General features: G+C 36.9%; 2 protein-coding genes across 3 annotated transcripts; both read right to left on the minus strand.

Moving 5' to 3' along the window:
- Positions 1-751: 751 nt before the first annotated feature.
- LOC129808789 (collagen alpha-1(I) chain-like) lies at positions 752-20144 on the minus strand. Its single transcript, XM_055858645.1, has 5 exons — positions 19405-20144; positions 10446-10669; positions 9152-10375; positions 2356-3093; positions 752-2290 (listed from the first exon to the last, which is right to left on the minus strand). Exons 1-5 carry the CDS (start codon positions 20060-20062, stop codon positions 794-796), a joined length of 4341 nt encoding a protein of 1446 aa, XP_055714620.1. The 5' UTR covers positions 20063-20144; the 3' UTR covers positions 752-793.
- A 12076-nt stretch (positions 20145-32220) lies between these two features.
- Positions 32221-112377, minus strand: LOC129808790 (protein unc-13 homolog B). Of its 2 annotated transcripts, XM_055858647.1 has the most exons (21): positions 112120-112377; positions 111567-112013; positions 111366-111498; positions 98836-99646; positions 94867-95381; positions 94243-94792; positions 66407-66538; positions 59767-59841; positions 59345-59685; positions 59155-59261; positions 56924-57065; positions 56619-56854; positions 55455-56551; positions 55221-55376; positions 37589-38110; positions 37350-37496; positions 37077-37287; positions 36906-37001; positions 33052-33214; positions 32850-32976; positions 32221-32507 (listed from the first exon to the last, which is right to left on the minus strand). In XM_055858647.1, the coding sequence occupies exons 2-21, from the start codon at positions 111586-111588 to the stop codon at positions 32343-32345; spliced, it is 5748 nt and encodes a 1915-aa protein (XP_055714622.1). In that variant the 5' UTR covers positions 111589-112013; positions 112120-112377; the 3' UTR covers positions 32221-32342. The 2 variants fall into 2 exon arrangements, with proteins under 2 accessions (XP_055714622.1, XP_055714621.1); XM_055858646.1 differs by lacking the exons at positions 94243-94792; positions 94867-95381; positions 98836-99646; ... (1 more) ...; positions 111567-112013; positions 112120-112377 and adding exons at positions 72282-74912; positions 82549-83420.
- Between the last annotated feature and the right edge of the window lie 3827 nt (positions 112378-116204).

Here is a 116204-nt window from a genome sequence, read left to right on the forward strand (position 1 = left end):
AAGAATTCGTCAGAGTATGCACCGGGATTCGTCAGAGAATCTGCAGAAACTTTCTGATGAATTTTGTCCCAAGCCTAAATAAAATTCGCAGGAATATCTAAGAATTTATCGGCAGATTTTCGGCAGAAGTGTAGATATTCTCTGCAAAAATCTAAAAGATATCTGACGAAATTATTTGATCAGACTTTTTTCAGAGTGAATGTCACTTGTCAAAATGCAACCTGCAATACAGTAGACTCTCTCTTAATTGGGAATATGGGGCGAAATGTCATCCGGTTTAGCGATAGAATTGGACGTCAAAGCCTCTGTAAATTCCACAAAAAGCGTTCAATTCTAAAGAATCACGATAAAATAGGAAGAACTACAGCGAATTTGAGCGAATTACCTTCATAATTAAACGTGAAAATTGTCAACAAAATTTTTTGCCCGATTGATAAAGAACCGATTGAGCGAGAGTCTACTGTATCTCCAAAGAAGCCCTAAATACGCGTGAAGGTTCCTTGCTCCCACGAATGGAAATCATAGAATGGGCACTGATGCTAATGTGCTGTGTATCATATATGGAGTGCAAGGCAGTACTCATGTCTCACATTACACATGATCGATACAAGTTGTGGATCCATTGAAGATGTTGGACCCGAGTCAGTTAAATGGAAGAAGAAGAAGTAACCCAAAATGCATAATTAGCAGTTTTTTTTTTTCATGATCCAAGCGACGAGTTATTTATTTAAAAAAAAAAAAAAATACATTCTGCTAAAAAGTTTTTTGTTTTGAAAAAAGAACAATATGGCACCTAGGAGAAGCATACATTGCCTACATTTAGGCGCAATCGTCCATTTGATAGATCATCGTCTCTTGGACTAATGTCAACAATTGGTAGTCTCGATGTTTTAGTCGTGACATAACTCAGAGTTGTACTACTCCATTTTCCCCGATCTCTATGCTGACAACCATCATTTAGGATACTGTAGCGTAACCTTGGATTACCTCTGGCAGTTATTTCGGCATCATTCCATGCCAAAAGTGCCACGGCACGACGAAAACTATCACGTTCACTGTCAAATGCTACAATATGGCCGATACAGTGAATTGTTAGATTTTGTTCTGCTCTCGATGATAGCAGTTGGAGGAATGCCATTTGTTGGGAATCGGATTTGTACGATGGTAGTATTCCTAATTCTGATAACCAGAGACTACCATCTGGAACGATTTCTGGGAAATCAGATGGTGATGCAGTGATACATGTTGCTCGGTGTATCATGTCACAGTAGACTTCAATGGCGTCTTTGGTATCTCCGGCATTTGGATCTATCCAGTACCGTCCGGATGGTAATTTGGGATGGGCTACGGCTAGGTCCCGGCATGTTCGTGCTGGAGCATCTCTATCGCCATTTGGTGCTTTTAGTTTGTCAATTGTGGCTTTTAGATGGTGATAGGCTTTTAGCATGAAGGCATCTCGATCAGATGGTGTGGCAAAGAGTCTCATTGGTTCGTCAGCTTGAGTATCTGGTGGTCCTTTTGTGCTGCCACTCTGTAGGAGTGCTGCTAGGGCAGCTGTATCATAGCCAAGTGGTTCTGCAGCCGGTCCAGGTGGTCCTGGTGGTCCGGGTGCGCCTGGGCTACCGGGACGTCCATCTGAACCAGGTGGACCTCTGGCACCTGGTGCCCCAAGACCACCAGGTGCACCTGGCTGTCCATCACGACCCGGTGGTCCACGATTGCCCTGATCACCTGGCTTCCCGGGCATTCCATCATTTCCCTGTGGTCCTTTGTCGCCTGATGGACCTCGAGGACCTGGAGCACCGGCTAGTCCACTAAATCCACGATGACCCTTTGGTCCAGGTCTGCCACTTTCACCCTGATCACCCTTTGCACCCTCAGCTCCAGGTGGACCGGCTTTACCGCGCTGTCCTGGTGGTCCTTCGGGTCCTTGGGGTCCAATGGGACCCAGTGGTCCACGATCACCGGTATGACCCTTCTGACCAGCCACTCCAGGTGCCCCAGGCATTCCTGGTGGTCCCATAGCACCTTGTTGACCAGGTGCACCCTGTGGTCCCTTATCACCGGTCCTTCCAGCCAGACCAGGTGGTCCTGGCTTACCTGGCCGTCCCTCAGGACCCATTTCTCCAGCAGGTCCTGGTGGTCCCTGAGCACCGCGCATTCCTGCCTGACCAACTGGTCCAGCTAGACCCACCTTTCCTGGCTGTCCGGGTTCTCCTGGTGCTCCTCTTGGTCCTCTCGGTCCCAATGGACCAACGCCACCCGGTAATCCTGGCATTCCTCGATCACCCTGCAATACCCAAAACACTTTCTCAATATCCTTGTACAAAAATCCCCATCTAACCTTCCAATTACCTGTACACCTGGCGGACCAGGATGCCCTACCGGTCCAGCCGGACCAATAGATCCCGTTTCACCTTTGATTCCATCAGGTCCAGGTGGTCCTGGTGGTCCTGTATTACCAACATTCCCAGGTCGACCAGAATCTCCAGTACTACCTTTACTACCAGGAATTCCAGCTGGTCCAGGAACACCCTGATTGCCCGGTTGACCCGGCTGTCCTGGTTCACCAGGACGCCCCGGTAGACCAGCCAATCCAACCTCTCCTCTAGCACCCTGTTCACCTCTTGCACCCTTAACACCCATCAAACCCATTGGACCCTGAAGACCTGGTTCACCCGGTGCCCCAATGCCACCTGTAGCACCCTGTTCACCCTTTGGTCCAGCATCACCTCTGTCCCCTTTAAGACCGACCATTCCGGCTGGTCCCATAGGACCAGGAAACCCAGGTGCACCAACAGGACCAGTTGGTCCACGTTCTCCAGGATTACCCGGAGCACCTCTCTCACCTGGTGGTCCAGCATTGCCAGGTTCACCGCGTTCTGCAGGTTCACCTGGTGGACCAGCAGGACCAACAGGTCCCTGTGGTCCAGGTTCACCAGGACGTCCTTGAGCACCTTCAGCACCATGAAGTCCAGCAGCACCTCTCTCACCCTTTTCCCCAGTCATTCCAGGTAAACCCCTAAGGCCCGGTAGACCAACAATTCCAGGTGCACCTTGATGTCCCTTGACACCTGGTGCTCCAGGTGGTCCCTGCAATTAATCACAATTACTTAGAGCCCTGCAAAGGTTGGGTTTTTAGGGTCTTTTTCAATCTGATTTGACCCGTACCCGAACCGAACCGCAAGAAATACAGTAGACTCTCTCTCAATCGTGAATATGGGGCAAAATGTTATCCGGTTTAACGATAGATTTGGGCGTCAAAGCCTTTATAAATTCCACAAAAAGCGCTCAATTATAAAGGATCACGATAAAATAGGAAGAACTACAGCGAATTTGAGCGAATTTGCTTCTTAATTAAACGTGAAAATTGTCAACAAAATTTTTCGCCCGATTGAAAAAGAACCGATTGAGTGAGAGTCTACTGTATATAAATTTACCCGTCTCAAACGATATAAACCCGAAAAAGAATTAAAATCATCGTAAGATACAATTGATTTAAAGTGATCAATATAAGTAATTCTAGAACTATTAATAATTTAATGTCAAATTTCGTAGTGTGACAACTTTTTGAACATAAATTTCGTATTTTTATCATACAGCATTCTTAGAAAAAATAATATACTACAATCCTAGATATGGTTATGTGAACTGTAAAAAATGGTTAATATAGGCTTATCCATTTTTCTGGTTTTGATGACTATTTGAAAAAAAAAAGTGCGTTATATTGGATGCAATATCTATTACTCTTTTGGTAATTGCAACCATTCACAGTAAAAAAATAATTACTACGATTATCGCGTATAATAGGAGAGCATCGATAATTGTAGTAAATTTGCAAAGATTGTCGTAGCAAGCAAAGTTGTACAGTAAGTAAGTTGAATTTTCGTAGTTGAAAAGCAAAGTAAGTTGAGTTTTCCGCCAAAAGTTCCCGTCAAATCATTATTCTACCTGCCGATTTTACTCTGAGGTTTTTTTTGAATTTTAACGGTATATTCCAGTGTATTCAGAGAAAATCTGTAGATTTTCTGCTGAATTTCTGCTAGAAAATCTGTAGATTTTCGGCTGAATTTCTGCTAGAAAATCTACAGATTTTCGGTAGAATTTCTGCCGAGAAAATCGGCATAGTGTCCATTACTTCACAAAAATATTGTTGATTTATGTAGAAACTGTAGGAGTTATAAAGAAAATGGTATGTTCTGCTTAACAAGCATTACCGATTAAACATTTTAAATAAGTAAAAAGATGCGAGCAAAAATACTAATTTTTTAAAAATCGCCCATGGAATGATACAAAAACACGAAATTTATGTCGATACTCTGCTTAAAGTTTTCACTTCACTTTTCTCTACTTGTAACACGGTGTCGCAGAATTCTTTATTTTATATAAACACCGTGATATCACAATCAATAACCTAAGCTTTGTTCCCTTGTCGAATTTCAGCTTTCTACCTCCTTTTAGAAAGGAGTTATAAGGTAAAGTGCCCCCATTTTGTATGGGGGCTATCAGAACGGAGGGTGGAGGGAGGGGGTGGTATGCATGGATAAAAACTTTAAGTCATACACTGACCCTATACCGAATTTCATCAAGATCGCTTTGGCAGTTCTTGCGTAATTCGTTGTCAAAACAGCGATTTTTCGGAAGGACACTGGTAAAGATAAAAGAGTCAAATTAACCCTTTTCAAAAGGATGGATCGTATTTGACCCTTTGAAAGGTTCACTTTTGTATCACTTGAAATTTAGTATGCACATTTATCACGAATAATCATGTTTTATTGTAAACTTATTACTGATATCATATTTCTCTCATCTGAGCGAACACCAAAGATCACTTTTTCATTGTTTTTTTTTATTCGTTTCGAAGGGTTCCTGGTGACCCTTTCAAAGAGTCAAATATGATCCATCCTTTGGAAAAGGGTCAATTTGACCCTTTTATTTTTACCAGTGGATAAAGGCCATTTTAGAAGGACTCCCAGCGTTTATCGTCTTGGGTCCCGGCAGTTTTTCAATCTTATATCAGTACCTAGCAAGGGTCCATACTTGGACCTATCTTATTTATAATCTACATAAATGATATACACACTGTGGGTCTGCGTGGTATCCCCACTGCCTACGCAGATGATTTAGCCATAACGTACTCAGGATCCAACATGGAAAATGTTATTGGAGATATGAATCGTGATTTGATCATTCTTAAGTGGTGGTTTGATCATCATTCTATGTTGATGAGTCAGAAGTCGAGATTCATGGTTTTTTCTCTGAGAGGTACGCCTGACGCTCCTGCTCCGGTGCTTCACTCCCGTGACTGTGGCTCGCGTAGTGGAGAGTGCGGTGAAACTTGTTTAGTTCTTGAAAGAGCCTCTGTTTTTTAGATATTTGGGCCTTAACTTGGATCAGGCGCTTAGTTGGCGGGCTCACATTGAAATGTTGCGCTCTCATCTCAAATTATCAATGAGGTACTGCTACAGGTTGAGGGAGGTTTCTCCGAGAAGTGTCATGGCATCATTTTATTTCGCTATGGTTCAATCGCGCTTACAATATGGTCTCCCTTTCTGGGGAGCTACTTATTCCTCACACTTACATAGAGTTAATGCGGCACAGAGGGTGATCCTCCGCATAATGTCATTTCGCGGGAGATTTGAAAGTGCTGCGCCCCTCTTCTACGGTTGGCGGATAATGACTCTCAGGGCTCTCTACGTTTACAGGTCTATGAGACTGTTTTATAATATGTGTGGTGAGAGAATAGTAAGAATACGTAATCAGCGCCCTCAGCATGATGTCCGTTTCACAGAATTTTTTTCTGTCCCAAGACCCAGAAAGGAGTTTTATAAACATTGCTTTGATTACTGCGCCCCGAGATTGGCTAATACTTTAACTACAGTTTTTAGAAATAATTCATTTTCATATGAAGAATTGAGATCATACTTATTTACTTTGGATAATGATAGGATTTTGGCCTTATATTCATAGTGTAGTGTAAGCACCTATCTGCCAGTACTTGACCCCTTAGTCGGTTGTCTGGACCTGAGGGTATTTTATTTTTTTTTGTTCGGATTGCATGTGGTTCTTTCCTTGTTTTCTCTCTTTTTTTTTCTTTGTTCCTTCTAATTTTGTTTGTTTCCCTATGTCTCGCCTTCTTTACAACAATTGACTCATTTGGCGGACTTCGCTGTGCGGGAGGTCAAACGAATGTCAGGTTGAAGGAAATTATAGTGAAACCTCTAAAGAGAGTAACTCAGATGCCAAAGGCACAAATTTGAGTAAAGCTATGTAATGTATGATGAAGGCCTGGGAAAATGTTGAGGCATTACATTGAGTTAGATTAAATTAAATTAAACTAAATTATCAAATCTTGCGCATTTCAACCATTCACTTTGATATTAGCCGTACTCACTATGGCGTTGTTATCTCGTAATCTCCGTAATCTGTTATCTTGTTATAATTTTTCATTTATAAAATACATTACGAGAACATAACGAGATAACGAAATAACGATATTACGAGATAACAGCGCCATAGTGAGTACGGCTATTGTAATATCGTTATCTCGTTATGTTCTCGTAATGTATTTTATAAATGAAAAATTATAACAAGATAACAGATTACGGAGATTACGAGATAACAACGCCATAGTGAGTACGGCTATTATTTCGTTTTTTTTTGACTAGTTTTTACTATTTTTTTTCGGGTTGTTGTCTAGGGGTTGCAGCTTTTCAGCTGTAGAAATGGAATTGAGAAAGGAGATTCGCGCCGTGCCTGCACTTTTAAGTGCCCTGGTTCGGAGGGGGGTGGTCCTTGTGGGTGCGGTACGCTGAGCATGCAATGGTGCTCAATGTCCCGGTCCGTGGTCCCGTGCTGGGATGGGATCTCTCTCTCCCGGCTTCACCGGTCTCTCTCTTCCCTTTGGATGTAAATTTCGGCTCGGGCCTGCGACAACCGGACAAAGCAAGATTGTATCCCGGACTCGCCCTTTTTCGGCGTGGACGGTGTTGGCGCGGCGTGTTTCTCTAAGTATCTGCCATCTTGTGGCTGCTTTGCGGTGACACGACACACTCGATTGAGAACATTAATTCTGTTTGATTTTCTGTCTTTTTAATGTATGTGTCATTTTTATCTCTACAATACATAAAATATTGTCCTCTACAAACTAATGCGACAATATTCTGTTCATTAATGGGCATTTTGCCCAAATGGCTGACAGCTCCTAGGAGCTAGCCATTTTTTTCTCAATGTTTTTTGTTGGATTTGCGTTTATTCAGAGCAGCATTTGTACTGTCTTTTTTTTTTTTAATTTCTTGCTGTTTTGTAAATTCAAACTTAAAGAATATCCATCCTAAGGATGTTTGGCATATACAACCTGAGAAGGAGTTTTCCACCGTTTTCACTCCGGAGTAGGTTGGTAACCAACACTCAGACGGCGGTGGCCGCAGAAAGACATTTGCAATGTATCGCAATCCCCAAAAGCATTGATGACAATAAATATCTATCTATCTATCTATCTATAAAATGCGCCTACTCTCGTTTGTGGCGATTCCGGGACCAGCGCCCATTATACTTTTGACCATTCTCCTTTAGATTTTATTTTCAGTTTCATTAAAATACAATAACAATAAGGGAAATGTACCATCGATCGTCAGTGTTCCTCGGATCGGAAGGTTGTCCCGCGTATCGGAACCCCAAAATAAAATGTACTTTTGAAAATTATTCAATGTATTTTAGTAATTTTCTTCAGCAAGATGCATCACGTTAGTTCATATTTAATCAACAGAACCAATTTTCTTGTCGAGTTTCAAACAAAACTGCTATTATTTACCTAATTTATTGAATCACTGTATCAGAATCATAGCAAAAAAAATCCGTCATTTATCACTTTCTTAATATTTCACACAATAATGTTATCTAACAGAATACGAGAAATTATGTTTGATTAAAATAATTTACAAACCTGTGTTAATTAAAAAATGAATATTCAGTGATTCTAATTTCACTATCAATACACATTTTTAATTGTTTCGGCAAGGTATATTGAAAATAAATTATTTTTTTGCGAACAAGTACGTTTTCTTTCATCAGTTCCTCGGATCGACACATGTTTTCGTGGAAAATTGCACTCAGCTGTCACCTTCACGGCCATTATTAGATGTTTTTGTTGTGATAGAACAATATACCAGTGAAAGTTTCATTAAATTTAACAATTTTAGAAGTTGTATCATGTGACTACACAATACACAGTGATAACCTTACATTTGACCTCTAGATTTTTGGGGACGAGAGTACCCAAAAAGTTTGAACAAGTTTTTTTTTTTAAATTTAAGTTAAAAATACTGTTTCGAATTGATGCAATCTGTAATTGTTAGTTATCATACTTATTGACCCCGAGAGGTTTTTTTCTTTTTCTGGTCTAGAAATATCAAAAAAGTCAGAATATCTGCAAGGAAGCAGAAAATCGAAAATTCACGATTTTTGACAAAAAATATCTTAGATCAGGAGTTAATTGGGATCCTGCAAAAAATATCCTAGATCTGGACATCTTTATAGTTTGTAATTATCCAGAAGAATCGGATTTTTATCGATTCTAAATAGTCCAAAAAAATTCTTTTTTTCCATGGGTACTCAGTGTCCCAAAGGAGACGAAACAGTTAAATTCATATACTCCCTCGATCATATAAATTGTTTTTTGATTATCATATCGTTTTTCTAGGTTTCTTTAAAACATCGCTAAAGCTTAATTTAAAAAAAAAAATGTATTTCAAAAATCCTAGAAGTCGGGTCAGATAAATATTTAAGTAATACCCGAAAATTTGAAAGGTTATATCCGTGATCCGTCCGAACCGAGAAAAATCAGGGCTCTACTATTACAGTAGACTCTCGCTCAATCGGTTCTTTTTCAATCGGGAAAAAAATTTTGTTGACAATTTTCACGTTTAATTAAGAAGCAAATTTGCTCAAATTCGCTGTAGTCCTTCCTATTTTATCGTGATTCTTTATAATTGAGCGTTTTTTGTGGAATTTACAGAGGCTTTGACGTCCAATTCTATCGCTAAACCGGATGACATTTTGCCCCATATTCCCGATTGAGAGAGAGAGAGTCTACTGTACTATAATTCCTGAAATCCAAAAACAAAAAAACAAAAAAAAAAGAAATCCTTACTGGTAGTCCATCCTGCCCAGCTTGACCAGTCTCTCCACGGTTTCCGGGTGCTCCGGGTAAGCCTAGTGGTCCCCTTTCGCCTGGAAAACCCCTTTCACCACGCATTCCTGCCAGTCCAGGTGGTCCAGGATGTCCTGCTGCACCCTGTTGACCATCCTTACCTGGACTACCTGCACTACCCGGTTGACCAGGTAAACCCTGAAAACCTCTTGGTCCAGCTGGTCCAGCACCACCACGTTCACCATCATGTCCTTGTGGTCCTGGTGGTCCAGGTGGTCCAGGCAATCCTTCTTTTCCAGCATCACCCCTTGGACCAGGTGGACCAACAGCACCGGCCTCACCATCTTTGCCCGGTTCACCGGTAAAACCCTTATCACCGGGCATACCAATTGGTCCAGGTAGACCCTGAATACCCTGTGGTCCCTGTTCACCTGGTTTTCCATCAGCTCCTGGCAATCCACGTTCACCGGGAATACCTGGTTTGCCAGCAACACCAATTCGACCTGGTAGCCCTCGAGCACCATGAAGTCCCTGTGGTCCTGGTGGTCCAGTATCACCAGTTGTTCCCTTTGGTCCAGCTATTCCCTGAACACCACGATCGCCAGTCTGGCCTTTTGGACCAATTGCACCATCGGGACCCGGAACACCGGCCATACCCGGACTACCTCGATCACCTTGTGGTCCCTGTGGACCCGTAGCACCTCTCATGCCCCTCTTACCGCGTGGACCATCACTACCTGGTGCCCCTGGGGTGCCTCTTGGTCCTGGTGCACCGGTATCACCTTTCTGTCCGGAATCACCTTTGTGGCCACGATCACCGGGTAATCCGGGTGCACCCCTTGGACCCACTTCACCCGGTTGTCCGGCAACACCTGGCTGACCACGGGCACCAGGAAAACCTGGTGGTCCAGCTACGCCAGCTGACCCTGTACCACCTTTCTCACCTGCCAATCCATCGCGACCTGGTAGTCCCGGTTGACCGGGTTCACCAGTATGTCCCGGCCTTCCAGCTTCACCACGGGGTCCCTGGAGACCCTGAGAACCCTTTGGACCCACTGCGCCCTGATCCCCCTTGACACCCGGTGCCCCAGGGAAACCAGGCGGACCAGATTTGCCAATTGACCCTGGTTGTCCAGCTGGACCGGCAACACCATCAATACCACGTATACCAGGTGGTCCGGGTGGACCTTCTCTGCCACGTTCACCACGTGGTCCCATGGGTCCCTGTGTGTTGAAGCCAGAGGAAGCATTTGTGAATACTTTTGACAATTGAATGGGACTTACTTGATCTTACAATTGGTCCAGCTGGTCCAAGAGGTCCAATGCCACCTGTGTCCCCCTTTTCACCTGGCACACCAATATCACCCTTGGCCCCCTCAGCACCGCTGTAACCTCTGTGACCTTTGACACCTGGAAGTCCTGGCATTCCTGGTAGGCCCCTTGGTCCAGGTGGTCCAGGTGCACCTGGAGCTCCAGCTTCACCATCATCACCGCTTGCGCCATCTTTGCCGGGGATTCCTGAATTTTGAGTGAGAAAGGTTTGTTGTTTTCTGTATCAGGGGTCCATTGAGCTTAACAAAAAACTTGAAGCAACCTTTCACTTTTCCGTGTAAAAATTTCCTCGTAGTTCATGTATTATTTCGGCGAAAAATATGAAATATTTATTTTTATGTAGCTTTTAATACACAATTTCGAAATATATCAGACTGATAAGTCAATTCTCTTTAGGAAAAAAACTTACCAACTGGCTTCAGTGCCTCTATGCAAAAACGTATGGAAAAATAAGATGTCGATAGGCCCTTGTCTGTATGCACCATGGCAATTGGGGCTTAGATTTACACCAAAAAACAGGAGAAAACCAGTGATAAGCCCAGATAAGCTTATGGTAGCTGAGATTCTTTACAGGTGCCAATTTTATCCATTTCGACCGAGAACAGTTTACTCGACGCGATTCTCTACCCCAAAAATTCAACTCACAATCGAATTTTCACGCATTCCGAGTTACACGCATTTCGAGGTCACCTGTAAAGAATCTCAGCTACCATAAGCTTATCTGGACTTATCACTGGTCATTTTCTATTTTAAATAGTCCGAGTGGAAAAGGCCAACGGTAGAAAAAAAAAAGTTCATTGAAATCGGTTAATAAACATAAGTGATAGAGTCCGGTCCATATGGGATTAGTAAGGGACGGGGTACAGTGAGTTGGGGTAGAGACGGATGGGACCCATTATTAGAAAGCTCGTGCTCTCAGATACAATATAGGCTAAAAATTTCATCGAAATCCCTTCATAAAGACCGAAAATGCAGTCCGGGCAAAACATTTTGGGCTATAGCTCGGGTCAGGGAACATCGAGGGAGGAGTGCGACCCACCGTTGGAAAGGCCTTAATCCCAGATACAACATATTAAAGTTTAATGAAAAAGCATCGTCTAGTTTTCGAAATATTCGAAAATCAATTTTTCGATTAATCGAACCTTCGATAAAATCGGATGAAATTGGGTTGTCGCAAAGGTTGTAGTAGCGGAGATATGATCATTTGAAAATTGAATTTTTGACCCCCTCTAGCACGGGTCAAAGGGGTCGGAGGGGATTAAGTTTGGTATCGATCGAAAGCCCTTAGGTCCAGCTATAATATATTAAAATTTGAGATCGATCGATGCCATAGGGGTTCAGTTATCGAAAAATCAAAATTTGGTGGTATCTCAAAATGGCGGAAGGAGGCGATGGGGGTGGATCTGACATCATACACAGAAAAATGGCAAATTCTTAAACGGAAGCATCCAGAATTTTAATTTCAAATCCCATCCAATGAATGCCAATGTCCTAATTGTAAATCCTTGATCACTTAGCTTTAGTTGCAAATCTATAGACATTTTTCATTTTCCAGCTAATGCTGAACTTAAGTTCCCGATCTCTTAACTTGAAAAAGCTAGGGATTCTAGCCCATTTCTATCGCTCAGGGCTTTTAAACTTAAACGTCTCAGGGATTCACGTGTAATTTAATTTCCCAGGATCTTATATATTCTTAAATTTAGAATCAAAATTTTTCTGTGTGCACCTACTTCTAGTCGCCCATCGACTTTTAACATTTGCCGAAAACTACTCTCTCTAGAAGTTGTTATACGACGGACGGACGGGACGGACGTCCACGAAACGATTTTTAGCACACATATGAGTGTCAAAACGTGTACATCCAGAGGAACCAACATAGAAGGAAAAAGTCGTTTTTCTGCTTTTGTAGTGGTCGTCGCCAGGATTTGAAAAAAACCGTCGCCGAGATTGCTTTTTAAAGCCAATTTGTGAAGTTTAATTAATGCAATTTTAATAAAAATTAGTGTTAACATAAAGAAAATAGTTTTTAGAATCAGTTTAGTGACATAGAATTCGTTAAAAGGCGTGATTTGATAGTAAAAATAGGGTAAATATGGGTCGCCCAGCGACTTTTGCAACATTTCATAATTCGTGGAAAATTATGAAAAGTATGCAGAATATCGGTAATTTTTTATATTGGAAAAGAAAATTGGTGAGTTTTGGAAGCATTTGTGACTATTTATTTTTTATATTGTCCGTGAAAAATCCTCGGGAAAATGTCTTGAAAAATTGCTTGCTTTGCTCGAAGAAATGCACCAAGATGGTTCAATTGTCAAATAGAAGATGGCGGACAGTGCCCTTTAGGACCCCAATCCGCAAAAAATTACTCTGACTCAAAAATGACTGGTTAATAAATGGTCAAAAAAAATTACTCCTAATTGGAATCTTAAAAATTAGTCGTATTCGCGTCGAATTTTGGTCACAGCATTACTCAAGATTGAATTAGTAATATTATCGTTATTTTACGGTTCTAAAGTTTACTCTGCCATGCGGTAACAAAAGCGACTCCAAACGACGGTCTTTTTTCCGTACAAAATATGACGCGCCAAAAACAATGCATTTGGCGTCCTTCTCTAACGCATACGTACGAAATTGACATACACACTTTGAATGAAAACGTTTAGTGTACTTCACAACTTTGTATTGCATTACCACTGTAGACGATATTTTCTCAACAATTCTTCACATTTTCCACCGTTTTCTACTACGTTCTATGTAAATTTCTCTAATTTTTCCCTAATTCACTACTCGCATTTGCGAAGATTTTTGCCGTTCGACTATTGCTGAGTGAGCCATCCGACATGTCGAAAATTTTTCCATTGGATGGCAACAACACAAAAAAAATCTTTTTAAAATTTTCACTAAATAGGTCTTTTCGACACAAAATTTTAATCACAGTACACTCCAGAGACTGGAGCAAACTCCTAAGTCAAAAAATTTCATTTTGCAAAAAAAATGTTTGTGTGTTTATCATGCAAAAAATTGCCTAATTTTCACTTTACTTCTGTCGGCACTGTACTTTTTCGAATCATAACACACATCTCTACTTAAGGAGCTTTTCCTCCCAATGCTACACTATTATATTGTTGAGAAAACACGCGAAAATATCAATTACTTTGCGAATTCACAGCTCTGAACACTAAGAAAAAACCTAAAAAGTTAAAACAACTCTATGGCAGAGTTGAATTAACTCGATGAATATCGATGTAATTGTTACTCTTTTTCGTCGTAATTTTTAGGAAATAAGAGTTAATACTACTCTTCTGTACTTGACTGTAGTTTCTAAATAATCCACAGAGCGGCGTGCAAGTCAATGCGTAGTCCACTGAACTGAAAAAATCTTTCTATCTCTTTTTAAATATATGGTGGGAGAAAGAGAACACGGATTATGCGGAAAAAATGGCTCGTCATTTTGACATTTTAGTGCGTCGTGTGATTGATCTAGTGTGATTTTCGCGATTTTTCCGTGATAAATACATTGTGAAAGTGTACAAAAATCAGTGACTTTCAACAGATGACCAAGATATCTGATTCTCGACAGATGATTAAGGTATAGGAGGAAAACTTCTTCATGGATTGGAATCTTTCTCCGAAAGGTTGTATTAGGTTGCGCGAATGCGGCGTAATCTTAGCTGAGCATCCCATTCTAATGCATGAGAATATTCTCCACAAGATTTTTTTCCGAAAAAGCTTTTCTTGGTGACTTTCTTCTCTTCAGATATAACTTGAAAGAGTGGAGAAGACGAAATCAAGTAAATTAATCTATTTGAATACTTATAAAAAATGATTTGGAACACATAACCTCTTTTCATTTTAGGTTCTGGAGACACAGAATGTTGAAAGGACAAATCCCAGCAACTTGGTTTTACAATAAGCAGCTGTATCCCACAACGTTAAGAGAAATAACAATCTCAGAAAATCGAACAGTGGTAGGTTTACATCCCAGAGAAATAAATGACTTGCCAGGCGTGATCATCGGAAAAAATCTAAAGTTTTCTCCAAAAACTGTTCCCGAGAAGTCTTAAGAAATACGCGAGGGATATAAAACAATTCTTTCCATCAGAATATGAAGTAAGTGTTGCAAGTTATCCAATTTAATAATTTGCAAGTTGCAAATCCAACGAGGACTACAAGTGCAAGAACTCTATGAAGAACCTGCAGACATACAAGGTTCACAACGAAACATCTGGAGGAGAGAGTTGTCACTGGGATAAACGACGAAACAGTGACGTCAGGTAAAGACTGAATTGTTCAATTCAAGATTTAAATATTCTTAATTACATTGTAAAGATATTATTAGATAGATATTTATTTCATCATCAATGACTTAAAAGCGCAATACAAATATAACTTTGTGTAAGATTTGTAATTATGCGTCCACCGCCGTCTTAGCGTTGGTAACCAACCTACTCCGGAGTAAAACGGTGGAAAAACTCCATCTCAGGTTGTATATGCCAGAGAAGTCTCAAATGGTTACAAATTAAAAGTTATACAAAACTGATTTTCATTAGCACATCTTAATAAATGTAACAGAAAAATGCTGATCTTCCTAATTTTGCGCGATTTTAAGCATTGTGAGAGGGTGAATGGCTAGCTCTAACTGAGCTGTGAGCCATTTGGGCAAACGCCCGAGTGTGAACACTAAGTCACACATTACAATGTGAAGATTCCCATTTTCAAGATTCTCCAATAAAAAATAAATAAGGAATAAATGCAATATATCAGAAAATCCTTATTAATATTTACACTTCTAAAAAAACTGAAAAAATCCTGTTAAATTAAGGGAAAGGAAAAAGGAAAAAAGTGGGCAGAGCGAGCGAGTAATCCAAAATAAAACATGAAAAAAAAATCAGCATCGTCACGGGTAATTAGCAGGACCCCACGCCGCGACAAACCACCCACCCGCAATGACGATGGATCCCGGAAACGCATAGCTAGCCTCCACATAGATAGGCCACAGCTTCACAATCCCAGGGGAGAGAGAGCCTAGTGAAGCCAGGAGAGAGAGACCCCGCAGCATAGGACTAATTGTCAGGCCCTGAGCTATAAGACAAGCTCATACCATGCGAGTCCGTGTTTATTAGAATAGAAACTCTAAAAAAAAATGTAAAATGTACAGTATATGTACATACATATTACTGTCAATAAACTGAATATAAAAGTGCATTACTTGTTTTTCAATTAGCAAAAAAGGGTATTTTTCATTAAAAAATAGAAAATTTAATACGAAAGAGTAAAATTTAATCTTCTTCGATTTATCCGAAAAGAGTAAGTTTTAGTGAAAAAAGAATAATTTGAACTCTGATTTTCATGTAAATTTTAGGACAAAAAGAGTAATTTTTAATCTAAAAGAGTTGAAACAACTCTTCTAGATTTTACATCGAAATAGAAGTAAAATTAACTCTAGAAAATAGTTAATCGAAAATCACAACGAAAAAGAGTTAATTTAACATCGATTCGAGTAAGTTTTACTCGATTATTTTTCTGAGTGAATTAGTTCTATTTGCCATTTGACAAGTGAAATTTCCCCTCAAATATATCCAGTGAGGAGAAGAATTTTTATTAGTACACTGGAAGTCGGCGTCATATTTTAGTCGTAGGCGGGTAATCTCAGAGTTATTATGACGCCAAATGACTTCCGTAATTACCGTCATATTATTCCCCACTTTCCGTCATTCGACTCTCTGACGACCGTCATAGGACCCGTTTTTGGAATCCAGAATACATACATCCAATGGTAATCTTACTCCAAATTGCTATTTGGGACATTTCTCTTGATGTTTTTCACGTAATTTTGCACGGAAGTTCAGTAGAGTCTCGCTATAAGCCATCGCTCTATAGTCCACAATTTATCGACCGTTGATTTCAAAACACGGATTTTAAGTTAGGTTATGTTTTTTAGTATGCGACATTCAATGTCGTCTTAATTATTTTAATATTTTTGGCAAACTTTATCGAGTAGTTGTGATAATTGTGATCAATAATGAAGAGAGCGAGGACAAGTACCACAATCGCAAAGAAAGTGGAAGCCGTCGAGCTTTTGCAGAGTGGGGAACCTTTGAATTCCGTGACAGCTATATATCACGTGGATAGATCCACTGTACACAAATGGAAAAATAACTATCAGACACTGAGAATGAACTTGAAGAACAACTCGGGAAAGAAAAAACTACGGCATAGTGACTATTCCAAGACATGTGAAGCCCTCTCTCTGTGGTTTTACTGCATGAGAGAAAAAGGCGAGTTACCATTTTGTGCTTCCGGAACAATTGTTTTATCAATTTTTTTCCAATGTAGGAATGCCAATCAGTGGCCGCCCTTCTTCGGGGAAAAGCTCTCGAATTTCACAAGCAGTTTCAAGACGGACCGATCAATTTTACTGCAAGTACTGGATGGCTCGATAAATGGAAGAAAAGGCACGGAATGAGACGACTTACTGTTTCCGGGGAGTCTCTGTCCTCTAATGAAGAAATGCTTCCAGAATTTCTAGAAAGTCTTCAGAACATAATAGAAGAAGATGACCTGATCCTGGACCAAATTTATAATGCAGATGAGACGGGGCTTAATTACCGCAGGCTTCCGAACAAGACGCTTGTTGAGAAAAATAGAAGGTCTGCTCCTGGCTTCAAAGTGAATAAAGAAAGAGTCAGCGTTCTAGCCTGCGCGAATGCCACAGGCTTGCATAAACTGCCACTGTTTGTCATCGGAAAAGCCCAGAACCCTAGGGCTTTCAAAAACGTAGATAAGTCTTCTTTCCCTGTTAAATATGGGCATCAGGCTTCCAGCTGGATGAGTAAGGTACTCTTTCGAGATTGGTTTTTTTTTCAGACTTTGTTCCACAAGTCCGAGACTACCTCAGACGCCAAGGTCTTCCTGAAAAAGCGCTTTTAATTTTGGACAATGCTCCTGTCCACCCGCATGCTTCTGAGCTGGTGTCTGGTGGCATAAAAGTTTTGTACTTACCACCAAATTGCACAGCCACGATCCAGCCCATGGACCAGAACATCTTAGAGACTATGAAAAGAAAATATAAGAGTATGTTCGTGCAATTTCTTCTTCAAAATCTGGACAACGAGCAAGACCTCATGGAGTCAATCAAGAAGACGAATATTCTTCAGGCGATTCTCTGGCTCTCAGAAGCTTGGGATAATGTGCAATCTGGTACTATTGCCCGGAGTTGGAAGGGTATTTTCACTGAGACATACACACATGATGATCAGGAAGAGATTCAGCAGATTGAAAATGACCAGACTGATGAAATCTCTGAGTTGTACGAATTGATGAATTTACTTCCCGTCACAGAACCACTTACACAGGACGATGTACAGCAATGGTGTACGGACAAGAGCATGGAAATAAGCAACGGAGAGATCATTCAGATGGTTGAGGACATGTATGCAGATAACGAAATTCTAAATCTGCAAGAAGAAGCGATTAGGGATGAAAACTTGCGATTGGGGATGAAGAAGAAGGATTGCATGTTCTTGAAAATCCTCTCAAATTTGCACACCAGTAAGGAGAATGCGAATCCAGGATTTCCATGTTCTTAAAAATAAAAGAAAAGACTGAACGCAAAATAATACTCACCCAAAAAATATTTAAAGTAAAGAATGAAGTTTGTTCGATTGAAGATTTAAGAATTGAAGTGATAATAAATGAATTCTTGTGATTAATTTTCTTCTTGATGGTCTTTAATCAATTTTAAAATGACATTAAAATTTTGCAATTTCAATACCAAAAGTCGTTGGTAATTTTAAAAAATGACATAGACTATAGTGCGACCCAAGTGTCAAATTTGAAACCAAATATGGACTATAGCGAGACTCTACTGTAAGTGAATTTCGGCAGTAAGTTCATTACAAATTATTAAAGAAGTGACCAATGAAGAGATTTGATTTTTCCTGTTTTTTCTTGTGCATTTTTAGTGTGAAAATTGCCCTGCAACAAGAGCATGCAAGCTACATTTTTCATTTGTTTTGGGGCTCTTGGGGGTTTTTCTTAATCATCCTGGCATTCTAACTTCTCTGGAGGGGGTCCTAGAAGTACTTGGTCTACTGGTATAATACCCGATTTGTACACATTTAACACCAGGATTTTTCTCAGTGATACCCCGTCAAATAATATCTGCCAGATATCTTTAAGATTTCTGTAGAGAAAATCTACACCTCTACAGAATATCTGCAGATAATTCTGTAGATATTCTTACGAATTTTATTTGGGCTTGGGACAAAATTCGTCAGAATATTTCGGCAGATTTTCTGACGAATCTCTGACGAATTTCTGTAGATATTCTGCCGATTTTCTGTAGATTTTTTCTACATTCCAGACTTTCCAGACAAGATGTGTCAGAAGAGATGGAAATCATTTTTCACTGAAGTTTGCAAAATTCAATAGAGTTATTTTTTGTAATATCACGGTGTTTATATAAAATAAAGAATTCTGCGACACCGTGTTACAAGTAGAGAAAAGTGAAGTGAAAACTTTAAGCAGAGTATCGACCTAAATTTCGTGTTTTTGTATCATTCCATGGGCGATTTTTAAAAAATTAGTATTTTTGCTCGCATCTTTTTACTTATTTAAAATGTTTAATCGGTAATGCTTGTTAAGCAGAGCATACCATTTTCTTTATAACTCCTACAGTTTCTACATAAATCAACAATATTTTTGTGAAGTAATGGACACTATGCCGATTTTCTCGGCAGAAATTCTACCGAAAATCTGTAGATTTTCTGCAGAAATTCAGCAGAAAATCTACAGATTTTCTAGCAGAAATTCAGCAGAAAATCTACAGATTTTCTCTGAATACACTGGAATATACCGTTAAAATTCAAAAAACCTCAGAGTAAAATCGGCAGGTAGAATAATGATTTGACGGGACATACCTGGTAGACCCCTTGGTCCAGGCGGTCCTACTGGACCCGGTGGTCCTGGTTCACCAGCTTCACCTCTGCCACCCTGAAAACCTTGTGGTCCAGCCGGTCCCTGTGGTCCCTGTGGACCTCTCTGTCCTGCCGGTCCCACTTGAGCCTGTACATACTGAAAGGGTACACCGGAACTTGGTCCTTTGTCTGCACTGGCAAACACTTCGGCCATCTGCTGAGTGTACGGTGTGAGATCGGGTGCTGGACCAGCTGGACCTGCTTCACCCGGAATCCCAGGCAAGCCCGATTCACCCTGGGCCCCAGATGTTCCCTGTGGACCCCGTGCCGGTGCCGGTGTACACAAATCCGATGTGCAATTGATCTTGCCAGCCGTACAGCGACACTGGCGACATCCATCGGCAAAGGTGTCGCCATCTCTGTACCATGAATTGTTGAAGTGGCAGGAAAAGGGCGTGACAATGGGTTGTGGGGCTGGGGATGGTGTTGCCGGGTGACCAGCATCATAGGTATCATACTCATCGGGATATTCATAGTCGTAGTGGGGTAGTTCAGGTGGTGGTCGATCCTGTGGACTTCGGAGTCTTTTGCGTTTCGGTTCACCCGATGCTGGGCCCCAAAGCAAAAGGGCACCCACCACAACACTGCACACGTGGCGCATTCTATTGATCCAATGAAAAGTAAAAGAAAAACAACAGAATTAAATTAATAATAATAATAATTATTATTATTATTCACCTTAATATGAAAAAAAAGTAAAAGATAAATGCTGCGCGCATTCTGCGCGTATAAAATATACTTTGCGCGCTGCGTCGTAAAAATCTAGCTTGCGCGCAGCGCGCATAAATACGCGCACTCCGTGCGCAGATCCCTGGTCCAAAAACGGTCTCAAAGTGTTCACAAAGGGCTTTGGTGTCCTTAACCAAAATCTAAGGCAATTTGAAGTGATTTTAATGTAACATAACCTCAAATATTTCAACACAAATAACTACACTGCACAGTGGGGCCGCTCCATACAAAATACGACCAAAACCCTAACTCTGAGGCAAGAAGGTCATATATAGGTAATTTGGGGTCTCTGAATTCATTTTTGGGCCATGAAAATTAAAAAAAAAAATTATAGGGGAAAGGGGGGTAACACGTACACAAGGCACACGAACACCAACAAATCATATTTAATAGGGCAAACGGTTAGAGATAGCGACTTGGGAGCTTAGAAGGACCCCCCCACCACTTTCCTTTTCCTCCAGAAACATATTTTTGAGATTACTCGAAAACGCTTCGAGCGATTTTGTTAATTTTTGTATATGTTCTAGATATTACCTGGCCGGACATTTGCCCATGCACGAAAATACCGGTTAACTATTCCCAAAACCGGGTTTTCAAGGTCAAATGTTAAAAAGGCTCTAGAGAGCGCATTTATCAACCGAATAATGTCATGTGTGTTCTTGTTGAAAAGGTCTTGGAATTTCCGACAAAACTAAACCGATTCCAATCGGTTATGGACTGGTAAAAAACCAATTCATAACCGATAACTAGTTTTTTATCCGAAAATTCATTGTTTTAATCTTAAGCCATTTTGGGAAGCTTTATGCCGAGAGTGCCGAGATAAACCAGACAATAATACGGTGCGACAAAATTTACTTTTTTGTGGGTGTCTTTGACGAGAGTGCCAAAACTTGTTAGAGGGTCATTTAAGGACCTCAAATCTGCAATCCGTTTGTCCGGGTCACCTCTAGATTTTTTTTTGAAAAAGCATATTTAGTTTTTTGATGTTTCATAAAATTCAAAAATTCATATCTCCAGTTCTAATTATCCGGTGGTAGTCACATAAAGCTAAACTGACACGTAATTTCATCCTCTATAACTCTTGTGAACATATCAAGCATCTACGATGAAAATGAAGTAGGGGGAGGCTTTGATGTTTCGCATATACGCTACCATCAAACACTTCGTATTTCTTCCGTATTCCTTTATGAATCTCACATATGGCTATATATTTTAATAGCTACTCTTAAATCCCACCTCTCCTGAAAAAATTGGGTGTGTAATCCTTTTTTCCTAGTTTCAGGAAGCAAAAATTAAAAACAGGTGCAAAACTGTAATTTTATTGTGTAATATTTTGTACAATTTTGCACAATTGATATCACTTTTTTGGAAAACTTACTATCACAGGATGTAGAGGGGTTATTAGGGTTTAAATTTGTATAAAAACCTCTTGGAATGAAGAAGGCCGTTTTTGTGGGTGGAAAAAAATTCGCAAACTTGACCCATATTCATCGATCGGATATTAAGAATTATTATGTATCGCATAGTGAATCTGGCAACACTATAATTTTAGTGTTCTAACATAACCTCACTTGTGTGTTATGATTTTGATGAAAAAATAAATTGAGTGATATACTAAAAATCTTGTGATTCAATAAAAAAGGTAAGGAAATTGTGTTTAGTTTTGTGATAAAGATGCCACATTTAATTTGTTTTACAAAAAAGATGGAGAAACACACTGCGAAAGATAAAAAACTCAGCAGCATTGATGAAACAGTCATGCAGGAAGCTCTTCAGGAGGTTGTCCAAAAAAGGCTTAGCCTTAATAAAGCTGCCGTGATATTCAAAATCCGGAGAAGCACACTGTTCTCGAGACTTAAAAATGTGAGAAAAGAACTAGCTGATTCGCAGGAAGTGCCCTTGATGATGGGGTTGCAAAATAAGGAAATGGTTAACAAATATGCGGGAAGGCAATTTTTCACTATGCGACAAGAAGAAAACCTTGTTAATTATTTGTTGGCTTCCTCTAAGGTCAATTTTGGCCTCACCCTACATCAAACCCGAGAACTGGCCTTCAGTTATGCCATCAGCATTGGCCAAAATGTTTCAGAAAGCTGGAAAACCAACAAGAGCGCTGGAAAAGCATGGGCCACTGGTTTTTTAAAGAGGCACAGGTGATATCCTAGACAGACTTAAACGGTTTGTTCATTTTTAATACTCACTTTAATTTTTCTAGTGAACTCTCGCTTCGAAAACCCGAAGCCACCTCTACGGCGAGAAACTGTGGTTTTACGCGAGAAAATGTTCAAATATTTTTGAAAAATCTGCAAGAAATAATGGAGAGATATCATTTTGATTCTTCAAGGATCTTCAATCTCGATGAGACGGGACTGAGTACAGTCCTCCAGCCACCAAAAGTGGCATGAGAATGTTCATCGATGTTTTTCCCGGACGTCAAGATACAACATAACCTTCAAATTTCCACATACATTTTGGGGTTGCCAAAGTGACACTTTCATGGAATTTGAAGATCAAAGAAAGAAAATGGTTTCCTAAGTGTATAAAATTATGCCTTTTACAAATCTTCATAAAAGTGATATTAAAAGATATTATTCCTCACATAAACTATTTAATCAGATAGACTAGAGTTCCGTCTAAACAATGATGTGTAACTTTTAGTGTCGGGTGCAAAATTTACGGTGAAAATGGGACGTTTTTGAGTGATGTAAATTTGTATGCGAAAATAGAAACTTGATTCAACTATCGGACAAATCGCCATTAAATTTTCATTTTCTTCTAGAGAAAAATGTGAGGATTTCCCAGGATTTTGTGAGATAGGATTTTGAACCTAGTAAGTAAGAGATTTTTTTGGCATAATTGGTGAATTGATACGGTTCGTGTGGTAGTCAGAAAAAATTACTTAAGTTGGACATCATTTTTATATGCGAAACATCAAAGCCTCCCCCTATATTAGGTGAGATTCTTAACAATCTCACCTACTATAATCCTAACAAAATTTCATGTCCTCCGATCGCGCTCAAACTTGGCCAAAATGTGTTTCGCCACTTCCTGATCACGAATATATGGGGGGCTAAGTTACGTTCCCGGCCGGACGGCCGGCCGTCCGGCCGCTCTTTGGAGCTTAATAGCTCCTAAACTAAAAAAGATATCGACTTGCGGTTTTCGGCAAAGGTTAAATATCGTATGAAAATTGCAACATGGTGCATTGACCCCCCACCCCCCACCCCTCCTTCCGCCATTTTGAAGACCCCCCTTTTTTTGTTTTCTCAATAGCTCCGGCCCTATGGCATCGAGCGGGCTCAAATTTTAGTATGTTATAGCTGGGCCTTAGAGCTTTCCATCAATACCAAACTTAAGGTCCCCCGACCCCCCTGACCCGAGCTATAAGGGTCCAAAAAAATTTTCTTAAAATGGCCATAACTCCGGTTCTAATTGTCAGAATTTAAAAAATGAGGGCTTTTTGGAAAGCTCTCGTGAAATGCCACTTTTCCTTCTAACATCGCAAGTTCATAAAACAACTGCTAGGGGCGCTATTATTAAAAAGAAAATTTTTAAATCTTAATGGCTCGGACACACCTTTTAGATCAAAAAAATTTCATGAAGTAGAATTTCGGATCCCTTTCTTTTTCACATGTTTTGCATATGGCTATCTCATTCTCTCGCACTCTTCTTCTTCTCTTAAACATCACTCCAAGTTCAATTTAGCTCAATCGAATTTGGTATGCAAAAGAATGAGATAGTCATATGCAAAACATGTGAGAAAGAAAGGGTTTAGAATTTCGACTTCATGAAATTTTCTTGATCTAAAAGGTGTGCCGGAGCCATAAAAGTTAAATAACTCAAAAATTCCTTATGCAATCGGGCTGAAATTTTAGTATGTTGTAGCCGTTGATTATACCTATCTAACAAAAAAAAAACCTTAAGTCGATCCATAACCCCTGACCCGAGCTGAAAGGGGTCAAAGTTCGAATATTGACCGGCCTCTATCTCCGGTTCTAATTAACATATCGACCTAAATTTTACCTTTTTGGTTTCGTCTCGATGAGCACTTTCAGATGGAAGTTCAAAAAGTCACCACAGGTGGCGCTGTGATAGCGTCAAAATTCATCGAAATTCAAAGTCACTTTTCTCAAAAACGGGATTTCACATTTTACAATAAATCAATCGGTTCTTTATCAATCGGGCGACAAATTTGGTTGATAATTTTCACGTTTAATTAAGAAGCAAATTCGTTCAAATTCGCTGTAGTTCTTCCTATTTTATCGTGATTCTTTATAATTGAACGCTTTTTGTGGAATTTACAAAGGCGTTGATGCCTAAATCTATCGATAAACCGGATGACATTTCGCCCCAAATGCCCAATTGAGAGAGAGTCTACTGTAAACAAATTTTACAGCGTTGTAGTCTAGGTTATGTAGTTTCCAAAAAGTGGCGTAGGTTCGCTGTGGCTAAAATAAAACTGAAGATATAAAGGGTCACAGGAAATTAAAACTGCTATATCTCCAGTTCTACTTGACCGATTTTGATGAATGAGGGCTTAAACGAAAGATCTCACCAAATGCTACAACTTTCTAGAATATTTGAACTTCGTGGGACCAACACCAGGGGCGCCACGGTCGAAAAACCAATTTCAATATCACATAACCTCAATTATCTCGACTGTCGCTGAACCGATTTTGATGATTACTTCGACATAATTATAGAGGACATTTGGCTCTATATTTCGTGCATACATCATTTTCCGCTCAGACTACGCTATCACTCCGATTTTGCCGTTTAAGTGTGAAAAAATTGATTTTTCCCATAAAAACGCTTTGAAATCACTCAGATGCCAATTTGACTGCCTCTACTCCACCAAGACACTTAAAATATGGTTTTAAATGGAAAGTTTTACAAAAGACAACAATTCTTTGATATAGTTGAAGTTCATCAAATGAACACTTGGGGCGCTCTGGTCGAAAAAACGAGTTAAGAAACAAACAACGTCGATTATCTTGACTTCTGAGTAATCGATGAGATCATGTTATATAGGAAAATTATAGAGAACATTCTGGTCTACATTTCACCCATATAACACTTTTCTGTCAGTTCATCCAAATCCTTGATATTTTGGTTTAAATACAAAATTTGTATAATTTCACGAATTTGATTCAAGATAACTGAATGGCGACTCACAATTTCAGCTCTAAATCGAATTTGCATGCACTCCGAGTTAGCTAACGTTAAGAATCTCTCCTACATAAGCCGGTTAGGATTATCTGTCCCTTTAATTTATTATAGTAATGAAAATTTCGGAAATTGTAGTCTAAATGTTGTACCTTTTTTATGCTTAAGGTGGTACCCTAATTTTGGGGTCTAAAAGTGAATAGCTTCGCATGGAAGACACAAAAACGACCAAGCTTCATGAAATTTTTGGATGTTTATAGTTTACACGTATTAAACGTTAAAAGAAAAGTTTAAAAATTTTGTAAGATTAAAGTTTGCTAAAGCCATAAAAAGAAAAATTTTTCCTTACGGGGAATTGACCAAAAATGGAATGGTAGAAGCTATTTTCTTCTTTTTTTTGTTTTAATAATTTATATTTTGTGACCATAGTAAACTTTTTAAATGCGGAGGACCCTAAAACGTGGGGGCCCGGTGCCGTGACCTCAGGGAACCCACCTAAATCCGCCACTGTATAGAATCCAAGCAATAAAACTGAGGAAATCCATTATTTTTATCAAAATAGATCTAAATGCTGCCCATGATTGCGTAGTGCATTAGTTCCATTTATTTTAATAATTAAAGAAAAATCCACCGTGTCTTAAACTACCCTGTTCGTAAGATCTCCGGTCTCCCGTATTTATTTATAAAAACTGTCGCTATTAATTTTGTATCTTCAGATTTTCTAAAATCAAATCCAGTTTTCTAAAATTAATGAACTGTCCTTCTAAATTCAATCCTATTTATTATAGAGAAGATATTGGGTTTCAGTAGCAGGATTTTTTTATTTTAAAAATAAGTGAAATAGGGTAAGTGCTCATAATTTTGGACAGTTTCTAAATTTGGACACTTTGAGGGTAAAATTGGACACTAAAAATAAATTGATTAAAATGATGGATTTTTATTCCAATATTTGATGAATAATGAATTCTATCTAAATATTTGTTCTTTTTGGAAGATTTTAACACTAAATACGTTAAAATTTGAATATGATTTAAGTTAAAATTGCTTTGTTGAAAATTCAGTGTGAGAAATTGCTTAAGAGAAATATGACAGAACTTCATGTTTACTTCAGTTCTTATTTAGTTTTGGTGAAGTACTAACAAAGTTTGTTCGCTGTTTTTGAGTGATATTATTGAATATTCATTGAATATTGTGTTGATTCACGTTACTGATGATTTGTACATTTGACCTGAAGTGAGATTTGCCTTGTGAATTATATTTTTCGTGTGAAAAATGGGAAATTTTTTAAGACATTCACCAGTGAGGTGATGGCTCTTATTTTGGACAGGTGTTTTTCTCACGAAATTTCGTGAAGTTTTAGCTTTTGTGATGACTAGGTTGGACAAATGCCTGGACAAACAAAGGAGCATCATCTCTACGAACGAGATGCAGTGAGAAATGCCCTGAAAGGCTCCCGGAAAGGTCAGGGAATGAGCGAATCTGCACGTACTTGGAGTATCGAAGTCAACTCACTTTAATGAATGATATGGAAAGTTTCCGGGCTTCTTGTGACATTCTACGTTTCCTTTCCATGAACAGGAAGAGGACTTGGTAAGATTGGTTCATCAAATGAAGAACAATGGGCATCCTATTGAGGCGGATTAGCTGTCCAAATTTACAGCCAAGTTGGCCAAAATAAGAGCCAAGGTCATCTCTACTTATCAATTCATTTTTAAACGTATTAAAACTAATTTTAATAAAAAATAAGACGATAAATAGCTTGCTAAGTTTCTAAACAACCCTTCTGAAAAGAGAGTAACAAGAAATGTCAATTAGTATTGAAAATATCACACTTCAAACTTGGAACATCGATGCTTAAAAGCAGACTGTCCAAAATTATAAGCACTTCCCCTATATGATAAATATCTTCTTATCTAAAATAGAATTCATTTCATCATTATTATTTTCAACCACTTATCGCTATTTTTGGGGCACGAGTTGGACTGATTTTAAAAATAAATAAAAAATTAATTAGTTAATTTAAATTAATAATAATAATAATTATTATTATTATTCACCTTAATATGAAAAAAAAGTAAAAGATAAATGCTGCGCGTATAAAATATACTTTGCGCGCTGCGTCGTAAAAATCAGCTTGCGCGCAGCGCGCATAAATACGCGCACTCCGTGCGCAGATCCCTGGTCCAAAAACGGTCTCAAAACGGTCTCAAAAGCCTTTGGCATCCTTAACTAAATTCTAAGGCAATTTGAAGTGATTTTAATGTATCATAACCTCAAATATTTCAACACAAATAACTCCACTGTGGTGAATCGCACATTTTAACCGATTTAGGCTTATCACTTTTTTTGTTCTATTTCACTCTTTCTATCACATTTAGGTCACATTTCTTCTTAACCCGGGTTTTATTCAAAAAATTCAAACATTTTTTTTTTTTTTGCAATTGATAAGGCCAGATCAGCTTCTGTGTAGCTGAGATCCTTTTAGGTTAAATTCACCTGGATTTGTTGATTATTATTATTATTTTTTTAAATAAAAATTCACTCCTACACAGTAGCTTTTCTCACCTTTTTGAGTGGGTTTACCTTGATTCCTTCGAACCGAACAAGTACTTCTAGAAGAACTTCATGCACAAGTTGCCACCGTTCAGGAAAAAAAGGAGACAGAGTTCCGGAAAGGAAGAGCAGTATTTTAACTAAAAAAAAAAAAGTCCGTTGTTGTTGTTGTTGTTGGGAGTGCTCTATGTGAGAAATTTTTCTGATGGATTTGGCGCTAAGCAATGTCTCTGAGCCACTGGATCATCATTTGAGCGGCTAAGATTAAAAAGGGGGCAAATGTGCGTTGTTTTTGTGAATGTCTTCCCTTTTTGGTAGAGATAGTCACGGTTCCAATTGCGCAAAGCCAGATTAGATGGTGCGTGAGGAAAAAATTTAATTAATTCAACAAACATTTCTCAGTTGATACATCATTTTACGCATCATTTTACACAACATTTTTTTTTTCTTTTTTAAAACTGATTAAATCTAACACAGAAAATAATGGAGAAATGGTAATTGTATTTCATCTCTTTCGGCGGGTATCTTCGGCAGAAATACTCTCAAAGAAGACGCTTGGAGAATTAAATGGAGATTATTGTGAAAAAAAAATGAATATTTCGTTTGAAAAACAACAAAAGACATAGAGATTTAATTTATTTTCATATTCAATTCAATTGAATTTGCAGTAGACTCTCGCTTATTCGGCTCTTTTAAGATCGGGCTAGTTTTTAATTCGGGCAGCGGTTACATTTGAAAAAAGTTTGTTGACATTTATCAAGTTTGATTATGATTATCAAATGAATCAAATATGATCAAAGGACAGTGGGCAAAACGGTCAAACCTTTCGCGACAAATGTGACCTATACGATCGAATAAGTATTGGCAAAGGTAAGAACTTTTGTTCCGGGACCAATCCCAAAAATATGTAGGAAAAGCACTAGAACATAAAACAAATAAGAATTGTAATGATCAAGGGGAAGATATTAGGGTCAGAAGTGGTGTACAACTGAAAATGAAGTTCTTGGAAGTCTTTGGAAGTGAGAGTGTCCGAAAATCAATCAATCAATTCAATCAATTCAATTTATTCATCTCATTTTCATCTTTTTGCCCCTTTTGCCTTTTTGTGTCTCACTCTTGAGGAATTTGAATTCTGATTCTAACGACATTTTGCTGTCAATTTGAGTGGTGTGAGTCGAAAATTTTCGGCGGCGGTAAAGCTAAATTGCTCCGGCTTTTTCAATAAAAATGGTTTTCAAGACATTGTTATTAAATTCTGTTATATTTCAACGTATTATCATACGATTTCTCTTTGGCATTGCGTAAACGAGCAGTAGAAAATAAAAAAATCTGCTTAGCAAAAAATTTGAAATGGTCAGAAAAAAATTAAAAAGGGCAGTTAAATTTAAAAAAAAAAAATGCGTTCAGTAAAAAATCAAACATGACCAGGAAAAAAATTAAAAATTGGTAAGAAAATAAACTAAAAACGAGTAGTCAAATAAAATATTAAGAATGATCAGAAAAAATATTCAATTTAGACAGAAAACAGTTTAAAAGTGATTAAAGGCGTCTACACATTGGGAGCAATTTTGGTCAAAAATTGCGTTTTTGACAGAAATTTGACGTTTCCTCCTACAAAGCTGCAGGGAATTTCCTTCAGAAAAGCAATTTTTGACAAAAATTGCTCCCAATGTGTAGAGACCATAAGAAAAAATTAAAAATTCGGAGAAAAAAATAAAACCTCAATGATAAAAAAATAAAAATAAAAATGATCAGTAAAAGTATTCGAAATGAGCAATAAAAAAATTAAAAAGTGGTCACCAAAATTAGCAATATAAAATAAAATATGGTGAACAAAAAAAATTAATATTGAGCAGTAGAAATACTCGAGTTGATCAGTTAAAAATTAAAAATAAATAAAAATCTGAGTTTTTCCAGTGCATTATTATGAGAGTTAAACGGTAAAAAGTAGCTAATAATTTTTAAAAATTCATTTTATTTGGAGCAACGATACGGTATTAACCTGACGATCCAAGGAACTCTGCCGATCGATGGTGCTCTTCCCTTACATAAAAATCTATCAGAAATTTTGGATTGTCTACAAAATTGTCTTCAAAAAACTAACAAACAGACTAAAACCAATTTCAAATTTCAAAGATGTTTTCATGTGAATTTCATAATATTTTGCAAATTTCGAAAATTTTCATGAAATGTTCCCTATTCATCTAAACTATTTGAAAGTGTCAAAAAGAGAAAGTCATCCGAGAGATAGAAATCTCAATATCTACATACTTTTAGAGCTCACTTTAGGCTTGTAATGTGCAAAATTTCACTTGAATATTAGGAAAAATCGATAAGAAATACATTAAAATATTTGAAAAACTTTAAAGTCAAATTTTCTCCTAAACTATGGGAGATATAGGCCTCATACTTCGCATCTCAATAGGCTCGAGATGTGCGAAAGTTCACTTGAAAATTAATAATATTTCATGAGGAAACTTTAAAGTTGATTTTTTCACTTGTCTCGCAAATGAAATAACTTCAAAATGGAACCAGATTGAAAAAACTTAGTTGCACTAATTTGATCACTTTATACAAATTTTAGATGAAACTTTTGGCCGATGAAAGACAGTCAACTTTTGGCCCACGAACCGAATTTGCAATGTATGAATCACAACATAATAAGCTGATCTGGAATTATCACAAAAAGTTTGCGCATATAATCAGAGAAAATTAAATCATTATATAAAAGCAGAAAAAGCGCGAATATTCGGTATATCTTCTTCTTTAAATAACAATAAAAGTTTCTTGTGTGAAAATACATTTATATATGCCAATTGCGATATACTTGGGGTTAAATAAAGCATCTAAAATCATTTTTAAAATAAAATTTAACAAAAAATATGGAAATATTTCATTATGTTTAGCCGGCTGCCAAAAATAATTTTGAGAGTCGCCGCAGAAAGTTTTTGACTCACACCTCCCAAGTGTCAAATTTGCCGAATTTCTTTGTTTTTATGATAGAATGTTTTATGTTGTAAATTGTGTTCTTAAAAGTAGTCTAAAAGGTTCTAGAACCGCCTTTATTGTGAAAATTTAGAATTCCGGTGCGTGTGTGACGTTTTCTTGTGAAGAATTGCGGGGGTAAGGTGCACAATTTCTCAGATGAACTTCTTTAGAAATTGCGCTATTTTTAAGGAAGATACTCACAAATTTAGGATTCATAAACCTTACTTGGAATAAATTATTGAATTTGAAAGGAAAATGAACCGTATTGAATTGAAATCTGAGGGTTTTAACAGCTTTTCAGAAGTGACCGTTAATTTCACAATTTCAAAAATACCAATACTCCAGCCGCCATGTTGTGAGCACACCTTCTTAGTTCGTCACACCATGGGAAAATCCCTTCACTGGTTGTATGTTTTATATTACAATATCAGTCAGGGGGGTGACATTAGCTCTGAAAAATGCGACCAGTTTTAGTGTAAATTTTTTCCTGTTTTCGTACACATTTCACGAGATATCTTCAAAACTACGTAGGTTGCCAATTTGGGGTTTTCGGTTGCCTCTTCGTTATTAAATTGGCTTTTATGTTCTATTAGTGTTTTTTACTAATTCATTCTACAATGACAGAAAACAGATAATAAATTCAAAAGTTTTTTCGGCACGCTAGAAACATATGGGAAACATAGGAAATGTCATGCCCCTGACGAGGGCGGTCCCAGAAGTCCCTGACCTCGGGTACAGATGGTGCTTTTAGGTTGGGACCAGGGTTAGGAGCTGGCTGACATGTCAGACCTTTCAAAAAGTTCAGTATAGCGCATATTGACAGAAAATTTGAACAATAAAAAGCTTTATGGTAAGATGAGTGCCGCGTTTGTTCAAGAAATTGAAGTTCGAACTACTTCCCCACGTCCTCTGCTCTCCAGATTTGGTCCCAGCCGACAGAATATATTCTGTTTCCAAACATGAAAAAATGGCTGGATTTTCCAATAAAAATGGAGGTCGAGCTTGCAGTTGACGCCTATTTCGACGACCTGGATGGAACCTACGACAAGATGGGCTATCCAGCATCGTTGGGAAAAATGTGTCGACCTACAAGGACACTATGTTGACAAACAAAAAAAGTAAATTTGAAAATAGTTTTTGTTTTCCCTCCGTGACCAGGGACTTCTGGAACTACCCTTGTAGGCGACTTGACTCAAGAAGATTAACATTGAAATCTCCTAGAATGAAATACCAACCAAAAGGTGCAATAAGATCAAATAACAAGTGGCTCAATAGATCTAACTGGGAATGGATAATAGCAAAAGCAAATAATGAATGCGAAAGTTTTCATTATTTTAATATTGATATTTGTTTTTTTTTTTTTTTTTGTTTTTATTCAGATCAACCCACAATGTGTAACACAGCGCATTGTCTAGGTTTAAAAGCTTTGTTGTTGTTGTTGTTGTTTACTGCTGAACCAAAGGTGGCTCCTGCCGGATGTCCGATTTGAGCTTTACGAACTCCTTGGCCACCTCATCATTGTTGCGCTGCGACAGAATCCGCAGAATTGTCCAGCCCGTTTCGTCCATTTGGATGCGCTTCGACAGTGTCAACCAACAGGCGCAAGATCCCTGGTCAAGACAAAAAGAAAGGCATTGAATAAATGATCAGTAAAAAGTTAAAACTGATCAGTAACAAAGAAATTTAAAACAGTGATATTTTCGTCCAAATTTTGGCAAAGGGAAAATAAAGGACTTTACACTTTATATGGAACTATTTTAAATGTTAAGTATGTAAATTAGGTCCATTTTTGTAAAAATGTAAGGTTTTTACTGATCATAATTAGATATTTTACTGCTCATTTTTAATTTTTTACTGCTCATTTAGAACTTTTTACTGATCGTTTGGTTTTTGCCAAAAAGAAATACAGTTCCCAAAAGAGATTACTCTTTTTCTTGAGGTACAATGTCTACCTGTTCAATGATATCCTTCAGCTGAAGCACAGCAACACCAACGAGACGATCTTCACGGGCAAAGCAGTAATCCTTGACGCAGATGTGCAACTCAAAGAAATCCAATTGCTCTTCATTCCCAATGGCACTGCAAAAGGCATTTTTTTTTTTACATTTACAAGGTGACAACCAAAAAGAAAAGAAAAAAAAGGGAGCAACTTACAAATGGAAGGATTCATTGTACTTGGGTGACCAATTGTTGGACTTGGACTTTGTGGCGTGCTTCCGTTTCTTATCCTGCAGATGGGGTCCGATGAGGTTAATCTCCACAAAAGGTCGGAACATGCCCGACTGTATGGTCCACTTGAGATCATTGGCGGCAACAACTTTGAAAATGAACAGAAAAAAAAAATGAGAACAGTTAGAGATCACTCTCTTTCATTGACACTCTCTCCATCTCTTTTACTCTTTGCACAGGACAGTGTCAAAGGTGTCAAAGATGTCAAGAGAAACAAAATTGCTTGAGTCAGATAAAAGTCAAAGAGAAAGAGACAACTCTCTTTTAGTTCTTCAAACGATCACTGGGAGTGGGGAGCTATAAAAAGGAGGAGGATGCTGTCAGTTTCCTCTTTCGTCATCGAGTAGTCAGTGAAGCAAGTCGCAATAAAGAACCTCTCCTCGAAATCCTCTCGTTCAGTAATAACTTTTCCGATTTCAGAACTCTCTCCGGTTCAGTTTCATTTTCTTCACCGATTCGAAGGTACACAGCTCCCCACCCTTGCAAATTCTGCAGATTTCTGCAGAAATTCGTCAGATTTGAAAATGTAACTGCCGAAAATTCTGCAGAATTTTCTGCAGAATTTCTACAGAAAATTTTATAAATTTTCGTCACATTCCTCCAAGATGTCGTTCTGTCAAAATGTACTTGGAATATTTTCTCTAAAATTATCAACATGATAGAATTTATAATCACGATTTTCATGATATATTTTACCATAAATATTGCGAGGATATGCTGTCTATAGAGAAGGATGAAATAGCAGTAGGGGAAAGAAAAGAAAAGGTAGGAAAGGTGGAATATTGAAAAAAATCGGTCCTAAGAGCTCTAACCCCACATTTCAGAATCCATTCCAAGTTCAACCGGAGAAGCCAGAAAGAAAATACGTGGCCCCAATGTAAATTTAAGACAGAGGACTATTTATGTAGATTTTTGCACTAACCAGAGATCGGTAATGGAGCCTAGTGCTTTTGACTTCGAGACTAAATGGGCAGAACTTGGAAATTTGCTCAATAAAGCAGGTCCCCCTCAGAAATCTGTTGACGATTGGAAAAAGAATTTCCAGGCATGGATGTACCAAATCCGCCATAAAATGCGGCTGGATGATGAGTACCAGAGCAACCCAGCAAGAGAGCCAGATAGGAATAAGTATACATTAAACAATTTGGAGACTAGAGCAATCTCTCTTCATGGTATAAAGAGTGTTGTTGGAGATGACGATCTCAGTGCTAGAGGAGTACCAGAAGACGCACAAAATCTTCCAGAAACTGATAATGAGAATGGAATTGAAATTGTTCCTGGAGATTCTACAGCAAATACTTCGATTTCCATGTATTCTGACGATTCCCCACCACCAGTGCTGTCAGTTCAGGAAACCTTCTCGCGAATCCGTAAAACATCTTCTGTAGATGTTCTTTCGGAGAATCTGAAGACTTATATGGAAATGAAGAAGCAAAGGGACGCAGAAAAAAAGCAATGAGAAGAACGTTACTTGAGTGCTTTCGAGAAACTCAGTGAGGGAATTCTTCTCATTGCTAGACTCCAAGACTCTAATAATGAATAGAGCTTATCAGAATTGATTATTAATCTGTCATTTGATAATTTCTGGCAAAAATGTAAAATTTGTGTTCTTTGTGATATGCTGTACCAAATTTATGAAATTGAAGTATTAAAATTTTGATTTTTTTTTCTAAATATTTGTGAATTTCTAAGAAAGGTTATATTTTTGAGAGCTTAATGAATGTATTTTTCTATATAAATTTACAGTGCACTTATATAGGTTTCTCTTCTTTCTAATCCAATTCTATAAAATTCTCCGTCATTCAGCGCAATGTCATTTTCAAATTCTTCGTTTACACCTTCAATTTGATCAAAATTATATCCGTTTCGACGCATATAATTATAAAGTGTAAAACACGCATTTGTAATTTTTCCTGCAATTACTGGTTTGTAGTGTAACACTCGATGTTTGAGAAGACAGCGAAATACTGCTTTAAGCACCCCAAAACTTTGCTCAATAGTATTTCTTGCCTGTTCATGAAGTCTATTAAATCGTTCTTGATTGTCAGTTTCGGGAGTTGGGTATGGAGTGAAGATGAACGGTTCCAGAGGGTATCCTTTATCACCCAAAACAATGTGCTGTTCACGGTTTCGGACAAATTCTTTTTTCATATGATTGCGGACAGGAGATTTCATCCAAATACCACTATCATGTGTGGCACCAGGAAATTTAGGATTTACAGAGGTGAATATTAAGTCTGAATCGACTGTACCTTCAACATTCAGACTGTAAAATTTTTTCCGGTTTATATATAGGCGAGGTGGTTGCTCAGTATCATGCATAGAAGGACGTATGATGGATATATGTGTACAGTCTACGCATCCAATTACACTAGACATATTAAATTTTTCCATAAATCCCCTTGCAATCTGCTCTTTATCTCGTGATGTAACCGGAAAACGAATATACTTTTCAGCCAGGTGGTCGTCGATAAGTGTGCTAATATAGTGAATACTACGGGATATAGTTGACTGTCCTACATTACATAGGTTATTTCGAGCAACGGAGATCTGGTACGAGCCCTTTGCAAAAAAAAATTAAGTGTGCTTAATACCTTGTAGTGAAAAGGTATACGTGAGAATCCTTGAGTATCCCAAGGTTCTAGTTCTCTAATTAATTCCAATGCTAAAGCTTGTGGCATTGCAAAATTTCTGCAGAAGGCAGATTCCGACACCGCAAAGGGATCAGAAATGTCCCTAAGTTGGCGATATTGTAAAGTCATTAAAATTCTAAAACAGAAACCAAAACTTAAAATTCTTTGAAAAATTTTAAAATTTATATTAATCTACCTATTTTCCTGCTGTTGCTTGTGAAGAGATAGCTCGTGCTGAAGCCAAATGAAGAATAAATTTTCCATTTTCAATCAATTTTGCAGCAGAAGTATCCTCTCTTTACACAAACTTTTACTAAATTTCACTATCTTGATAATTCAAAGGATCTCTGAGAGGTGCTTGGAATTATTTCAAGAAAACAAGAAATTTGACGTTTTGGAATCTTGAAATATTGATTTCAGAATTGGAAATCTTGAAATCCACACGGTTTGTGTCTTAGATTTCAAGATTTCAAGACATTTGACAGATTTGACATCTTGATCTTGATTTTTTGATTTCAGAATACAGTAGACTCTTCGATATCCGGCTGACTGGGGGACAAAATGACATTTAGGTTTTTTGAATGATCAACGGTTTTTCTATTTTGTGCAGTGTGAATTTATTTTCTGTCTGACAAAGAACAAGAGAATTTTCTTCATGGTGTACTTATATTTCATTTTTTATCACAATTATGTATTAAAAACTTCGATACAATGTTAATAATACTTTAATTCACTCTGGACAAACTTCATGTTTAGTGAAAATAATTTTGAATACAGTAGACTCTCTCTCAATCGGGAATATGGGGCGAAATGTCATCCGGTTTAGCATAGAATTGAGCGTCAAAGCCTTTGTAAATTCCACAAAAAGCGCTCAATTATAAAGGATCACAATAAAATAGAAAGAACTACAGTGAATTTAAACAAATTAGCTTCATAGTAAAACGTGAAAATTGTCAACAAAATTTGTCGTCCGATTGAAAAAGAGCCGATTGAGTGAGAGTCTACTGTATATCAACCGCCAGTGTTTGGCAGCTGTCACCCGGATATCGAAGTGCTGGATATCGAAGAGTCTACTACTGTATAGCGAGACTCTACTGTACTGCAATATTGCTTCATATTCACAATTTGTCATATGGCAACCCTTACCTTTGAGAGTGACTTTGTGCTCGCCAGTTCCGGGATGTGTAAAAAGATCTATCTGAACAGACACTTCACCGACGCTCTCTTCGGGATTTTGAGGATCTACAACAAAAAAAAAACAAAAATGCAATTGAGAAATCAAAGCAATTGTTGCAACAACAAAAAGATGTGTCTAACCCTCGTGAATTTGACTTGTGATGAAGGTCTTAATGAGCGTATCTGTGGTCTGAGTGTACAAACTGAGTGCATAGCGTAAACTCTGCAATTCTGGTGATTTCTCCAGGAATGTCTTCTTCAGTCCATTTCCTCCAGCATGGAAGTACTGTTTGATGGTGTCCAGAGCTACATCGAGAACTGCACATTGTTTCGGTGACAGATTCTTCTCAACCTACCGACAAAATTGTCATTGGCAAAATAAAAAAAAACAAATTTAAATTGCAGGTAACGTACTTCCTTGGAAATGTCCATGACACCACTTAAGGCATTCTTAACATCCTGCTTCCCTGCCATGTGATTCTTAAAGAGCCTGGACATATCTTCAATTTTTGCATTTGCCGCAAGATTCTTTGCATTGTCCGTTAGATTTTTGAACATCATCTATTGCAAAAAAAAAAGGCAAAAAAAAAAAACAATTAAATGTAGAAGATAAGGGGGAAAAAAACAGAGGATGTATTGTGTTAAAAGATTACCGTTCTATCTGTCATTGGTGGAAGTACAATAGTCTTCTCCAAGATACGCATCACAATCTTCCAGAGTTCCTTGAGGAGTCTCTTGAGAACGGTCTTTTCGCACGATTCAGCATAAAGGGTTAGTGATCCATCCAGAAGGTCCATTAGGGGCCTAAGGACCTCATCAGCTTCAACAGCAACTGTATTACGTGGTGCATTTTGTCCTGGTGTAGCAACAGTACCACCACCACGAATTGAAAGGAGCAAATCACCAAGTTCCTTAACACTTTGCGTTATTCTCGGTTCCAAACTAATGGCAAATTGGCATGCTAAATCATCTAGAGCTGTATTGAGATTCTGCTGGAGATCCTTAAGGATATTTGCAGCATCCTCTTCCAATTTATCACCACCCATTGACTCAAACATCTTCTCCAATTGTACACGGAGTTGCTGAATGTTATTCATGAGGATACAGGCTATTCTCTCATCTACCATATGCTCAGGGAATTCCACTTTGACAATGTCCGCATAGGCTATCAGCACCTACAATGCAAAATAGAGAATGGTCTTACAGCTTTCTTTTGAAGAAATTCATATTAAAAAAATATTAATTTTTGACTGAGTTATTGCAAAACAAAAAAGATGGAGAAGTGGACAGAAAATCTCAAAAATCCAAAATCGAGTTATGCTGAGATTGTGAAATTGACCGGGAAATACCGCTCTACGGTCCAGAAGATTATAAGTCGGTTCAAGGAACTCAAGACCCTTGCTCGTAAGCCAGGAGCAAGTGACCAAAAGCCTGGGATTTAGGACAAGAAGCAGCAACTCAATCTTTCAGTGCGAGAATCATTAAATAAATAGAAGGAATGGTTTCATAACCTACAAACATCAGGCCCCTCCTTATTCGACCGATAAACACCGTCAAAGTGCTAAAAGAAAGTCAAGGAAACTCAACGATCACCTTCTCACAGGATTCTAAGACTGTGGAACACATGTTCAACTGGTCCTGCATTCTGGAAGATTGAAAAAGCTAGTGATAAGCCTAGATCAGCTTATTGCACATGAGGTTCTTAACATAAGGTTCTGAGGTGCTAACTCGGAATGCTTCCAAAACTGACAGAAAAGTGGTAATGGCTCAAATGTAGACTAGAATCTCCTGTATAGTTATGCCAAAGAACTTGATCTTATCGGTTAATCACACTGAGAACGAAAAGAGGATACTATTAACATTTTTTTTTCCTCATAACTTTAACACTTTTTAGGTGTAAAAATATATCAACATTTTTTTAATGTTAATTTTATACCTTTTTAAGTGTAAAATTAACATGAAAATGGTTTAATTTAACCTCTAATACACCTAAAAAGCATAATAATTAACACCGATTTCGGATCAATGCGGGTTAAAAATAAACATTTCCGGAATGTTATTTTAAATTTTTTTCGGATTTCTCTCAATGCAGAAGCCGTGATAAGCAAGGTTTTTTATAAGTGATAAGCACTCGTTTTTTCGACCACAGCGCCCCAAGTGTTCATTTGATGAACTTCAACTATTGGATGATTGCATAAGATTGCATAAAACTTCCAAATGTAAAGGACATTGGTGTAGGATGAAAAACTACCGAGACCCAGGACGATATTTGCTGGGGGTCCTTGTAAAAATTCCTTTATCTTTTCGAACAAAATACAATTTTGACGTTGAATTACTCAATACCAGATAAAGGGATCTTCATGAAATTCGGTATAGGATCAGTGTATGACTTAAACTATTTATCAATGGATACTACCCCCTCCCTCCACCCCTCCTTCCAGTAGCCCCCATACAAAATGTGGACATTTTTCATTTTAACTTTCCTCTGAGAAGACGTAGAAAGCTATTGGTATTGGTTTATGAAAGGTTCTTTAACCATGTATATAGGTTCCTTCCCACTCCACTTCTTCTTGTAGCCTTCATACAAATTAATTGAAAACTTTAATAACCTTAATAAGTTAATAACTTTAAATTAGTCAAAATATGTAATGATTCTACTGAAGTCGGTGAATACAATGAGACCATATCTCTCTCTATAACACATTGTTCAGGATGAACATGAATATTAACCTATATAAATTATAACTAAAATAGTTCTTAAATATCCTGTGAAGGTGTGTATCATTTCGACGGTTCCATTCCATACTATTCTATCTCAGAATGACAACATTTCAGGAGAGCCATTTGAAGTTGGCGATTTCCTATGCTGCCCGTGTAAAACTTTTTCGAAAAAATTGAATATCTCGTTACCCGAATGCCGGATGACCACCAAATTTTCACCAGTTGTAGATCTCGGTCCCAGGAACAACATATCTCTCGGAGTAATATAATTCTAAGTCGACTTAGAATAGTATGGAATGGAGCCGTCGATTTGTAAGTCCTTAAGTCTCTAAATTTCTTTCAAAACACTTTTAAAGAAGAGAATTTATCTGTAAAACAGTTATTTAAAATTCATGCACATTGCTGATCAATTGCAGTCTTCTAAGAAATGGCTAGGAAATCAGCTCAACTAAAAGGACTTAAAGGACAAGACTGGTCTTATTGCATTTTTTATATCCTTAATTAGTAGGACAAGGAGCCTCGTCCTTTAAGGACCATAAGGATTACTCAATATTTTCAATTTACCCTTGTCAATTGCTCAGGGCTAAACAGAAAATATTACTTCTTATTTAATTATCAAAATTTTTATATTTCTAGGACGAATCCTGGGATGGGACTTACACTAGAATACTTCTGAAAACCTCAAATCCTAGGATTCATCCATAAAATTCAAATATTATGTATAGGTTTTTTTTTAATATTGATAAAAAAGGGTGGTATCATTTATGACATTAAGGCCTCTACACATTGGGAGCAATTTTTGTCAAAAATTGCATTTTTGACAGAATTTTGATGTTTCTGCCTACAGCACTGCAGGCAATTTCTTTCAAAAAAAGGCAATTTTTGACGAAAATCGTGTTAATCGCTATATACTTGACACTAGAGAACGTCCTTTCTGGATGCCAGGGGAACGATTTAGCCGGCAACTATTTAATTCGTAATCGACCCTAATTTGTCCAACATTGGTGTGGATGTGGTGAGGGATGTGGATGCTGGTCATCCCCCCCCGAAACCTGGACCTTCAGCCACACTTGATTCTCAGAAAAAGCCCACTTCTCATGAGGATCCAAACGCCCGTTCTGATGGGGTTTTACCCCCAAAGAAGCCTCCGTCTGATGGACGTGCACCAAGAAAGACTCTCCGCGTGGGGTCTGGAGGCATTTGCGAGCGCTTACCGACTGTGGCGAGTTATAAATGGCTATTTGTTACCCGGATAGCAAACCGAATTACCACTGATGAATTCATCAGCTATGTGAAGGACAAATTGACTACAAAGCGAGCGCTCCTGTGTTTTAGATTGACCAAGGCACTTCCGTCTGATCCTAGCAGGCGAATTGCGTCTTTTAGAATCCAGCTCACCCTCGATGAATTCCGCGAGGCTCTTCAGGATGGTTTCTGGCCGGATGGCGCCTTGTACGACGAATTTTCTTTTCGACCAAGGTTGCAGGCAGACCGGGGAGGGGGTGCTCCCGTGAAGGCCGCACAAGCGTGAACAGCTTGGCAGCTCTGGCCGACCCCTCTGATGACATACTTCAGCACGTATCCAGTCAACACTCTTCTGCCTCTTCGATTGACAATTCACTGACTGATCCTATCAGTGAGATTGGTTCACCTTTGATTTCATCAGTATCATCTTCAAGTACAATTCTGAGCCACCCTAACTTTCATTTTCTTCCTACTAGTAACTTTAACGTGATTCACATGAATGTTCGTAGTCTAAGACGCCATTTGGACGAGGTGCGACTGCTTCTGTGCGGCTCCTCGGTCTCGGTACTCTGTCTCACGGAGACCTGCCTCGATGAGTTCGACACGGATCGTTCACTTTCTATTAATGGTTATAGACTTTATCGACATGATCGTGGCTCGGGACGTGGTGGTGGCGTTGCTGCGTTTGTTTCTATTAACTTTGTTGGGAAAATTGTTAACCGTGGGAATTTTGATCACCTCGAATTTCTTATAATTACACTTACTGCTAAAAATCTATCTCTGACTATTGCTATAACATATTATCCACCCCCTGTAACTTCTATTGAACCACTGAATCTGCTTGTAGATCATTTAATCCAGTATGTTCATTTCATGATAGTTGGTGATTTAAACATCAACTTGTTGATTTCATCTCCCATTTGTAGGGAACTCAAGCACTTAATCACCTCCCACAGTCTTCATTATCCACCCCTCAATCCTACACGAGTGAACGCTCTTCTTGACATTTTCTTAATAAGAGAAAGTGACATTTGTCTTGTCTCGGAGTTTGGTCAACAGCATGTGCCTGACATCTCTGACCATGATTTGATTTTTATTTCACTTAGGATCCCATCTACTCGTCAGCCGCTTCAATTTAAATGCGTGAGATCCCTCAGGAAAACAAATTGGGAAGCTGTACTCCGCGACGCTTCTCAGTTGAACTGGGACTTTCTCGGTATTATTCCTGACGTGACTGAGCTAGTACTATACTTCAATTCACTTGTTTCCTTTCTATTTGATAAGCATGTACCGGTCAGTAGAATTTTAATTCCCCCGGATTCTGCACCTTGGCTGAACTCTGCCATTGTTGGCAAATCTAAGGAGCGTGACAAATATTACAAGCGCTGGCGTCGCAGTCGCTTGGAGTCTGATCTTTTTCAATATCGTTCGCTTAGGCGTACTGTAAAGGGGATGATCACGTCTTCCAAGAAAGATTACTTTTCCACTCAGCTTAATCCAAACCTACCTTCGAAGAAGCTTTGGACCAACATCAACCGGTTAGGAATTACCGCTAACTCATCGAAAGATAGCCCGAAGGGTTTCACTGCTGATGAATTGAATTATTTCTTCACTGGTGGTGATTTGCCTCCTAGTACCTCGATTCCCTTGCCACACTGGGAATTTGTCTTCATCTTTTTCCTTCAGATGCGTTGATACTAGTGAAGTGCTCTCTGCTTTTTCGAAGGTCACTTCAAACGCCTGTGGACACGATGGGTTCCCTATCGGATTCCTGAAGGGTCTACTTATTATAATTCTACCATATATTTGTGAGCTTTACAACTTCTGTATCACCTGTTCCTATTTCCCTGACTCGTGGAAGCATGCTTTGGTTACACCAATTCCCAAAATTTCGAATCCTTTAGCTGTTAGTGATTTTCGTCCTATCAGTATCTTGCCTTGTCTGTCCAAGCCCTTGGAGATAATCATGAAGAACCAGATTGAGGATTACTTAATGCAAACAAATTTCCTCACTAGTTTTCAGTCTGGTTTCCGTAAGCATCACAGCACAACTAGTGCACTTTTGCGTGTTAATCATGACATGTGCTCTGCTTTAGATAATAAGCAATTTGCCCTTTTAATTTTACTCGACTTTTCCAAGGCTTTTGACAGCATTATGCGCCATTTCCATTGAGAAATTTTTCAAGAAATTTGTTGGAAAATTTTCATGTTCATATGAAAAAAATGGTGCTTTTATGAGAAAAAGTTCAATTTGGTTGAACTTTTTCTCATAAAAGCTTAAAAATAAAAATTGTGAACAGTTTTCCCCTCTGTTCCTATCGGGTACAGCGCCATCCAACGAGTTTTCTTCCGACACTTGCATGCCAATTGAATAAATTCTCATCAATATGGTTGTTTTTAATTGTCAGTGAAAACCCAAAGCGTGACAATGAAGTGCTTCAGTATTCTTGAGATGGAGAAAATAGTGCATGCAGTGCGTGAACGACCGTGTGTGTGGGATACAGCTTGCCCACAATATCGACTTACGGTGTATACGGATAAAGTTTTCCAGGACATAGGACAGGACTTGGGCAAAAGTCCAGAGGAGGTTTTAAAGTGTTGGGAAGCACTCAGAATGAAATACGCCAGGGAAAAAAGGAAGGTGAAACAAGAAATGCCGAAATCAGGGTCCAGTGGAGGGATGAAGAGAAAATACAACACAAAAGATTGGGAGCTTCTTCCAATAATGAGGTTCCTGGACAAAACTTTGGAAAGACGTCCAGTTTTCGAACAATTAGATGTCCTTGATGTATGCAGTACGATCCAGGAGAGCCCAAGTATCATAAACGTCCCAGAAACTAATTTGGAAAGGAATTCAGATGTTCCTTGTTCACTTGATGATGAGATGGCAGAAGAATTTCCTTCGAGCTTTGGTGAGAAAAATTATTTTTTTCTCGCGTTTCACTCAATTCCTCTCTTTTTTTTTTAAGATGGACGATCACAAAATATTCACCCAGAAGAGGATCACGTGGCCGTTCTTGACCCAGATATATCCTGCCAACAGCAAACACTTGTAACTGAGAACCAAATTCCCGGAGCCTCCAAAACCATATGTCAAAAAAAATCAGCAAAAACGTCCATTGGAAAATGAATTTCCGATAGCAACGAAGAAAGCCAGGGCAAATGCAAAAACATATGAAGATGAGAGGCGAACCTTCATCAATAAAATTACTGAGATCCTAACAACATCGCAAACAACATCAAATGACCCGAAGAATACAGAAGAAAGGATGGCACAGGCCTATGCAGACTACGTTAAAATGAGATTTCTTAATTGGAGCAAAGAAAAAATGATTGAAGGATTTGCAATGCTGAATGAAACTATTGAGGAAATAGAGAAGAAAAAAATGTAGTTGTGTTTTTTTTTTCTTTATCAAATCCTATTGTCCTTTACATAGTCCTTCAAGTAATCTCTGATACGACTGGCATTCCTAGTGTAGTTGTGAGACCCAATGTGAATATTTGCAGGAATGTCTTGCAATATTGATCCTCGAACTTCTTCCCTCCACTCTCCTTCGATTAATCTACCATTCTGCTCCCTATCAGTGTATTTTGGCGGCGCATAATTGTGCTTGTTACTAGTGCACAGCAAATTGTGGAGAGTCACAGTAGCTAGTATCATGGAATCTACTGTTTCTGGAGCTGCACAAATAGTACGATGAAAAATGCGCCATCGCGCACTTAAGATTCCGAATGCATTTTCAATGACACGTCGAGCTCTGGAAAGCCTCATATTAAAGTTTTGGTAGTCTTGACCCAAAAATCTTCCAGCATAGGGAACTTGACACCATTCTCGCAGTCCAAATGCTTCATCTCCAACGAAAAAGTAGGGAATATTTTCTCCTCCTGGAATGATGGGAGAACTTTTGGGAAAATTAATTTTTCTTGCCTCTAAGATACGTCCTAATTGCGAATCCTTTAAAATTCCACCGTCCGAAGAAGATCCATAAGAACCAATGCTAACATACAAAAATCTGTAATGAGCATCAGCGATACCAAGGAGCACAATACTGAAATATCCCTTGTAGCACCAGTAGAGGGATCCACTATTATTTGGTGCTCTGATTTTTGCATGTTTACCATCGATGGCACCGCATGTGTGTGGGAAATTCCAATTGACGGCAAATTCATCAGAAACCGTTTTCCAAGTGGATTCTGTTAGAGGAGGAAACGCATAGTGGGCTAGATGAGCGTTTAGCAGAACACAAACTTCTTGGATGATCTTGCATACTGTTGATATACCAATACGGTAGCAGGTAGCCAGAGTAAAGTAAGAATCTCCTGTCGCCAGAAATCTAGGCAGGTGTATTAAAGTGTTAAACAAGAAAGACGAATTATGAGTTCAAATCACCTGAGAGTCACCATAAGCCTGAGTTTTGCACTTAGCGGTTCACGAACTACTTATTTTCTTTCCAAGACTGGTCTCAGACGTTTCAGAATCCACTCAAACTGGTCGCAATCCATTCGGAAGTACATAAAATACCATTCAGGATCTCGATTACTCATTTCCCGGACCAGTGTCTCTTCGTGACCAAGATGCTTTCTCAACCTTAATATGGGACGAACCCAACAACTCTTCTTTCTTTTCCTTTCACTGTCCTCTATTTGCATATCAAGCAATTGAAGATACGCTCTGATTGATATTTCACACAATTCACGAAGGTTTCGACTCATTTTTATCAATTAGGTTAGATATCAAAACAAAAACAAACAAATGTCAAAAATATTCGAATTCAAAAGTGGGCTTTTTGCAAGCTTTTATGAATTGAGAATTATAAAAATCTGAAATTTTTCTCAATGGAAATGGCCCATTAATCACAACATTTTTCTTTCAAAGCTTCAACAATTTTTCTTTTTCTCCTCACCCAGCATTAAATTGATCGAATCTTACCTTGTTGGTAGGACGCAATCAGTTAAATTAGAAGGACCTATTTCTTCACCTTTACCTCTCTCAAAGGGAATTGGGCAAGGGTCCGTTCTCGGACCACTGTTCTTTTCCCTGTATATTAATGATCTTGCTAACACTCTTGGTAATCATAAATATCATTTCTATGCAGATGACTTGCAAATTTATTGTTTTGGCAATAATAATGCTCCGGACGTCTGTTTCTCTGAGGCAAATTGCCTCCTAAGCTCAGTAAGTTGCTGGGCTAGTTCTAATGAACTGCTCTTGAACCCTAAAAAGTCCCAAGCTTTGATCATCTCGTGTGGGAGATCCCGTCCTTCTCCTAGTCCTCTTAATCTCAATGCTGAAATTATCCCTTACGTCCATAAGGCTAAAAATCTTGGAGTCATTTTCAACGATTATTTGGCCTGGGACGATCATATCTCCTACATCAGTAGGAGAGTGAACTTTTCCCTCTATACACTTAGAAGACATCAATTCTTCATCCCTCAGGATATTCGGCTACTTTTAGTTCGTGCCCTGCTCCTTCCTCTTTTTTCCTATGGTGCTGAGTTATTTTTCTCGTGCGATAAAGCCTCGCTTCGGCGACTGACCGTAACTTTTAATAATTGCATTCGTTTCATTTTTTCACTTCATCCTTACGACCATGTCTCTCATTATCATACTGTAGTATTGGGGCAATCTTTCCCACTCTTCCTGCAGTCACGAGCAGTCGATTTTTTATGTCGGGTGCTTCAATGCGGTCAGCCTGGTTATCTGGCTGAACTACTGCAGCCGGGCTCGTCTACCAGGTCTTCCTGTCTCGTCGTCCCCAGGTCGGGGAGCCGCATTCTTCATTGCTCACTCTTTGTCATGGGGGTGACTCTCTGGAATGAGCTACCCAGAGAGAAGAGGCAGCGGCTCATTCGATCCTTCATGTCGTCTTGACTTCTTTTCTTTGGTTTTTTTTTTCTTCTCTTTTTTCTTTCAATTTTGTACAGTACATACTTTTTGGTTTTTGTTTTGCTCAGATGGCTTATACAACCTACGAAGGAGCATTTCCAACGTTTGGCTCTGGAGATTGGTCACCAACACTAAGACGGCGGTGGACGCTAACCTTATTTTAAACCGTTTATAACTCTTTGTGCTTTCAAGAGAACTTTTCTCAATAGCACTCATTTTATAAATAAATAAATAAAATAAAATAAATTACAGCCTCCTGAGCTACGCAAAAGAGCAAGGAGACTTTCTGAACGATTCGGAAAGGCTTCTTCCTCTAGGCTAAGCTCTGCTACAAGACAGTGCTTGGACACACATTAAAAGTATCAGACATACATATTACAAGATTATTAAAATCGGTTGAATAGTTTCGAAACTTAACACTTTACTTCTTATTTGAAAACTTTGATGACCTGGAGTGCCATTTGCGGTCGATTTGTGAACTTATCTATACGGTAATTTTATAGGATTTTTCGAGATCTTTCGATTGAGTATTAAATGATTAAATTCGGTTGATAAATCTCTGAGATATAAGGTTTAAAGTTCTGACATTGAGCCTTTATGTTTCAATGTACTCCTATACGCATGTTATGCATTGTAAAGACATAGAGGCCATTTACATCGTCGCATTAGATTGAGATTTGTTTAATTTTTTTCGGTGTAAACGGCAAATCCAATACGACCCCTCGTATCGAATTGGATTGGATTCAACTTGTCCCAAATGTCCCAAAAATTTTCGGAGCGCGCGAAGCGAAATTCGGAGTACATCCCAGTAACGAAAGAGTTTTGGGTTCGAAAAATTTTGACGGTGGCGACCCCCCAATTTCTTCAGAGCGTGGTGGTCACCATCAAAAACTAATTTAATTCTGTGCGGTGGCCACCAATGCGGCGGCGCTACGGTATTTTCCCCACATTCACCACCAAAAGTTCGGTGTTTGTACAGTAGTACGACGTGTAGGACTCTGTATAGTACTTGTGTTATGGAAAATTTGTACAGCGTGACACAAGACGTTCCTGGAACTTTGTTCCGGATTCGTCTGTCAGATGGCTGAATCCTCAGAGTTGTGATTTTTTTATTAGTGAAAAATGATAAATTAGTGTTTTTTCAAGCAATTGACCAGCAGGATTCCAGAGAGCAGTACAGGTACGTGATAATTTGATTGCAATTCTGTAGAGTTTTTCATTTTTTACGTCTTAAAAACACTGAAATATAAAAGTGACGCTTAGTGAGCGTCCTTTGGTTTTTGGGGCTCCCAAGGCAAATTTTTTTTATAAAATATTCTTGAAGAGTCCCAAATTCAAGTTAGTAGTGCTGTTTAATAAGAAAAAAAATATCTGGGCAGTAGATGGAAAAAAGGTTGCATTAGGAAGCTCTAACCTCATTCTAATTCATTTTCCATCCGGAAGCCTTTTTTGGGCCCCACATTCAATTTATAATAAGGTGTGAGAATTTCCTCAATCTCCATGGATAAGTGTATTGGGTTTAAAAAGGATTTCTTTGATAGGATTTTTTCTTTAATTTTTTTAGGGTAATTTAGGGCAACGTGTTTTCATTTCTCAAACACTTTCTGTCCGGAAGTATCTTTTCTAGGGTTTCAGATCGTAATTAAGGATGAAATAATCGTATTTCCTCAATCCTTGTGGATCTACGTGTTATGTTTAACCCTTTAAGGACGAAATACTTTTTACTGACCGAAAATGAACAATGAAAATGAAACCGATAATCAAAATCAGTGACACGTTTTACATCTAACCTTGTAAAATCTAACAGTCTGATTCGGTGCATTTTTTACCTCTACATGATAGGGACAAAAATAACCTAAAAAATCAAGAAATTTTTCTGACGATACCAATGAATGATAATTGTCACTCTAATGAAAAATATAATGTATATGAGCGTAGTAACTTTCTATTCACAAAAGGGTTTTGCTTAAAAAAATTGGAATATAAAAAAAGTAATTTGAAAATTGCTCAATTTTGAGCTTAAATATAGCAAATAGCTGGACATTTGTAAAAAATATCCTAAATTCCTACAACTTTAAAAAATATGATACTCTCATGAATACAGAACTACGGTGCGCTTCCAATATTGAAACCATCACAAAAAGACAGCACTATTGTTAGAAGATGTGGTCTAACAAACAAAGAAAAAGAAAAGTAACGTTTTTGCTTATATCAGCAAATTATTTGAGGATCTGAAAAGCTGTTGTCGCAAAGATTAAAAAATAAAAAATATAAAAGCCGTACTCACTATGGCGCTGTTATCTTGTAATATCGTTATCTCGTTATCTCGTTATGTTCTCGTAATGTATTTTATAAATGAAAAATTATAACAAGATAACAGATTACGGAGATTACGAGATAACAACGCCATAGTGAGTACGGCTAAATATATGAATTTTTCGTTTATATCTTTTCAATTATGTAAAAGTAAATAAATATTTAAAATAAATGTCTTCACCATTTTTAATTATTGCTGAGATATTTCATTTAGGTCTCAAATAATTAAGACTAAAAAATAAAGGCCGCCAAAATATGAATATTTCAAAATTTAAAACTGTGAGCCTAGGTAAATGCTTGACGTAGACTGAAACATAGAGACGTTCTGAAAAGGTCTTGACATCAGCTACAACATAGTAAAATTTCAGCCCAATCGGATGAGTTACAGGTGATCTTATAGATCTCATGCATCTTACCCTTAGATTGAAGATCTTCAATGTCGTTTATTATTAAAAATTGTTGATTTTTTAATATTTATCAGAAAGTGCAGTCACCTGCACCTTATCTCAAATGTAAGCTTTTTCTTAATTTTTTACATAGTAAAATTTTATAAAATAAATTCTAATGAAACAAAATCCATTCACTAACAACTGAATACAAATAATTTTACCCGTGACATTAGCTCTGAAAAATACGACCGATTTTAGTGTAAATTTTTCCCTGATTTCGTACACATTTCACGAGATATCTCCAAAACTACGTAGGTTGCCAATTTGGGGTTTTCGGTTGCCTATTCAATATTAAGTTGGCTTTTATTTTGGATTTGTATTTTTTGTTAATTCATTCTACATTGACAGAAAACAGCTAATAAACCCAAAATTTTTTTCGGCGTGCTAGAAACATATGGGAAACATAGGAAATGTCATGCCTCTGATTTTACCCATTCACTCCCCTCCTTTCATTTTAACTTTTGAAGAGTAAAGTTAAGAAATAGCGAAAAAAGGGCACAAACATTAAAAAGAAATAACTTTAGGTAGTCAGGAAAAAATATTTTATCTACGGGTCACACGGGTGACCCAATCGTCTTTAAAATGTTAAAAATAATTTATTTGATAGTTTTTTCGTTATTTACTTTTAATAAGAGAATATTTTTATATGGGATTTTTAAAACTATTTTGTATCATCGTTACAGAAAAACTGGAGTGCACCGAGTTAGCACTTATTGAGAGCCAGCAACTATAAACTTACGTCAAATGACGAGAAGGACGGACATAAGCGGTTAGGAAAACATCGGCAGAAAACATAATTTCTAATTAATTTTAATAAATTTTTCAAATTTTCTCGATTTTGTATGGTATTCGCACTTTCACGATTTAAGTAGCACATTTTGCATTTGGGTATATTGAGATGGCAACCCTAAAACATTATACTTCTTTCGTATTTTAATAATTAATATTTCAAGTGGAACTTTTTACAAGTATTTAGATTGGACTGCTCATATTTAACACATAACTTTCGTTCTAAAATATTTATTTTTTTTGTTTTTATTTCTATAAGTAACTTAATTGCCGTCACTTATTGAGATACAGAAATGTCATTTCCTGGACATATTTTCTGTCTTTCCCTATGTTGTTTTTGCGTTTAAATGTAAATAATTTTATATTATACAACTTTCTAAAACATAACAAAAAACAGTTTCTATATTTGAGAAAAAAATGAATCTTTGATGCAAAACATGTTATTTTAGCGCGATACGCCACTCTTATTCTTAGAAAATACCAGTATTACACATAATATTTCTGGAGATTTGACTCAGATTTTTCACAAATGTGACACTTTGCATGGATTAATACAAGAACACTTTTTTTTAATAAAATATTAATCAATAGTTAATTATTATTGAAAGAAATTGTTTTTTTGTGCCTAATTATCATCTAATTTTTATCACTAGAATGAATGAAACGCCATTCTTTAATAATCTTTTTAAGAAAATCAACAAAAAATATTTATGAAAATTTAAAATTAGGGAAAATGTTCAGTATAAACCTTTTTAAGATAAAACCGGATTTGAAATGTACACAATTTTCTATCTAATTATGTAATGAAAAATTAAAAAATCCCAAAAATGCTCAAAATGCCACTAAAATCGCGAAAGTACGATATAAATAACATAAAAATTTGTAATTAAATTAATTATTTGTATTTTATAAATTTAAATGCAAATAAATTTAATTTTAGTATATATTTTAGATTTATTATTAAAAATACGGTTAAAACCGGTAAAAAACCGTTGGTCAGTTGAAATTAAAAAAATGTCGTTATTTTAAAGTTCAAAAATTGCGAATTCCCCACAGCATTTTCACCACTCAACCCCGAACAAAGTTCCTGGAACGTATTGTGTCACGGTCATTAAAATTTCCATAAGGCAAGTACTATACAGAGTACTACTTGTCGTACTACTGTACAAACACCGAATTTGCGTTACTGGGATTTGACGTTTAACCTAACCTTAATTTTGTGTTATTATGGTGAAAAAGCTAAGCACAAAATAAAATATTCAGGTCTTTTTGTGTTTGTACGCGAAGATATGGGCGACGAAAAGGTTAAAAAGAAGTGGCAAACCAAGGAGACGAAGCTCCTTCTCCAAATTGTGCATGAGAAGGAGATTGTGGCGATGATGGACTCCAAAAAATTCCGCAACCAAGAAGTGTTTGCGGAAGTTGAAAAAGAGTTCCTTAAACAAGGATATCAACGTGATGTTAAGCAGATTGAAATTAAATTTAAGAATCTTAAGCAAGAGTACAACCGAATCACCAGCTGGAACAACACGTCTGGCAATCCCCGTCGTGAGCATGAGTTCCAACAAGAATTGCACCTTATTTTCCTCAATAGACCGAGGGAAGTTTTTCATCAACTGCATGGCTGTGAAAGCACCGAGGAGGAGAGCACTGGTAATTCTTTTCTTTTTATAAAGAAAGCCTTACGTTGTAATGTTTTTTTTTTTTTTTTTAGGAAAAAACATCATGCAGAATCCAGAAGATGTTGATGATGTAGCAACTCCTCAGACATCATCAAGCTCTTCTAAATTGAAGAAAAGAAGGAAGGAGAGTGACCTAATGGCTGCTACCAAAGTTTTTCTTGCTGCACAAAAGGAGTTGTTCGAAAAAGAAGCTGAAAGGGAGGAGAAAGAAAATGAAAAGGATAGGGAACTTCTCCGTAAGTTCCTCGAGAAATAAATAGCGAATCTACGTCATCCGTTTAAAAACCATTTTTTGATATACCTAAATGTTTCGTAAAGGTTTCTTTAGAATTCTGCAATTATCTGAAATATATTTGACCTTTACAAACAATTAAAGAAAAAAAAAACGGAAAACAGTAAAAAAAAATCTGTACTACATTAATTTGTATTTCGATATTTCAATACATTTTTTTGGAAAATACTTGAAGTAGGGTGGAATCACCAGTTCTCGCCAGTGTCCCACTTGTCGCCACTTACATTGAAATCGCTATTTTTCGCAATTTATGAAATAAATGAGTCGCAATTTTTTTGTATTGTTTCTGCTTCTACTCATAGAATCGAAAAATAATAATTATTCGTTTTGGATTAACGATTTTGATCACTTTTTAGAGCAATATTTTAAGCAAGTGCATCGAATCCAACATCTCTTACCAAATGTACTAAGTGTCGTCAAATTTTCATCAGGCCAAAAATACCTATTTGGGTAAATAATTTGTCTATTGAATATTTAATTGCACTTGTGGAATACATAAAATTTGTATTTAGTCAATTAATATTTCATTTTATAATTATTTTTGTATAAAAATGAGGCATGGCGAGAAGTGGTAATATTCTGGAGTTGATTTTACCACCTGTCGCCATATCTTTTCAATAGGCGACGCTAACTTCACTTCGTACATTCTCAGTTGTCAAATCTGCATTGTTTACTTTCTGCAAAAGCCCCATAATTTGATTTCTCAAATAAAAGTGAAGAAAAATCATTTAAAGAGAGTAATAATAAAGTGATCACAAGAAAAGAGAAATGGTGAATGTATTCTTTTCATAGCATTGCCTAAAATAACCGAGTGTGGTTCTATTCAAGTGGGTGGCGAGAAGTGATTACAAATTTTTCAAAACTGGCGAAAAGTGGTAAAAAGTGGCGACGAAATGGTTATTTTTGCATTATTAATAAAAATCAGTTTTTTAAGTAGTCCAGCGTTATGTTCTAGGATTATTGTTTTCACGTATCTAGAGCCAATACATCTAAGTAACTTTGTGTCAAATTTGACTTATCTTGTAACAAGGATTCAAAAGTTATGATTAAATGAATTTAATTTTTTCCTAAAAATGGCGATAGCCGGTTATTCCATCCTAATGTAATCCACTGGTAAATATAAATTAGTTAGATGAATTAAATGTTTGAATAAGATAATTCAGCAAAGTGTTTCGAATAATTGTTCCATCCAAGGAATCCCTCTCGTGAGATTGATATCTTGGTGGTTCAGGAAAATCTTCTAATTCTCTAGGAGTAGGAATCCAATCAACTTCAAATTCATCATTTTCATCTTCGACGAAATTGTGTAATGTGCAGCAAGCTGCAACTACCTGAGGCATAAATGTGTAAATTATGTCGCTCCTTTTTAAGAGAATTCTCCATCTTCCCTTCAATCGACCAAATGCAATTTCTACTGTAACCCTTGCTTTGTTTAAAAATTTGTTAAATTGGTCCTTATCCGCTGGTAGATTTAAACCGTAAAAGTCCTTCATTAGCCATGGAAGATGGGGATACGCTGGATCTCCAACTATAATATATGGAATATTTACATTATTCAATTGAAAACTACTTTCCGGAATAAGTTCATCATGTCTTAGAAAGAGAGATGAATTTTTGAAAGCAAACGCATCATGGCATGATCCTGGAAACTTTACGCTAACGTGTATAAACTTAATATTGTGGTCTAATGTTCCTTGAAGTATGATTGAGCTGTAGTTTTTTCGATTCATAAAATCTTTTCGTCCTTCTTCTGGTGGTAAAATCGGAATGTGACTTCCATCAACTGCTGCTATGATTTGCGGTAAGCCACACATGTTCTTAAATTCTTCCGTTGATCTCCTACATCGATCATCATCTGGCATACGAATGACTCTTCTCATTAGTTTCCTGTTAATGCATTTTACTACTCGGTGAAAATAACGGCACACCGTGCTCTTATGCACACCAAATACGTCTCCAACGACTCTGTATTCTGCACACCTAGCCAATTTATAGAGGGTGAGCGCAACTTGTTTCTCAGGGGATACAGGAACACGAGTAGATATAAAATTTGGTAAATGTCGCAAATCCTCCTGAAGAAGTTGAACTAACTTATTAAAGGAAACTCGGGACATCCGAAACGCAGCTTTAAATTCTTCCTCTGGTGTTTCATCTCTGAGCCTAATCCACGCAGCATCGGTCCTGGGATAAGCCCACACTGTTCTAGTCCTTCTGCTTCGATAGCTCAAGAGAAAGAGCTTAAAATATTCGAAGAGAAATAATCTATAAAGAATATATCGTTTTATCAAAATTCATCACATTTTAGATATCAGTAAATATTACTTGATCCTTTTCTTATATTTCCTCTGCTTCAACTTCCTTTTCAACTGCCTTTTCACGATAAAGTATTTTGTGATACTCCTCATCACCAATCAATTTTTGCGTGGAAACTCTTAAATATAACTCAACAATCCACAAGTTGAAGTTGAAAATATTATTTTTAACCTCACAAAAAATATCATCCCGCTAAAAATCCAATTCAATCTCAACAGTACGATATAAACAGACAAGATTGGATTCGGATTTTGGGACAATCCAATCTCAATCTAATGCGACGATGTAAATGGCCTCATATGCATTCATTTAATATTTTTTTTTATGTTGCAATTTATTCTTTGCCTTAAAGAAAGACAATTAAAATGTGTACATTTCATATAAGAGATTGTTTTTTCTTCTAAGAAAATAGTTTTTTCGCTCTAGAACTTTTCCCCGCATGGTTTAGAACCTTGGTCCGGGAACAAAAGTTGCTACCTATACCATAGCCTCCTATTCAATGATATAGGTATCATTTGTGGTCGCACCATACACCACTTTTGCCCATTGTCCTTTCAAAAAAAAAATAAAATATCCATATCCATATCTTACCTTAACGATTGTCTTGGCAAATCGTCGCATGTAGCGCTTCCATATTTCCGGATCTGGACATTCTAACTTGGAAACAACATCAAAACACTGCGTCAACTGCGTAAAGACATCGACAACGGAATTGGAGAACAGAGCATGTTCGCTGCTTTTCTGAAACTAGGAGCCAAAAGAAGGAAAAAAGGGTATTTGATCGATGATTTAGTTGTGAATTAATGGAAGGGTGGAAGTACTTACGCCATCTTTCTTGTCCCTATTGAAGGCCCCATGGAGATATTCAAGTGATACATCATCATTTTCATTGAGCCATTGCATTACAAATGGTTCAAACCAGGCCGGATATTCGGGTACTGCACCTTTATACGGTGGTACTTCACGTACATAATTTGTATAGAGCCACTTTACTTTAAAATGGAGATTCATATAGGCTGATGATTTGCATAGACGATGCTGTTCATGCTCTTCCAATGCATATTTCATATCAACAGCAAATAAACTCCACATTGTTGCTGCCGATAGTTGACCAATATTCAATTCTTGGGGAAATTGATTGAGTACCGTACCATAACTATTGCGATCTTCTTCAATGACACTAACAATAAGTGCTATGAGTTTATGCCAAAAATCAACACTATCGAGCTTTGGACCATGATCATCTGGATCACGTTTTGCCTCATTTGGATCAACTTGAAATTCCCGATTGTACAATTCATAGCAATTTTCAAATAGAAATTGATATGTTGACCTTAGGCATGCTTTAACGCAATCCTTAACAACTGTACTAGCTCTTGGTGGACTACTCAATTCTTGTACTTTCATACGGAAAAATGTAATACTTGTTAGGAGATCAACAGTTGATTTGAGATCCATTAATTTTTCATAACTCGATGCTGGAAAATTATTACGATACATCGATAGATCAATTCTTAGTGAATTATGTAGTTGATCGAGTAATTTAACAAATTTTTCCTTGCCAAAATTACTTGCTGCAAATCTATCACTAGCCGAAACGGCTGATGATGCTGTTGTATGGGCATAATATGCATTTATATTAGCCAATAGTGTACTCATAACAGCTGGTACACCAGGACATAAATATTTTGTTGACAGGCAGTGAAAATGTGTCATAGCTTGATAAATATTTTCTATACCATAACGCATAGCAAATTCATCGACAATCTCTTCAGGTATCTCATCAAAATACACCTTCCATGCATCATCACCCTTTATAGCTGGCAATTTAACCATTCCTGTATTCTCTTCGCATAAATAGTGAAAGAGATTCTCATGAAGGCATGTATACTGTACATGATACGGAGCTACTTTCTCTTCACCTAAAAAACAAACACACATAACCTCAAATAAATACCCATCTTATTTTTATCCAAGACACCCCTTTACCTTTTATCTCAACCGATATGTGCAGTCTTATGGCACCCGAGACAGCAGATTTATCCGTTCGCTTCTCGAGATTGTACCATACATCCATTTCACCGCTAAGTGTTCTAACCTCAATGATTGTCTGACCCAGGAAATCATCAGATTCACGTGTCAATTTCTGCCTTAGCTTCGATTTCAAATCATTATCCTCATCCCATACCCTCACCTTGATGCGATCAGACGAATTGTGGCATTCACTGACAAAAAAACAAACAAACAAAATAAATAAATAACTTTGAAACAAAGAAAGAAGAAAGTAAGCGTACAAGTGAAATTTCTCATTCCAAACTGGATTCAACTCCTGTGGCATTGTGCGTGTGCGTTTCTTTACTTTGCTGACCTGGACGGTGACATAGGGATCACTGGTACCACTTTTGTCCTTTGCTATCAATCCCTGAGCACAAATAACTGCAAAAAAAAAAACAACAGAACAATCTCCTAAGTAAATTAATATTTGAGTTTTCTAATTAATTAATTAATATCTGAGCTTAACCGCAGAGAGCCCTCAAATCGCGAACCGTTTTGCCTGATGATATCGGTAGTGAAGTCGGTCGGCAGACACAAAACAGGAAATATAATAAATAGAATTGAATTCATCCTCTCGATCGAAATCAATGAGAATTTGTCAGGAGTCGCTCCTTGACTCAACGAAACCTTCGCGATTGAGACTACTCAACTCTCGCGTCCTTGATCCTTAAAAGAGTCAAAAGAAAGGACTATTCCGACCATACCGACTCTTTTTTAACTAAATGGCGAAACGTAACCATGATCCTCTCGATCGAAATCAATGGGAGTTTGTCAGGAGTCGCTCCTTGACTCAACGAAGCCTTGACGATTGAGACTACTCAACTCTCGTGTCCTTGATCCTTAAAAGAGTCAAAAGAAAGGACTATTCCGACCATTCCAACCCTCTTTTTTTTTAACTAAATAGGGAGATGTAACCATGATTCCCTTGTCCGAAATTAACCGGGATTTGTCAGGAATCGCTCCTTGACTCAACGAAGCCTTGACGATTGAGACTACTCAACTCTCGCGTCCTTGATCCCTAAAAGAGTCAAAAGAAAGGACTATTCCGACCATTCCAACCCTTTTTTTTAACTAAATAGAGAAATGTAACCATGATTCCCTTGTCCGAAATTAACCGGGATTTGTCAGGAATCGCTCCTTGACTCAACGAAGCCTTGACGATTGAGACTACTCAACTCTCGTGTCCTTGATCCTTAAAAGAGTCAAAAGAAAGGACTATTCCGACCATTCCAACCCTCTTTTTTTTTAACTAAATAGGGAGATGTAACCATGATTCCCTTGTCCGAAATTAACCGGGATTTGTCAGGAATCGCTCCTTGACTCAACGAAGCCTTGACGATTGAGACTACTCAACTCTCGCGTCCTTGATCCCTAAAAGAGTCAAAAGAAAGGACTATTCCGACCATTCCAACCCTTTTTTTTAACTAAATAGAGAAATGTAACCATGATTCCCTTGTCCGAAATTAACCGGGATTTGTCAGGAATCGCTCCTTGACTCAACGAAGCCTTGACGATTGAGACTACTCAACTCTCGTGTCCTTGATCCCTAAAAGAGTCAAAAGAAAGGACTATTCCGACCATTCCGACTCTTTCTGAACTAAATGGCGAAACCTAACCATGATCCTCTCGATCGAAATCAACGGGAGTTTGTCAAGAGTCGCTCCTTGACTCAACGAATCCTTGACGATTGAGACTATTCAACTCTCGCGTCCTTGATCCTTAAAAGAATCAAAGGAAAGGACTATTCCGACCATTCTGACCCTTTTTGAACTAAATGGCGAAACCTAACCATGATCCTCTCGATCGAAATCAACGGGAGTTTGTCAGGAGACGCTCCTTGACTCAACGAAACCTTGACGATTGAGACTACTCAACTCTCGCGTCCTTGATCCTTAAAAGAATCAAAGGAAAGGACTATTCCGACCATTCTGACCCTTTTTGAACTAAATGGCGAAACCTAACCATGATCCTCTCGATCGAAATCAACGGGAGTTTGTCAAGAGTCGCTCCTTGACTCAACGAATCCTTGACGATTGAGACTATTCAACTCTCGCGTCCTTGATCCTTAAAAGAATCAAAGGAAAGGACTATTCCGACCATTCTGACCCTTTTTGAACTAAATGGCGAAACCTAACCATGATCCTCTCGATCGAAATCAACGGGAGTTTGTCAGGAGACGCTCCTTGACTCAACGAAACCTTGACGATTGAGACTACTCAACTCTCGCGTCCTTGATCCTTAAAAGAATCAAAGGAAAGGACTATTCCGACCATTCTGACCCTTTTTGAACTAAATGGCGAAACCTAACCATGATCCTCTCGATCGAAATCAACGGGAGTTTGTCAAGAGTCGCTCCTTGACTCAACGAAGCCTTGACGATTGAGACTACTCAACTCTCGCGTCCTTGTCCGGATAGACGACAAGTTATTTCGTCTTCTCAGATAGCAATAAATGAGGGATTTTGACTAACCTGTTATGGCAATTTTAGCTGACCACTTGCTAGTACCATCGAGGACACTCTGCTTGACAGCCTTCATGTGACCAGCATGACTCTTCTCTTCGACACTGAACACAGCTCTGCAACAACAAAAGAAGAAGAAAGAGTTAAAACTAGGATAAATAGGGAGTTCTTGTAGAAGATTTGAAAGTGATAAACTGACCTTATAAGTTCGAATATTTCTGGCTTTTCAATTTCCCGTTGCTTCATTCGTTCCTTCATGGCAGTTATGATGCTGTTGGCCTTATCTTCAGCCCCGTGCTTCGAACTCTTCTCAGCAGCTCGCTGGAGGCAGTCAGCATTGAGGAGATCCTTGCACTTTTCATGGCACTTAACGCCACATTCAGTACACCTAACACCTTGCCGTGCTATACCCCAGAGTAGACCTTCGCATTCGTAGCAATAGGTGGGCGATGTAGCTGTCCACAGGACAAAATTGTGGGGTGTCGTCGATGATATGGGATAGATGAGGGCTTGCAGTGATTTTTTGTACACGTGCATTTTCTTCAAAAAGGACATTTTTAAAAGAAAAATCAATAATCTAACCTCAAAAACAGAACGCCATAACCACAAAAGTTAACTCACCAATTCCTCATCATTGAGCGTTGCCCTTGGAACAGCAGAAGTAAGGCCGGCATTGCGTTTTGTGGCGGCCATGGTCTTTTTCAACACAAAATATTCCATTAGTCTCAATATAATCCTCAAAGAAATATTAACAAAACCAACCAAAAACAAGACAAATAACCAAGAAAAATAACAAAATTTTGCATAAATTTTTGCAAGTGTTTTCTGTTATGTTGTCCAAACCTTTTTTTTTTTTTGCTTTGTACCAAAAAATAAATAAATAATAATTTCTATTTGTGAAAGTGGCTCTCTTGGTTACTAGTATTTCTTTTTTTCTTTCTGGCAAAGAAAAACGAAAATTGTTGTACACTCAAAAGCAGTTTAAGACAAACTGCTTTATTATCTTTTAAGAGAATTTTTTTTAAAAAAAAAATTGGTAAATAAGGAACAAAAACGTGCCAATGAGTCTCAATGGAAATGTAAATATGTTTTGAAATTTACCATTTGGTACTCTGAATTAGTCATACAACATTCATTATACCGTTCCTATTTGTACAGCTTTGTTATTCCGATGTATTTTGTCTGTTGAAAGTCTTACGAAAAAAAAATAAGACTAAGACAAATAAGAGGCATTTTTTTTATCAATCAAGGGTGATCAATAGAGGATGCCAAGCGGCATTTGATATCTAATGTAATCGTTCTATTTCTTAAAAAAAACATAATTTATGAACATGGTATATTACCTGAAAATGATGTGCGTTGTTTTTACTAGATATGAACTAAAATATTAAATAAAAATTACCATTTGTATAACTTTTTAATTAATTTAAAAAAAAAAATCAATTTGATAGAAAACCGATCAGCCAAGAAACTGTTTCTTAAGGTATCTATACTGGCAGTAATTTATGTCAAAAATTGTTTTAAGAAATTGACGGTATTTTCTCCAGGAAGAAATGTACAAAAAAAAATCTGTTAAGAGAACATCTCTCGACGAAAATTGCTCCTTATTAACTCTAAAAAAATTTTTTCCTTAAAAAAAAATGCATTTTTAAAGGAAAGTTCCTGCAGTGCTGTAGATAGAAACGTAAAAATTCTGTCAAAAATGCGATTTTTGATGAAAAATTTCTCCCAATAATGTGTAGAGGCCTTTACATTTAAATGAAAGTCTTTCAACCACAGAGGCAAATTTGAAAAAGTTTTGTTTTGAATATATTTTACAAAGGCGCTCTCGAATTCATAAACTTATAATTTTTATTTATATATTGCTTTGAAAATTGAAAAATAGTAAATTTTTAAAGATCAATACAGTAGAGTCTCTCAAATTCGAACGCCGTTTGGATTCAAAATGTCAATTGTGAGGTTATGTTGGAAAGTTCGTATTCTTGACGAATAAAAATCATATTTATGTGCTTCTTCCTGAATGTTTACATACATTAATGGTCGTGTAAAATGAAAAGGAAGTATGTTACCACTAAGACTTTCGAGAAAGTACGGGAATTTGATTCAAAGTACAATTTAATCTCACACAAATTTCGTTAGTTTTGAAAAAAAAATCGTTCGAAATTGGGAGGTGAGAAATGTCAAAAATACCCCCCAAGCGTTCGAATTTAGGAGACTCTACTGTACACGAATACAGTAAGTTCTCGCTTATTTGGCTCTTTTAAGATCGGGCTACTTTTTAATTCGGGCGTCAGTTAAATTCGAAAATAGTTTATTGACATTTATCAAGTTCAATTATGATTACACTGTGCAACGATGATTTTGTCCCTGGGTTCTCATGCTATTTTTTCTATTGCTAGGATCAAATGATTTACGAAAATATTTATCATTTTGATTTCATTTGGATTTTGCGCCTGGAATCTAGGCAAAACCGTTTTTTCCGTTTTTTGATACTTGGGTGCCTATATCTCCGATTCTGCTGAACCGATTTATTTCTCAATATGGGAACATTTGTTCTTCTTTACATGCTCGACAAATCCTCTGAACAGATCAAGTTCGTACAACTCACACCAGGGGCGCTGTAGTCTCAAATATGTCAGAAAATATGGAAAAATTGAACTTTTTAGCAACTTTGATCAAAAATATCTCCAAAACTAGGACTGTCCCTAACAATCTGTTTTGTGGGTTTGATAGAGAATTTAATCAGCTACCGTCGTTGCGGGTGACTTTGCACTCTGCTGTTCGTGAGACTTTGAACAATTCTAGCACTTATTGACAGTCTTCGCCGATCCGGTCTACCATGACAAAGTATATAGGGATATGTTAAGTACCAAGTAAGGTACAATGATCCTCAAAAGGATTCTTGTGGTTTCAGTAATAGTCAATGAAATGCTAATATAGGTATTTTGTCAGAAACCGACTCCGTGAAAAAGTTATCTGAAGGTGCAATTTCAAAATCGATTTCAGAGTAGTAAATTGCCCAAATCTATTCTAAATTTATCTGGCTAGAATAATCCACTTCGATTTTGTTGATTATTTTTATTAAAATATTTTTTTTCCCTATTATCTTTCTAAGAACGCATGATTTAGGGGAGACTGGGGCACATGTAACCATTTTCGATAGATGCGAATTTGCGGTGATTTTCCAAGGACACAGTGATTTTTTAGGAAAATCTTTCTTAGCTCATGTTTTACCCTTGGGTATAGGCAATTCGTCGAGGGTAATGCGGATGGTGGAAAACAATTGAGTTTTCCATAAAAATAAAATTTGTGTCACTGTGCATTTTTGTCTTTTAACAAAATCCCCTGGGGTAGAATTAAACACTTTCTGGGGAGGATGTAAACACCTTTTTTCCCACCCTTGAAATTAACTTTGCACCACTCTCGATTATTTTAATTACTTAAGAGATATATAAAGACTGTATATTTTTCAAAAAATCACGACACTTTTTACAAAGAATAATTAAAATAGCAAAAAAACTAAAAGCATGCATATCAAAGACATTTTTCAATGGAATTTCCCCATATTTTGACATCATGTGACTTTTTATTTAACACAGCGCCACCAATTTTTTTCGTTCTATGAATTATAGATATTTCGCATGAAGGTCAATTTCCCGCTCTTTTACCTACTCATTTTGTGAAATTGAAATTGCCTGATTACATCTACCCCAAATGCTGTTTTCTGACCAATTATTAATTCTTTTGAAATAATGTGAATCTCAATTTCTCTAGTAAATGCATAAATATAATCCTAAAAGATGTAGGAAAGAACTAGTATTGCTACATTTCGATTATTTTACACAGTTTTTAATTTCCAGGTGCAAATCAAAATGACCAAAATAATCGAAATATCAACATTTTCGGGAAAAATGATTTTTATTTTTAAAGTATTAGGATTTTATTGACCAATTCATCTGTGGACATACATCCCCATGGTATATATGAATGCTTATGGGTTTTATCCTCTGGAGTCTTAAAATTAATGAAAAAAATTACAGTGTTTACAACTACCCCAGATTACTACTGCCCCAGTTCCCCCTATGTTATAAAATTGCATGTAATGGTCTTTCTAAAGCTATATTATAAAAGTATTTGGCTAAAAATTATCCAATTTTTTGATAATTTAAGATAAAGTGACCGAGATCTACAAGATGGTGTGGTCGCCATCTTGGTTTGACGTTTCTGTCCGCCATTTTGAATAACTGTCAAAACAAAAAACTGGTCCGATTGAGCTGAAATTTTAGTATGTTATAGCTGATGTCAAAACCTTTTCAGATCATATATAACATCCGACCTAGGTCAAGCGATTGCCTGGATACAGGAGCTCCAAGTTCAAAATTTTGACATTTTCATGAATACAGAACTACGGAGAGCTTCTTTTATCGAAATCATCACAAAAAAGACAGTACTATCGTTAGGCGATGAGATCTAAATAACAAACAAAAAGAAAAGTAATGTTTTTCTTTATAACAGCATATTATTTGAAGATCTGAAAAACTGTTTTTGCAAAAATTAAAAAATGAAAAAATAAAAAAATTAATAAATGCACTTTTCATTTATTTTTTTTAATTATGTAAGAGTAAATAAATATATAAAATAAAAGCCTCAACCATTTTTAATGGTTACTGAGGCATTTCATTTAGATTTTAAAATTAAGGATTAGTAAATAAAGATCGCCAAAATATGATGATTTCAAAGTTTTAAAATTTGAGCCTCTGTATCTAGGTAAATACTTAACGTAGACTGGGACATAGGTACGTTCTGAAAAGGTCTTGACATCAGCTATAACATACTAAAATTTCAACTCAATCGGACCAGTTTTAGGTTTTGACAGTTATTCAAAATGGCGGACAGAAACGTCAAATCAAGATGGCGATCATGTCATCTTGTAGATCTCGTGCATCTTACCCTTAGATGTAAAGATCTTCATTGTCGTTTATTATCAGAAATTGTTGATTTTTTAGTATTTATTAAAAAGTGCAAAGTCACCCGCACCTTATCCCCAGTGCAAGCCTTTTTTCTTGATTTTTTTAAACATAGTAAAATTTTATAAAATTAATGCTAGTGGCACAAAATCCATTCATTAACAACTGAATACAAATAATTTTACTCAAAAACCCCCCTCCCTTCACTTTAACTATCCACTTTTAGAGAGCAAAATTGAAAAACAGCGAAAAAACGTGCAAAGTCACCCGCAACGACGGTACATTTTCGTTCATGTACAATTTTTCTCTCAGATTATTTTTTAACCTCGATATTGAGGTTCAAACGAAAAACGAGCATTCAGCCAACTAAAGAAAAACTTAACTATTTCGCACATTTTCGCACGAGAACCCAGGGACAAAAAACAAAGTTCAAAATTGTTGCACAGTGTTATCAAATATGCTCAAATTTGTCATTATTTGTCTTACTTTGATGTGATTTTGCATTATTAAAAGGTTTTCATGAAATTTATAATTGTAGCACTGAGTATGTAAACTCAATATGAGTATGCGGAAGAACAAAAAATTGTTGCATTTCAAACAATTTGTGAAAAAGTGATTAATTTAATATTCAAAGGATTATTATTATTATTAATATTATCAGCTAAAAAAAATCGATCAGTGAAGTTAGGGAGAATCTCCCACAAGTGATATTTGGATTAAAAAATTGTTTTGGTGAAATAAACTGGTGGTGGAAAGGGATAACCCTACTTTTCTTCCGGACACCCTTTGTGTGATCTTCATCTCGATCTGGGCGGATTCCTAAAAATTTGGTCTTCTAGCCTGATATATTTTCCATATTTTCCATTATTCCAGGTACTTCAGTAGGATCATAATTCACCCAGAAGGTCAGGGATTTGTTTATTAATTCTGTCTCCAATTTCCCTTAAAGGTAACCAAGGAGAAGGCCCTTTCTTTTATGCTCAATTGAGGAGTTTTATTTCTAACATTCTGCATTTGTCCATTTAATTAAAGGTTAGTGCACCTCGCACAATGCTATAAATCAGAGGTGTACAAGAAACCGTTGAAATCGAATTAACGTCAAATGAAATTTGTACGTCAATTGGCCAAAACGCTACGGGTACGACCTGAACAAACTTATTTTGACGTTAATTCGGTTTCAACGGTTTCTTGCACACCTCTGTTATAAATCAATGTTATATCAAATTTTGCGGGCCAAGTCTACCTTTTTATCAACAAATAGATCAAATTTTGAATATAAAATTATTCAAACACACAAATTACACATTTGGACTCTCACCAGCGACAATTAATGTGAATCATATTAAAATTTTAATGTGCAAGTGTGATAACACAGTTATACTAAATATTACTAATCACGGGTGATCAGTAGAGGATGGAAGGGATCAACTTGAAGGTTTAGGAAGGTATAGGATACTCTGTGACAATTCCACGGTATCCTTTCAACCAAGGTTCACCCTTGCTACCTCTTCATTCAAGAGAACCTTTACTTTCCATGAGAGCCACTTTCTATTTATTTTTAAAGCAAAATAGCTAGATATTTTTGTCTAAAACAAAAAAATAGCATCAAATCAACTAAAACAGGATACTGCAACAAAATTTTTAGTAACAATCTCAAAGTGTTCCTCTATTTGCTGTTTTTTTTTTTTGTTTTCTGGTTTTTTTTTCAACCATTATTAACTCTGATAATACAAAAAATATATATTTTGCACCAAAAAAAAAAAAAAAAAAGTTGGAAAAAAAGAGCTCAAGACTGCAAAATAAAAACAAGCACAAGTGTTTTGTATGTTTACGTATTTTTTTTCTCTTTGAAAAATTTATTTCTAAATTAATTTTCTATTGAAAAAGAAGCAGTTTTTTGTAGCTTAGAATTATTTCTAAGAAGTTTTTATTTTTTTATTTTGAAATGTGTGTTGAGTGCGAGAGATAAAGAAAACAAAACAGACAAAATTTGGAGGTGAAAAAAAGTACCTTGAGAACCTGCAAGTCCATTTTTTTTTATATTATAAGACATTTTTCGTTAAGTTGAGGGTTAGGAGGAAGGATAAGAGAAATATATAAATATATTAGTGGGTTTTTTCTGGATTATTTTGATATATTTTTTTTTTTAAAGAAAAACCCATTTTTTTTTAAAAATTCAGTTTGCAGTATTTTTTTTTAAATTGTCATTACTTCGTAGCAATTGAGGGAAAATAATTCGTTTTTTTTTTTGGAAAATAGAAGAGAAATTTAAAAGAAAAATTGAGAAAACTCACCAATTCGGATACGAGTGGAATGGATTTTCGGCGTGGTCGAATGTCCGGCATGCTGTCGATATTGCTGTAGAAAGGATTGTCTCCCGGATGTCCATTACCACGTCCAACTCCATCGCAGGCTCCGCTACCGTTCTATCGAGATACAATTGTGTTAATTAGTCCAAGGTGGCTTGACTGTTAGACATTATGGAGGCTCAACGGACAATTATTTGATAGAATTGTCAGAATGCCCTATAGAGTCAGTTGGCCGCAAAGTTTCACTTTCAAAGAAAAATCCGTGGAATTTTCTGCTATTTTCCGCATGAGATTCCATGGAAAAACACGCTAAGATGGTTATCACTTCGATCCCAAGGGCCATTTGATATCCAAATAATGTATGTCTCAAATGTAACCAATATATTTTCAAAGTAATCGAGCCATTTCTTAAAAATATAATGTATAAACGCAATGGATGTAAATTATATGAAAATTATGTGCGTTGAATGCCAGTATAATAACTTGACTAAAAAATGTATAGAAAATATAAGTTATTTTCTATTAATACATATAATACATTTTGTTTGATAAATTCCAGTTAAAATATTGTTATTTTCCCTTAAAATTACGACTAACCCTTTTTAGATCTATAAATAGGTCATAATATAATCTATTTTTGAGTGAAAATGTATAAAACTATGTCAAAAATTTCTAAAGTATATTTACCTTACATATTTATGCCATTATGTTCATATAATGTCGTGAAATTGTATGAACATCATGTTCTGATATATTTTAGTTAAATTTGTTCCATAAAAGACACAGGTTATATACAACTTGTCTTCTTTTTGAATAACGCTGCCAGATTGTCAAATTCTGCTTTGTTTATCAAGCAGATATTCATTTATGAGTGAAAATTTTTGGAAAAAAGTAATGTCTTATATTAATTATAGTCCTGAAATGCGCCAGCGTGTGCAGAAAAATCGAGTACCCAAGTAGCACAGATGAGTCGTAATGTAATACAATTTTGGTCGTCTGTAGTACGTGATGTAGTACAAAAACTATGTCAGAAAGTGGTCGTACGACATTACAATTGGGAAAAATGTGATGACTAATTTCGGGTCGTAGCGGCTCAATTTTGGATATGCTGACGACCAACTCACGACTCAAGCGATTTGGCTAAAAGTTCCAAACATCAAAAAGAGATGGCGCTTTATGACTATCGATAGATGGCGCCACACGAACGTCCCATTTTAACCACATGTTTTCTCTTTCTTTTTCTTCAACATTTTTCCCCTCATCATTTCTATGAAATGAAGAAAAGGAACTTTAACAATTCTCAAGTTTGCGTTTGCATCTATTTATTAACATGTTTAATCCGATTTTTAATGTCGATTATGATTACACTGTGCAACAATTTCAAACTTTTTTTTTGTCCCTGGGTTCTCATGCTATTTTTTCTATTGCTAGGGTCAAATGATTTACGAAAATACTTATCATTTTGATTTCATTTGGATTTTGCGCCTGGTATTTACGAAAAACGGTTTTTTCCGTTTTTTGATACTTGGGTGCCTATATCTCCTATTCTGCTGAACCGATTTATTTCTCACTAAGGAATAATTTGTTCTCCTTTAGATGCCCGATAAATCCTCTGAACAGATGAAGTTCGTACAACTGACACCAGCGGCGCTGTAGTCCCATAAATGTCAGAAAACATGGAAAAATCGAAATTTGTAGCAACTTTGATCAAGAATATCTCGAAAACTAAAACTGTCCTTAACAATCTGTTTTGTGGGTTTGATAGAGAATTTAATCAGCTACATTTTCGTTCATGTACAACTTTTCTCTCAGATTAATTTTTAACCTCGATATTGAGGTTCAAACGAAAAACGAGCACTCAGCCAACTAAAGAAAAACTTAACTATTTCGCAAATTTTGACTTTTTCTTTTCAAGTTTAGATAACCCAGAGTATTATTTTCACTTTTCTTACAGTTGTAGGACATTATTAATACTTATTGTATTATAAAATGTGTTTAGATATTATACAAGGTAATAACTCAAACAATATCTTCAGTAAGATTTCAGTGTTATTTCAATCTCAAAAGACCATTACAAAAAAGGCATATTAACTGCATATTGGAAAATTTTAAATATTTCAAAGAATATTTCTTGTTAAATTTACGTTTTAGAATCAATAAGTATCTATTTTACCTTTTACATACCAGTTACATATGGAAAACTTTGCAAAAAATCCTTTTTCTAAATTCATTTCTTTTTATAATTCTTTAAAAAAAATTTCCTACATTTATCTACAATCCTACAATTTCAACCTCATAATTACGTGATTTTCGTCGAAATAAATATAAAACTAGTTTTTGAACTTGTAATTGTTACTTTATGTATATCATACGTTAAAGTTTTATACAAGTTTCCAAGTAATAAAATAATATTTAAAAATTTAAAATGTCATATAAAAATCACCATAATATCGATATTTAAGTATTAAATAATATAATAAAAGCTTGTACTGCCTAATTGCGAGGAAAGAAAGCAATAACACTCGAAATTGTGAAGGATTTATTAAGTTGGCTGAATGCTCATTTTTCGTTTGAACCTCAATTTCGAGGTTAAAAAATAATCTTAGAGAAAAATTGTACATGGACGAAAATGTAGCTGATTAAATTCTCTATCAAACCCATAAATCAGATTGTTAAGGACAGTTTTAGTTTTCGAGATATTCTTGATCAAAGTTGCTACAAATTTCGATTTTTCCATGTTTTCTGACATTTATGGGACTACAGCGCCGCTGGTGTCGGTTGTACGAACTTCATCTGTTCAGAGGATTTATCGGGCATCTAAAGGAGAACAAATTATTCCTTAGTGAGAAATAAATCGGTTCAGCAGAATAGGAGATATAGGCACCCAAGTATCAAAAAACGGAAAAAAACCGTTTTTCGTAAATACCAGGCGCAAAATCCAAATGAAATCAAAATGATAAGTATTTTCGTAAATCATTTGACCCTAGCAATAGAAAAAATAGCATGAGAACCCAGGGATAAAATCATCGTTGCACAGTGTTATAAATAATTATGCGACACATTGTTACCAATAGAGAATTGCGTAAATTAACAATAAAATACGGTCCGATTATAAAATTTATTATTTTTAAAATATTTCATTTAAATAAATCTTGAAGCGTATCTTTATTTCCTAAAATAAAAGAATATTCTCAATTTACAAAAAAAAATCATATTAAGGGATTTTTGATGAATTTTCTTTAAAATCAATACTGATTCACGAGAATTTTTCAGATTTTTTTTCATGCATTCCCCACGTGGCATAAAATGACGCCATCACGGGACTCTAAACATATTTGCTCAGACCTTTAATTTTTTTTCGCAGATATTGCATTTGATTAAAAAAAGTAATTACTGTAATATTGTAGATTGTGCAATTTTTTCTAGGTTTATTAATTTACAAAAATGCTTATTTTATTGTAGTTTGGCGCACATAATCTTAAATAAAATCGTTTCACCTTGTTTTTGGGAGTTAAAAAAATATAGCTCCGATTCTACTAAACCGATAGAGTTTTTCATTAGGACAAAGTTGAAAATATTTAAATTACCGACAATCCTCTAAAAATGATAAAATGAGAACTTTAGAAAATTTTAGATAAATAGTTACGGTTTGCCAAAGTGATGAGAATTCCATTTATTGAAAGCAAAGTCAGTTCAAAATAAAAGTGCAATATAAGTTACTAATTAATTTACAAGTTAATAATTTAATTAATAATAAATAATTAGTTATAATTTATTAATTAATTTATAAGAGGCTTTTTAATCCATTCTTACCATAGCCACGTTCATTATACGCAAATTGAGACATTTTGAATAATTTATTTCTGGCAAAAATTATATTCTAGAGAACATCGTTAATAGAATTTTAGTTAATTTAGTCCAATATTTACTTGAAAAAGAAAAACATAATCCCACAGGGGTGGATATGCATTTTATTGTTCTTTTCTGACTGCGTGAAGTCATGCAAAGTTTTTGCTCAAAATGGAGGATGAAAAATTTTACATCCCGTCGAATTTGTCAAAATTAGTCTTCATCCTCTTTCCGGATTTGAAATCTGCTTGCCAATTTGTTTTCTTGGATAGTTGTTCTATCCAAATCAATGGAGTTTTTAATAAATGAATGTAAAGTATTTAAATTCAGTGACCGTCAAAGTGTAATAGAGGGTTCCCGTGCGTCCATAACAGATAAAAAAAAGTTTCTTTTCAAAAAAAAATTATCTATTATTTTTTAGATAGATAGATTTTTTAGATAGATTTTGTAGGGAGTTATTTGCAAAATATGAACATTCTATTTCAATTATTTCTAGTACATTGACTGAATGGGTTGACTATTTGATACACATATTTCCAGTGTCATTCACATGCAAAATTCCCGCGCACCATTTGAATTGACCAAATTTCTCTCAAAATGCTTCTGAGCTCTAATAAATTTCAAATAATTTTAGAAATTGTAGTGCTCAATTCAATTTAAAAAAAAATGCGATACAATGTTAATAATACTTTAATTCACTCTGGACAAACTTCATGTTTAGTGAAAATAATTTTGAAAATATCAACCGCCAGTGTTTGGCAGCTGTCACCCGGATATCGAAGTGCTGGATATCGAAGAGTCTACTGTATATACAGTTTAGGAATTATTAAGCGAAATTTGCATTATTTATGGATAAATATCATTCGAGTTTGCTAGAATTCAAATTTGCAGTGAAGGAAATCCATGCGAAAAAAAAAACTGATAATTCCGGAGAATTTCCCCGGAATCTCACACGGAAAAATAGCAGATAAATTCCATGGATTTTTCCGTTAGTATTAAACTTTGCGGCCTACAGGGCTACAGGGTCAGCTCTGTTGTGATAATTACAGTAGACTCTCGCTCAATCGGTTCTTTTTCAATCGGGCGACAAATTTTGTTGACAATTTTAACGTTTAATTATGAAGCTAATTCGCTCAAATTCGCTGCAGTTCTTCCTATTTTATCGTGATTCTTTATAATTGAGCGCTTTTTGTGGAATTTACAAAGGTTTTGACGTCCAATTCTATCGATAAACCGGATGACATTTTGCCCCATATTCCCGATTGAGAGAGAGTCTACTGTAACAATAGCAGGGTAGTCTAAAATTAAAGACGAGCAATTGGAAAAAAGACTACTGTCATGCTAGTAGTTTTGTTTAGTGCCATCAAGTGTCAATGGATGATGAAATCAAGTAGTTCCCTGAAAAGACTTTCTTTTTGTTAAATATATATTAATTTGTTTTAAATATTGAGTGTTTCCTTGAGTGATTGATCTAAAGAACCACAACAAATTCTAATTTCATTCAACTTGCTGAGTTTCTAGCTCAGTAATCATCAGTTTTCAGTGAACTTTGTTTGCACAGCTCTCTCCGATATCCGGAACTTCGATATTTAGGTGTCAGCTGCCAAAGACTGACAGCTAACAGTGTCACTGACAGTATGCAGCTTGTCCACAGTGAATAAATATGTTATTTTTACTTTATCAAAGCTTTTGGTACTCAATTGTGGTAGAAAGTGAATCATAAGTGAACTACAGAGAAAATTTAATTGTTTTTTTTTGACAAAATAGAAGAATCGTTGATCAGATTCAAAGAACCCAAGTGTCATTTTGTCCCCACGACAGCCGGATATCGGAGAGAGCTGTGTACAAAAGAGCCTGAAATAGAGATTAATGAGAAGGAATTCTCTGATATTCAAATGACAGCTGTAAAGAGGACAACTGTCATTGCACAATTGTCATTTTAATTAACATAAACCATATTTTTTATGTTTTTCATTTTTAATTTCATTTAATTTAATTGAAATTTTCTTACTTTATCTCTATCTTTTGTTGCTTCTTCCTCTCTCATCTTTTCCTGATTATTCTTCTCCTCAATCTTTTTTTCCTTGAGCGTCTTCAGTAGTCGCCATTTACTACTACCCAGCCCATCGGCTTTTGGTGTTGCTGGTGGTTCTGGTTCTTCTGGTTCTGGTTGTTGTTCTGGTTCTTGTGTAATCTCCTGTGGTGGTTCATTTGATTGATCTGGTGATGGTGTCCTTGGACCATCATCATCAGACTTTGCTGCTGAATCTGGTCCTGATGTTACACCCGATGATTCACTAATTGCATCTGGTACTTCGTCAATTGACGATGGACTACCTGATCTGTAGTCATCATCACTTGGTGGTTCTGGTTCATTTTCCGGCTCGGACACATCGGGTTCTGGGACATTCCACGTATCTGTTGCCTTGGTGAATTTCTCATAGGCACTCTTGGGCTCAACGGTGGCTATCAATTCACTGAGGACAGCATTCATTTGTTGCCGTACGAGATCATTTGGCTCAAGGGGTGCCTCTGGTGGTTGGGGTGCCACTTGGGCATCACTGTGTGAACGTTTTTCCATCTCTTCGAGCATTCGAAGTTCATAGCAAAAATATTCATCATCAGTATCTATGCTATCTTCTGTACTCTGACGACGTGATGACATGGTACGCCAGGAATGTTGACTGCGTGAATCATCGTCATCGCGTGTTGTAGTTGGAACATCGAGACTTGCTTGCTTTGGTGGAGGCGATGATAGACTTTCTGTTACTTCGGCCATTGTTTCACCTTCTGATGCCACTAGTTCTGTGTCATCTGATACGGTTTTCTGACGCAAACGACCAATTTTACGACTAACTGCAAATTCCATTGAGGCTGAGGTGAAGATAAATTTATCGGGTTCGGGTATGGGGCTTTTGTTGGTCCCTAGAGCTAGCATTGATTCAACACCTGAGTCCCGGATTGGTTCACTGCCGGAATCTTCGCAATCGGACAGTCCGGGTGTTTCGGGTTCGGTGTCAGAGTGGACAAGATGATGGGAAAAACTGTGACGACGGTAGATCTTAGCTCGTTGCATGATATTTGACATGGTAGTGACGAGGGAACGTTTTTTCTTTTTGGTGCCGAGGACTTTGGTGACTTTGGGTTCATCGACGCCCGATGGTAGGCTCTGTGATCGATGTCGTCGAGTTATACGGCGTATTTTGAGTTCGGGAAGGAGTTGTGATAGTCTACTGATGTATTTCTGTGGTCGTGCTGCTTCTTCCCAGTATTTTGGTGGAGATTTTGGTGGTTCTTCGGCAACTGGGTAGAAAACCAAACGATCAAGGAGATTTCGGTGATTTTCATCGGCATCGGGAACCGTAGATCGTGGTGACCATCGTCGTGGTGGTTCAGTACGGGATTCCAGACGGATCTCACTCCTCTGTTCAGTCGGTTGTATGAGATCGGGATAGTGAGGTGGTCTAAAGATGGATTTATGCTCAAAGGCTGAGCAAATGGGTCTAGCAGCTTCACTAACACTGATAACATCCCCATCGTATCGATGCTGAATGAGGTAGCTGTCGTACAGTGTACTATGAGCAGGACTCGTTGGTGATCTTGTCGATATACCCGACAAACTACTAACACCCGAATCACTATGTTGACGTTTTGGTGATGATCCAGGCGGCTGTGGTGCCTCCATAACTGTCAAACCAAATGGATTGGTATAGTCATCAGCCGTTGGTGCTGGTGGTGGTGGACTCTCATCACCAACAGCAGCTGTATCATCCAACAATAAATCCAATTGATCACGTGAATTTGGATTTTGTAGATGCAAAAGAAACATCATTGAATTGTGACGTTCAAGTGATTTCCGGAGGGATTGGATATACTCATCACCACTATATGTATCAATATTTGAATTGATATCCGTCTTGTCCAGCCTATTGCATACCGGCACCGTCCCCGGCTGGCCGAGGGATGTGCCCTGGGCAAAAAACTGCCCACCAAGTAACCTCTTAACTGTCTGTATATTCCTTCTCAATCGATCAACAACACCATCTTGTGCTGCACCATCACGTCCCATTGGATTCAACAGTAAAAACAGCAAATTCCCATCAATACTGACCCTCTCGAAAAATATCATTTCCTGCTCAATTAATTCCTCAAGGGCAACTTTGACATCTTGCCCACAATTAGCAACATCTTCCAGCTTCATCAATTCTCCCATTATACCTTCAACTGTCCTACCACCATCAACCTTCCCTCCCCCTCCACCACCACCACCTTTATCACCAGCCACCAATCTATTCAGTATTTCCATTTCATTCTTATGACTCTTATTCCGTTTCTTCCGTTCCTTCCGGCCGGATGGTGCCTGAGGTGCCTGAGCACTACCACCACCAGATGCCAACATTGTAAGAAATATCTCATGGATACCATCGAGATCTTCTTCATTGTCTTCATAGATCATACCGAGACCCTCCTTAAATGGATCCCTGCCGAACATCTCAACTTTAGCATCTCTCTCACCGGCCAATGCCTCCTTCTGCAGATCCTCAAGCAACACATCGAACTCCTTGGCATCGGACGCCTTGGTAACATCAGCTGCTTCAACACATACCTTTGACGGTTTGTGCAGTGCCATCAGATTACCCACCTAAAGACAATTTACAATTTTCATTTTTAAACCTAATTCACCTAATTCAGTTAGTTCAGAAACAAAAAAAAAGAAGAAGATGAAGAGAGAGAGGATCAATGTTTTCAGAACTCAATAATAATAATAATAGGGTACATTAAGCTAATTCAAAACCTGCTCCAAATGGAAATTTTTCGCTACTCCAAATGGAAACGTCATTGTTTTCATGATAAATACAGTACTAAATTGTTATATTTATATATTTTCTATACCACAGTTTCATTATTTAGTTAATTTTGCTCCAAATAAGGCAAAAATCCAGTCATATTCCCAAATTATAATTTGTTAATTTCTCAGAAAAATTAAAAGTGTACCTTTGCACCATTGAATTTTTCATTGATTGACCATATTTTCCGATGAAAAACACAATGAGGTGATTATTGTTTATTCGTTTTGTTTAACATTTGTGTCATATTTCTGGCAAATTTTAGTTAAATTAAGTGCTAATCTTTATTGTTAACGACACGTGAAGTTTTCAAATGAAATAATTACCTATTTCGTGAACAAAAAGGGTTTTTTCTGAAGTGTCTGCAAATGCTTCAATAGGAAACCCCGGAAATATGATTTTTTTTGGAGAGATTTTCTTATTGTTTTAGATGGGAAATGAGAAAAGACCAGGAATAAGAACAAATCCTGCGCTCAAGAGCAACTCAAAAAGGTTTTGGAAGCCTTTCGTCGCGGTTTCACTTACACTGTTTGTCTCCAATTAGAAACTTTCCCTTGTCTCCATTTGGATTAATTTGTTTCCAATTGCAGCACTTTGCACTTGTGTATTTTTCTTGTATTTAAGAAGTTTTCAAATTATATCTAAAGAATTTTCACTAAACAGTAACATTCTGGAAGAGTCAAGGAGCAAATTTATGTAATTCTTTTTAGAAAAAATATGAACTTAATGTGTTGAATCTTCTGTCAAAGTTAAAGCGTCTGGAAATGGTTTTGAATTAGGACATTTACCCTAGTAAAAAACTTCGATAGGCATCGATACTTCCGCTACAGGGGGGTGGGGTTGTGGTCCGAAATTTATAATTTTGGCTTTAGCAGCCAGAGGATTGGAAACAGCAACTTGGGGTCTTCGGGTGACCACCCCATAAGTTGACTTTGGGAATCTAAATATGACCTTCATTTTCCCCCCACCCTTCCCCTTCTCTAAAAAAAAACGTGTTTTTGGTATATTTCGAAAAGTACTCATCTGATAGTTTTCATTGTCGGATATGTTTTAGATGTCGTCTAGATGGATATTTCGTCCATACATACCAATGACCTTGAAATATTCTTATATGTCATTTTTCAAGGTCAAATGTATTACGTTTAAAATATTCATTTTTTTTTCAATCGATTTTATCAAGTATGATTTTTTAATAACACTAATTTATTGATTAATGAATATAAACCTATTTAAGTCACTTTAACGCCATTGACACGTTTTTGACATATACATCAATTCCAAATATAATTTTAAAAATTAAAAAAAAAAACGGTTTAGATTACGTCTAAAATCACGCACAGCTCCATTATAAAACGGCAAATGAGCTTAAAATCATGCACACCTCAATCATAAAACGGTTAAGAATGCGCTATTAGGTGAGATTCTTAACAATCTCACCTACTATAATCCTAACAAAATCTCATGTCCTCCGATTGGCCCCAAACTTTGCCAAAATGTGTTTTGACACTTCCTGATCACGAATGATCACGGATCCTGATCCTGATCCTGATCACGGATGGCTAAAAACCGTTCCCGTCCGTCCGTCCGTTCGGTCGCTCTTTGGAGCTTAATAGCTCCTAAAATAAAAGAGATATCGACTTGCGGTTTTCGGCAAAGGTTGTATATCGTATGAAAATTGCAACTTGGTGCATTGACCCCCACCCCCCACCCCTCCTTCCGCCATTTTGAAGACCCCCCTTTTTTTGTTTTCTCAATAGCTCCTGTAAGTTCATAACATTAGGTTAGATTCTTAAAGAAATCTCATTTCCTCTGATCGCCAATATATTGACGGCTATTAACCGTTCCTGTCCGTCAGTCCGTGAAAATTGCAACGTGGGATATTGACCCAATTTTGAATACCCCCTTTTCTTTGTTTTCTCAATAGCTCCGCCCCTATGGCATCGATCGGGCTCAAGTTTTAGTACAGTAGACTCTTCGATATCCGGCTGAATGGGGGACAAAATAACATTTAGGTTTTTTGAATGATCAACGGTTTTTCTATTTTGTGCAGTGTGAATTTATTTTCTGTCTGACAAAGAAAAAGAGAATTTTCTTCATGGTGTGCTTATGTTTCATTTTTTATAACAATTATGTATTAAAAACTTCGATACAATGTTAATAATACTTTAATTCACTCTGGACAAACTTCATGTTTAGTGAAAATAATTTTGAATACATCAACCGCCAGTGTTTGGCAGCTGTCACCCGGATATCGAAGTGCTGGATATCGAAGAGTCTACTGTATGTTATAGCTGGGCCAGAGGAACCAACATTGAAGGAAAAAGTCGTTTTTCTGTTTTTGTAGTGGTAGTCGCCAGCATTTGAAAAAAACGTCGCCGAGATTGCTTTTTAAAGCCAATTTATGAAGTTCAATTAATGCAATTTCAATAAAAATTGGTGTTACCATAAAGAAAATAGTTTTTAGAATTAGTTTAGTGACACAGAATTGGTTAAAAGACGTGATTTGATAGTAAAAATAGGCTAAATATGGGTCTTCCAGCGACTTTTGCAATATTTCATAATCCGTAGAAAATTATGAAAAATATGCAGAATATCGGTGATTTGTAAATTGAAAAAGAAAATTGGAGAGTTTTGGAAGCACTTCTGACTATTTCTTTTTTAAATTATCCGTGGAAAATCTTCTAAAAATTGCCTTGAAAAGGTGTCTGCTTTGTTCGAAGAAATGCACCAAGATGGTTCAGTTGTCAAATAGAAGATGGCGGACAGTGCCCTTTGCGGCATTTCTCTTGATGTTTTTGCGTAATTTTGCACGGAAGTAAGCGAATTTCGGTAGTAATTTCACTACAAATCATTAAAGAATTGGCCAGTGAAGAGATTTGTGACAAAAATCTGTGATTTTCCTGTTTTTTCTTGTGTATTTTTAGTGTGAAAATTGCCCTGCAAAAAGAGCATGCAAACTACATTTTTCAATTGTTTTGGGGCTCTTGGGGGATTTTCTCAGTCATCCTGGCATTCTAACTTTTCTGGAGGGAGGCCTAGAAGTACTAGGTAGCCTCCCAGACAATTCGTGTGCTGTTCCGAAGCCCTCCGGACACTGAAATTCATTCCTTTAGACCACCATAAGTGTCATTGACTCGAAAAAATCCTTTTTATCCTTCTAGAAAATGGATAAATCTCACATCCTTTACATTGTAATGATTCTAGATTAGTTTCTTTTTCTATGTAAAGGAAGAAAAGAATAAAAATATTATAAGAAACATTAATAATTTCCAATTTTCTATTAGTGTTCGTTAACCCATTTTCTTTTGGTCTCAAAAAAACACACAAGTTTTACAAATTTATCACAATTATCGCATTTTTCATATTTATTAGACCTCTTGCAACAAAATTAGGCAGGAAAAATTCCTCAATAATAATTAAAATTCTTAAAAACATTAAAAAATAAATGCAATATCAGCCACTTTTTTTTAGTGTTGCCAGATTCGAATGCAAAAATAACTTTTTCCTTTAGTGGTGGTTCCTCTGGCTGGGCCTTATGCCGAAAATAGACACAGGCTGATCCTCCAGAATACTCAGCTCGAAAAAGTTGGCGGTAAAAGATCAGCCCAAACTATCATACACTGAGGATTTAGGATCAAGGATTAGCGTTTTTTGCTTAAATTTCGATTAAATATACCCATTTTGATTGCTGAAATACTGCTTAAGTGTAATATCGATGCTTTTTTCATACAGACAGGAATACTTTAATCTTCCCATTATTCCTATATTAATGAATTTTAAGATTTTACGACATTGCGTACCAATACTCTCCTTGTTTTTTCATTCAATTGACATTTCGAAAAGTACCCAAAAACACCCAAAGTGAAGCTTTTTATTTTCAACACTGGCGCTGATGTCGCCTAATCCTCGTAATTTTACTAGACCTCACGAATTTAGAAGATCAGCCTGATTCTCCGAATTTTGGGCTGATCCCTAAGACGATCCCTGTGTCTATTTTCGGCTTTAGAGCTTTCCATCAATATCAAACTTAAGGTTCCCCGACCCCCCTGACCCGAGCTACAATGGTCCAAAAAAAATTCCTAAATTCGCCATAACTCCGGTTCTAATTGGCAGAATTTAAAAAGTGAGGGCTTTTTGGAAAGCTCTAGTGAAATGCCACTTTCCCTTCTAACATTACAAGTTCATAAAACCACCGATAGGGGCGCTATTTTTAAAAAGCAAATTTTTCTATTTTCTAAATTAAATAACTCAAAAATTCCATTGTGCATCGGACTGAAATTTTAGTATGTTGTAGCCGCAGATTATACCTATCAAACAAAAAAAAAATACTTAAGTCGATCGATAACCCCTGACCCGAGCTACAAAGGGTCAAAGTTCGAATATTGACCGGCCTCTATCTCCGGTTCTAATTAACATTTTGAGCTGAATTTTGGGTTTTTGGTTTCGTCTCGATGAACACTTTCAGATGGAAGTTCAAAAAGTCACCACAGGTGGCGCTGCGATAGCGTCAAAATTCATTGAAAATCAAACTCATTTTTCTGAAAAATTCCTTTATGTAAATAGGGTGAAAGGAACATCTATTGACACTTTAACCAGTCTGTACCATTTGGGACAGGAAATTTGAACATGTCTGTTTATAGTAAAAGGTATACAGTAGACTCTCACTTATCCGTGAGAGCGGGACCAAAATGTTACATGGATATTGAGAGTGATACCCATCAAATTTATTGAAATCCAACGACTTTTTTTTGTTTAAATTGAAAATTTATGGTGTGAATCCCGACCTGACTGAATCCGACAGTCTCTCTAAACATTCGTACTGTCCAAACAAAGTTACAGTGAGTAAGAATTTACAGTAGATAGAGCACATTTGCTTTAACAAAAAAAACCCGAAAACGGGAAAAATTTGTTATCAAAATTTTGAAAATTCAACTGCCTCACGGATTTTTTTTTATGTCATCCGGAAAAAGTGTCCACGGACAAGTGAGAGTCTACTGTAATGACGTTTCTTTTCGCCGTGAGACATCAAAAATTGTTTCGCTTTTTTCTTATTTTTTTGCTCTAGATCTTTTGTTACTTTTTACCCCAAAAGGTCATTTTTAATAAAAGGATTTCTGGAGAAAAGAATATTCGGAAAATGCTAAAAATTGATAGTGGTTTCGTATTCAAATAATCCAAATTATTTAGGAAAGGGACAGATAATCCTAACCGGCTTATGTAGGTGAGATTCTTAACGTGAGCTAACTCGGAGTGCATGCAAATTCGATTTAGAGCTGAAATTGTGAGTCGCCATTCAGTTATCTTGAATCAAATTCGTGAAATTATACAAATTTTGTATTTAAACCAAAATATCAAGGATTTGGATGAACTGACAGAAAAGTGTTATATGGGTGAAATGTAGACCAGAATGTACTCTATAATTTTCCCATAGAACATGATCTCATCGATTACTCAGAAGTCAAGATAATCAACGTTGTTTGTTTCTGAACTCGTTTTTTCATCCAGAGTGCCCCAAGTGTTCATTTGTTGAACTTCAACTATATCAAAGAATTATTGTATTTTGTGGGACTTTCCATTTAAACCCCTATTTTAAGTGTCTTGGTCGAGTAGAGGCAGTCAAATTGGCATCTGAGTGATTTCAAAGCGTTATTATGGGAAAAATCAATTTTTTAACACTTAAACGGCAAAATCGGAGTGATAGCGTAGTCTGAGTGGAAAATAATGTATGGACGAAATATAGAGACAAATGTCCTCTATAATTATGTCGAAGTAATCATCAAAATCGGTTCAGCGACAGTCGAGATAATTGAGGTTATGTGATATTGAAATTGGTTTTTCGACTGTGGCGCCCCTGGTGTTGGTCCCACGAAGTTCAAATATTCTAGAAAGTTGTAGTATTTGGTGAGATCTGTCGTTTAAGCCCTCATTCATCAAAATCGGTCACATAGAACCGGAGATATGATTTTTTGAATTTCGTGAACTTTGACCCCTCAAATCTTCGGTTCTATTGAAACCACAGCGCACTTACGCACCATTTTGGAAACGTCCTAGACTGGGCTACAACATACTAAAATTTCATTAACTTGCACAAAGGAATTTTTGAGAAAAATGATTTTGAATTTCGATGAATTTTGACGCTATCACAGCGCCACCTGTGGTGACTTTTTGAACTTCCATCTGCAAGTTCTCATCGAGACGAAACCAAAAAGGTAAAATTTAGATCGCTATGTTAATTAGAACCGGAGATAGAGGCCGGTCAATGTTCGAACTTTGACCCCTTATTGCTCGGGTCAGGGGTTATGGATCGACTTAAGTTTTTTTTTTGTTTGATAGGTATAATCAACGGCTACAACATACTAAAATTTCAGCCCGATTGCATAAGGAATTTTTGAGTTATTTAACTTATAAGATTTAAAAATTTTCTTTTTAATAATAGCGCCCCTAGTGGTAGTTTTACGAACTTGCGATGTTAGAAGGGGAAGTGGCATTTCACGAGAGCTTTCCAAAAAGCCCTCACTTTTTAAATTCTAATAATTAGAACCGGAGTTATAACCATTTTAAGAATTTTTTTTTTGGACCCTTATAGCTCGGGTCAGGGGGGTCGGGGGACTTTAAGTTTGGTATTGATGGAAAGCTCTAAGGCCCAGCTATAACATACTAAAATTTGAGTCCGATCTATGCCATAGGGGCGGAGCTATTGAGAAAACAAAAAAAACGGGGTCTTCAAAATGGCGGAAGGAGGGGTGGGGGGTGGGGGTCAATGCACCAAGTTGCAATTTTCATACGATATACAACCTTTGCCGAAAACCGCAAGTCGATATCTCTTTTATTTTAGGAGCTATTAAGCTCCAAAGAGCGGCCGGACGGACGGACGGACGGGAACAGTTTTTAGCCATCCGTGATCAGGATCAGGATCAGGATCCGTGATCATTCGTGATCAGGAAGTGTCAAAACACATTTTGGCAAAGTTTGGGGCCAATCGGAGGACATGAGATTTTGTTAGGATTATAGTAGGTGAGATTGTTAAGAATCTCACCTAATATACCATTTCTGAATTAAAATGCTCCATCCGTTGGTTAATCATTGTAGCCTAGAACCGTTTGAGATCGAACAAACGTCAAATGAAACTTGTACGTGAATAGGCAAAACGCTACCTGAACAAACTTAATTTGACGTTTATTCGCTTTCTAACGGTCCTTGCACACGCTTGTACTAAAATATCAAAGTTTAGTTCATGCTATATACCATTTGAGCTATTTCATTTTGAAGTTTAGGTATTTTAAATGTTTTTTTTTATCTCAATTTTCTCCCAAGATGAAACTGATCTCTCTCTCTCTTTCTCTTCTGTCGCCAGTAAAAGAAGAAGAAGAAATAAATAATTAGAATAAAAAGAATTAATTTTGAGGTTATAATGTTAGTGTAGATTCGAACCACAGTCTGTTGTTCCATTGTTAAATTTTCCAATTTCTGCAATCTCTGCCACATTTTTCCATATTCCGTTGACAGAAGATCAAGTGCTCTCCATGCAAATTTCAATTCAGTCTCCAGCAAACTAATTCGTGTACCAATTTTTTCCATATAATCCGATATTATGTAGTCGGTATGGGGTGATTGATACAATTGGGATAGATCATCCCTGGCATCTTCACTTTCACTGATGGCCAAATCATCGAGACCACGGAGACTCACGAGACCATCAAAACCACCCAAAAGTTCACTTGGGCTGTCTCCATCAAAATGAAGACTATCTAGCAGAGACATGGTCCCCCCGTTACACCGTATCAATCACCTTCTATTTTACACTATGTTCCTTTTTTTCCTTCTTTCCTCCCCGTTCCCCGTCTTTAATCCTTCTCAAAACACCATTGAAAAACTCCACAGAAAAGTCGGAAAAACAAAAAAAAAAAGAAACAGTACACTCCTTCAATTTCCACAAAAAATTATCCCTACGCCTCAAGTTATACTATTTCCCTGTGCCACATCAAATACACACGCGAAGAAAAGAAAAAAAAAAGAAACAACAAAATCCCCCCGAACCTTAAAAAACAAACTCAAAACACTTTCAATAATAATAAAAAAAAAAAAACAATCTTTTCCTCTTCAAAATTGTTTTTTTTTGTTTTTTAACTTCTAATTCTATTTAATCGGAGATTTTTGGTTTCGTACAACTTTTTCCAGGAAAACAAATTTCTAATGTGTAATACTTTGGACGCCACAAAAAAAAAGTCTGTATAGCTTTCCAGAGAGAGGAAAAGAAGGACAAGAGCAACACCCTTTGGGGAAATGTCTTTTTTTTTTTTGAAAACTTCTTTCCCTTCTATTTCTTCTTCTTCTTCGTCAATGGTCGTCAATGGGCAGTGACAGTTGATGGTTGCGCACGTGCAGGCGCAAGCGCTACTAATGCCCTGTTTTCAGTTTCTCCCCAAAAAAAAAACAGAGAGAAACATATCAAAATGGATCCTGCGCACAAATGTCACAACTGCCATGAAGTAATGTATGCTCTGTCCGATTTTTTTTGACATTTAAAAAGTCGTTCTCATGCATTGAACATGTTGCGGACTTTTTCGAAAGAACCGACTCATTATTTGATTCTTTGAAATGTTCATCGATTTTAGCTATTTCACTTCAGCCGTATAATTCGGGCGAGGATACACAGACCCCATTTAGTCAATCCGGTCTCTTTTTGAGACACATTACTGGACAGGTGAATTTAAATGCAATAAATGATTTACTTAATAAAAGTTCAAGGGGTTTTGATTGTAAAGCAAGGATGTGCTTAGAGAATCCGTCATGATTTTTGTGTTACCTCCGTGGGGAAATTTTCAAAGTCGAAGAAAATCAACGAATATTGGATATTGGAAAAACTCGATTTTCTACACAGTAAAAACAAGATGAATTTTTCTAGTTGAATTCCCGACATTAAACCGATAATCGTAGTAAAATTAGAACAAAAAATTGAAATTTCAAACGATTATTGCTGTAAAATTCAACTTACACTTGAAAATTAAACTATCAGTTGAATATTTAACTTTAGTTGAATATTCAACTGAAAGTTGAAATTTTCATCTGATTATTGTGGCAATTTTAAACCTTGAGTTGAGCTTTTCAACGATAATCGTTGTAAAATTCAACTTTACTTGAATTTTCAACCGATTATCGTTGTAATGAAAAGCCCACTGCGGCGGCGGCGTTAGAAGTTCACAAAGGTGTCATTGTGCAGCACAAGTGCAAAAGGAAGCAGACAATCTCAACAGTTTTTCACTATTTTACGGTAAGTTTTTGACAATTTTACTAAACCCAGGGACACAGGAAGTCAGATAGATTTCCATAATATTGGGAAATTCACGAATTTCTCAAAAACTGAGGATTTCTTTGAATCATTCGACATCAATCAGCTCCACGCATGGAAATCTGAATCTGACTGTCTGAGCTCCCAAAATAAGCAAATCCAGCCAAAAGAAAACTCTAGTGCTCCAAACATATCTCCCTTAAGCCTTTTAAGGAATTAAGGGAGCCAAAAAGTATGCAAAACATATTTTTTTTCCTGAGAGAGCAAAACAAGGAAACAAAGCGTTCTAGCTTTGCGAAATGCTCGACCTCGTGTCTTATATAAAAAAAAATTTAAGAATTAAAGTTATTGTGAAAACTTTTCTCAGGTTTATCCATTTTTAAATTTTAACCAAATTTAATTAATTGCCATCCAAATTTTTTTTACTGCTCTTTGTTGTTTTTTGCAATTTAATAATTAATTCAATCTGTATTAAGTCGGTATGTATCAAACCATGTAAAATGAAAATATTCAAGTAAATATGTATTTCGCGAATCGAGCATTCCGCAAATCTAGAACGCTTTGCCATCCATATTTTATTATTCAGATATCAACATAGGGTATTAGTTTTATTTATTTTTTTTAAATTTATTTTAATTCACAGGCGGGGACGGATATTAAAAATATTTATCTTTAGGAGTGAGCCACCATCCAGACAAATATTAGGTAAGTTTGCAGAATCAAAATTTTACAAGCATTATGGTTGTAGAGATATGAGTTATTGATATGAATTAATTTAAATTTGTGTTTTCAATTAATTTAAATTTGTGCATAATTTTTCTTTGGTATTAAAATCGTTTTGAGACATAAGTAATCACTGAATTTTGCTTTATAAGAATCTTAAATGCATTTTAGTAGTATGGCACTGTAATTTTAAAAATTTCACGTAAAATTCCAAAGACAGACATAAATTATGCTAACAATCTGCTAATATTAAGGGGTTAGGTGGGTCAAAAAGATTAGAAAATACCATATTTTCTCTATGAAAATTTTTATTATAATTTAAGTTGTTGATCATATAAAATTGCAACATTTAAACAATATTTTCTGGAATTTTAAATTAAAAATCTTTAAAATTCAGCTGTTGGGACCAGATTTCTAGATACTTATTTTGAAAAAACATGCTTTTCCGTGGAAAATATTTCTCAGAGTGTATTTATCAGAAATCAAAAAGATAAATATTTCCTATTAGCTGACGAGTAAACTCGTACTTGAATGGTAGATTTTTTTAAATAAAATTTGTATTATTGGTAGAATTTTAGACAAAAAAAAATACAATTTTTGTCGTATTTTATACCACGTTTTCTCTTGTAAAATAAGTTGTGATCAAGATGAAAAATACTACTGTTCAAGTACGAGCTTAACTCATAAGCTAACAGGAAATATTTAGTTTTTTTTTATTTCTGATGAATACACTCTGAGAAATCTTGTCCAAGGAAAAGCATGTTTTTTCAAAATAAGTCTCCGAAAATCTGGTCCCAATAGGTGAATTTTAAAGATTTTTAATTGGAAATTTCAGAAAATATAGATAAAATGTTATACGTTTTTATGCTTATGAGCTCGAATTATTTTTCTGTTTATTATGTTGAAGAAAGACGTCAAAGAATAATATGCTGTTTTTTCCTAGAATGCGCGACCCACGTAAGCCCTTAAAATAAAATAGTTATTTTAAGACTTAAGCCTTTAACGACGAGACACTTTTTACGGACTGAAAATTAACAATAAAAATTAAACTGAGAAACATAATCAATGATAAGTTTTACATCTAACCTTGGAAAGTCTAACAGAGTCTGATTCGGTGTATATTGTGCTTCTATTAAAGATAGGGACAAAAATCGCCCAAAAATTTAAGTAATTTTTCAGACAATACCAATGAATAATATTTTTCGCTTCAATGAAAAATATTACGTATGAGTATTGTAGTTTTTATTTCCAAAAGAGTTTTGCTTAAAAAAAATTGGAAGTCTAAAAACTAAATAAAATCAATTATGAATTTGAGAATTTAAAAATTCGCCATTTTTGAGCTTAAATATTTACTACATAACAAATAGCTAGAGACTTGCAAAAAATATTCTAGATCCCTTCAACCTTCTACTTTACAATTATGTACAGACATAAGAAAAAAATAATTTTAGGTAGTTAGCAAATATTATTTTCTTTATGGGACACCGGTGTTCCAATCGTCCTTAAAGGGTTAACTATAATGCTTGAAACATCACTACATAACTTTTCCCATATCTTACTTTTTTCTTTACAATTTTTATTCTTTTTTAGACAAGGACATTTGTGAATACGTTATATTTGTATGGACAACGGGCCACTAATCCATACAAAATGCTTGTAAGGAGCGTTTTCAGTGGATATTACATCGTTCAACATGTTCAATTATTATTATGTTCCCAAAGAAGAAAATAATAAAAAAAATACTTGAATTTATTCAAATTTGTTTTATTTATAATTTATATTAAAGAAACAAACCAAAAGGAAATTCAACTTAAAAAAAATTCAGCTTAAAGAAAATTCAACGAAAAAAAATCAACTCAATCAATTCAACTAAGCTAAATTAAACGGAAAAAAATTTCAGCCTGTTAAATTCAACTTTAGAAATATTAAACTAAAAATTTTCAACTTAAAAAAAATTCAGCGGGTTAAATTCAACTAGAGATATTCAGCGAAAACTACTACGATAATCGATTTACTCCCATTACACGCGATAATCGTAGTAATTATTTTTTACTGTGTACCTAACCGAGCACTTAACTGACTGTCAGAATGTAATGCAAAAATGGTTTTCTGAATGTCACACAAAACATATCTTAGAAAAACAAGCATAAAATTGATTTTTTAACACATGATACTTCCTACAAATGGTGGAAACAAGTAGAAGATAGTTCCATCTAGGCAGTGATTCGCAAATTTTTGTGTCCTGTGTAATGTTTCCGATGAAAATGAGGTCTGCATAGGTGGGCAAAATGTTGCACGAAGCTGAGCGAACCACGGAAGATTCGTAAAAAGTTCCACTAAATTTTAATTTTTTTATAGAGAAAAATCCAAGGATTTCCAGGAATTTTGTAAGGTGGAGTTATCAACTTAATAAGTAAGAAATTTTTTTGACATAAGGGAAAGTGCCCATGCTTGATACCATTGGAAGCTTTGTAATGACTAAATTTTCTATGTAATATAACATATATGTGACTCATCGCAACCATATTTTAAAAACTATGGGAAAGTTGTCAGTTTTTAAAATAAATTGCGAAGTCACGTTTGTCGAGAAACATAGAAAAAATTTAGTCATTACGAAGCTTCCAATGATATCAAGCATGGGCACTTTCCCCTCGTGGTATAATTGATTCAGGTTATTTGGCATTCAATAACTTTTATCATTTATTGACGATCCACTAAACAACTAAGGCCTCATTTTTGCAGAAAAATCCGTCCGGAAGTTGGCTATCAGGGAATATTTGGTGTATTTTAATTGCGATATAAAACTACACAGTAAAAAATGTGTAAAATTTTGCTACTATAATTGTGCAGAATTGACCATTTTACTTGTTTAATTTAAAAATGTTTTAAAAATGCACAATATTTTGGTAATTTATTGTCACATGATTGAAAATTACCACTATTATAGTTAGAGCTGGCCAAAATATGTATTTGCATGTTTTTATTAAGCGTTCTAAGGCCCTATTTGACCCTTTATGTTCACGAATTAGGCTCATGCGATTCTAATAAACCCTATTTGAAAATGCATATTTTGACATATTTCATGTTTATTTGCATTTTTGCATATTGTTTTGCATATTTACGAATTTTGTTTAAAAGAAATTTTTTTCTTGTAAAATGAAAACCAATATAATTTCTATCGCTGTAAAAAAAAATTAAAGATTTGGAATCCAGTTATATAAAAATATCCTTTTACACTACTTGATGCTAACATCACCCACATTGACAAATTCGAAGCCCACACTCTTGGTCGAAAATCGGTTTTATTTCTTTAAATATTTCTTAAGAATGTATTAGTTCATCTGCAAAATGCATATGAAAAAAACTAATGTCTTGCGTACTTTATGTCTGCAGCTTAATTTCTGTACCCGTAGAATATTTTGAAATCTAACATCTGAAAAGTAAACTTCTTTACTATTTCAATTTTTACTGCTCGAACTAAACAGAGAGGACCGGCCCATTTAACCCTCAAATGTTTTAAAAAAAAAAGCTGCTAAAGGAGATGGAAAATCGTACTAGTGTTACTAGATATTTTAATCTACTAGATAGAACTTTTCGCTAATTTTAAAAAAGGCTTTTTAACTTCAATTTTTTAAACATAAATATTATCTGTAAAATAATTTGAGGTGTTTTTTTTTTACATTTGAGGTTGAAAAATTATTAAACGGAATGAATTGAGGTTATTGTATAAGGATGAAATAATGTTTAATTACATGTTCTGTAAATCATATTCTAAAAGAATAAAAAATCCTTAGATCAGTTTTTCGGAATGCGCTTACAGTCACGCACAGCTCAGTCATAAAACCGTTCATATTGCGCTTAAAAATTCGCACAGCTCAATCATAAAAAGCTTAAGATTATGCTTAAAAATACGCACAACTTAATCATAAAACGATTAAGATCGCGCTTAGAAATACGCGCAGCACACACGTAAAACTGTTCAGATTCAGCTTAAAAACACGAACATGTCAATCATAAAATGGTTAAGATCGCTCTTAGAAATACGCACAGCTCAGTCATAAAACACTTAAGATTGCGCTTAAAAATACACGCACAGCTGAATCGTAAAACGTTTAAGAATGCGCTTAAAAACATGCACTGCTCAATCATACAACAGTTGAAATCTTTACCGTTTTATGATTGAGCTTTGCGTGTTTTTAAGCGCATTCTTAGCCGTTTTATGATTGTGATGTGCGTATCTTTAAGCGCAATCTCATCAATTTTACGATTGAGCTGTGCGTGTTTCTAAGCGCATTCTTAAACGTTTTACGATTAAGCTGTGCGTATTTTTAAGCGCAATATCCAGCGTTTTATGGTTAACCTGTTAGTGTTTTCAAGCGCAATATCAAGTGTTTTACGATTTAGCTGTGCGTGTTCTTAAACGCGTTCTTAACTGTTTTAAGATTGAGATGTGCGTAATTTTAAGCGCAATTTAAACCACTTCGTGATTGATCAGCGTGTGTTATTTTACATACAACTTAGGTCGTTCATGCTGAGGCACTTAGGATTTGATGTATATTTTATGCTTCAGGTGTGCGCGTTTTCTTAAATTAATCTGTCAAAATTTAAGCTTAGGTATTTAGTGTCTAAAACTAACCGGAAAAGTTGATATAATTAAACCTGTAAAGCTTCTAAAATTAAGTCTTAAAATTCCTAAAATCAATCCAGAAAATTTCTTGATTTGATTCTGTAAAAAATTTTATAAACAATCGTACAATTTCTAAAAATCAATCCCAAATGTACTAGAACACAGGCTGCACTTATAGATAGCTTTAAGTAATGCTTTCTTATATCAGGGAAAGATATAAAACATAAAAATATCATAAAAAGTAAAATATCATTTGTCACATTTTACAAATGGAGTGAAAAATTAAAAACAGCATATTTTTAAATTTCAAATATTAAAATAAGAATGGTTGTTATTAAATGTTGAATTCAACTACTTCAAAATTAACAGACATTGTTTAATTTCTTTTTAAATCGTTTTCAATCCGTCGACTGGTTTTAACTTTATGTATTATTGGTTCAAAATAAAAGGATACTACATTTATTTTAAATAAATCCAAAATTCCATACTGCGTGTTCGATTTATCACAGCTGTAATTTTATATATTTTTCAGAAATATTGCTTTAGGCAATGAAATAGTGCATTTTAAAGAATACTACTATTAAGCAATTCAAAGTCTTTTTGAGAAATACAACTTGAAACAATTACTGGAGACAGATCCTAATGAAAAGTAAATTTCCAATAGATAAAAGGTTTTTATGTCAAAGTGCTACAAAACACTCTTATTTGGGTTAAAAAATAAATTAAATAAATGCATATTTTTCCTGCATATTTTATGATTTTTCGTGCATTTTTATGTCGCATATTTCGAAGATTTTTTTTGCATATTTTGGCCAGCTCTAATTATAGTTAAAAAAAATTTCAACAACGTTGTAATGTTTGAAAATATGTAAAATTTTAACACTATAATAGGGTTAAATCGGATAAATTAATTATTTAATTGCCATCTATGTAAAAATTCTCACTATTATAGTCATAAAAAATTTTCAACAATGTTTTGTGATTTAAAACTATTGAAAGTTTCTAAAAATTATCATTATTATATTTAGTATAATGATAGTTTTTCACATTATTATAGTGTGAAGTCTTGTGTATTACAACCAAAGTTGTTGAATTTTTTAAAAAAAAAAGTTGTTGAATTTTTAAGCAAAAGTTGTCTAAAAATTGTTGAATTTCCATTTATGACACATACTTCAATTAGATGCGCTTTTCAGTGGGCAAAAGTCATATAGAACATCAAATATTTATATACATAATAAGTATATTGTGAAGATTCGAGCATCAGATATTATCATCTCGCATTAAGAGGGGGATCCCGAGTACAGAAAAAAAACATTAGAAATGTTTAAAAATGCAAAAAAAATAAAATCTGCGAAATGAAATGAAAATTCAACACCTTTAAATTAACAATTTTAAATAAAACACATTTTCCAAATTTAACACTATAATAGTTGGGTGAAATATTACACACTATAGTAGTGTCAATTTTTTGTGTACGAAAAATTTAATTAATTTGCAGCAAAAATCACTGAAAACTGCTTGTAAATGAATCACAGAACCAATTTTTAACAATTTCGAAGCCCCGTCTGATAAAATATTGGAGTTTATTTGACACTTCAAAGTTAGGTTATGTTTCATTCTTTTTGATATTTTAATTCGGACTATTTTTACCAGTTTTTCATCACTATATAATGAAAAACACTTGTTTTAACTAATTTGAATATTATTTCTAGACAAAACACTTAAGAAATTAGAGAAAAACTAAGAAAATATGGGAGCGTTCCATATGCAAACTACAAAAAATTGAAAAACTCGCACACTAATAATGTGAAACCGCATCAGCAGGATGTAACACATGCTCAATTCGCTGTCCATATTCAGAGCGGCAATGCTTTTGCATATATAATTACCATTTTTTTTTATTTTGCAAAAAATAAGACATTTTCCCTTAAATTATCCCTAGAATTCGTTTTTTCATGTTTTTTTTTTTCTAATTAATGCGAAAATAACATTTCTCCTAAGATATTTAATTCACATGGCAAAATAGAGAGGGAAATAATCCGATCATGTGTTTCCACTGATATGTAAAAATCCCTTGTTGACAGTCGCTCTTAAGGTTCAGCCGGGTAGTGGAGGGAAATTATACAAAATTGACCATTAGGGTTGCCAATAAGTTGTCCCGCGTTTTTCTCAATTTGGCGCGTTTTCTTATCAGCTCATCCTTATTGTAAAGTGCTGTGCAAAACTATATCCGTACCTCAGAATTTCTTGCTCTGACACAATATTGCAAATATATATTTAATTGTCTTACACTTTTCTTTAGAGTCAAGGTGTTACTCAAGATCGAAAATTTGTGACCATATTCCGTTTATTCCATGTGATCCCAATGTTATTCTAATGATTCTAAACGTGTGATTCCCTTAATAATTCAATTCGGTATTCTGGATTCTCAAATATTCCATCCTGTGATTCTGTTTATCCCCGATATCGAATTTCAGATATTGCTAAATACGATCAAGGTAATTTTTGAACAATAGGAAGAGCTACAATGTCGCTATGGAACAGTTTTAGGAAATCGTCGGTTGCGTCTACCTCTGTCGTATCTGCATTTCTTTTGTGTCAGCATTTCACGCAAGAGGGGACGTCTGTATTGTAGCTTGCACCAAATGCAGATACAAAACAAATTCAGATACGACAGAGGTAGACGCAACCGACGAAATATCTAGCTAGAAAGCTTTCCACATCAGGCCTCAAAATAATCAAAATAGGGTTAGAATTCAATTTTTGAAAGAAAGTTTGTAAAACTCTAAAATCACCATTATCAGTCCATTTTTTTTATCAAAATTTCCCGTCATTTTCTTCAACGAATAGCCTTAATTAAATGCTTTATTTTAAACATGTAAAAATATTTTTTTTTTATCAGAATTTCCACTGAAACTTTTTGTGGAATGTTTGCGTCTGAATATATAAGTTAATATAATTAAAAACGACTTGAAAATTAATTTATTGGGAAACTTTCAACAGAAAGTTTGTCGAAATCTTCTCTTAATCCATTTTCCTTAAAACATAAAAGCTAGTATCTATTTTTGGAAATCAATTAAATCTGATTAAGTGATATCTGTATCACTTGAAATCATCAAAATCGGATTAAAATTAGTTTGTTTCTGATTCTCAAGCATATAAAGATAAAAGCTGATTTAATCTCTAAGAACATCGGTTTGGGATCCTCAAACTTAATATGCAATTTCCTGGAACGGAAAGCTACACACTCAGATCCATAAAAACGTTTTTGTACCTTTTGTCTAAATACGACAAAATCGCTTAAATCGGCACAGTGATTTCCTCAAAAAAAAAAAAAAACAGATCGTAACTTGATTCCCTTTTCCTTTTATTGATTTTTAATTAAGCTCAAAGTCATAATAATTAAGCTAATTTTTACAAATTTTTTACAAAACGATTTCTTTTGGGGATAGTTTTCCAATTTGGCTTCTGTCCTGCTAAAATCCTAGCTGAATCCTTGCCCCTAAATAGATCCTCTTATCAATCCTAAATAATGGGCACCTCAATCTATACAAAATATTGAACATGGGACAAAATGCAGCGCCTCACAATCCACATTTTTGTTCTTGGTATCCCAGGGATACTAAGAAAAAAAATCCATATAAATCTGTAATGTACTATGGCTTATCATTATGTATCGCGGAATATTGAGTAAGAATGATTCTGTGATTCCATTTGATTCTAGTGATTCTTGAAGGAATATCATTTCAGATTCTATTAGAATCTTATGAGTGATTCCGTGGATTCTATAGATTGGAACGAAAAAATGTGTCGGTATTCCAAATTTGAGATTCTATAGATTGGAACGAAAAAATGTGTCGGTATTCCAAATTTGAGTAACCCCTTGGAACCAGAGCACTTTGAAATCTAAAAGAGGTTCTTTATTGCGACTTGCTTCACTGACGACTCGATGACGAAAGAGGAAGCTGAGAGCATCCTCCTCCTTTTTATAGCCTCGCTCTCCTTCGACGCTCCTTTCTCTCTCACTCTCTCTCTTTCTGTTTGACTTTTATGCCACTCCATTGACACTGACACTAGCACTTTTGACATTTTTAAGAAGTGACACTTTTTAAACATTTCTCCGCCATTTTGAAATACACAGCTCTCTCCGATATCCGACTGATAGCTGCCAAACTTTTTGTGTTTAAAGTTTTTGATACTTACAAAGCTTTTGCTACTTAATTGTGGTACAAAATTACAAAAGAGAATTCTGATCCTATAGAATAACTGACGAATAATAAGTATGATGCAATAGGAAGATGACCTGATCCTTTCAGAGATTAAACAAAAATTGGTTTGATTGATTGTTGTTTGATCTCTGAACGGATCAGCATCCCTGGCGTACCTGGAAAGAGTTAGCCGGATATCGTAGTGAGCTGTATACCATCGCGATATTAATTGTAAATTTGTAATAAAAGTATTTAAAGGTATAATAATTTCTACTTACATTGAATTGCATGACAATTTTGTTGTAGGCCCAGTGCCAGCGTTGTTTAGCTGTAACTCCAGATTTTTTGGTCATGAGCCCACCCTGAAGGACACTTGTAATCTCTTCAGTGTCCGTTCTCATGAGTTTTTTTGTCTTATCGGTGGGCCTTGGTGATTGTTGAATTGTTATATCTTCCTGGAGTGCCTTCATGCGTTCCTGCAGTGATACCCGATCCTCCTTGAAGCTACCAGCACGACTGAAGGATTCCTTTGTGGTATCTGCCTGACCATTTGGTAACTGTGAGTCATCATCGAAGGACTCCTGAACAGACAAATGAGTCTTTCGTCTTGGTGATGTTGCTGCTGATCCTGTTTTTGGTGATGCCACCTTCACTGATGCCTTCAGTATTGCATCCAATTCTGTCTCAGATAGTTCTTCTGCTTCTTCAACTTCTTCCTCCTCTTCAGCATCTTCTTCTTCTTCCTCCTCATTGGCTTCCTCCTGAATCTCATAAATGGTCGTCTGTGGAGCTTCAGCTTCAGCAGCTTCTTTCTCCCTTTCCAAGTATCTAAACAATTAAATCGTTTTTTTTTTTTTTTCAAACAAAAGTAATACCAAAAAAATGAACATCAAATCTCTTACCTAAATTCATCTTCTTCATTGAAAAAATCTTCAGCTGGTATTCGAGGATGAAATGATCGATAGGTGGCAACAAGGGGATCCTGAATTGGTGCTTGGGGCATTTCATGGATCATCTGAGGTGGTTCTGTTTCATCTGGTAACATTTCATCTTCCTCTTCTTCATCTTCAACGTCCTCTTCCTCCTCCTCATAGAAAATATCCACTTCCGGTGATGGATGCTCAATGGCAAGACTTCTGGCAACTGGACTAGGTCCCTTTCTAACTTCTGGCACAGGTTCTATCTCAGCAAAATCCACAAATTGTTCATCAGATTGCATGTAATCATCGTAGATAATTTGTGGTTCATCGTCGGGTGGCCAGAAGGATATTGGTGTTACTTTTGGCACCGGAAGGATCTTTGGGAGGCGCCTGGGTTCGGGTATCTCATAGTCCTCCTCCTGACCGTAGTAGTCAGTTTGCGGAACAGCCGGAAGACTTACACCTTTTCTGCTCACCTCAGGAATATCGACATTATCCTAATAGAAGGAAATATTTTTTACAAATTAGAAGCCTGAATGTAACTAGTTCAAGGATTCATTGGATCAAGGGGCGACTCCTGACAAATTCCGATTGATTTCGATCGAGAGGATCATGGTTACGTTTCGCCATTTAGTTCAAAAAGGGTCGGAATGGTCGGAATAGTCCTTTCCTTTGACTCTTTTAAGGATCAAGGACGCGAGAGTTGAATAGTCTCAGTCGTCAAGGTTTCGTTGAGTCAAGGAGCGACTCTTGACAAACTCCTGTTGATTTCGATCGAGAGGATCATGGTTACGTTTCGCCATTTAGTTCAAAAAGAGTCGGAATGGTCGGAATAGTCCTTTCCTTTGACTCTTTTAAGGATCAAGGACACGAGAGTTGAGTAGTCTCAATCGTCAAGGTTTCGTTGAGTCAAGGAGCGACTCTTGACAAACTCCTGTTGATTTCGATCGAGAGGATCATGGTTACGTTTCGCCATTTAGTTCAAAAAGAGTCGGAATGGTCGGAATAGTCCTTTCCTTTGACTCTTTTAAGGATCAAGGACACGAGAGTTGAGTAGTCTCAATCGTCAAGGTTTCGTTGAGTCAAGGAGCGACTCTTGACAAACTCCTGTTGATTTCGATCGAGAGGATCATGGTTACGTTTCGCCATTTAGTTCAAAAAGAGTCGGAATGGTCGGAATAGTCCTTTCCTTTGACTCTTTTAAGGATCAAGGACACGAGAGTTGAGTAGTCTCAATCGTCAAGGTTTCGTTGAGTCAAGGAGCGACTCTTGACAAACTCCTGTTGATTTCGATCGAGAGGATCATGGTTACGTTTCGCCATTTAGTTCAAAAAGAGTCGGAATGGTCGGAATAGTCCTTTCCTTTGACTCTTTTAAGGATCAAGGACACGAGAGTTGAGTAGTCTCAATCGTCAAGGTTTCGTTGAGTCAAGGAGCGACTCTTGACAAACTCCTGTTGATTTCGATCGAGAGGATCATGGTTACGTTTCGCCATTTAGTTCAAAAAGAGTCGGAATGGTCGGAATAGTCCTTTCCTTTGACTCTTTTAAGGATCAAGGACACGAGAGTTGAGTAGTCTCAATCGTCAAGGTTTCGTTGAGTCAAGGAGCGACTCTTGACAAACTCCTGTTGATTTCGATCGAGAGGATCATGGTTACGTTTCGCCATTTAGTTCAAAAAGAGTCGGAATGGTCGGAATAGTCCTTTCCTTTGACTCTTTTAAGGATCAAGGACACGAGAGTTGAGTAGTCTCAGTCGTCAAGGATTCGTTGAGTCAAGGAGCGACTCTTGACAAACTCCTGTTGATTTCGATCGAGAGGATCATGGTTACGTTTCGCCATTTAGTTCAAAAAGAGTCGGAATGGTCGGAATAGTCCTTTCCTTTGACTCTTTTAAGGATCAAGGACACGAGAGTTGAGTAGTCTCAATCGTCAAGGTTTCGTTGAGTCAAGGAGCGACTCTTGACAAACTCCTGTTGATTTCGATCGAGAGGATCATGGTTACGTTTCGCCATTTAGTTCAAAAAGAGTCGGAATGGTCGGAATAGTCCTTTCCTTTGACTCTTTTAAGGATCAAGGACACGAGAGTTGAGTAGTCTCAGTCGTCAAGGATTCGTTGAGTCAAGGAGCGACTCCTGACAAATTCTGATTGATTTCGATCGAGAGGATCATGGTTACGTTTCGCCATTTAGTTCAAAAAGAGTCGGAATGGTCGGAATAGTCCTTTCCTTTGACTCTTTTAAGGATCAAGGACACGAGAGTTGAGTAGTCTCAGTCGTCAAGGATTCGTTGAGTCAAGGAGCGACTCCTGACAAATTCTGATTGATTTCGATCGAGAGGATCATGGTTACGTTTCGCCATTTAGTTCAAAAAGAGTCGGAATGGTCGGAATAGTCCTTTCCTTTGACTCTTTTAAGGATCAAGGACACGAGAGTTGAGTAGTCTCAATCGTCAAGGTTTCGTTGAGTCAAGGAGCGACTCCTGACAAATTCTGATTCATTTCGATCGAGAGGATCATGGTTACGTTTCGCCATTTAGTTCAAAAAGAGTCGGAATGGTCGGAATAGTCCTTTGCTTTGACTCTTTTAAGGATCAAGGACACGAGAGTTGAGTAGTCTCAGTCGTCAAGGATTCGTTGAGTCAAGGAGCGTCTCCTGACAAATTCTGATTGATTTCGATCGAGAGGATCATGGTTACGTTTCGCCATTTAGTTCAAAAAGAGTCGGAATGGTCGGAATAGTCCTTTCCTTTGACTCTTTTAAGGATCAAGGACACGAGAGTTGAGTAGTCTCAATCGTCAAGGTTTCGTTGAGTCAAGGAGCGACTCCTGACAAATTCTGATTCATTTCGATCGAGAGGATCATGGTTACGTTTCGCCATTTAGTTCAAAAAGAGTCGGAATGGTCGGAATAGTCCTTTGCTTTGACTCTTTTAAGGATCAAGGACACGAGAGTTGAGTAGTCTCAATCGTCAAGGTTTCGTTGAGTCAAGGAGCGACTCTTGACGAACTCCTGTTGATTTCGATCGAGAGGATCATGGTTACGTTTCGCCATTTAGTTCAAAAAGAGTCGGAATGGTCGGAATAGTCCTTTCCTTTGACTCTTTTAAGGATCAAGGACACGAGAGTTGAGTAGTCTCAGTCGTCAAGGATTCGTTGAGTCAAGGAGCGACTCCTGACAAATTCTGATTGATTTCGATCGAGAGGATCATGGTTACGTTTCGCCATTTAGTTCAAAAAGAGTCGGAATGGTCGGAATAGTCCTTTCCTTTGACTCTTTTAAGGATCAAGGACACGAGAGTTGAGTAGTCTCAGTCGTCAAGGATTCGTTGAGTCAAGGAGCGACTCCTGACAAATTCTGATTGATTTCGATCGAGAGGATCATGGTTACGTTTCGCCATTTAGTTCAAAAAGGGTCAGAATGGTCGGAATAGTCCTTTGCTTTGACTCTTTTAAGGATCAAGGACACGAGAGTTGAGTAGTCTCAATCGTCAAGGTTTCGTTGAGTCAAGGAGCGACTCCTGACAAACTCCCGTTGATTTCGATCGAGAGGATCATGGTTACGTTTCGCCATTTAGTTCAAAAAGGGTCAGAATGGTCGGAATAGTCCTTTCCTTTGACTCTTTTAAGGATCAAGGACGCGAGAGTTGAATAGTCTCAATCGTCAAGGATTCGTTGAGTCAAGGAGCGACTCTTGACAAACTCCCGTTGATTTCGATCGAGAGGATCATGGTTACGTTTCGCTATTTAGTTCAAAAAGGGTCAGAATGGTCGGAATAGTCCTTTGCTTTGACTCTTTTAAGGATAAAGGACGCGAGAGTTGAGTAGTCTCAATCGTCAAGGTTTCGTTGAGTCAAGGAGCGACTCCTGAGAAATTCTGATTGATTTCGATCGAGAGGATCATGGTAACGTTTCGCTATTTAATTCAAAAATTATTATTAAAGTAAATCTTACCTGGTAGCAAATGTTAGGTTCGGGAGGTCTCGTTAGGTGTGCAATGCTGGGCATTCGTCGTTTAGGTGGTGGTTGAACGGGTGCTAGGACGGTGGGGAGAAGTCGGGTGGTCTTAATGATCGGTAAACGACGTTCAGGACGATGTTCAGCGATTGTTGGTGTCTCAGGAAGGCGCTTGTGCGGTTGATAGTACATACTACTATCCTCATAGTCATCATAGAGGGTCTCTTGACGTTCGAGACTGCGTTTTCGGGCAAATGATGGTGGTCGACTGTTGTAAAACAGTGGATCAGGATAATCGGATGTTGGTGATATGGCATGTGTGTGGTCTTCAAGTGAATTATCACGACTAACTTCTAAACTTCTCTGTGGTGTCTCAAGATTCCTATACTGACTGGCTGATGAATTGGCATTTTCACCAACGGGATAGTTAAAATCACTTGTATAGTCACTATCTTCGCTATATTGTGAATTTTCCAGATACTGCGATTGACGTTCTGTGCGCATATTGTAACCATTTTCAACCACATGGGCACCATTGAATAATTCAAGGCGTCTCTGAAGATTTCCAGCATCACTGTACAGTGCCTCGAGACGACAATCGAGGGCTATCATGTGATCTGTTGGATTTCTGGTGCCAGCTACTTGTCCATTCATCAGTACCAGTTCCATATCCAAAAAATACCACTGACTGGCACCTTCGCATGGAATCTCATCGAGTGTTATGTACTGATAGCCCAGGGCACGATCCCATATCATTCCTTTGCACCAAACTTCCACCAAAAGTCCACAATTGATGTTGCACGTTTCGCTGTTGGTAAAAATTTTCCAAATGAAAAAAAAATAATTTGAATACCCTTCGAAGTCTGAATCAATTGCATTTTGAACCAATGCATAACCGATCGTGAGCTGTTTTGGAGAATTTTCTGAGTCAAAAAAAAAAACTACCTAAAGTGGCAAGATCATAGCTAGGATTTGACTTATCAAAGGGACTTGAGTCTCTTCTGTTTGATGGACATTGAGTTCACCTACAACATACTAAAAGGAACAGATAATCCAGATAATCCTAACCGGATTATGTACCTGAAGTTATATCAATGATTCAGATGTACTGACAGAAAAGTGACAAATGGCTGAAATGTAGACCAGAAAGTTCTCTATCATTTTGCCAAGGTTCGTGATCTTATCGGTTCCTCAGAAGTCGAAGTAAATAAGGTTATTCGGTTTTGAACTCATTTTTTGACTCCAGCGCACCTAGTGTCCATCTGATGAACTTCAATTACATCAGAGAATTGTTGAATTTTGTGAAACCTTTCATTTTAACCTCAATTTAAGTGAAATTAATTGAATAAAAGTGATCATATCCAAAGGGGGAGATATTAGGGTTGGAAGTGATGTTCAGCTGAATATGAAGTGGTTGGAGGTCTTTGGAAGTGGAAGTATCCTCTGTCTAATTCCGTATTTTGCAGACTATACCGTACTTTTAGCTCAGATTTTTAATTCGAGCGGCAGTATAATTTGAAAAAAAAGTTTATTGTCATTTTACAAGTTCGGTTATGATAATGAAATGACTGGGAAACCTAAACAGATATTGTAGTGAGACTACTGCCACGCTGGACAATGGGCTTGAACCTTCGGAGACTGTAGGGAGATGTAGGGAACCATGAAAGAGCTTATCTTGGGGTTATCGATATTTAGGATAGGTTCGCAGTACATCCTAACCTATGGCCAATCCTTTAGAAGCGAATATTGAGAAAGGATTTTCAATTCAATTCAATTCAATTCAATTTATTAATAAAGTATAGGACAATCAAGGACAAGTTTTAAATTTTAGAAAAAAAAAGAAGAAAAAAAGGCTCATGTGGGGCACGAGGAGCGCGCGGCACCAACAAATCTAAGGATAAGCTCCCTCTTCCGCTCGCGAGGTAAATTATTCCAAAGAACGATTCCCTCAACAAATAGGGAGTCGCGGAGAATGCGACAACCTGAACTGGACACACGGAGACACGAAGCCCTAGTTGATGATCCAGCCACCACAAGCTCCGCAAGATACCGTGGCATACCAACACATAGTAACCATGAGATAAAGTCTACAGCACGAGTCTCCAGATAAGGAAACAGAGGAAGACCAAGGATTGAATCCACCCAAGGAGAAATATGATCAAACTTTCGGAGTCCGAAGACGTACCGCAAACAAGAGTTGAATGCCCTATTCAGTCGGGCCTGTGTTTCAACGTTAGCACTAAAAAATAGTTCAGCCCCGTACGTGAAGAAAGGGACAATTAAAGCTCTAACTAATAGAAGCCTTGTACCCTGAGGCGTGAAGGACTGAAGGCGTCGCAAAGTGCGCAAAGTGAGGAAAACTTTCCTGCAAATCTCAGCCGCATGATCAGACCATGTTAGAGTTTCATTAAAAAGGTTTCAGGTTCCTGGCCCATTGAAGTGCAAGGAATCACCTCATTTGAGAGATAAACTGGGTGAGGTTCAGGATTCCTCCACCTGGTGTGAATGATTAAGGCTTGAGATTTAGCAGGATTAAGAAGAAGGCCGTTGCAGTCAGCCCATTGACCAACTCTTGATATATCATCATTGATGGCCTCAAATGTGTAAAATGAATGGGACGGATCCCCAGAGCAGTACACCTGAAGGTCATCAGCGTATAAGTGATAACCGCAATAACGGAGAACTTGAGGAAGATCGTTAATAAAAAGTGAAAATAAGATTGGTCCTAGAATTGAGCCCTGAGGGACGCCCCGTGAAATACCAAGCGCATCCGAAATGTTTCAATTTGTGGCACAACAGCTCATGTGAAATACTATCGAAAGCCTTCGAGAAGTCCAAAAGAATCAGGACACCGAACAGGGACCCATCCAACGCATGTGCCAAATCATGCTGGACTCTCAAAAGGGCAGATATTGTACTGTGGTTTCTCCGAAATCCAGACTGATACTCGCACAGGAGACTATTGTTGTTCAGGTGTAATGATATCTGGTCCAGGAGGACAATCTCAAGAGGCTTGAACAAAGCAGGCAAAATACTGATTGGTCTGAAATCAGACGGATTTACGGGATTAGCAATCTTCGAGATCGGGGTTATCAAGGCCTTCTTCCATACAAGCGGAAAGGTGGAAGAAGTGATTGCAAAATTATACAGATCAGTTAGACAAGGCAGTATAATTGGCAGTAGCATGTGGACAAAATTGAGAGAAATTCCATCAATGCCGGATGCCGTGGATTTCACCTTCATGACCGCAGCAAAAACTGTCTGTGGAGAGACATTAACAAAATTAAATTCCAGTACTGGAGAGGCACCTGAAGATGAAGGAATAGCACAACCAATAGGCTGCGCTGCAGAGGAAAAATAAGAATTTAAAATATTTGGATCAGTCTCAACCAACTGGGCAGACCTCTTTAAACCCAACTGTCCAATGTTGCGCCACAATTTAGACGGGTCAAGAGAGGGGTCAAGCTGCTCATGGTAATACTTTGACTTGGCATCACGAATGAGTGTCCCAACCCTGTTACGAAGTCTTTTAAAGATAGCCTCGTCAGCGGGCAGTTCAGACCTCTTTTAGGCGCGAAAAGCCTGGGTTGACTGGGATTTGACTGGGTTGTCGGTTTTGATGAGGTAGTAGATACTAAATTAATGCTCATATTCATGATAAAAAAAATCTTTAATTATTGAATGAATATCTTTAATTATTTCCCAAGAGACTTACATATAATTATCTCGTAATTAATAATTGATAATAAGCTAACTAATATTTAATAAAAAAAATGTGTAAATCTCCTAGGAAAAGAAAAAGAAAATTCATATTGTTGTGACGCGAAATATTCGAGGAGTAACCCCAGAGGTGATGCATTAAATTCCCTGAAGAAAATCAGACGGTTTGACGTGTAAATAGCGCATTTACATCTAAGGTAAAAATTCATGCGAGCAACTGATACATCAGTGAAAGACATTGAGGCGATATTGAATGCAAAAACAAGCTGGGCTGGAGTTTCAAGCGACTCATGCTCAATGGGCGGCTTGAATGGGCTGCTCATTGAGCGGGAACCGTTGGTTACCAATCTCGCCTCCTTCAGCTGTGTGAGGGACAGCTATTGCATTTGGCAATGCTGCGGGATTGGGCTAGGACCATCCAGGGAGAGACGAGGCTTTTAGCCCCCTTCCTAATTGCCATCAGTTCCCCGTGCTCGTCCCCCTGAGCAGCGTGGTCACAGCTATTGCCATCGGCATGATCAGCGGAGTGAACTGGGATCCCGAATGCTGTACCACTTTTCAAGAAGGGAGGGAAACTGAGTCGAGCGCAGCAACAGCCTTCCCAGAGAAGCGCCGAGGCAATTTGCCCTCTTCGCTGGTTGACTGGGCTAGCCAGTTGCGCACGCCCCTGAAGCGCTACTCATTTGCCCTCCTGTATGTTTGCAGTGACCGGGCGGAAAAGAGCTGCTCGGGATAGTTCCCTCAGCTTCCAGAACTACGGCAGAGGGACAACTTCTTCAATGGCTACAGGCTTGGTAATTGGGTGCTTCGGAGTTGGAGTTTTTCTTGGTGGATACCAGTACTTAGTCGACGTAGACCATCTTCGAGTTTGTAGTCGAGGTCCGTCAGCGAATCCACTCGGAAGAAGCCGCTACACCTCAGTTAGAGTGTCGAGGCTTTTGCCCCCTCTTCTGGACGATAAGTCTAGTTAATTCCCTCCAGGAAGAGACTTATGCCTCATCTGACTGGCGGAAGGGCTAGCATCTTAATTCTTGGGAAGTGTCGAGACCATTGTCCCCTTCCCTGGTAGACAAAGCTGCACACTTTCCGTGTGGCCACCGGTTATCCCAAACAGGTGCAAAGGTTTATCTAGCACTGTATGTGCGTCTTTTCGACCGCGCCTGACGCCACCCTCATCGTCCGAACCCCTGGGTTGCAGTACCGTTATAACGGGAACGCCCGTTCGACGAATCGCGGGCCTTGCTGTCCGGGCTCCTACGGCAAAGAAGCTATACCCCCAAGACGAAGAATGCCGCCTCCAGAAGCCGGCTCTACCCTACAGGAGAATACCGACCAGCGAATTTGCACTCTAGAACCAAAGCTCTACGTCAAATAAATCGTTAAGTTTGAAGATAGCCCTATGCGTTCTTAATGCCGCTATTCCCAGCCTAGTCTCTTCCTCTCGCACTAAAGGTCGAAAAGTCACATCCACAACAATATTATTCGAAGGCATGAACGTTCGAAGGGAGAGTACTTTCCCCTACTGGTCCGAACTTAAAATGACGAAAAAGAGTTTTTTTTTTTTAAACTCTTTCGTCTCCTTTGGGACTCTGGGTACCCATGGAAAACAGAATTTTTTGGACTATTTAAAATCTATAGAAATTCGATTCTTCTGGATAATTACAAACTATAAAGATGTCCAGATCTAGGATACTTTTTGCAGGATCCCAATTAACTCAACAGGCTGCTGCCGCCATTTCTTGGGATGATATTTCTCAACTATCTGATGCGTCAGACCGTGTGTGTCTCCTCACTCAGCGGATTAACTCTCTTTTCGATGAAGTTGTACCCAAAAAGCGGGTTCTTACTAGGAATTCGGCTACCCCCTGGTTAACACTTCCAATCCTAAAGAAAATTAGGCGGCGTGATGCCTCTTATAGAAAGTGGAAGCGCAGCGGACTCTCTTCTGATCACTCTGCCTATATTTCACTGCGCAATAATGTGGTCTCTCACATACGTCGTGCCAAGAGAAATTACTATTTTCGTTGCTTAGATCCAAATCTTCCTACTAATGTTCTTTGGCGCAACATTAGGCAGCTTGGTTTACGTCCGTCTTTACGTTCGGTAAATGCCCATGGTCCTTCCGCTGATGAGTTAAACTTATTCTTTAGCTCTGCCCTGCCCCGCTCCAATATTGTTTGCCCACCCTTACCTTCTGAGCCATGGGAGGGATTCTGTTTTTCATGCGTTTCCTCACATGATGTCTCTCGTGCAATTTTGCGGGTTAAATCTGACGCTCAGGGTGATGATGAAGTCTCCCTCGCATTTGTTCGAATAATCTCTCCAGTGATTTTGCCTGTACTCACCGACACTTTAAATTTTATTATAACGTCTTCTTCATTTCCGGCTCTTTGGAAATCAGCCCTGGTGATTCCAATTCCAAAAGTTAATAATCCTATTAATGCGTCCGATTTCAGACCCATTAGCTTGTTGCCTGTGCTTTCGAAGGTCTTCGAGGCTCTAGGGGAGGGTGGGGGAGTTTCACCCCGAAATTGCACTTCCAACTTTGCACTTGTTTCAATAATAGTCCTTAAGTTTAAGAGACGAAATCAATGCACTAGGCGCTTTATACGGGTATCAACTTTGTAAAAGTTCTACTACCAATCAAAAGAAAGAATTTTTTTTTACAAAAATGACGATTAATAAATACTTGCACAATTGGTGAAATTGCCCCGTCAAGGGGCAGTTTGACGAGAAAAAGGGGCACTTTAACGGACCATGATTTGAGCCGATTTTCACTATCAATTCAAAATTAAAAATGATAAATTTTATTCTGTATGAATAATTTAACTTTTAGTTTAAGTATTTCTGTTAAAAGATTGAAATTTCATACCAGAAATGATCCAAAAACAGCACAATATCACAAACGAATCAACTAAATACTATTTTATATGACAATACGACAACTTTCGGCAATCGCCAGCACTCTTTGCGACGAATGTAACGCCCCTTGCGGAAAATATAGTGCCATCTCTTATTAACTGTTAAACTTTTTTGAGGGAATTTGAATTTTTAGAATAAAAATAAAGCTGCAAATTTTTACAGAATTTTCTCTGCTTCATGATCTGCAATATGCCAGTTACATTCTACCTTCCTCCTATTTGTCCTCCTTTGCTTGTGTGGGTATTGATAAATCAATCCAGAAAAAAAGGTATCCTCGTCCTTCTAATGAATTTGAATTGTAATGATACAGAAAAATAATGTTATCAATAATATCATTTCTTTATTTCTTTTTCTTTATTGCATTTTTTGTGGTGGTTTTTTTTGCTTTCGGTTTTTGTTTCTTGTTGACGGGAATATTCCTCTGTCCTTCCTTTTTCTTCTTTTCTGGGCTGCTAGTTAGTATGGTAGAGATCAATTTTCTTTTGGATTGTCTCTTGGTTGTATCACCGAATGGATTTGGGATAGGTTTCACATCTTCCGGAGTGATAGTGTGATTCTGTGAATTTGAACCACAAGAAATTGGAATCTGGTCGTCTGGGTCTTTCTCGCTCTTTCTCAATGCCATAGAAATAGAATCACTCATTTTTGTTTCGAGTAAGGAAATAGCCGGCTTCGAATCTTCTTTTTGAGATACAGTACAGGAATCTTTGGCTGTGATAACTTCTGCCAAGTTATCTAAGTCTGTGGACAGAGCTTCCCTATCAAGGGGAAAAATTCCGGTTTTTAAAAAACCCGATATGATGTTACTTATTGAGAAGCTGCTTGAAAAGGCCTTTGCAGATATTTTCACAACATTGTGTAGCGTGATTCTTTTTCCAGGATTTGCTGCTATCCATTTATTGAACTCCGTTTTGCAACGGCCCTTGAATGGCCCAAAAATTGCTACATCGAGTGGCTGACATCTGTGGGTTGTGTGGGGCGGGAATGTGATCATGTGTATGCCATTTTCCCGGCAATAAATAATGACCTCTAGGGATGTATGTGAAGAATGGTTATCAAGTAATATGAGTATTGGGTTTTCTTTTGTTGCAGCCGTGTGCTCTCGAATATGCTTCAATGTTGTAAGAAAACCGTCTTTATCCATCCATCCGGAACCATTGAAAATTGATATGGCTCCTTCAGGAGATCCATCCATCCATTCCTCTTTGGATCTTTTCCTGGGGAAAATATAAATTGGGGGCGCTTTTCCCCCAGCTGCATTTACAATTCCCACGATAGTTACCTGTTCACCACGTTCATTGGAAACCATTTGGCCAACTTGCTTAACCCCAGCCGCAGCAAGTACTTTCGGCGCCTGAAGAACTGTACTGATGCCACTTTCATCTATATTCCAAATCCTTTCCGGTTTATCGTGGAAGTTGTATTTGTTCATCACAATCTCCAAATTCTGGTAAAAGCACTCTATATGCTCTTTGGTGAAGTTCAAATTTCGAAGAATGCTCGTATTTTCGGGTTTTCTCAAAGAGAGACATCTGAAAAGGGACGAATCCAGAAAATCACGGAAAAATATGAAATTTTAAGGGAGAAGCATATTTCTGCAAAATATATCCATTACCCGTGTCTTTTGATGAATGATATACCCCACTCTTTGCCAGCTTTTTGTTCTTTAACCCAATTCGGTGGCATCTTGCGGTTTAGACGTGATGCAAAAGAATAAGCTAATTCTCTTAGTCCATCTATTGTAAGTCCATATTGCAGTTTTGAGCTTTTAAGCAAGTATTCAACCAAAAGATCTTCTTGGGCAGTTGTAAATACCTGATGGCTTGAGTATTTCGTATTATTTTCTGAATTTCTCAAGCCCATTCCAGGGGAAACTTCTTGAATATCTGCTTGCCTGTCTCGAAGACTTTGTTTCAAATTCCTCCACCTTGAATGCAGAGTGTTTTCGTTTATTCCATAAAAAATTGCAGCACACCTCAAGCTTTTTAACTTTTTAAAAACATCATTCAGAGCTGCACTCACTCCTTCCTCAGAAATTGAGCAACGATCTGTTCTTTTTTTATAATTCCTGACCATTTTCACAAGTGAAACAAAATCGAACCATGCAAATATCCCGAATTCTTAGAGGTTAGGTTGTCAAATGCAAAATGTAAACATTCAGCGTATGCAGCGCCTCTTCCGACAAAACTACAATAACACACTCCGTTAAACTGCCCCAAGAGCCACCATTAAACTTCCCCACTTGTATTTTCAACATTTTAAAAATTATTGCCACAAATATATTGAAATAAATTCCATGATATATATCTTACAATTATCATGAAACCATTAGAAAATTATTGTAACTATGTTATTTCGGTAAATAATTCCTACAGTTAAAAAATTGCTGAAAATCTTGAATCCCGAAAAGTTTCGATTTCATGCAATTTTATAAAATCAATTTTAGAACTCAAACTACGAGTTCTACAAAGTTTATAATTTTAGTGGACATGAGACTCAGGTACTACCTTAGTAACATAAAGGTTTTAGCTTATTCCTCAAAAAGGTGTATAATATAATCATGAAAAACGAAACTGCCCCTTCGTTAAAGTGCCCCACCCTCCCCTACTCCTGGAGCAAATTACCTTTTATTTAAATTCACAGGGTCTGTTGGTGGAATTTCAATCCGGATTTCGCAATGGGCACAGCACTACAACCGCACTCCTTCATGTTCAACACGACATTTCTATGTCTCTTGACAACCGCAAGTTTGTTGTTTTGCTTCTTCTTGATTTTTCTAAGGCATTTGATAGCATATCTCATGACCTTCTTTGCCACAAACTATTCGCACTTTTTAAATTTTCCTCTTCGGCCGTATCCTTGATGAAGTCCTACCTCATTGAGCGAACTCAGAGGGTCCGCGTGGGTAGTAACATATCGGACCCTGCCTGCTTACATTCTGGTGTTGCTCAAGGCTCACTCCTAGGCCCTCTTCTATTTTCACTTTTTATAAATGATTTACCATCTGTTCTATTGAATGCCTATTACCCACCTTTACGCGGATGATCTGCAAGTCCACATTGATGGCGATCCTTGTGATCCTAATCTCACTTTAACTCAAATGAACATAATTCTCTCTCTAATTGAAGCATGGACTCTCGCAAATGGGCTCTGTTTAAATCCCAAGAAGTCTCAGGGCTTAATTATTTCAAAAAGACCTCTCGCCACTGACTTGATTCCACTCACTGTTCATGGACAGATCATTCCAATTGTTGAGTGTGCTCGCAATTTGGGGTTGATTTTCAACTCTTCCCTCTCTTGGTGTAGGTAACCCCACAGAATACACGCCTTATGCTCGTGAGAGCACTACTACTGCCCATTATCATATATGGAGCAGAACTTTTTTTTGATGCCGACTGTGAAACAATCAGGAGGCTTTCTGTGACGTTCCACAACTGTGTCCGGTACGTTTGTGCTCTACGTGCTCGTGATCACATTTCACGGTATCAAAACATTCTGGTTGGTTGTGATCTGCCTTCCCTCCTCCGTCTGAGAGCTGTGTTATTCCTGTTCCGTCTGATAACTTCTCGGAGACCGGGTTACTTAGCCTCGCTCCTGGCTTTGGGGGCTTCGGCCAGGCAGCGGGGACTCTTGGTTCCGAGAGCTCACTCGAGCCAGCTTTCGCGTAGTCTTTTTGTCAGGGGTGTTGTTATTTACAACTCCCTTCCACCGCGCACTAGGACGTCGCAGGCCGGCATTTCTAGTGCCTTTCAGTCGGGGTAGAGTGTTTTCTTTGTTTTTCTTCTCTTTCTCTTTTCTATTTAGATATTCTGTCTTAATCTATTTTCATTTTCTTTCTTTTTCCTGCATTTTTCTTCCTATCTAATCAGACATTGGAAGAGGGACGGACCCTAATTATGTTTGATTTAAAACAAATAAATAAATTCAAAATTCAAACTCCTGATCTAAGATATTTTTGGTCAAAAATCGTGAATTTTCGATTTTCTGCTTCCTTGCAGATATTCTGACTTTTTTTTTGATATTTCTAGACCAGAATAAGGAAAAACCTCCCGGGGTCAATAAGTATCATAACTAACAATTACAGATTGCATCAATTCGAAACAATATTTTTAACTTAAATTAAAAAAAAAAAATTGTTCAAACTTTTTGGGTACGCTCGTCCCCAAAAATCTAGAGGTCAAATGTAAGATTATCCCGCCAATGCCCGCCATTTGCTTTTTGACAAGAACCTTATACAGTAGACTCTCACTCAATCGGTTCTTTCTCAATCGGGCGACAAATTTTGTTGACAATTTTCACGCTTAATTATGAAGCTAATTCGCTCAAATTCGCTGTAGTCCTTCCTATTTTATCGTGATTCTTTATAATTGAGCACTTTTTGTGGAATTTACAAAGGCTTTGACGCTCAATTCTATCGCTAAATCGGATGACATTTTGCCCCATATTCCCGATTGAGAGAGAGTCTACTGTACACTCAACTCTTCGTTATCCGTCTGACGTGGGGACAAAAAGACATTTAGGTTTTTTGAATGATCAACGGTTTTTCTATTTTGTGCTGTGTGAATTTATTTTTTGTCTGACAAAGAACAAGGAAATTTTCTTCATGGTGTGCTTATGTTTCATTTTTTATCACAATTATGTATTAAAAACTTTGATACAATGTTAATAATACTTTAATTCACTCTGGACAAACTTCATGTTTAGTGAAAATAATTTTGAATATATCAACCGCTAGTGTTTGGCAGCTGTCACCCGGATAACCAAGTGCCGGATAACGAAGAGTCGAGTGTAATTGCATTCGGTGATCCGTCTTCAGGATAAATATGTTATAATTTCAATTAAAAGGGTGACTTTATGAGTTTCTATAGGCCACAATTTTTGAGCGATCTTGGTGAAAATTTGGGAAAATATTGTTCAATTAATGCGTTTTCAAATTGATATTTTCAAATTGAAATTTGAAAATGTTCTTGGTCCCACTATGCAATGGCGTTGGTCCCGCTCTCACGGATAAGTGAGAGTCTACTGTATACCTTTTACTATAAACAGACATGTTCAAATTTCATATCCCAAATGGTACAGAGTAGGGTGCCAATAGGTGCTGACACGAGTTCTTAAAGTGTCAATAGACGTTCCTTTCACCCTATTTACATAAAGGAATTTTTTCAGAAAAATGAGTTTGATTTTCAATGAATTTTGACGCTATCGCAGCGCCACCTGTGGTGACTTTTTGAATTTCCATCTGAAAGTGTTCATCGAGACGAAACCAAAAACCCAAAATTCAGCTCAAAATGTTAATTAGAACCGGAGATAGAGGCCGGTCAATATTCGAACTTTGACCCTTTGTAGCTCGGGTCAGGGGTTATCGATCGACTTAAGTATTTTTTTTTGTTTGATAGGTATAATCTGCGGCTACAACATACTAAAATTTCAATCCGATGCACAATGGAATTTTTGAGTTATTTAATTTAGAAAATAGAAAAATTTGCTTTTTAAAAATAGCGCCCCTGGCGGTAGTTTTACGAACTTGCGATGTTAGAAGGGAAAGTGGCATTTCACTAGAGCTTTCCAAAAAGCCCTCACTTTTTAAATTCTGCCAATTAGAACCGGAGTTATGGCCAATTTAAGAAATTTTTTTTGGACCCTTATAGCTCGGGTCAGGGTAGTAGGGGGACCTTAAGTTTGGTATTGATCGAAAGGTATTACGCCCAGCTATAATATACTAAAATTTGAGCCACATCTATGCCATAGGGGCGGAGCTATTGAGAAAACAAAAAAAGGGGGTATTCAAAATTGGGTCAATGTCCCAAGTCGCAATTTTCACGGACAGACGGATAGGAACGGTTTCTAGCCATCAATATATTGACGATTAAATATTATGAACTTACAAGAGAAAATCCTGTTCCCAGCATGGTTCACTGCCTTTGACAGTAACTGTTGTTGATTTGACATTTTGTAGTTTGAGAGTGACGTAAGTTTTGAATTCTTCCGCCTGAGCACCGCAATATTTTGCCTTTTTCACTGAAAAATTAACAAATAAAATTACTTTGGGTTAGGAAATAAAATAAAAAATATGAAATAACACTAACCTGTTACATTGAGAAGTGACATATCTCACGAAGACATAACTTTACGTAGCTTTTGTTTTTTTTTGTTTTATTTTTTAATTTTTTTTTTGTTTTTAGGTTAATTTACACTGTGTTTCTTTGGTTTCTCAACTGATATTCTTCTTTCTTTTTGTGTTTTTTGTGTTTACTGTGAATTCTGTCAAGATACTGTCCAATGACACTCAATTTCCACTGATTCGTCATTGTCAGATGGTGGCCTCATTTTTTTTTTTAAAAATTCTTTTTGTTAGTTCAATTTTCACCCTATAGCTCCTTCGAAATCCATCCGGAATTTCCTTCAAAGGATTTTCATTGATTTTTTCCTCTTACTTTGAATTTGTGACATTTTCCTCTATTTCCTCTCTAAACTTCCAATTTTCCGCCCACCAAAAGGAAACACCAAAAAAGAAAAGAAAGACACCAGATGAGCTAGAAATTGAAAGAAAAATTAAAAGAAAAAACAAACAGATAAAAATTCATTGATGAAGTAAGAAGGAAAAACTAAGGTTGGAATTTGTGTCAAAAAAAAAATCACCTCAAATTCTTCGAAGAAAAGCCTCGAAAGGAAAAAGAAAATTTCCACTTGCAATTGAGCAAAAATTTCCCAAAAGAAAAACTCTATTTTCGTGTCACTGTCACTTTCAATTGGGGCTTTTGGTTCTTTTTTTTAATTTATTTATTTATTTTCTTTTTTTTTGTTTTTTGAATATGTATTTCTTTTGCCTTCTGCCCAACAAACTGCCAAATGACATGGAAACTCCTGCCCCAACTCCCCATCCAGATTACCCTTATCCATGGTACCAGAAAGCGCATGGCGTTGGAGCATGCGTGTTGCCTAGTATCAGGGGCAGTTAGAGCGCAACAGATTGGAAGCACTTCAAAAGGCCTTCAAAGAATACCACAAGGGGGAATATAAACTGACAGCTGTCAAATGCAAAGAGAAAAGTCAAAGGAATCCTCCTTCTTGCCGCATGGGCTTTTATCTGTCATTTTCAGCAGATTGTCATAAAAATTAGTTGCCATTTACAGTTATATTGTAGGGTCTCATATAACTTACACACAAATTTCCCTTCTAATTAAAACATTTTATTTAAAATTGTACTGATCAATACAAGAGCTAAGCTGAAACTGACTCAGTGTCGGAGGAAATGTTTAGCTAAAGAGTTTGCAACAATATAAAGTCAGAAAATTTGTATATCTGAGATGAAAAAGGAAGAAAAAAGAATGGTAATCAAAGGAGAATGGTCAAATCCGATCCGGGAATGGAGGAAGAAAAGTTCCAGAGCATAGAAAAGTGATTTTAAGAAGGAGGAATGGTCGAAAGTACATGATCCAGGACGATAAACACCGGGAATCCTTGTAAAAAAGGCCTTTCTCGCCTCTATCCTTCCGATAAATCACTGTTTTTGACAACGAATTACGCTAAAGAACTGCTACAGCGATCTTGAAGAATTTCCACAATGTCCAAGGACACGTAGGAGATCATTTATAAAAAAAAAATGAGAACAAAATTGGTCCCAAATATGGAACTATGAGTGAGGAATCACTCTCTGGCACCGTTAAATAACCTCTCAAAGGAATCCGGCGGATCCGGCTATTCAAGCACCTGTCACTTAGGGGTAGTTTTTGTAAGAGAGCCCGATTATTCGGTGACCGTGCCAGGGCATAGAAGTGAAAAGCGAAGAGGTAGATACAGTAGAGTTCCTCAAATTTGAACATTTGGGGAATATAGATGACATTTCTCACTCATAAAATTTGAACGATATTTTCAAAAACGTAACGGAATTTATGTGAAAAGCACTTTCCTTAAATCAGAGGCGTGCAAGAACCGTTGAAACTGAATAAACTTCAAATAAAACATGTATAGTAAGGCCATGTAACTCCGACGATTGCAAAACTCGGATGCCGCGACCGATTTAACTCCGATACATCCACTTAAAATATAATTTATATTTTTATTTCTGTAATTAATTACTGAAGTATCATATTATAACTATTCTACTTTAAGAAAAACCAAAAATTATATTTTTATCGGTTTAATAAGTGGGTAAAAGAAATATTTTTTAAGCTCGGGTCAGCTGGGTTGTGTACGAAAAATTTAATTTCTGAGAAAATTTTGCTGTTGACAGCTCGTCGCTGGAAAAAGTTTAGTGTTTTTTCTATATAATAAAACATTATTTGCAATCAAAATTATTAATAAAAGTTAGTGTAGTTATTGATCTACAAGGTGAGTAAGAGTTTATTGATAATATAAATAATTCATACAGAAATAAGTGATTTTTGTGAATGTTTACATTTCGATGCATGTCGGATGCGGTGAAAGTCAATGTTTTGGTTCAGAATTTGCATTGTTCAGGACTCTTTTTCTGTTTCAGATGCCAAAGGGAACAAAAGAAAAGACCTATAAGGACAAGCCCTACTCTAAGGAAGGTCTTAGGAATGCCTTGCAGTGTGTACGAGATGGTTCTACCATAGCATATGCATCCAAAACATTTAATGTCCCAAGAACAACACTGCACAACAAATTGACCGGCAAATACCCAGAGGAGTGCCCCAATGGCAGGCCAACAATTCTTTCAAAAGAACAGGAAAAAGAACTTGTCAAATGGATCCTGGGATGTGCGGATGGCTGGCATCCCATCGGGAAGGAACAAGTTCTGGACAGCGTTAAACTCATCTGTAAGGTCTACAAAATTCCAAACCATTTTACAGCTGGAAGACCCGGAGACGTTTAGTTCAGGAATTTTCTTAAGCGTCATCCAGAGCTCAGCATGCGCAAGCCAAAATCCTTCTCATTGGAAAGAGCTACTGTTACTGCTGAAGACCTCACGGAATGGTTTCAGAATTGTCTTGGATATTTCACAGAACACAACCTTCTGAGCATTTCACCAGACCGTGTTTTTAATTGCAACGAAAGTGCCTTCTTTTTGACACCGGAAGATGGAAATGTCCTGTCCAGGAGAGGTTCACGTGTAGTTCCATCTCTTAAAAATTCAGGACCGAAGCAATGTATCACAGTACTCTTCATGGTGTAAGCTACTGGCGAACTTGCTCCTCCAATGGCTGTTCATAAAACTGACATTACTCCAAAAATTGCCATTCACAACGCAGAAGGATGGAAAATGGGAACGTCACCACAGAGTGGCTGGATGGATGGGCCACTTTTCTATGCTGGTCTTTATTTCCCGAAAATTGTTTTCCAACATTCAGAGGAGTCCATTATCAATAACCAGCATGATCAGGCCACCGACAATAATCCTTCAAATGATCCAGTCATCCCTGGAAACCAACTCTCTGCAACTTCTGAGACTCTCGATTCTCCTGAAAATCAACCGATCTTCGACACACTAAAACAATGCTATTTCTGGCCAGGAGAAATTCCAAAACGTCGTCAGAAGAAGAGGGTCAAAGCCAGCAATGTCAAACACCAGTATATTGTATATTCCGAGGAAATTATCGCGGAACAGGAGGAAAAATTGAGGCAGGATTTATAAAAAAAGAAAGAAATTGCTGAACGGAAGTTGACCAGAGAGAGGAACAAAAAAATAAGGGCAGAAGAAAAGGAGATAAAACTAAAGGAGAAACACATGGTAAAGGAAAAGGCTCAAATGCCAATTGAAGCTGAAAAGAAAAAACGTGGAAGGAAGTCAGCCAAGAAAACCGAGGAAAAATCAAAGAATTGAGTGCAATCTTAAAATAAATAAAAATATATATAATTAAATAATAAATTAATGAAATGAATTGATGGAATAAAACTCTAAAAAAAATGTTTTTGAAATAATATCTTCTCATTTTTATGCATTAAACTTTTCCTTAAAATGAGCATCCGAGTTTGATCGAATTCAACGGAGTTACATAAAAGCGTCGCAGTAACATTCTTGCGCATATATTAATATTATCGTAATTTTATTAATTTTCATCAATATTATTGCTAAAATTCTATTTCTATTATGATTCTAAATTAAACAAAGAATAATTCTATTGATTTGGAATGGGGAAAAAAATATTTCATCAGTCCAAAAACAAGCATTAAAGTCGCACTCAATGAAAAGTATCCAGATTACCTCTCTTTACTATATGTCAATGCCCAGCGAGCACAGTTAGCAGAATAAAATAGGATTTTCAGCATTTTTTTTGCTGAATCGGTCTGCTGGCCAATCAGCAGCTCTCGAACAAAAAGTGCTAAGCAAATACATGAAAATGGCACTGTTTAGCGCTCGCAATGGATGATGGCACAACTAAACACTGTCGGTAGATGGCGCTGGAAACCATTTAGCAAATTTTCTCTTTCATTTTTTTTCTTTTTCTCTCAAAATGTCAAAATGGACTTGGAATTTCCTCTGAAATTATTTATCAACTTGGGGGATATTATAATCACGATTTTTATTACTTATATTATTATAGGAATTATGCTGCGGTATGCTGTTTATAGAGAATGGTCAAATAGGAGTATTAAACATACTCCCGACCAAAAATTCTGCATTTTTTTACTGAATTCCGTCATTATTTTCTTGAGAAAAATTTGTTTTTCTGAGGAAATATTCAGTCGGGGGTTATAAAATTATTCATTATTTATGAAAAATATGTTTTTTCTTTTGCAAAAAGCATATTTTCCTCAAT

This window comes from Phlebotomus papatasi, chromosome 5 (genome assembly GCF_024763615.1).
Source record: "Phlebotomus papatasi isolate M1 chromosome 5, Ppap_2.1, whole genome shotgun sequence".
NCBI classification, from domain to species: Eukaryota; Metazoa; Arthropoda; class Insecta; order Diptera; family Psychodidae; genus Phlebotomus; species Phlebotomus papatasi.

What these genes read in the sequence shown, in the direction of transcription:
- LOC129808790 (XM_055858646.1), bottom strand. Translation starts at nt 82,878, where the DNA reads ATGTCTCTGCTAGATAGTCTTCATTTTGATGGAGACAGCCCAAGTGAA. An exon ending in CAATGGAACAACAGACTGTG is followed by an intron (nt 74,913 to 82,548) that starts GTTCGAATCTAC and finishes AATTGTCTTTAG; the next exon opens with GTGGGTAATCTGATGGCACT. An exon ending in TTGCCAAGACAATCGTTAAG is followed by an intron (nt 38,111 to 55,220) that starts GTAAGATATGGA and finishes TTTGCATTGTAG; the next exon opens with GTGCTGATAGCCTATGCGGA.
- LOC129808789 (XM_055858645.1), bottom strand. Translation starts at nt 20,062, where the DNA reads ATGCGCCACGTGTGCAGTGTTGTGGTGGGTGCCCTTTTGCTTTGGGGC. An exon ending in TTGGACCAGCTGGACCAATT is followed by an intron (nt 10,376 to 10,445) that starts GTAAGATCAAGT and finishes TTCAACACACAG; the next exon opens with GGACCCATGGGACCACGTGG. An exon ending in CTGGGCAGGATGGACTACCA is followed by an intron (nt 3,094 to 9,151) that starts GTAAGGATTTCT and finishes GATTAATTGCAG; the next exon opens with GGACCACCTGGAGCACCAGG.